This window comes from Arvicanthis niloticus, chromosome 24 (genome assembly GCF_011762505.2).
Source record: "Arvicanthis niloticus isolate mArvNil1 chromosome 24, mArvNil1.pat.X, whole genome shotgun sequence".
In the NCBI taxonomy this organism is placed as follows: domain Eukaryota; kingdom Metazoa; phylum Chordata; class Mammalia; order Rodentia; family Muridae; genus Arvicanthis; species Arvicanthis niloticus.
In genome coordinates this window covers 37,229,491-37,370,317 of record NC_133432.1, presented here as the reverse complement: position 1 = coordinate 37,370,317, position 140,827 = coordinate 37,229,491, and the positions used below count along the sequence as shown (strand labels likewise).

Here is a 140,827-nt window from a genome sequence, read left to right as displayed (position 1 = left end):
CATACAGACCATTTCTGACCCCTCCTTCCTCTCCTCCATCCCTACAGCCGTGCTCAAAGTCTATAACAATATTAGAGTGTTTCCATACCCACACAGTTTTTCTTCTTTGTGGCTTCCAGTGTTAAACAAGGTTCTATTGCAGAGCCAAACTGCTAGCCCCATACTGGGGGATTCTAGGCAGGGGCTCTACCACTGAGCCACACCCCAGCCCCTCACTGGGGGATTCTAGGCAGGGGCTCTACCACTGAGCCACACCCCAGCCCCTCACTGGGGGATTCTAGGCAGGGGCTCTACCACTGAGCCACACCCCAGCCCCTCACTGGGGGATTCTAGGCAGGGGCTCTACCACTGAGCCACACCCCAGCCCCTCACTGGGGGATTCTAGGCAGGGGCTCTACCACTGAGTCACACCCCAGCCCCTCACTGGGGGATTCTAGGCAGGGGCTCTACCACTGAGCCACACCCCAGCTCCTCACTGGGGGATTCTAGGCAGGGGCTCTGCCACTGAGCTGAATCCTGTCCATAGCCTTCCTTTGACTAGTGTCTACTGAAGTTGTCTAGGCTGAATTTATACCTATTTTGTAGACCAGGCAGAGGCTGATTCTCCTGCCTCAGTCTCCTAAGTAACTAGGACTATAGGCTATAGCATCACTGGGCAAAAGTTTTTTCTTATAGATGGAATTTTGTTATAGATAGAACTTAAATTTTTTTTTTTTTTTTTTTGGTTTTTCGAGACAGGGTTTCTCTGTGTAGTCCTGGCTATCCTGGAACTCACTCTGTAGATCAGGCTGGCCTCGAACTCAGAAATCCGCCTGCCTCTGCCTCCCAAGTGCTGGGATTAAAGGTGTGCGCCACCACCACCTGGTGAACTTAAATTTTTTTTAAATGTATTTATTTGGTTTTTTTGAAACAGGATTTCTCTGTGTAGGCCTGGCTGTGCTGGAAGTAACTTTGTAGACCAGGCTGGCCTCAAATTTAAGAGATTTACCTTCCTGAGTGCTGGGATTAAAGGACTATGCCACCATGTCTGACTTCAGATCTTTTTCCTAAATGGAAAGATGAACTTTTATAAATTATTGAAAAACAAAAAGATGAATTCCAGATTCTCTTGCATCCATTTCCCAGTATGGCATTACATATGTGCACCAAACACCTAGTTTCTGCAGCGTTAGGGATAGGACTCTGGGGTTCATGCATGCTAGACAAGCACTCTGCCACCTGAAATACATGTCCACCCTACATGTTCACTTTCTGGAAGGATACAGTTCTATAGGACTCATCACTCTACTTCCAAATGAGGTTATAGAACTAGGGGTTGAGACTTAGTTTTCTTTTTGTGAGACTACAATTCAAAACACACACACACACACACACACACAGACACTTTTTTTTTGAGACAGAGTCTCTTATATATCAGGCTGGCCTTGAACTCACTATGAGTCAATGAATGTCCTTAATCTCGCCATTCCCTTGTTTCCATCTTCGATGTGCCACGAAGCCCAAGTCATGCATTGGTAAAAATCAGAACTGGTGCGTGCTAGGCGGGCACTCTACCAGCTTGGCTACATTCATATCAGTATGAATGTACCAGTATGAATGAAATACCCCAGTATGTTTTCTTTTTTTTTTGTCCTAGCTGTCCTGGAAGTAAGTTTGTCTTTTGACGCAGGGTTTCTTTGTGTGGCCCTGGCTGTCCTGGAACTCACTCTGTAGACCAGGCTGGCCTCGAACACAGAGATCCGCCTGCCTCTGCCTCCCAAGTGCTGGGATTACAGGCGCGAGCCACATCCCACATCGGTTCAGCTCCCATCGTATTTCTTTTCAGATTAAGGATGATGCTGTAGTTTAACAGCTATTCCACGTTCAAACAGCTTACAGCCGTCTAGGATCAGGGTCCCTCCCCCCCTCCCCCCTCATCCTGCTTCTCTTCCATACAATTCCCTAGATCCCTCACTGTCTTTCACTCTCTTCCTATCCCCAGGTGACCCAGGACAAGATCATCTGCCTGCCCAGCCATGAATCCCGTGAGAATGTGTCAGAGGCTCCTTGCCAGCAGCTGTTGCCTCACGGGGTCTCTGAGCAGATGGGGGGCGTCCGAGAGCTCAGCGGCCTCAGAAACAACCTAGACCTTCAACAGTACAGTTTTATTAACCAGCTGTGCTACGAAACCGCCCTCCACTGGTACGCCAAGTACTTCCCCTACTTGGTGGTTATTCATACGCTCATCTTCATGGTCTGTACCAGCTTTTGGTTCAAATTCCCTGGTACCAGCTCCAAAATAGAACACTTCATCTCCATCCTGGGCAAGTGTTTTGATTCTCCATGGACCACTCGGGCCTTGTCTGAGGTATCTGGAGAAAATCACAAGGGCCCAGCTTCTGGACGGGCCACGGTGGCCACAGTAACCACAACAGGGGTGGGGTCGGGGAAGGTGGGCGAAGGTGAGAAGGAGAAAGTGCTAATAGAGCCTGAAAAGCTGGTGACCGAACCTCCAGCTGTAACTCTGCTGGATAAGAAGGAGGGTGAGCAAGCTAAGGCCCTCTTTGAGAAGGTCAAAAAGTTCCGAGTGCATGTGGAAGAGGGTGACATCCTCTACTCCATGTACATCCGGCAAACAGTCCTCAAGGTTTGTAAGTTTTTTGCCATCCTGGTTTACAACCTGGTCTATGTCGAGAAGATCAGCTTTCTGGTGTCCTGTAGGGTGGAGACATCAGAGATCACAGGGTACGCCAGTTTCTGCTGCAACCACACCAAGGCCCACCTCTTTTCTAAGCTGGCCTTCTGCTATATCTCCTTTGTATGTGTCTATGGCATCACCTGCCTGTATACGCTCTACTGGCTCTTCCATAGGCCCCTCAAAGAGTACTCCTTCCGTTCTGTGCGTGAGGAGACAGGTATGAATGATATCCCAGATGTTAAGAATGACTTCGCCTTCATGCTCCACCTCATTGACCAGTATGACTCCCTCTATTCCAAACGGTTTGCAGTCTTCCTCTCTGAAGTCAGTGAAAGCCGTCTTAAGCAGCTCAACCTCAACCATGAGTGGACACCTGAAAAGCTGAGACAGAAGCTGCAGCGGAATGCACGTGGCCGGCTGGAGTTGAGCCTTTGCATGCTCCCCGGACTACCTGACACGGTCTTTGAGCTCAGTGAGGTGGAAGCGCTCAGGCTGGAGGCCATCTGTGACATCTCCTTCCCCCCAGGGCTCTCCCAGCTTGTGAACCTTCAGGAGCTCAGCTTGCTTCACTCACCAGCCAGGCTGCCCTTCTCTTCACAGATCTTTCTGCGAGATCGCCTGAAGGTGATCAGTGTCAAATTTGAGGAGCTCCGAGAGGTACCCCTCTGGGTGTTTGGGCTTCGAGGCTTAGAAGAACTACACCTGGAAGGACTCTTTCCCCCAGAAATGGCTCGGGGTGCCACCCTTGAGAGCCTCCGGGAGCTTAAACAGCTCAAGGTACTGTCTCTACGTAGCAATGCAGGGAAGGTGCCAGCCAGTGTGACTGATGTAGCTGGACACCTTCAGCGACTCAGCCTGCACAATGATGGGGCTCGTTTGCTTGCCCTCAACAGCCTCAAGAAGCTGGCAGTGTTACGGGAGCTGGAGCTGGTGGCCTGTGGGCTGGAACGTATCCCCCATGCAATCTTCAGCCTAGGGGCTCTGCAGGAACTTGACCTTAAGGACAACCACCTTCGGTCTATTGAGGAGATCCTCAGCTTCCAGCACTGTCGGAAGCTGGTCACTCTCAGGCTGTGGCACAACCAGATCGCCTATGTGCCTGAGCATGTGAGAAAGCTCCGAAGCCTGGAGCAGCTTTACCTCAGTCACAACAAGCTTGAGACTCTGCCCACCCAGCTTGGCCAGTGTTTTGGCCTCCGCCTGCTGGATGTGTCCCACAATGGGCTTCGTTCCCTGCCACCCGAGTTGGGCCTTCTCCAGAGCCTCCAGCATCTAGCCCTCTCCTACAATGCACTTGAGAGCCTGCCTGATGAACTGTTCTCCTGCCACAAGCTGCGGACATTACTCCTGGGCTACAATCACCTAACTCAGTTTTCACCCAAAGTGGCTGCCCTCCAGGCCCTCAGCCGGCTGGAGCTCAAAGGTAACAGGTTGGAGACACTGCCAGAAGAACTTGGTGACTGCAAGGGGCTGAAGAAGTCGGGGCTGCTGGTGGAGGACACCCTTTACGAGGGACTGCCTGCAGAGGTTCGGGAGAAGATGGAAGAGGAGTGAAGCCTGGTGGGGGAGGGACAGGTTGACAGAGGCCTTGACGTGTTTCTGCCCTAACATTGTATTCCAAGGGAGATAGGTCCAGCAGGAAAGGAAGGCCAGACATGTCAGTTTTGTGCAGCTCAGACAAGATCCTCGGACTGGTTTGTCTTGGGAAGAAACAGGAGGTGGTGGATTTGGGGTGTAACCCCTTAGGGAAGGATTAACTCAGTCTTAGGTTCTTCAACCAAAACCACACCTGTGTCTTTGGCTGGCTGGCTGGCTTGTTCTTCCTCTGAACATTCCGGCTTAATTAGTTTCCTTTATGGGAGTGGGGGAAGAATACCAATGGGATTTCCAACCCTTCCCAACAATGATCAGCATATATTTAGGGCTCTCTCCTAAGGAGAGGACACAAGGACCAGTTCCAAAGTTCTGTATCCCAACTTTAATGCCAAGTCCTTCTTTTATAAGCCCTTTGTGACAGGGATGGGTACTTAGAACAATGGCTCTCACATTTAGCTATGTAATAAAATCAGCTGAGGGGCCTGGAAGAAAATAAAACCTTTACATGCTTCCCACCCCACCCCTGAAATACTGACTCAGAATTTGGGTAGGGCCAGGAATCTGCTACTAAGTAAGTATGTCAGGTAATTCTGATTCAGGTGGTCCTGAGACTATAGAATGGAAATGTTGGCATAAAGACTGGGCTGGCACTGAAATTCAGTTGGGAGAGTGCTTCCTTGGCATGCAGAAGCCCTGGGTCCTGTCCTCAGCATTTCATAAACCAGGAATGGTGAAACATATGTACTATAGTGATGCCTGTATAATACTCTGGAGGTGGAGGGAGGAGGATTGAAAGGTTGAAGCTGGCCTGGGAGACAGCATAGCTTGGCTCAAAACAACTAAGAATGGAATACTGAAATGTCTAGATATGGAGCCCCTTTTCTAGAGCCTTAGAGAGTCCCATTAAGTTAAGCACCACATAAATGAACAAACTGCAAACCAAGTCCGTCACAGATCCCCACAAGAGCATTCATCATGCATTTACTAAGATTAGCTGAGTCCAAGTTAAGACCGCTGGTGGAGGCTGCCTTTTTTCCCCTTAGTCCATGAAGGGATTTTCCTTTGAATGTTTCCTGTGCAGGGGGGCATATACCAGTGGGTGCTTAATAAACAAGAACTGTAATTCTGACCTCTTTGTACAGTATGGTTGTCTAAGCTTCCTACATCTGGGACCAAATGATGACAGCTGTCTATCAAATCAGGCTCTCTGTCCTGGGAGGAAAGATTTCCAAGTTACTTCAAAAGAGGGTGAAGTATCCCAGCACTTGGGAGGCAGAGGCAGGCGGATTTCTGAGTTCGAGGCCAGCCTGGTCTACAGAGTGAGTTCCAGGACAGCCAGGACTACACAGAGAAACCCTGTCTCAAAAAAAAAAAAAAAAAAAAAAAAAAAAAAAAAAAAAAAAAAAAAAGCAAAAAAGGGTGAAGTAGAATCAAGAGACATTGGGTAGAGTTTTCTGCCTAGTTTTTTTGTTTTGTTTTGTTTTGTTTTTCCTAAAGAATCCACCTCACCTCACCCTTGAGTTGCAGGCCAGCCTGGTTTACCGAGTAACAGGGCAGCTAGGACTACACAGAGAAACTTTGTCTCGAAAACAAAACAAAAACAATCCAATTTCCTCTCCTCCTCTTTTATCCTTTTAACTCTAAACTTCTGTCTGCTCCACCCATAGGTCATTACCAGGGGAGTTCTCAGAAGCCGTTAGAGGCCAAGGCCCATCCCAAAGTGTTCACTGCTGCTTCCAGAGTTGTGCCCAGCCTGACCTCCTAGGTTTGGTCACAAACTTTATTATCCTAGTATTCTTGGAAAGACTTAAACTATGTTGTGTGGGTATGGGGCAAGCAAGGCAGAGGCATCTAACCCCAGGGACTGTCTTCAGACTGGTTTCAGGAGCTGAGTCCAGATTCTCGGGCGAAGAGACGGGGGATGAGGGTGGAGCGCCTTAAGGTCTCAGGCAGTCACTGCCAGATTAACCTTGATTCTGACACCGAGCTCAAGACTCTGGTTTCCCTCTCCTCTTGTCAGGCCTTGATCTACTCTCAGTTTGCTGGACTGGCTGAAATGGAAAGGGATTACCACAGGACCTAATTACGGTGAGGAGGCGGCTTCACGCTAACAGCGAAGAGTTCAGGCCGTAATTAAGCATAACAGGTCCTAATGAAGAACCGTCCAAGATGTGGAATGTTGTTCTGTGAGGGCGCGGGTACCAGAGAGGCCCCAGAGATGGACAAGGAATGAAGAATAAATCCGGCAACAGCCGTGAGCGTGCGCAGTAAAGGCGCGAGCTTGGCCGGTCTCCCGCTTCTGCACGCAGGCGTTAGGTTGACCGGCCTTCGCGTTCTTTTTCTTTTCTTTTTTTTTTTTTTTTAAGTGATTTCCAACAGCGCCTCTTGCCAGAAAGCTCACGCATGCGCACCGCGGAAGGTAGCGGTGGGTAATGACAATGCACGAGGCCAGCCTCGAGCTCTAGGTGGCATCAGCTTCCTGTTGGAATACAGTGCGCACGCGCGGCGTTATGCATGCGAGGCAGGGCGGGCACGCGCTGGGGTGGTCTAGGCAGGACGGCGGCTCGGCGGGGTCATCCGGGCGCAGGCGCAGTGCGGTGTTTGTCTACCCTGGACTGACGGGTGGCCTGGCGGTGAGCGGCGGCGGCAGCGGCGGCGGCGGCGGCGGCGGGGAAGATGGCGGCGTCCTCCCTGGAGCAAAAGCTGTCCCGCCTGGAAGCCAAGCTGAAGCAGGAGAACCGTGAGGCCCGCAGGAGGATCGACCTCAACCTGGATATCAGCCCACAGCGGCCCAGGCCCAGTAAGCACGGCCGCGTGGGGGAGGGGCGGGCGGGGCGGGGCGCGCAGTGGGAGGCCCCGCCCATCGGGCAGATCCTGCCCCCGCTTCCGGGGCGCTAGTTCTCCTCCCCTCCACTCTCTACGCTGTCAGCTTGCAGGGAGAGAGGGTCACGGTGACCTGGGAGACGGGTGGGCAGTCTCCAGGGCGACTCTCTCCCCACACGTACCGCGGTCCTGAAGTTCACACCATTGGGAGCTTAGTGGCTGGGTCCCCCTCGCCCTGTGGTCCGCTCCCAGAGCCTTGTCACCTGCAGGCTTTCATACCCGAATCTACGCTACTGTGACTACAGCCAAGTCTTTCAACTCTGCAAACAGTCATATCTCTTTTGACTCAGTGGTTCCACCCCTGCCGTTTCAGTGACTGTAAAGAGGTCTTAGCAAACAGTCCACACACGTGCATGCCCATCTGCCCACGTAGATCACTTAGTCCTTTTTGATTAGAGGCTTCCTCCGTTTGACTTCTTTGGTCATATCAGTTGGCTCCTTATAAGCCTGGAAGGACCTTGTCACTGGACCCAGCTGACTGCCTCCTACATACAGGGGCACCTCATATCTCTGTGACCAGCTAGTTTCACTGTTGCTGTCTAGTGTGTCTAACCCTCTGGAAACACATAGCCAACTCTCAGCCTGGCACCTTTGTCTGCTGGGCTCAAGTGACTGCTGGTACTACAGACACCTGTAACCAGTCTAGTCTCACCGAATAGACACACGCCTCCTTTCTGACTCTACCATCGTTGGGCCTGCCTCCCTGACATATGGTCCTGTACCAAAAGGGCTTCCCCCTTTCTTTCTATACACACATCCAGCTTGTCCACCATGACCACAGTTAGCATCCTTGTTGTATCCCAGATACCCCTGTCCTCAGTCATCTTTGCTGGAAAGAATCTGATATTTCTCCCTTCTCACCAACCCCTTCTCTGTCCCTCTTGATTCAGCAGAATGTCTTCTTTATATTCTCTGTGATGTAATCTTTGGAGTGTATGCATTATAGTTGTCTGTGGGTTCACTATGGTAAGAGGGGAAAGGCAGCCTCCCGTAGATGAGAATTCTGTTCACTACCTGGCTACCCGGCCTGACTGACCTTCACAGCTTGATCGTCTTCCTGAAGAGGCATTCAGGATTCCCTTCATCCCTCCCCCTTCTGGCCCAAGTCTTCCAGGTTTCCCTCCAGGGCGATAGTGAGATATCGCCCTGAGAGGTGGGGATGTGTTTCATTGGATTCTGCCTGGGACCAGAGGCTGGGCCAAGACTTGGAGGGCCCCTGCTGGATTCCAGGGCCGCCCTTCCACACCCCTGTGGATGGAATAGGGTTGGGTATAGGGTTCTAGGTGTCCCAAGATCTGCCTGACCCTAGAGCAGAGTAAGACCTGGTAAGGCTAGTGGCTGGCAGGCCCCAAGGAGCCCCCTGCAGGTGTCTATCTCTGTCAGCTCCACACCTTCCTCCCACCATCCCATCTCTGTTGGTTTCTACCCATCTCTGCAGTTTGGTGCCGCGTGCCTCCCCCTCCTCTTCATTATGATTTGATTTCTTTTCTGTTGGACAAATCGGTTGTTTCTGTTGTGATTTATTGTGGTGTTTTTTTTTTTTTTCTTTTCTTCCTTTCCCCATCCAGTTATTGTGATCACTCTAAGCCCTGCTCCTGCCCCGTCCCAGCGAGCAGGTACCAGCCTTTTTATCATTGCTGCTTGCATATCTGCACATTGATCTAACCGCTGCCCCAGCTGCAGAATGCCATCCCCACCCCATGCTCTGTGTGCGTGTGTATGTGTGTATGTGAGAGAGAGAGAGAGAGAGAGAGAGAGAGAGAGAGAGAGAGAAAGTTCTGTGTCTTCATTCTCACTCTTTCTCCCTTAACTATAGCAGTGTGAGCCTGGTTGTACTTTCTCTGTGTCCGTTAGCTTTCTCATTTCTTCTCTGGCTCAGTTTGGAACCCTAGAAGATGAAATGAGCTCCCCTAATGAGTGGGAATCTGCTAGGTGGGCACACAATGGTGTGTGTGTGTGTAGAAATAAAGTAGGTAGAGATAGGTGCGCTGCTCTTACTTAATCTGTCTCAACTATGGATGACTGTCATTATTTGTGTACTGTGTCTCCTCTCAGGACCAGGAACATAGTAAGTACAACAGACCAAGTTCGTGTCCTGTGGGGCTGAGGCTGAAGTACGGGCTCCATCAGTGGACACAAAGCGTATTCCTGATCCAGTAGAATAGTCTAGTAGGGGCTTTGTAGAGGGGTCGGGAAAGCCTATGGAGGATACAGGATTTGAACAAAAGTGTCCCAAGAGGTTAGGGGAGGCAAGACCTCCCCCCACACACACTCTTACACATAAGGACTCCATGCTAGGGGTAGCTCAGCTGTGCTGGTTCCTAGGTGTGTAGTGTCCCATATGTGTAGGAGAAAGAGTAACTGTGTTGATAGAAGTGAGAAGAGCTGACTATTGGTGGTGGTGTGTTCCCAGCTTGTGTGTATACATGGATGCATGTATGTGTGCTCTATGTGTACACATTTGTCTTTTTGCACATGAGTGTATGTGTGTTGGGCTAGTAGCCTACACACCTAAGGGTCCCATAAGTGGGCACATGTCTCCATGATCTGTCTTGCTTTCTCTCATTCGTTCACTCATTCATTCATTCTCAGTTTTTTCTCCCTCACTGACTTATACTTAATCTATTCTCTAGGCCTGCCGTGTGACTCTAAACCCGTCTAACTTCTGTTCTCAGGGCTTTTGTATATCTCTCTCCCTTTGTTCATCAAATCCATGCTTCAGAGAGTGGGGCCAGCAGCCTTTTCCCTGAGCCTGGGGCAGCCCAAGAGAGCTTGGTGGTCTGTGTGGGTCAGGGGACTGGCAGGTGGTGGAGAGGTCAAAGGTGTGGTCCTCACTCCAGAGAGCTGAGTTGCCAAATAAAGAAGAATCACATGTACTCGTGGAAGTGAGCTGTGGACAGTTCCTAGTGCGTCTGCATACAGCTGGGTGCCTCCCAAGTACCAGGGCTAGAAAAGGACCTGGATATCAGCAGTAAAAGGCCGTTTGTGTCTGACCGTCAGTCTCTGGGCCTAAGTTACTAAAAGCCGTTAGGTTGTCTGTGGGAAGAGGCGGTAGTAAGGATAAGGCTGGAGAGGTGTGTTGGAAAGTGGCGGGCTCAAGGCCTTCTGGGAAGAAAGTGGTGCTTGAAGGGTGCTTGCTGCTGATGTCCCGAGCTGAGCTAGCTATAATCCTCCTGGGGCACTAGGGCCCCTGAAGTATGAGAGGTCCATGGAGAGCAGATGCTTCCAGGAGCTACAGGAGTCTCACGGTCCCTGCCTCTAGGCCAGAGAGACCCCCTAGCTCTTCAAGGAACGTCCTCTTAATGTCTCATATCCTCTTTGGCTGTCTGCAGCAACTCCTCTGGGCAGCTGGGTCCCAAGTCTTGGCTCTTTTTCTGTCTTTCTCCTGTCATCCCACACCCTAACACTGCCCGCCCATCCTTGGGGTGCCTGCTGCCTGCCTGCTGTCTGCCTGTAGCATGTCCAAGCTGTCCGCATGCAGGCCACTGGGAAGTACCAAGCTCCCCTCCCTGGCCCAGCATTTTCTTCCTGCCCAGCCCAGCTAGCCCCTGGAAAAGCTTTGCCACCTAGATCACCATCAGTCTCTCTTCACAAGAACTCAGGCTTAGCCTGGGGGGTTCCGTTCCCAATCCCTTGACCCTAGTTCTGCAGGCCTTGCTGGGAGATGCACAGATGAGACAGCTGGACAGAAGGTGGCCCTCCCTATTCTAGGAGTGTAATCTAGGGCAAGATAGCCTGAAAACAGAGTTCCATAGCTACTGACTCTTGTCATCCAGTGCTGGTAGCCAGGCAAGGTTCTTGATAATCACTCTGTCCTCACACATCCTCATGTGAGCACTGTGACCCTGAGCCTGCTCCCTGGCACTGGTGAGGGAACAAAGAGCTGTACCAGGGAAGCTCCCTGGCAGAGTCCCCTTACTTCTCTGCAGTTTGTGCTTGAGGATAAACCCTCAGCCTCTGGAACTACCCCTCTCCCACCAGACCACCTCATCTCCTTTCAGGTCAGAGGGGCAGGAGGACTACCCTGAAGATGCCCCAGGGGGTGGGGAAGGAGGCCCTAGCCAGCAGAGCAGGGGACTGTTCCAGCTTGGCCGAAGGGATACCAGAAAGGAGAAGATGAGAACACCAAATCCTTGGTAGCCAGCTAGATGCTAACTCCTTTCATGCCCCTGGTTTTTAATTCCCCAGCCCTGCAACTCCCACTGGCCAACGATGGGGGCAGCCGCTCACCATCCTCAGAGAGCTCCCCACAGCACCCTACACCCCCCTCTCGGCCCCGACATATGCTGGGGCTCCCATCAACCTTGTTCACACCCCGCAGTATGGAGAGGTAAGCTGATGGAGCAGGGCCAGCCTAGGGTCCTCCTTGTGCTGGTCCCAGGGAGGCGGGTGATGTTTGTGGGATCCTCCTTACCATCTTGTTTTTTTGTCCCATCAGCATCGAGATTGACCAGAAGCTGCAGGAGATCATGAAGCAGACAGGGTACCTGACTATCGGGGGCCAGGTACTACCTCCCCATAGCTAGGCACCCTGGGGGCTGTGTCAGTACCCAGGCAGCCTAGAGGTGGTGGGTGACAGAAACAGAGGCTCTGAGGACCCTCCAGCTGTCTTGCTCTTCTCCCAGCGTTATCAGGCAGAAATCAATGACTTGGAGAACCTGGGAGAGATGGGCAGTGGTACCTGTGGTCAGGTGTGGAGGATGCGGTTCCGGAAGACAGGCCACATCATTGCTGTTAAGGTAAGCCGTGCACACCCCAGTCCAGGCTGTATCCTGTGCCCTTGCAGCCTGCCCAGTACCTGCAACTTCCCTCTTGGCCGTCCCTCCTCGCAGCAAATGCGGCGGTCGGGGAACAAGGAAGAGAACAAGCGCATCCTCATGGACCTGGACGTGGTGCTCAAGAGCCACGACTGCCCCTACATTGTTCAGTGCTTCGGCACCTTCATCACCAACGTGAGCACCCTGCCTGAGGGACCAAGCCCCTTCTGGGAAAGTCTCAGGTCATCCTCTGCCCCTACAGGGTCCTACATGTCCCCAGGTATCATTGTGTGGCTAGGGTGGGGAGGAAAGCATGGCTGCCCCAAGCCCTGGGTACCACCCTCCTACAGACAGACGTCTTTATTGCCATGGAGCTCATGGGCACATGTGCAGAGAAGCTGAAGAAACGAATGCAGGGCCCCATTCCAGAGCGAATCCTGGGCAAGATGACTGTGGCGGTGAGCAGCTCAATCTGGGCTTGGATGGCTAGATGGGTGCCCTAGGTTCTTTCCCCCCATGACAGGTGCCCAAACTTGTCTGTCCTACAGATTGTGAAAGCATTGTACTATCTGAAGGAGAAGCATGGCGTCATCCATCGTGATGTCAAGCCCTCCAACATCCTGCTAGATGAGCGGGGTCAGATCAAGCTCTGTGACTTTGGCATCAGCGGCCGCCTTGTTGACTCCAAAGCCAAAACACGGAGTGCTGGCTGTGCTGCCTATATGGCTGTGAGTGGGCCCCTGCTAGGTCTGATCAGGGGACTGGGTGGGCTGGCCCTACCTTCAGGGTATATCCTCCTTCTCTCCCCCCCTGCAGCCTGAGCGCATTGACCCTCCAGACCCCACCAAACCTGACTATGACATCCGAGCTGATGTGTGGAGCCTGGGCATCTCACTGGTTAGTTGGGGCTGTTGTCCTAGGGCTTGGTGGGAAGGTAGGGATCTCTTACCTGCTGTTCCAGCAATGCCTGTCACCCTCCCAGGTGGAGCTGGCAACAGGACAGTTCCCCTATAAGAACTGCAAGACAGACTTTGAGGTCCTCACCAAAGTCCTACAGGAAGAGCCCCCACTCCTGCCTGGTCACATGGGCTTCTCAGGGGACTTCCAGTCATTTGTCAAAGACTGGTGAGCACTCCCATGCTGCCTGTCCTTGCTCCTACCTCTCTACTCTGAGATGTTCTGGGATATCAGGTGTCCTCATGCTACTGGGGAGGGCACAGGCTAGGAAAGGGGAAAGGATGAGATGGGTACAGCTGCAGGCTGGCCCATGGCTTGTGGCTGTAGACAGGAGTTAAAGCTGGAGCCCTGGGAGTCACTTTCTGGGTTTGTTTGGACCTGGCCTACAGGGACAGCTGGCCCTGGTATGGTGACCCTGCAGTTTTGCTATAGAGGTTGTATAGAAAGGTCACACTTGAGTCTTAACTTTCTCTTCTGCGACCCTCATAATATCATGGTTCCAACTCCCCAGCTGGCTCTTTACCTAATACTGTATTGGGCCAGGAGAGTTTGTGGAGCCCCAGCCTGGTGGAGCCCAGATGTGAGCAGCTGCTTCTGGCTGATCTAGAAGACCCCTTTCTCACTGGAGAGGGAGGGCCTGAGCACAGATGCACATCCAGGCGCAGTCGGGCTTCACCTCCCTGACTCTCACTTCTCTTTTCTCCCTGCTCTCTGTCCAGCCTTACTAAAGATCACAGGAAGAGACCAAAGTATAATAAGCTACTTGTGAGTACCTAGCCCCCAATTCCCACCACATGTGAAGTCCTCCTGGCCTCAGTTGCAAGACCAGGAGGACTGACTCCTCATCCTAAGCCAACTCTTGGGCCTACAGGAACACAGCTTCATCAAGCACTATGAGACACTCGAGGTGGATGTCGCGTCCTGGTTTAAGGACGTCATGGCAAAGACCGAGTCCCCAAGGACTAGTGGAGTCCTGAGCCAACACCATCTGCCCTTCTTCAGGTAGCCTCATGGCAGCGGCCAGCCCCACAGGGGCCCAGGGGCATGGTCACAGGCCCCCCCCTTTCCCACCTGGCCAACCCAGCTGCCCATCAGGGGACCTGGGACCTGGACGACTGCCAAGGACTGAGGACAGAAAGTAGGGGGTACCCATCCACCTCTGACTCCCTGCCCACCAGCTGTGGACAAAGGGCATGCTGGTTCCCAATCCTTCCCACTCTGGGGTCAGCCAGCTGTGTGAACCCCACCCCACCCCGACAGACACTGTGAACGGAAGACAGCAGGCCATGAGCAGACTCGCTATTTATTCAATCATAACCTCTGGGCTGGGGTGACCCCCAGGGGCAGAGAGAAAGCCCCTTGTCCCCATCCCCCAAACTCCCAGTGTCTGTCCCCTCCACCTTCTCTCGAACACATGCTTGCTCTCCATCTTCCCTTCTGTCCCTTCCCACTCTACCTCTGTCCCTTTCTGGTTTCCCTGTCTCCCTCCCAGCCTCTGCCTCTCTCCTAGCCTAAGCCTGGGCCCAGCCACTCTACACTCAGTGGAAGCCCCAGGTTCACCTAGGCTTCCTTAAGTCTTTGCCCCAGGATGGCTTTGTGGGCATTGTGACTGCAGCCAAACCGGTTGCTGTCTCTGTGTCTGTCTGTCTCTCTTTGATCTCAGGGGGTCCTTTTGGAGTTTATTGTATTTTATTGTACTTGGTGGGTGTGTGTGTTTGGGGGGGTTGTCCTCATGGGGTGTGTCGGTACCTTCAGAAACTTTTACCAAAGTAATGTTTAGCTGCTTGTGGTGGGCGCCCCTCTCCTCCACTGCCTCAGGCATTGGGGGTTGGACTGCTTGCTGCTGCTTGTCATTTCCGGCCTAGGAGAGGCCAGGCTCCACTGGGGGACCCTCACATGGGACTGGGAAGTGCTTACAGTTTGGGGTTGAGTAGAAGAGCTCAGGTGGCACAGAGGGAGACCGGGGGCCTTCAGGGAAAGTGTATGAGGGGTGCAGTAGAGAGGAGCAGGGAGCAGGGAGCAGGGAGGGAAGTGGCGGGAATCAGTGACAGGAGTGATGCCAAGGGACAGGAGGGGTTCCGAGAAGTCAGGGATTGAGAGTGAAGGGAGTCGATGTGGAGGTCCGAGCATGTGAATCAGGGACAAGATGGACAGGCTTGGGTGCAGGGGAGGCCAGGGTATTGGTATGTGAAGTGACTTAGTCCCATTACGCCCCTGAGCGCCCCTTAGCTCACCTAGAGCTGGCCAGCTCCAACCCATCTTGTGGCCCGGACTGGGTCAGATGTCTGTCCCTTTATCCTGCAATGACTAGGACAGAGTGGGGTATGTTTCCTTTTTGTTGGTGATGCATGCAATTCAAGTGGACAAGAGAACAATTTAACAAAACAAAACAATTTACCACAAAACCCAGCACCAAAGTTGAGAAGTCTTGCTGGATGAAGCTGATGCAACCGTAGGCTTAGGTGACACTGTGGCTCTTAACTGTCCTATTGACTCGTCTTCATCCCATTCACACAATGCCGCATGTTTAAACTGTACTAGAAGTCATCTTTTCTGCCCGGGGCAGGGCGCCCTCTCTCTTTATCTCCTGTGTTTGGGAGGTGGGATGAAGTAGGGATAGAGTAGCAAGCCTGGCCCCACCCTTACCGTTCTGGGGCTAGCCACAGCATGGTAGCCTTTGTGTGTACTTAGGTCACATGGCTGGCCCCAGGGCCAGCACAGGCCCAAGACTGGGCCTCATGGTTTTATTTTTATTTAACTTTATTTTCTGTGTGTGTGTCTTGTGTTTGTCTGTCTGTCTTGTCTTTGTCTACTGCCCTCTAGTGTTAAGTGGGAGCCTGGAGGAGTCTCCCACTTCCCCACCTTTTCCCAAGTCCTTTCCTCTGTCACCAGCCATCCCTCTGGCCCAGGCAGAGTGGGTCTCAGGCAGGTAGGGACCTGGAGTGGCCTGGTCCCACCCTCTGACCTCCTCCTCAGGCCACCAGTGTTGCCCTCTTCCCTTTTTAAAACAAAATACCCTTGTTTGTAAAAATCCTTAGACGCTTGAGAATAAAACCCTTCCCTTTTCTTCTGAGTCTGGTGTCCTGAGCCTGGTAGAGATGTGGGAAGGGCCTGGGAGGAGGGCTTTCAGTGTGTGGTTAAGGACTGCATTCATGGGGAACAGCAGGGCCGGGAGCTGGGTGGGAGGTGTTGGGAGCAACTGAAGGTGTCAGGCAGCTTTACAAGGGGCCCCGTTTTCCTAGAAATTTCAGTACATCAAGAAAGCCCTTATCCATGCAGACCTTGAGCATGGGCTCAGATGTCAGCCCCTCCACCCCCGCTCCCTGCTTCCCAGGGTGACAGCCTCACCAAGGCCAGGGCTACCTACCCACACCTAGAGGGCTGGGTACAGCCCAGCCAGGTGCCTGCTGCTGGCCTGGATCACTCCAACCTGGACAGGCCACCATGGTGGGCACTACACTCCTGCTCCTGGCCCTGCTCCCTGGGACCTCCACTAAGCACAATGCACCACTTGGTATGTAGAGGCTGGCACGGGGGCTGGGGGCATTGTGTCCCACTTCCCTATTGTCCCTTCTCAACTTGCTTTTGCTTGCGTGTGTGTGTGTGTGTGTGTGTGTGTGTGTGTGTGTGTGTGTGTGGTGGAGTCGGGTGTCGCCATCCCTTTTTCTTTTCCCAGACTAGCCCCTCTGCCAGTTTTCTCAAAGTTCTCAACCAAGTGGTGATAAGGGCTGTGGGAGTAGGGCCAAGTGTGCAAATCATTTGTGATAAACTCCCAGCTAACTGCTGCTTGAAAGCAATCATTTGCCTGTATAGGTAGTGTGTGTGTGTGTGTGTGTGTGTGTGTGTGTGTGTGTGTGTGTAAGTGCAAGCCTGGGTAAACACAAATAACCATCCACCCTTACCTCTTGGTGCTCTCCTTTGGGTACTTGAATATCTGTTAAACAGAAATTCCCAGTCCAGTTGCCTGTCTGTACTGAGCCTCTGGCCTCTGGAGGCATGGGGGTGGGTACCCTCCTGCCTGCAACAGATGCCAGCACCACCTCTTCTTAGTGGACAGTAGCTCATACTGGATCTCTTAGACTCTAAGACTTAGCAAACTGGATAAGGCAGAGAACCCTGACTTCATCTCCTCTGCTGACCACCATCACAGGAGTACATCAACCCCGTGTATCCCCTTGTCTACTCTGCAAATGGCACGAAAGGTCAGAGAATGAAAGAGCACAGCTTTGTGCTGGCGTCAGCTACTAGGCTCTGATGCCACTAAAGGGTACCTGGTAGTAACTTGGAGAGAATTTGGCATGCAGCTGAGCATGGGTAAAGAGACCACCTGTAATGCATCCCTTTTCCAAGGGCTTAGGAGACAAGGGCTCCCTAGAGGGAATTGTGCCCTTGCTCTGTGCTCTGTTTCAGCACCTCCGTTCCCTGGGGCGCCTGGCCCCTGGCTTCGCAGACCCCTTTTCAGTCTGGAGTTATCAGATGCAGAGGACGCATTCCCTCGCCGCGCAGGGCCACTGGAGGTTCCGGCGGACAGCCATGTGTTTGTGCAGGTGCGGGCTCCTTAATACAACAGGGGTGGGTGGGGAGAGGGATAGATGGGGACTGGTCGACCTTGATGGCGCCTTGATCCCTCAGGCGGCCCTGGCCCGTCCTTCACCAAGATGGGGCCTAGCCCTGCACCGATGCTCAGTAACGCCTTCTTCACGCCCGGCCCTGGGGCCTGCTCTGGTGCTTCTACGTGGGGGCTGCCCGGCCGACGACTCTGTCAGCTTCTCACCACCTCCACGCCCGGATGCTGCTAGCGTCGCACGCTTCAGCTTCCGCCTGCGCCCGGTATTCAATGCCTCAGTACAGTTCTTGCACTGCCAGATAAGCCGTTGCCGCCGTCGCAGTCACCACCGCCGAGCTGTCCGCCAGACACCAGTGCCTTTGACCCCACCAGCACCGTTGCGGGTGCGCTAGTAGAAACAGTGATCTCAGCACCTTCGGAATATTCTCTAGCTAGGCAAAAGCGTTTCTGGCAGCTGAGGGACCTTAGGAGGCAAAGTGCTTTATGGTCTGGGCCCCTCTCAAGATGGGTACTGGGCCTAGAGATATCCCTCATGGGGCTCTGCAGAAGGACTCCCAGTAGACTAGAAACGTACAGCCTTCTGCTCTAGACTCCTTGGGTGGGATCCGGAGTCCTTTTAGGGCTGGAGGGCTGGATTCAAGAAAACACCGATATGTCTAAACTTCTGCACATTTGATTTGCAGGCCTCACTTGAGACCTAGAGGCTGACATATGGGGTGTTCTAGGGCTGAAGCCATTTTTATGTTTAGGGGTTCCGCCCAGGAGTTCTGTGGTAACCTCCTAGCTGTAGTGGAAAGCTGGAAGCGTAAACCTATTTATGAGCCCTGGGAGACCAGACATAGAATCACCGAGACACTGAAGTCTGGTTTCTTCCCTCACAACCCAGTGTCTGCCTCAGGATGAGGCATGTACTGGCAGCAGCTTGAGCCTTGGTACTGACAGCCCCCACCTGCACATGCTGACACAGCCCATCGTGGTCACAATACCTCGTCCGCCCCCTAGTAAGCTCGCAAGCAGCCCTGGACCCGGGATGGGAGGGATAGATTGGTCCAAGACCTAGTCTCAGCCTTGTACCTATCCCCATAGGGCCATCCAAGAGTCTCCCAGGCAGGGCGGTACGCCCAGAGCCACCCGCTCCAGCCGCTGCAGCACTGGAGCCTGCACCAGTGGTGGCATTGGTGTTGGCGGCCTTCGTGCTGGGTGCTGCACTGGCCGCTGGGCTTGGGCTTGTCTGCGCGCACTCAGGTACCAACTTCTGCTCCGCCAGAACCCCACACCTATTTCCACACGTCCAGACAGTCTAGTCTACCTGCCCCACCCCCACCCCATGCACCCTTACCCCTGAACCTGCCTTCCCAATCTGGCTCTTTAGGGCTGGTATATCTGCAGAAACTCCCGCCAGGGGGCGCGCCTAACCTGGCGCAGGTCACAGGCAACTCCTAGCTAGCTTCTTCTTTCAGCACCCCCACCCCCAGTCCAGCCTCCTAGAGCTTCGCTCAGCGGCCCCCAGCTCCAGAGGCCCTAGTAGGCGGGTAAGTACTGGGTGTGAAGGTCTGAAGCAAGAGCTAGAATAGGGACGTGGTGCAAGGATCGTTCACGGGTTTACTCGTGGGACTCCAAGTACTTTGTGCATTCATTTTTTAATCTTCTTTTGAACAACATTCAGATGGATACTTTTATAATGTCAAAGGTGAAAGTGGAAATTGGATTTGGGAGATGGGGTCACCGACAGTGAAGAAAGGGGTCCTTAAACTTGAATAGATAAGTAAGGGGAATTTACACAGTTCCTAGTCTCACACACACCAGTACATAGATTGGTGGAGGAAGCCAAGGTTTGGGGGGTGGGGGTGGGGGAATGTGACCTGAACAGTGCTTTCCCTTTCTGAGCCTCTGTCACCTCCTCTCTAGAGATGGCACAACGCAGTGAGCTTCTGAGATTCATCCAGCCATGATTTCAGTACCCTTTGGAAGGACTTCTGCATGTCTCCCCTCCCACCCTTTTTCCTCCCTCCCTCCTTCCCTCCCTGCCATCACTTACCTGTTCAAAATAAATTGGTGACCTGCTAACTTCTGACCTGCTAACTTCTGACCTGCTAACTTCTGGTGGAGTCAGTGTGCTCTCAAACATGGGTGGGGGTGCAGGGAGGAGAGGCTCCAGGCTGTGCCTTGGGACCAGATGTGGAGAGATTTGTGGCTGAGAAAGACTCAGAATGGGCAGGGGTGGTGGTGGTGAGACTCCAACCCCCATGAACATATAGGCAGGGACAGACATGGGCCGTTTTCCTGAAACAGAAAATGACACACAACCTGGCCGGCTTAAGTTTAAATTGAGTCTTGCTTCCTTCCTCCCCTCCAATACCGGCTCGCCTGCTCCTTCGCTCTCCCCCAGGTTGGACCGTCTTTGCTCTTTACTCCCGTCCGTCTTCATTCAGGTCTCTCTGTCCCTCTTGAATCCCACCTACACAATCCTCATCTTTGCATAAGCAACTGTAAAGGCTGTTCCTGGTTGTCAACTTGACTATATCTGGAATGAACTACAGTCCAGAATTGGAGGGCACACCTGTGATCCAGATCTTGAGGTTGGAAGACACAGGTTTCTGGATCTTAGCATGGAGATCTTGAGCCATAGTGGCCATGAAAAGCTTAGGCCCAGGCAAGGTAGTACATGACTTTAATCCCCGGAGACTGAAGCAAGGAGATCTCTGAGTTCAAGGTCAGCCTGGGACAAAGCAAGTCCCAGATCTAGGCGTGGTGGTACACACCTTTCTGCTGGAGGCCTACATAAGGACATTGGAAGAAGGAAGACTCACTCTTCTTTGCCTGCTTGCACTTACTTGTCAGCACATCTGTTGGAAACTACTTCTACAGAAGACCAGCTGAAACAACTAACCTTGTGGGGACTGAGTAACTACTAGATCCTTGGACGTCCCATTCACACCTGACCACTGTTGGACTATAGACTGTAAGTCATCACAATAAATTCCCTCAATATAGAGACATTCCCTAAGTTCTGTGACTCTAGAGAACCCTGACTAATACAGCAATAAAGGAACTTCCAGCCTTAATCTACCAATAAGGAAACTGAGGCTTGGCAATACTAAATCTAAATCACCTTCTCCAAAGTCTCTAGGGCTGTCCACCCCCATAACACAGACTTATTTTTCTTTCAAGCCAACCTTTCACTGTAGTCCAGGCTAGCTTGTAAACTCAGTGATCTTCCTGTCTCAGCCTCCCAAATGCTGGAAATAGTGGTTACTACTCCTGGCAAGCCGGGCTGACTTGTTTTGATTTATGTATGTGTTTTGCCTCTGTTGATGTATATATGTACATCATAGGGGTGCCTGGTGACTAAGGAGGTTAAAAGAGGGCCCTTGGAACTGCAGGTGGTTGTGAGCCACCATGTCTGTGTTAGGCACCAAACGTGTTGTCTACAAGAACAGTAAATGAGCGAAGTGTGGAAGATCATGACTTTAAACCGAGCATTCAGAAGGACCTCTGTGAGTTCGAGGCCAGCTTGGTGTACATATCGAGATCCAGGCCAGCCAAGGTTACATAGAGAGACACTGCCTCACAAATGACAAGCCCAGGTTTTTGAGGGCGACTGCCCACTTCTCTATGAAAAGCAAAGCACACAGTATGGGTTTCATGACATAGTTCGGAAATACGAGGTTTAAAGTGTTTTTTTTTTGTTTTTTTTGTTTTTTTTGCTGCAGCTCATGAGTGACGTAAAACGCAGAATAGTTCGGAAATACGAGGTTTAAAGTTTTTTTTTTTTTTTTTTTTTTTTTTTTTTTGCTGCAGCTCATGAGTGACGTAAAACGCAGATAAAAGTTGGTTCCGCCGCCCGCCTCAGTCTCCGTAGCAACATCCCTCAGCTGACAAACGCGAGCCACGCCCCCATCAGTTAAATCTTCCGGGTGGCGCTCTTTCAGACCGCCTCAGCCTCCGTAGGAAAGAGCCCCGCCTGCCAGGAAAGAGCTCGGTAGTGTTCCGGCATGAAGCCACCGCAGAGGCGGCGGAAGGTCCCAGCACGCTACATAGGTGAAGCTACCGGCCCCACAGCTTGGAGCCCCCGCGAGATGCGGCATCTCCTGAAACTACTTCAGGCTCGGCGGGGCCAGCCGGAGCCAGACGCCGCGGAGCTGGCCAAGGAGCTGCGAAGCCGGAGCGAGGCCGAGGTGGTGTCCGGGTGCTGGGGGCGGGGCCAGGGAGCGTGAGGGCGGGGCCAAGGTGCAGCAGGCCGAGTGGGTGGAGCTCCGGGGCGGTGGACGGTCGCCGATCTCAGTGGCGCGCGGGATGTGCGTGCAAGATGGAGTCTAGGGCGGGGATGTGGGTGGAATTTGAGGCGGGGTTATGGAGATGACCAAGGAATATTTGACTAATTAGGGGCGGAGGGACAAGTTTCGAGTGAGGCTCTGGTGAGGTTGCGGCGCAGGGGTTGGGGTGTGTGGGGGAGAACTTGGGGGCCGGGCTGCGGGTCTGTATGTGAGGGAAGCATATATAGGAAGTGGAGCATGAAGAAGTGGTATGCCAGTGGGAAAGCCTGGGGGTAGGGGCTTGACAGCTGGGTGGAGTGAGTCTGTAAGTTGTGAGGCAGTAGAGTGTGGGCGGGAAAAATTAGAGGGCTGAGCATAGGAATGGAGGGGAGTGGAAGTGAGGATGGGGGATGGATTAAGGCAGAGTTGGTACCCAGGTGTGGTGGCAAACACCTTTAGCCCCAGCACCTGGGATCTTTTCATTGGTGGACCTCTTTGAGTTCAAGGCTAGCTCGGTCTATGTAGTTCCAGGTCAGCGAGTGCTATATCAAGAGACCCTGTCTCTCAAAAATTAATCAACAACAGCAAAAGTGAATTTGGGAGCCGTGCAGTGGTGGTGCACGCCTTTAATCCCAGCACTTGGGAGGTAGAGGCAGGCAGATTTCTGAGTTTGAGGCCAGCTTGGTCTACAGAGTGAGTTCCGGGACAGCCAGGGCTATACAGAGAAACCCTGTCTTGAAAAACAAACGAACGAACAAACAAAAACAAACAAAAGGTGAATTTGGGTGGAACCAAAGTGAGTATGAAGTGAAAGTCTAGGAAATGGGGTGGAGTGGAAGTGACAGGGTTAGTTCTCATTATAAGAGCAAACTATGGCCCCAGGAAGGAGCAAGAATAGACTTTGATTTTACATCTTCATTAGGTAGCTGGTCACACGCCGGGGCCTTGGCTCAAGTCCTAGCAGTTCCGGGAATGCACAACACTGGGCTAGTCCAGGATAGGGAGCAGAAGCACTGCCTGGAAACAGCAAGGCAGCAGACTTTGCTCTTGCCTCCATTTCTGAGCCCATAGAAAGCCTGTCTTCCTTCCCAGATCTGCCGCTTTATCCAGCAGCTCAAAGGCCGGGTGGTTCGAGAGGCCATTCGGAAGGCGCAACCAAGTGGCAGAGAGGGTCCAAGGCATCAAGAAACACAGCTCCCAGCCCCCATAGAGGTGAGGCAGGAGGGCAAGGTGAGGGGTACCCAAGGCTGCCCCTTAAGGAGGGAGGATAACCTGGTCAGAGGAATGCAAGAAAGGGCAAAACTCGGGAGAACCCTGGGGGCTTGTCCCTAGACTGACCATGTACCAACTGACTTCGCCCAGGTATGGATGGATCTTGCTGAGAAACTAACAGGCCCACTGGAGGAAGCCCTGACTGCAGCTTTCTCCCAGGTAAACCCATTCCCTTGGCAGGTCCCCCAGGGGTAGAGAGCCTCCGCGTTTAGTCAGGCAGTGGTGTTGTGTATAGTCTCCACATTTGAAGGAGTAGAGAATTGCCAGGCCCCTCTAGCGCTCCCCAGAAAGAAAAGAAGGAAATGTAGATCTGGATCCTGGGCCCTGGTGCAAAGTCAGTAACTCCAGCCAGGAACTGACACTTGAGCAATAGTGTCTACGGCTATCTCTTGTGTGGGTCACCTTCAGAATGCCAGGGAAGAGGTGGAGGGCTCATTCTAGGCCTAACAATGGACGATGAAAGACTTCCTCCTTCCCTGATGGCTCTCCCCTGTCAGGTGCTCACCATTGCCGCTGCAGAACCCGTCAGCCTCCTGCACTCTAAGCCAGGAAAGCCCACAAAGGCCTGTGGAAAGGCACTGGTGTTCTTGAGCACCCAAGATGGACAGAAGGCTCCTGCCCCTGAAGGTTCTGGGCCTGTCCCTACGACTGCTGCTGACCCCACTCAGGAAGCCTCTGTCCCTGACCCTAAAGCCTCTGGTATCAACCCTGAGACCTCTGGCCTTACCTCAGAGGTCACTGTCCCTGACCCTGATGCCCCAACCAAGTCCCTGGCTGGATCCTCCACAGAGAGAGACTTTGCCGTGGACTTTGAGAAGATCTACAAATACCTATCCTTTTCTTCCCGGGGTGGCCATGGCCCTGAGCTCTCAGCAGCTGGTAAGAGCTACTAGGGAGAAGAGGGGCTATACTGGGGGGGGGGGGGGTTGTTAAAACGTTGTCCTCATTCTTCCCTATTCCTTCTATCAGAGTCAGCTGTGGTCCTTAACCTGCTCATGTCACTTCCAGAGGAATTGTCCCACCTGCCTTGCACAGCCCTGGTGGAACATATGACCAAAACACATGCTCAACTGATGGCTCCCCAGACCTCTCTCCCTGTAGAGAAGAGGCCCAGGCCTGGGACTGAAGATGGAGGGACTGGCTCCACGGGGCCAGAGGAGCCTGACCAAGCCGGTCCTCAAGTTTCTGAGCCCATAGAACCGAGGCTAGCCTGGAAAGCAGTTGGGATCTGTCCACTGAACCCATTCCTGGTACCTCTAGACCTCTTGAGCCAGGTCCCCACCCCTGCGAGGTGAAGAATACAGAGGATGAGATATTCTGATTTTTGCCCAGAACATCCGTCCATCATCATAATCACAGGAACATGATTGTGGACTTCCTGACACAGTATCCAGCCATAGGCTAATCCTTCTGATGTGACATACACCAGCAGCCTCAGAAAGTGAAGCACAGTTGTAATGAATGGGGATTTAAGACTCACAAAGCAGAACTCCTGGACTGTAGATTGGGGCAAGTGTCCCTAGCCCCGCTGTGCCTTGTTCTCAGCTATAATAGTGCCACATCATCATTCCTTTGTGTGTGGCGCTTGCATGTAGTTTTACCCCAGCACCCCTCCCACACCTCAACCGACCACTGTACTGTTCTCTTCACCTTTTCCTGGGGTGTCCTGTAACCCTCAATAAAGCTATCATCTAACTAGCTGTGATTTCCACTATGACATAAAGATGAGAGTGGGGGCTCCCAAATGACAGTTCAGTTTGGGAGCTGGAGCGAATACCAGGGAAGCTGGTGCTGTCCCTGGCTGGTGCCTGGGCTGGTGAGATAGCTGCACGGGTAAAGTACTTGGTACAAAGCCTGGCATCTGAGATTAATTCCTTGAAATCATGCAAAGGTGAAGGGAAAACAATTCCTGAAAATTGTTTGACCAAACACATGCTATATTATAACATGCATGTACACCCACATCATGTACTCACAAGCTTGCAATAATTTAAAAAGCCGTTATCTGGAGTGAGCTTAACTTGGCAGAAGGAGCTCCTTGGTGACCATGTGGATGGCTCTTTGACAAATATAGGTGGAAGAGAAAAGCTGGGGTGGTTTTGTGGGGGGACAGGTGTTAGGGGCAAGTTTTCAGATGAGGTTGGCAGTGTGGCCACTTGATGGAAGGAGCAAAGCCCTGGTTCCAAGGAGAGTATTCCCCAGGGGGACTAGCAGAGGACTGGAGGAAGAAGAGAATATTTCTGGAAATGGTCTTGGAGCATTAACTACCCCTAGAAATAAAGGGAAGAGGAAGGCAGAACTGGGGGAGCTTTAGGATGGTCTGGGTTACAGAGCTACAGGGCATGGAACCCCAAGACCACTCACCCCTTTATGCTGTAGGTCTTCCCACCAGAAGCTCCACCTGCTCTGTGGGTATGGACTACTGCACAGGCCTGGAGCTGGGTCTCTTTGGGGAAACAGGTGCCCTCCCACCAGAGCACCCTCCCCCAGCCTAACCAGTTGAGAGTAAAATTTCTGTTCCCTGAGCTGTGCCTTCGCATGGCTTTCCTTTTATAGAAAAGCTCAATTCTCCCCCCACACACTGCACACGGCTCCCTGAGGATCTTAACACATCTCCCAGGCAGATTGTGGAGCCAAGCCAGCCCACTCCCTAGTCACAGTCCCACAAAGCCAAACCCACAGCTTCTGAGACACACTTGATGGGGACAAGAGGGAGTTTGGGGGTTGTAGGTATGGTTTTTTTGGAAAATAACCTCTAGGCTAACTCCTCATAGTCCCCTGTGACTCCCTGGGTCGAGAGAAAAAGAAGAGAGTGTGTGTGTGGAGTTGTCTCAACTATTCCACGAGCTGCCGGGATGGAGGTGGCTGCTAGCCCCCCACCTTCAAAGCTACTAAAGGATCCTGTATGAAATTGTACGTTTGCAGGGTTAGGCAGCAGTCAAAAGACAACAGCAGATTTGGGTTCTAATTCCAGATCAATGGCTTGGGGCAAGTCATTTTAGCAGCTTGGACTAATAGTCCCCTGACTTGTAGAATAGGGGATCCTAACAGGAGCTTGGCTCCTTGGCTGTTTGTCACAAACTCTCAGAAACAAACAGGCTAAGAACAGGACTGGCTAACTCAGCAATCTGCTTCGCATGCAGTAAGCACTCAATAATAGCTTTTATTATCTCCACCGTTCAGAGGCAGGGAGGTGTGAAAGGCAAGGGAAGGGCATGGAAACAAGGGGGAGATGGGAGAGGTGGGGCAAAGGAAAGGCACTCTAACCTGTGCTGGGGCCGGGGCCGGGAAGGGGATGAGCCTGCTTGTACTCCTGCACATAAAGTGCCAGACATTATCAACACAAACAGCAGCCATGGTGGGGTTTCGGGGTCTGTCTCTTGGGCAGGATGTACCGTGCATTCTAGGTAAGCAGCGTCCAATGTAAGTTGAAGACAGCCTGCCTGCCAGGGCCAGAACTCAAGGAATGCACTGAAATTCATGATAACCACAAAGGGGAAAGAAGTAAGAGATAAGAGGAGATTGCATTCCCAGGAAAGGGTATAACATGCCTGGTAGTTGGGGAAGGCTGAGGTTGGTACGGGGGTCCTTCGCTCACTAGGTACTCAGTGTTGAGAGATCAGCAGCGAGGGTGAGTGTGTAGAGAGAAGGGATCAGGACACATAAAGGCACCAGGTGGGGTTCTGGCCTGGCCAGGAAGGAAGCTGGGTGGCTAAGGTGGGTAAGGACTGGACTTCTCCAAACGCCCTCAACTCTGAGCTAGGGCATCTAGGCATAACCCAGAGCGCAGTCCAGGCTGGTGGCACCCCTCCACGGGGCTGACCCTTGCAGGAATCTTTCTAAGGACCTGCCCAGGACTGGTTCCCCATCACACCAACGCATAGTCGAACTGCCCACGTTCGAGCGCCTCCTTGTGGTCGGTCCAGGACGAGGCGGGCATGCGGCTGTAGGGGTCTAGCAGTATGCGTACACAGCGCACCATCAACAGAACCAACACCACGAGCAGGCAGAGCACGAAGGCGAACACTGTGCGTTGCTCGACGTCCAAGCCCGCGCCCACCGGGGGCCCCGTCGATGGCGGCAGCGGCTCCGGTGATAGTGTCCACGCCGCACTCATAGTTCACATCGTCGCGCTCTGCGGAGAGAGGGGTACCCACCCCGGGGTCCGCGGGTATGAGGCTATATGCCCTTCCTGCACCTCCATCCACCCCTTCTGGAGTCGCCCCTTTGCTGTATCCCACAGCATCATCCCTGTCCGTGCTGTCGTCTCCGGGCTACGCCCATGCCCCGCCTGTGCGCTCCGCCGCCACAGCCACGCGGGGACTCAACTCCAGCGGTGCGCGCAGGTGGGGTCGCTGAAAGCCGGGACAGGTCAGCTTAGATCTGCCCAGCCTGCGCACAACAGGTGCGAACGCGCTGGGACAGAGACCAGAGCTGCACTGTTTGAACTGGTCCCCGCCCCGCTCCCTTTGTTCTCCAAGGCCCAAGACCCCCTCCCCCACCGTAGCCACCTCCCGGGCTACAACGCGCCCCCCTCACCCTTGGTCCTAGACGGGGACCGGCCGCCCTGCAGCCCCTCTCTCTCTTTCTCTCAGGACTCGTACGCTGCTTTGCTCTGGTCTTCCCCGGGTGGCGGCTGTAGTGGCGGAGGCTGTGGCAGCCCCGGCTCAGCCCACCCCACCCGCCCCTGGAGCTGTGGAGACCGAGGAAGGAGAGCCGCGCGCCAGCCGGGCCGCCGCGGCTGTTCCCATGACGACGGGGGCGGGGCTGCGAGGGGGTGGCGGCAGTGTTAGGAGCTGTGCCTGGGCTTGTGACCCCGCCCCGGACTGCCTATCAGGAGACTGGAGCTTCCCATCAGTGTGCCAGCCCAGACAGCCCCAGCTTCCAGCTCCTAGAGCACCCAGGACCTTGCCAGGCACCATGGGCAGTTACTAGCCTCTACCCCGGAAGCTTCACCCTGACTTCAGTGTCTGTATTCAGTGTCCCTATTCTTCCAGGCCAACCCCTTACCCCAGTCTCTGTTTTAAGAGGACCCTGATGGCCCCAAACATCGCCTATTAATGTTAAGCTGCTCAGTCTCAGGGAACCCCCAATTCAACAGAGACCCCAGACAGGTGGGATGTTTATTCTTCCCACAAAAGGGCAGGGTCTTGGCCTGAGAAAGTAGCACTCTCTCTGGCTACAATCTTTCACTGACCTAGATCTATGACAGGCCCTCAGTCCCAGCCTTCCCAGCAGAGATGTACAATTCAGACCGTTCAAACTGCTCGTCTGCGCTTTGGTGTTTTATTATGTCCAGATCTTAGGCTTATGTACAGGAAGTAAGAGCACTGATTTAAAAACAACAACAAAAAAGGACGTAAAGTGGCTCGGCAGGCAAAGCCAGTGGACTACTTAGAACAGGAGGCCAGACCTCACCCTACAGGAGTCCCTGGGCTGGGGCCTTCTGGCACTGCCAGTAACCCACTGTGACACTCTGGGGAACAAACCCCCTCCTGCTAGACACCCCAAGCTCTTTCCTTGTTCAGCTGTTTTTTCACAGCTGTCCTGAAGAACTTGGGGGCAGAAGCCAGTTCACAGCTGTATCAGATGTACCAAAGTGTCTGTGTGTGTCTGTCCCATGATGGTCTAGCCTGGAGCTGCCTAGACTTCATTGCTGGCCTCAGAGGATCTGCTCTGTGCTGGAGGCTGAGACGTCCAGAAGGCGCCAGGCAGCGTAAGGGTTGAGCTCCTCCTGGTCTCTGCAGAGTGCCCACACATACATCATTCGCAGCACCTTGTCCTGTGGAGACCCAGAGGGTGAGGGGCCAGGCTTGGTGGGTATACAGAAGGGCTACTGAGGGAGTCAGGGAAGGCTCTAGGAGGGGCCACAGGAATGGGTGCCCGGGGCTGCCGGCTCTGGTTGCTGGTCAGATGAAACGCTGCTCTGACTTCTGGACTCCTAGTTGTGGTGCTTCTCTTCAACTCCAGAACCTGCCTGGCTCTGTGCTGGAAAGGCATGCACAGGGCCCTGTATGTGAGAAGCTGTCCCCAACCTCCATTCCTCTGACTGCCACTCACCGGGTCACCGTGGTACACCTCGCCTTTGGTGTTCTTGATCACCATAACCAACTGGGCCTGGAAGGTAATGATCAGCACTGGGCCCTGCTCCATCATCTTGCCCAAGGCCAGCTGCAGGAAACACAGAAGTACGGGCCTCAGAATTGTATATCTCTACCCTGCACTCACAACCCTGTAGATGAAAAGCCCCAAAGCTGCACTCTGTAGGAAAAACGTCTGTCACTCTGCCCTGCTAAAGGTATGGTACTTCCTTCCCCACTTTGGAGGAGTGAGTTTTCCCCATGATCTCCTCCTCATGAGCAACTCCAGGCCTTCAACTGTGGGATTTCTCTGTTCCCAGACTGGGTCCATGCAGGTTCATAAAGGCCAAGGGGTGACAGAAGGCAGGAAGCTGGCTCCACTTTGCCTGCAGCTCCCACAAGGTAAGAAGTCCTGGTGACTGAAGCTGAGCTGCCTGTTAGGGGCCCATGCTGCAGAGGCAAGAGCACCACTGCCAACAGATCTCAAGGGCACTGGAGGGCTCCACAATGCTCACCACCTGCCCAGTAACACGGGTGCTCCTGGATGCAGGATGAGCGGCACCCTAATAAACACATTTGAAAGTACCATCAAAACTCACTAAAATACCAAATATGTCAGCCTACACGGAAGCAAAATTATCTAATACAAAGCCTATTTTTATTTTGATCCACTGTCTGAAGTAACATAGGGTGGGCTTGAACTAACTATATAGTTACCTTCAATGCTGGGATTATAAGCATGAGCCACCACACCCATTAACAAAGCCTATTTTACAATAAAGTTATTTAGCCCAGATTGCCCTTGAACTTTTGGGATCCTCCTGCCTCAACTTCCAGAGTGCTTGAATTCTAGGTGTGTGTCTCCATGCCTGGCTCACCGCATAGAATTTTGTTCTTTTTATTTTTCATTTGTTTGTATGAATATCAAGTGTAGACAAATACAGACCAGCCCTCCCCTCAAAACCAACCAAACAACAACCAATGACTTAAGCCATATCATTTGGCAGGAAATCACAGTCAACCACAGGACTATGGAAAGCTTTGGGAGGCAGGTTACTACAGTTCTCTTTGTTACTGGACTCGGAATGGTGCCTTACAAATACTAAGCTAGACCCTTACCACTGACATAAATCCCCAGGCCACTTCTTACTTTTTCTTTTGAAACTGTGCCACAAAGTTGCCTAGACTAGCCTGGAACTCACTTTGAAGCCCAAGCAGACCTTAAACTCACAATCTTCCTGCCTTGAGTGGTGGAATCAGCAGGCCTGGCTTCATTTCATAGCCTAGGTCAGCTGGTATTTCACTCTGACTAGCCATTTCCTTGGGGGTGACTTACGTCCACATTGCTGATGTCCAGGACTCGGGAGTGGAACTGGAGGCCCAAAGCCTTGGCCTGCTGGATAGAGTGGGCCAGCTGGCTGTAGGTCTGCAATGAGAGGCCATATGCTCATGTAGTCAGCCACTGACAAGGGCTGGGTCACACCCAGAAGTATAGCTACATTTATATGCCCTAGCACCCAGACCAGCAGAAGCCAAGAGCACAAGTCTAAGCCCAGAAGGATGCCACTCTTCGCTGGCCAGACCTGCACACTTTTCATTATGGAAAGAGCCATACTTCCAAGTAGGAGCAGCATTAATCAGTGTAGTAGGTAATTCACAGCATCATCCAAAGTACACTCCAGGGTAAGCCGGGGGACTCTTGGCTCAGCTCTACGGTTCCCAGATTCACTTCCCCTGGAATCTTGGCCTGGAACCAGATGTCTTTTCTAGGATTTGTCCCAAACCTATGGGCTGCCCTAGAACTCACTGCTTGAGTGGCCTCTCTCACAGAACACCTGAGGTGCCACCCTTCACTGCCCCAAGAGCCTGGGAGACATGTAGCCACACGGAGGGCAGTTTGAGCTTGGAGGCAACTAAGACAGAAAATGGTTTAAAGGCATTTCTGAACTTTTTATGGGTATTACGGATATGCTGCAGAGAAGTGGGAGTAGCACGGATTAGCAGTAGGGCTAGGTTGGGGAGATGGCTCACCGGATTAAGCACTTTCTACACAAATATGATGACCTGAATTCAAGTCTCCATAACCCAGCACATGTCTGTAATCTCAGCATTCCTGCAGTAAGATGGGAAGTGGGGACAGGAGAATCTCTGGAAGCTCTTGGCCATCGAGCCTGGTGAACATACACACAGTGGTGCACAAGACACCCTGTCTCACACAAGATAAGGGAAGAGGATCAACACTTGAGATTGTCCTATGGCCTCCACACCGGCATCATGGCACATACACACACAAAGCAGTGTCAACCCTCCCTGGTGGGTCTCTGTTGTTTATTGCTACAGAGATAAAGGTTTCATGTAGCTTAAGCTAGCAGTGAACTCCATGTAGCAAAAGATGACTTGGGCTGGAGATCTAGAGTTTAATTCCCAGCAACCACATAGCGGCTGATAACCATCTATAATAAGATCTGGTGCCCTCTTCTGGCCTGCAGGCAGAATGCTATATACATAATAAATAAATCTTTTTTTTTAAAAAAAAAAAAAAAAGAAAAAGAAAAAAAATGACTCTGCTGCTTCTACTTCCCCAGTGCTCGGATGGCAAACGATTGTCTCCACACCTGGTGTATGCAGTACTGGGTATCAAACTCATAGCTTCTGGCATGTGAGGTAAGTACTCTAAAAATAGTGTCATGCCCCACACCCATTCGTTTCTTCAAGATAACATTCTAAAAACACCTCACTGGAAGACAGCTAGAATTTCAGCTGTGTTCTAGGGGTAGCAGGCCATTCTTGGATAGAGACGATCAGCCACGACTTTGTGGTTCCAAAGGAAGAGAAAGAGAAGGAAGGGAGACAGGAGGAAGAGGAAGGGAGACAGGAGGAAGAGGAAGGGAGACAGGAGGAAAAGGAAGGGAGATAGGAGGAAGAGGAAAGGAGACAGGAGGAGGAAGAAGAGAACTCTCCTAAATGCCCACTGGCTTAGTCACCAGTGCAGGGGAGTATTTAAAAAGAGAACCTGACAGATCTCCTCTGCTTTTCCCCAAGTTGTTTGTGCACTCAGTACAGAATAGGATGAGCCAAAAAAAGGCTCCAGATTGCTTCACACAAAGAAGCTGGAAGAAAAACAAAACAAAACAAAAACACCACAACCCTGCTTGGAGAGGCAGAGCCAGAAGCCAGTAGGGTGAGGTAAGGTGGCCTGAGCAGACCAGAGGAGAGCAGGAGTTCCATGGGGGCAGGGAGGTTGCCAGGAAAGAGCAGACAGCATGTGCTCCCAGTGAAGGTACTGGCTCCCCGACAGCCTGCTCTGACCGTGACCCGGAGATCTTTGAGCCCTGACTCTGGGAAGCAGCTAGGGCCTCCTTAGGACACAATGTCCTTCCTCAGATGGGAAGTCTACCCACATTTCTGTTTTAATCGTTGTTACATTATCTTATTAGAGGGAGGACCTGCTGGGACACTGTGACTACTTCAGTATTTACGATTAACTCATAATCACCACGCGGCACCTGTCACTACCATGCATGGGGCTCAGAAGAGCTAAGGAACTTCATACATTCAAGTATGAAGCTCTTCTATCACCTTCCTGAATATGAAGCTCTCAACCTGCACATCCCAGGCCATCTTTCATGGGGTCCTGATCATAGCCACTTAAACTGGGCAGAAAAAGACAACAGACCACCCTGGAAATCTATCTATCTATCTGGAAATTTTATATCTGTGTCAAGAATCATTTCCGTGATTCACTTTAACCAAAATTAGTTTCTGGGTGCTGGGGAGATAGCTCTGCTGCTGGTAAAGCACTTTCTGTGCAAGCATGAGAACTGAGTAGAGTCTGGATCTCACGAACCCACACAAAAGATGGATAGGTGCGGAAGCTTTGTCTGTAAATCTAGGGCCCAGTAGGTGGAACAGGGAGCTCACAGGCAAGCTGGCTAGCTAGGACAGCTGAGACAACAAGCTCTGGGTTCAGCAAAAATCCCTGCCTCCATTTAAGGTGGAGAGTAACTGTCATCAACCTTTATCAATCGTCAAGCCTCCAGAACACCCGTGCCTGCATACACATGTAAATATGCATACACTCATATACCATACACAGATACAATACCACATGCCAGCCCCCCAATTAGTTTGCAGGACTGAAGATATAGTTTAATAGTAGAACCTTGCCTTCACGCATCTTTTAAGCCTGATCTGTGGGCACCTGTGCATCACATGCAGAGGAAAGCACAGATGGGTGGACTGCTGCTGGGCTCTGTGGGAACCAAGTATATCAGATGTGAAGACCCCTCTCCCACTGGACACGAGAGCCAGAGCCACCCAAGCAGACTTTCTCTTGTCTGTCTGTCTGTCTGTCTATCTATCTATCTATCTATCTATCTATCTATCTGCCATCTATTTATTTATCTTTGCATTGCTGGGAATGGAACCCAAGATACCATACATGCTAGAAAAATGCCTGTCCCTGAGATACACTCTAGCCCTTTGACAGCGCTTTGTTTCGCTCTGCTTTGCTCTTTGGCTGGAGAAAAAAGCGGTACTCACAGCTTCATAGCACCAGTCTTTGAGAATGTCAAGCTCCCCGGAAATCATGGCCTAAAGAGGGAGAAGGACAACATAAGCACGAGAAGCTGAGTGAGCTTTTGCAGCAGAATGCAACAGCCTTCCCTGGACACCCTGGAGTCCTGCTCACCAGCCTGGCTCTGGGGAAGAGACGGAGACTAGGTTAGGTGACAGGCAGCTGTGGGTGTCCTGAGTGGGAGTAGACCAGTCCCTTCACTTACGTTCATGCAGCTCTGGTCTTCTGAGTGCAAGACAAGGAAAGGCATGGGGAGCACGGGAGTCCTCCCAGTAGAGGAGATGCCTTCCAGGCATACCTCCCTGAGGACCAGGCTTTGAACAGTGAGAAATCAGGCAGGTTACAGAATGAGGTAGAGGATATAGCCATGCAAACCTAGGTAGTTGTGCTGAGGAGGGTGAGGGAGGTGCCCAGAGGGGAAGCAAGAAGCAGTTGTGGTGCAGCCCTACAGAGGCTGCCTGGGTGACACCTGCTGTTCTTGGTGACAGCTCCCTTCCCACCTCCTCTCAGTCCTAACCAAAGAGTGAGAAGGAGCTGGGAAATTGGAAGGAGAGGAGAGGATAAACCATAGGGAGGTAAGTGGAGGAGGAAGGCCAGGGGTTGGAGGGTTTTCTCATGGTACTGTGAAGGGTGTAATAAAGGCCTGGCCTGATCTGACCTGAGTAGGACTGCCCCAGATCCTGGCATGTTCTGCCAACCAGCCAATACAGGTGTGCTGCTCTGTGACTTGAAAAGGTTCATTCTATTGTCTTACAAACCAAAGAGGCAAGAACAATTGTATGCAAATGTGAGGACTGCCAGAGACAGCGCTCCAGACCTTCTTGGCTCTTATATGGCCAGGGTGCCCTGGGTCTGAATGAGAATGTACTAGCTGTCTGCTTCTCCCCAATGCCCAAAAAGCTGGGGCTCCTGGGCTGTTCCCAGCAGTCTCTGGAGATGGCTTCAGGAACACCTTACCAAGAGGCACAATACAGAACTTCAGGGACAAGAGCCATGACCATCTGACCATAAAAGCAGAGAGAAACCCAACCTGGAGTTATCATGCCCCATGGAGAAGGCAAGAAACCTCCACAGCCAGCACAGAGCACAGGAGAGGGCTAGTGCTCCCTTCTGAGAACCCTAACTGTCATGGCAGGACACAGGCCTCTGTAGCTGGGGAAGGTTCAGAGACATTGCTCCCAAGCTGAGATCTGACTGCAGCTATACCAGAGGCTAAGTATCTGCTCAGCAAACAGTCCCAGTAACTTTGCTCTGAGGTAATCTAGACTCATCCCTAGGGTACTACCCAGAATGGGGAGGAGGCCCAGCAGGTCAGGGCCCCACCATGGCTTGTGGCATAGCTCGCACCTCTAGGATGTTGGGGATAATGTCACTCTCACACTGACGAAGAAAGCGGTCCTTGTCAAAGGTTGGGTCCACTTTCAGGATCTCCGTTAGCACCTCGGACATTTCTGTCTTTGAGAAAAGACCTCCTGCAGGGAGAGGAACCTTCAGGTTAGGGCTTAGCTTCCAGACCTGGCTGCAGCCAGAGAAGAAAGAATGGCTCCGAAGCCACACTCACCCAGCACGTCAGTGACCTTGTCGGTTAAGGCCCGGGATGCCCGGATGAAGACATTGTCACTCTCGTCATACTTCATCTTCATCTGAAAGAAACCTATGGATACACACAGGAGCTAGAGAAAGGGACCTCTGATGAGCTACCCTGACTCCAGTTCCTGAGAACTCCCTGCAAGACTCCTCTTTTTGACATGGGTAAGTTCTAGGCAAGCCATCTGTGGGCCTGAGTCTGCCTCCTCATTTCAGAATGTGGGTTATTTATCCACCTACTTGTAAACATGCAGAACTCAGCTATGGCCTCTGAAAGGCTGTACAAGATTTGGGAAACCACCCCTGGTAGTTGGTGCCTCCACTACAAAGGAAGCACAGGCCTCAAGCAGTCTTCACAGGAGAAAGGACAAGGGTATGTAGCCAGTGGCTCTCCTGCTCAGCCCTGGAGAAATCCTGTGGCTGGCTTAAAGTAAAGAGCAGTCCCAGAATCTGCTCCAAGGCCTGGGCACCAACTCTGTTAATCCCAGGGCTCCTGACATCTTAATTATTCTCTGAGGGGTGATCATCTAGTGTCTCAGTGACCAGATGTACAGTTAGCTGGGCAGGTAGATTTAAGGAGGTGTGTGACCCTGTCTGATCCCATTTCTCCTTCTATAAAGTGGGGTTTTGTCTAGTACACGTCTAGGATCTGTTGACACTGTCTGGCCCAAGATCCAGCAGGCTGGCCATACTCACGATTGAATACAATGTTGTTATCTTTGAAGTCCTTCCACTGCTGGTACCACTTGGAATCCTTGTGTAGCACAACCCCTAATTCTTCCCTGTGGGAAAAGGCAGGCAGCTGGAGTGAACTTCAGCCCCACAGAGGTCACCCCAGGGCCCTGTACCCTCCTGAGCACTGGGAAGATAGCAGAGGATGGCTCCATATCCAGGAGCCTTGCCTCCAGTTTTCTTTCTTCTCTTTCCCTCACCCATCTCTCAACCCCCAGTTCTCAGGAGGGAGGCAGGAACCCTGAGAGAGAAGCAGACTTGCGCAGGAACCTCCGGGGACCACTCAGGAGCCTGACTGGGACCTACTCATTAGGCTTGAGCTCTTTGCTTTCTTTGAACTTTGCTCCAAACTCTGTTCTTTTCCGGAGCCGCTCAGGCCTGCGGTAGGGCCCCGTCTGTCCGAGTACGCTCTCATCAATCTCCTTCTTCACTGACTCTACACCCTGCAGGGGAGAACGGGCCTGTGGCTGCTGAGAGCCACCACTCAGGAGGTCCCTGCTCCTGCCGGGCCTGAGCCAGGCTCACTCACCTGGGAGATGGCTTTGAAGGCTGCTGTCTTGCCCAGCTTCTCCCCGCCCCTGGACACTGACTCTGCTGACTGCTTCGCTGTCCTGGCGGCCTCTTCTACCCCTTCCTTGATCTTCCGGCCAAGGTCACTCTTACTGACTTCATCAAGACTCTACTGAGACAGAGACAGGGGACGATGTCGCACAGGCCCATAGCACAGTGTTGAGAATAAGAACAGTGCATTCTACCCGTAAAGGTCAGGACTCTCCCTGGAAAGGGCATGAATGGAATGGGAATTTCCAGCCACGGGAAACACTTGGCAAAAGTGAGAAGCTATCCAACCCCTCTAGGAGGAGCCTACACCTACCTGCACCGTGGGTTAGATTGGAGAGTCCCTCCCACTCTATTCAGCCCCTGTCAGGTCAGCCTCGGGCCTTACCTCCTTCACTGTCCCTGTCAATTCTCCAAGCTTCTTTTTTATTGCTTCACTGGTACGCACAGTTTCTGATTCGATGGTTTTCTAGGATCAGAGAATTTCCTCTTTTTATTTGGATATAGCAGTGAACTTGATCAATCATCTACTCAAAGGTTCCCAGGAGCACTGGCTGCTTAAATTCTGTGAAGAGCTTCAACTCCATTGTTTTAGATAGGGCTTTTTGGTATGAAGAGACACCATGACCATGACTTCTCTCTACATCTGAATCCATAGGTAGCAGGAAAATGACATCATAACAGGCGTGGTGTGAGCACCTGAGACCTCAGAGCCCACCCACCATAGTGACACGCTTCCTCTAACAACACCTCCTACTGTCATTCCCTATGGGCTAATCATTCAAACACGTTGAGTCTATGGGGGCAGTACCTATTCAAACCACCACAGCCATGCATGTCTACTTGGTAGCTACCTCCAGAACATGGAATCCCCAAACCCCAGGTCTTTCTCTGAGTGGAAAGAGATGGTTCTGCCAACCACTACTCATCAATGCCATTTTATTTCTATAGTTCAAGCTTGGGTCCCTGGCTTGCTGTTCCCAGATAATTCATTGTTTACTGATGGGACGGGGGCATCTTTCATCAGGCCACACACGAGTATCTTCCAAATACATAGCTTGGAAATGCACAGAAAGAAAAGGCCTTCCTGGGAAGTGGGGGGACCAACAGAACCAAATGCAGAGGACCCAGGCTACAAGCACTGCACTGCGGCTCAGCTGCTCACTGGTAGAAAGGACCACTGTGCTTCCCTACAGGGCCCTTGAGTGGTATAAGGATGCCAAGACCAATCCCAGTGGCTAGAACTTGGTGGCTGTTCAAGAGACACCAGGGAGTAATTAGGCAGAGAGGTGGCTCAGTGCATAAAGTGCCTACTATGCAAGCATGAGAACCTTCTATTTCCAGAACCCATGAGAAATAAAAAAGCCGAGGCAGGTATTATTAGTCCAGTGTTGGAGAAGAGTGAGGAGATGCCAGGCAGTGGGACAGGTGGATCGTTAATGATCACTGTTGGCCAGTTCAACAGAGTTCACTGACCTTCAGGTTCAGGGAAAGACCCTCCCCCCCCCCCCCCCCCAAATAAGGTAGCAACCAATCAGGAAAGACAGACACACTGTCCACTGGCCTTCAGATGCATAAAGTGCACATGTACACATAAAACACACACAAAAGAAGAGACAGTAGCAAGCACTAAATGACAGCAGCCTTATGGCCCATTTCTTATTAGCATGGCTCTAAGCTGTCATGGATCACAGGATGCAGATGTCATTCTGGCATGTCTTGGACTTCTCCCCAAAATAATTACTTTGGTGACTATGCTGTGCTATCTACAGTGCTGAGGATGGAGCTGCAGAGGCTGCCAAACTCAATGACCACTCTTGGATGAGTTACCTACAGTGCCACAGGGAACCCTGCACGGCCCGGAGGCATAGGAAACCTGCTCCTTGTTCTGATACCTTTGAATCAGTGCTGACCTAGCTGCCTTTCCCCGGTGACTGGTCCAGGGAATAAAGACGAGACTGAGGTACTCACGTATTTCCTTCTGGCTTCCTGGAGGGCATCCGACTCTTCGAGCTTCTTGGCCTCATCTCGGAACTTTTTTATACTTTCTTTCATCTCTTTGTTTTTGGCTAATTCTTGTTTGATGTTATCTAGCAAGCCTGACAAAAAACCTTTTCTGCTCTCAGAAGAGTAAGATTTGGTCTAGAAAGAATGTAAAATTGGAAAAAAAAGAAAGAACATTTAGAGGCTGGAAAGAAAAGCACACATGGCCTGGTTAGCACTGAGTGCCTAATTTCCTTCCCTCTGTTGACACTGGTGTTTAACAGTGAATAGACCTCTCTTTTATTACAACAGAATTTGAATTACAGGAACACCCATGATAAATTACACTATAAGCCCTATGTGTTCACAGGTTCATATCTATTGATGTTATCAACCACAAATCAAAAATAAAGTCTTACGTACCAATGTTCATTGCCACACTGGTCACAACATGCAAGACATGGAACCAAATTAGGTGTCCAACAACAGAGAAATGGACAGAGACCATGGAGTTTTTTTCAGGCATAAAGAATAAAGTTATGGCTGGATATGGTGGAACACACCTTTAATTACAGCACTTGGGAGGCAGAGCCAGGTGGATCTGAGTTCAAGGCTAGCCTGGTCTACAAAGTGAGTTCTAAGACAGTCAGAGCTATGTAAAGAAAAAAAATTGTCTAGGGAAAAAAAAATCAAGTCATGTGCTGTTCTGGAAAATATCACATACAATTGGAAATAACCATATTAAGTCATATTAAGTAAATTAAAGTTAGACTCAGTCAAATACTTTGTGCATTTGCTCAGTTGTGGGTGTGAGATTTTATAGCTACATCAAATAATGTGAATAATGTGTGTGTATGTATGTGTGTGTGTGTGTGAGAGAGAGAGAGAGAGAGAGAGAGAGAGAGAGAGAGAGTGAGTTAGTTGGGGGAAAGTACAGTCAAACTGGGGAAACAAAAGGGACTAGTGGGAGGGTCAAGAAAAGGAAGAGTATTGGGGAGTAATATGCTAGAAGTCAGTCATATACTTGCATGAAAACGGCCTTATATAACTGTATAGTAAAAGGAAATAAACAAAGCTTCTGAGCCAGGTGTAGTGGCACATACTGTAATCCCAGCACTCAAAAGACTGAGTTCCATCCCTGGGACTTACATGGTGGAAGGAACAGATGCCTGCAGGCTGTCCTCTGACTTCTGTACATATACTGTGGCACAGACATGCTCTTCTCTAAATAACAATGTTTAATAAATAAGCTTAAGCAACAACAACAATGACAAAAAAGAGGCTGATGCACAGGGATTTTGAGATTAAACCTGGTTTGGATCTCAGTGAGTTTGAGGCCAGCTTGGTCTACATCACAGGTTCCAGCATACACAGCAAGACCTTGTCTCAAAAACGAAAAACCCAAAACTAACCACATGGAAGTGTTTTTCTTTTTTCTTCAAGATTTATTTTTATTATTTTAATCATGTGTATAGAGGGGTGGGTATGTGCACATACATACATGTGGCTACAGAGCTCAAAAGTGTCAGACTACCCTGGAACTGGGGTTGTTGTAAAACTACCTGATGTGGTTGCTGGAGATTGAACTCAGGTCCTCAAAAAAGCAATCTGTGCCCTTAACCACTGAGGCATCTCTCCAGCTCTGTTTTACTTTTATGATTCCCTAGCATTACAGTGTAGCAACTATTGACACAGTATTTACACTGTGTCAGGTGCTTCTAGCTGGAGTTACTTGTAACTATTAACTTGAATCACCAGAAAAAGGAGTCTCAATTGACAGACTGTCCAGAACAGACTGGCCTGTTGAGGGAATATCTTGATTAATAATTAATGTAGGATGGTCTCTAGCCCACAATGGATAGAGTCACTGCCTGGGCAAGGAGGGGAGCCCTGGGTGTATAATAAGGCTGGCTAGCATGAGCCTGGGGGAGGTAGTGTCCCTCTAGTTTCTTCTGTATTTCCTTGGCTGTGAGTGTATTCCTTGGTTGAAGGTAATACTGTGCACATACAACTAACCAACTGATATACGGCTATGTGAAAAGGCCACAAACTGTGTGAGATTCTGAAAATGGCAAAACTCAAAGACAGTAAAAATACTTATGGTTGTCAAAGGGTCTAAAAGAAGGAGGGATGCACAGAGCCCAGAGGATCACTCAGGACAGTGACTGTTTGATAATGATGACTATATATAGTGCTCATATGTAAAGATCAGACATTAGCTTGAACGGGGGCTACAGCGACTGAAGTCCTGAGGCTTGTATAGCAAGCACTTTTACCCACACATTCATTTCACCAGCCCCTGTTCTTACTATTTATGTGGAGGAGTTTGTTTTGAAATAGGGTCTGGGAGCTGGTCTTGAACTTGCTGTGTAGCTGAATTTCTGATGTTCCTGCCCCACTTTCCAAGTAAGAGAGATTCCAGATGTTCACCACACCTAGCTAGTGAGACTGTTCTGTATTCGCTCTACAATAGGGACAAATCCTTATCTACTTGTTAGAACATCATGGAATGTATGACACAGAAATGAACCTGCATGTAACCAGATTTCAGATCTCAATAGTGCATCCACTCTGGTTCCATTGTTAACAATGTCATCCACAATGACTAACAGGGACCTGTGAGCAGGAAAGGGGAGAAGGGGGCCAGGGAGACTCCGTACTTTTTGTTAAATTTTTTATTAATTTTGTTTGTTCTTTGGGGGCAAGAGAGAAGGCATGTTGAGATAAGGTCTCATTATGAAGCACTGGCTATGCTGGAACTCTCTATATAGACCAGACCAGGGTAGCTTAGAGCTCCACCCCTCTCTACTGTCCTGAGTGTTAGGATTGAAAACATGCACCATGATGCCTAATCTAATCTATTTATCATTTACAGGAATTCATGTAGCCTAGATTGGCCTCTAACTTGCTAAGTAGCTAAGGCTGACCATGAATTCTTGATCCTCTTGCTTCTACTTTCAGAATGCCGGAATGGAAATTGTGTACCAGTGTGTCTAATATATGCTGTGTTGGTTATAGAACCTAAGACTTTATATATGCTAGGAAAGCACTCTAGCCATTGAGCCACATCCCCACCCTTTTTAATTTCCCTGTGAAGCTAAAACTGCTCTAAAAGATAGAGTCTGTCAAAAGGAAGATACCAAAACAAGGCACCAACTCACACTCACAAACATTCAAACACAGACCCACACACATTCACAGACTCAGAAAACTGTAGGTAGTACACACCTGAAACTGCAGCACTTAGGAGATGGGAGAAAGAGGACCAGGGGATCCTCAGCTATACAGAGGCTGGCTCTGTATAAAAACTCTTATCTTTAAAATGAAGAAAAAGTCAATGGGAGTGGCCATGTGTAGCTGATGCATGTTAGGCTTGTTACCTCGGTTGAAGGCAGACTTGCCTCCCTAGGTCTTATCAGTCCACAAGGGAAAGCATCAGGGAGGAAGGAATCAAGGGGAACTATCCCACTCCTAGATTGGCTGCAGGAAAAGATCAAGAAGAAGCTGAGAAGAGGCTCTGGCCAGCATGCATACTTGAGGACTCAGTCACTGACACACTTACAGAGCATGGTTGAAGAGTAGTGACCAAAACACAATGAGACCCAAGGCATGATGAAGTGACTTCTATTCTCATACTTAAACACCCAGGCTTAGAGAAACAGACAGAAGCCAGAGAGGGAGAATGTAATTTGATAAAGGACGCCTTTTCTAGCCATCCCAGCTAAGTGGATGTGTTACTCTATGAAGTAAAAGTACCTTGTTGCTGGCAAAAGAAAACAAGAGGCTGACCAAGCATGTCCCAGGACATCCAGAAACAAGGTCTGCTGCTCTCTGTAATTCTGAAGGCCCTAAACACACAACCCTCCCTGAAGTGACTGTGATGGCATGAGGTTTTTTTTTTTTTTTTCCAGGCCTCTGTTGGGTCTACTTTTTGGAATCCTGGGTCACTCACCAGTGTCAGCTCTCTTCCCGGCTGGCTTATCTGGTAGCTTGAACCATGGGGTAGGTTGTGGCTGAAGAGAAACTGGATTCCGTTGCCTAGGCACCTCTAATTGGTTAAGAAAAAGAGAAAGATCCATTCAGAAAAGAGGTTAACTCTGAGGGTCACCATGAGTCATTTGCTGACCTTAACTTCAATCCTGTTGAAAGCTAATATGCAATCTTTGTAAAATCTGAGAAGCCACTGTAATTAGGTAGAAAGAGAATAGGTTGTATCTGCAGCTCTAGGACCTAGTCCCACACCTGGAGCTGGGGAGAACGTGGGTGGGTACCAGGAAACCATGAAAGCAGTATAAACTAACAGTATAACCCAACCTTTACTGAAGCCCACTCCACTTTTGCCTATCTCCAACAAGTACAGATGAGAACTTTCAGAGACAAACAAGTAACTTTTTGGTGTGGGGAAAACTATGGAATAGCCCTGTAATGTCCTGGTCAAAGGTTCTAAATGCAGAGACCCTCTGGGCCAAAATACAGGTAACCACATGAGAAAGACCTTTTTTGAGCCGACCAAATGATAAATTTGTAGTTGTCTGCAGCTGAGTCCAGCATGGCTACAGTGAAATGGAATGACCTACCAGAAGAACTTGTCATTTTACAAAATTTTCTTCTCCACTTTTTCCTAGTTGTGTAATTACTGGTAACATCCCCAAATCACACAGGTTCAGAAGTGAAGAGGATCAGGTTTTAACATTTGTCACCCCACTGTCAGGGTTGATTCGGATGATCTAGCTGGTGAGTCTCATTTTTCCCCCTTCCTCCCTTACATGTGTGTTCTTCCCAAAGTTGCACACTTGGTCAAAGAGGATGACCTTTTTTTGGTCAAGCATATACCTGCTCTTCCCAGGTAGGTCCTCCAAACAAGCCCTCAAGGTCCAAATGCATACCAGTATGGCTACAGTTAATGAAATGTTGCTCTTGAGAGTATAAATAACTTGTTTTACATTTTCCTTCCTCCTAATTGGGCCGTAGAATCATACTGATCTGGGCTTTAGACCAGATCAGCAACCTAACTAGCTCCGGGGCTATGAGCAGATTGCTTAATCTTTGAGTTTCAGATTCCTTAACCTAATGAGACTGGGTTAAACAATAGCAATATAAAGAACTATATTCTGAGTGTGTCTAACAGGCCATTGACCTAAGGCAAGAATTCTAGGTCTTATCCAGAGGATGAATTATTTCCTGCACTTCCACGCTAATCATTCGGAGTGGCGATTTAAGAAACACTCTCCGCAGAGAACTTGACATTTAAACGCGAACTGTGAATGTCACTTTAAAGGGGGGGGGGGGGGGGGGAGCAAGCAGTTTTCTCAATGGGGCATCGTCTCCCCAGAAACCATGGACTCCCTCGTGCACGTGGGAACAGATCCATAGGTGAGAGGTGACCAGTTCCCGGGCAGCTTCGCGCATTGCCGCTGGATGCGGGGAAGATGCGGTGGGGGAATCAGTTCCCGCCCTAAGGCCTTCTTGTTACTTTCCCAAGCCTCGGCTGACCCAATGATCGAACCCTAACCCAACCGTGGAACCCATAGAAAAAAAACCAAGAGAGATCAGGGACTGAAGAGAAGGAGGTCTTAAAAGCCGAGCGTCCAGACCCCTTATTTCTGCCCTACCAGTCCCACGAGTCTGCTCACCCGCGGACAGCGGCACCAGCCGCCCCGCAGAGCTGCCGCCGCCATGTTGGAAGAGCCCGTGTGACCTTCCTGCGTCGCTCATCGATCGCGTCATCAGCGGCGACGGCCTAGAGAAGCACCAGCCTAGGAAAACCCAGGGGGAGGGGAGGCGGTAGAAGAGAAAGAAACGCGATTGGTCTTTTGTGATGAGGTAGGGCCTGAAAATGGACAAGCTTGGTTCAGGACACCAAGAATTCTGCGATCCAGTCTGGTAGGGGGCAGAGTTTAGGATAGTTAAGCCTCTGGTTGATGCGCAGGGAAGAAGGCATTTTTGTGTGAGACCATCCGTGGTAGGGTAGGAACTACGAAAGGGACTGGAGAGATGGCTCCGCAGTTAAGAGCAGTGGCTGCTCTGGTAGAGGATTCGGGTTCGTTCTCAGCACCCACATGGTGGCTCACAACTGCCTATAACTCCAGATTCAGGGGATCCGATGCCCTCTTTTGACTTCCAAGGACACCAGGCATGCATGTGGTGGATAGACATACCTGCTACAAAACTACCTATACACATAAGATTAAGAAGACTACAAAAAGGCCTATTGGGGAGGATTCAGTACAGAATTGGGATAGGTCACATCTCAATGGTGGGTTTCTTTTCTTTTTCTTTCTTTCTTTTTTTTTTTTTTTTTTTTTTTTTTGGAGACAGGGTTTCTCTGTGTAGCCCTGGCTGTCCTGGAGCTCTGTAGACCAGGCTGGCCTCGAACTCAGAAATCCGCCTGCCTCTGCCTCCCAAGTGCTGGGATTAAAGGCGTGCGCCACCACCGCCCGGCGGGTTTCTTTTTTTGTTGTTATTTTGTTTGATTTTTTTTTTCTTTTTGAAGATCGCATGTAGTCCAACAAGTCATACACATAAAATAAAAATTTATAAAAATGTGCATAGACTCTCCAGGCTGGCCTCCAATTTATTATGTAGTTGAAGACCTCGAACTTCTGATCCTCCTGCCTCCACCTACCAAGTGTTACTGATCACAGTTGTGCACCACGATGCAAAGTTTATGCACACTGCAGGGGATGGAACATTGTGCATGCTAAACAAGCAGCCTACCAAATGAGTCACATCTCCACTCTGAGACAGAACAATGTTAGAGACAGGCATGTAGGTGGGTGAACTACCAAAATATATTTAGTTGGAAACTAACCACGACTGGTTAACTCTAGATGTAGTTGACAATGAAAGACTGACAATGTCTTGTCCAACCAGCAAGCAGGTTGCTCTAAGAGAAAGAAATTTCTAACCTCTTCTTATAAGTGATGTAAGAAGAGACCTGTTAGTTCTGGCCCAGAAAAGAAAAGGAAAATTAACACTGGCTGACTGAGGGTTAGTCCCCCATTAGTTCAATGCAAATGGGCACATCTTGCTTTGAAGAAGCACAGCTCTTTGTTATTTTGGCACTTCCATGCTATTTTGGGTTTAGAAAATATGGGCAACAAGCAAAAGTACTGTAAAGTGACCATGCTATTTGTGGCTGTGAACATGAGGGAGACTATCCCATGAGGAATGCCCCTGTCCTATGGAAGCTATAAAAAAGCATGCACTTAGGAAAGTTCATCCCTTAACAGAGGCAGCTTTCACTGCAGAAAATTAAAGATAGGACCAGCGACTATCTCACTATGAGATTATATCACTAGAAGATGGTCAATTCCTAAGATACTAAGCCTTAAACATTTGAGACAGCAACAGTCTTGTGTATTAGATTATTCTTAAAAACACTAAGAAAACACATATTTGAAAACATAAAACAGACAAAAAGAAAAAAAAACATGTTGGGGACACAGCACAGTGACAGAGTGCACTCCTGGATGGCACAAGGAATTGGCTGGAATGTATAGGCCTAGAATCCACCAGAGAACCAAGAGGGCCTGGGTTCCATTCTCTTTTTTTTTTTTGTTTTTTTGTTTTTTCAAGACAGGGTTTGTCTGTGTAGTCCTGGCTATCCTGGAACTCACTCTGTAGACCAGGCTGGCCTCGAACTCAGAAATCTGCCTGCCTCTGCCTCCCAAGTGCTGGGATTAAAGGCGTGTGCCACCACTGCCCAGCCTGGGTTCCATTCTTAATGACATCATACGTACATACATACACATACATACACATACACACACACACACACACACACACACACACACACACAATTTAGTATCTTGTAGGACACAATCATTTGGTTTCATTTGTTAACCTGTCTTACAGAAGCTCCTGCACATTTCCCTCCCCAAAGGCAGGGTCTTATGTAGCCTATGTATATAGATCTCAAACTTCTAATTCTTATGTCAGTCTGGCCAGTGCTGGGATTCTTCACCACATTCAGTTTGTGTAGTATTTATAAATGTGAATTATCAAAGATCAAACTCTTTTTTAAAAAACATTTTTATTTGATGTGTATGGGTGTTTTGCCTGCTTGTTTCTATGTGTACCACATACATGAAGTGCCTGTGGAGGCTAGAAAAGGGTATTGATCCTCTGAGATTGGAGTTTCTGACCCCTGTAAACCTCACTGGGGGTGCTGGAAATCTACTGAGGGTTCTCCGGAAGAACAGCTGAGCTCTCCAGCCTGATGGTACTCATCACATTTTTTCTTTATCTCCTCTCTCTCTCTCTCTCTCTCTCTCTCTCTCTCTCTCTCTCTCCTCTCTCTCTTTCTCTTGTGCATGCATGCATATGCGTGTGTGTGTGTGTGTGTATGTATGCATGCATGTATGTCAGAGAACAGCTTCTGAGAATCAGGTCTCTTTTCCCACCATGTATGTTCCAGGGATTCAATTCATATTGTCAGGCTTGATGGGAAGCACCTTTACCCATTGAGCCATCTTGCCAGCTCTATTAACTACTAATGAATTTACAAAACAAAATAATGAAGAAGGGGCAAATTGACACTAGGGAACATATACTCCCAGCCTTTGTGGCTAGACACATTTGTCTCTCAGGAATCCCACTTTCAGGAGAAAGTGGGAAAGGCTTCTACTCAGGTTTTTTGTGAGATAGTTTGTCCTAGTTTGCTTGGTATTGTTGTGATAAAACACTGGTCAAAAGTGACTTGGGGGAGGAAAGGTTTTATTTCATCTTACAGTTCTCAGGCCACACTGCATCATGAGGCATCAGAACAGCAACTGGAGGCAGGAACTGAGAGACCAAAGAGGAACACTGCTTACTGGCTCACTCCCAAGGCTTGTTCAACTACCTTCCTTTTACAATCTGGAACTGTGCCACCCACAATGCATTGGACCCTCCCGACATCCATCACCAAGAAATGATCTACAGACTTCCCTATAGGCAAGTCTGATGGAGGCATTTTCTCAGTTGAGATTTGTAGTAAGTCGGCCTAGTGCTGCTTTATTCTAATGCTAAGTGCTGGCCTCCAAGATTTGAAGTCAGCAGTATCTTCTAGGAACCTGTCCCCAGTTGATTCTGATTGGTCAATAGAGATGTCAGCAGCCAATAGCTGAGGAGGAGAGAGAAGCAGGATTTAGGGTCCCTCAGCTTGGGAGCCTAAGGAAGCAGGAGGTAGGAGAGGTGCAGAAGTGGGAGAAGAGGGAGCCACTATGCTTAGGAGAGTGTACAGGAGAGGAGAGAGGAGAGAGGCCATGGGAGAAGAACGGAGAATCAGAGCAGCCATGTAAAAGGGCCAAGAGAACTGGGCCCAGAGGGCTGCTCAATCGGGTCCAGTGCAGCCAAGATTGAACACTGAAATTAGTTTTAGAAGTAACTCGAAGTTATTGTGGAAGGTAGATACCAACAGCATGAAGGTTAGGCGGTTGCCCATCTATTGTGCTGTTTATTAAGTGTATTAAATATAAAGGCTGTGTGTGTTTCTTTCATTCGGGAACATAAATGGTCTACGGTGGGAAGGAACCCTGCACAGGGATTTATTAAGTTATTATTAATACTACAGAAGTTTCCTCTCCCCATTAGCTTGTGTCAAGTTGGCAAAACGCTAACTAGCACATAGTCTTGTTCCAGTGTCAGACTAGAAGAGCACAGGGGTAGTGAGTAAAAGTTTGTTAAAAGTCTGGGCTTCTAATACAGCTTCTTTTGGAAGTTTGGGAAGAGGCTGAGAAAGCTGAAACTATGTAGCCCAGGCTCACCTCAAACTCACTATTCGAATGCCTCAGCCTCCCAAGTGCTGAGACTACCGACTCGCACTTACATCCCCTGCTGAAAATACAGCATCTCAGTTGTATTCAGAACTGTAGACTTGGACTAGGGATGTGTCAATGGGGAACTCAAATTGGAAGAAAGATGGGCAGAGTGGTATATACCTGTAAGAGTGGTATATACCCAGAACTTGAAAGGTAGGAAGATTTAGACTTTTTTTTTTTTTTTTTTTTGGTTTTTCGAGACAGGGTTTCTCTGTGTAGCCCTGGCTGTCCTGGAACTCACTCTGTAGACCAGGCTGGCCTCGAACTCAGAAATCGGCCTGCCTCTGCCTCCCAAGTGCTGGGATTAAAGGCGTGCGCCACCACCGCCCGGCGAAGATTTAGACTTAATGTTATTTCTTTTCAAAGCTAGTTCAAGGCTAGTGTAGTGACCTGAATGAGAATGGCTCTCATAGGTTCATGTTTATTTTATTCTGTGTATGAATATTTTAATGGCATGTATATCTGTGTACCATGTGCATGCCTGGTGCTCACAGAGGTCAGAAGAGGGCACTAGCCCCTCTGGAACTGGAGTTACAGGTAGTTGTTATCTGCCATACAGATGCTGGGAATTGAACTCAGGCCTTCTACAAGAGCCGACAGTGTTATAATATTAACTGCTGAGCTATCTCTCTAGCCATGACGCACACATTTGAATACCTAGTCCCTAGTTAATAGAATTGTTTGGGAAGAATCTGAAGTCTTGTTGGAGGTGTCACTGGGGGCAGTCTTGAAACTTTAAAAGCCTTGTACTATCTATGGTACCATCTACCATCCACATGGTGGGAAAAGATGGCATCTTATACCTTCTTCAGTATTCTCTGCCTTCTGCTTGTAGTTCAAAATGTAAGATCACAGATGTTCCTGTCATTATGCCATCATGGACTCTAACCCTCTGGAACCATAAGCTCAACTAAACTCTTATAAGTTGCCTTGGTCATAGCAATATAAAAGCAAGCAATAAAGCTAGCCTGAGATACATGTGACAGTATCTCAAAAAAAAAAAAAAAAAAAAAAAAAAAAAAAAAGAACAAACAAAACAGAAAACAAAACAAAAACGAACAAACATCATAAAGTAGTAGAACCCTGGGAGACTGGACAGGATTGTCCAATATATTGAAAGGGTACCTAAAAGACCTTAAAGAAGGCAGATATCTAACACGGCCAGAACTCCATTGCCCTTTGTATTTGCATTATAGAGCCCCTGAGAAGATGGCTAAGTTTATAAAGTAGTTGCCCTAAAAGTATGAGGATCTGACTTTAGATCCCCAGCACCAACATAAAAACTGGATAGATCTGTAATCTAAGCTCTGGGGAGTTGGAGACACAAAGATCCCTGGGACTTGCCGGCCGGCCGGCCAGCACAACTGAATTGTGGAGCTTTAGGCTGTTTCAAAATACAAAGTGAAGGCCTGGAGAGATGGTTCAGTGGTTAAGAGAATAAACACTTGTTCTTCCAGAGGACCTCAGTTGGATTCCCAGCACCCATATTAGGCAGTCCAACTAGCTGTAACTTTCTGGCCACTGCATGGCACATACATGGCTTTCATTCACAGAGATATACACACACACTTACATACAAAAATGACAAGTCTTAGGAGTGGGTGGAGAGCCATTGAGGGAAACATAATCATTGATCTCCAACCTCAGCATTCATCCACAGAATCTTGCATGCACACTAGTAAGCACGCACACACACACACACACACACACACACACACACACACACACACACACACACACGAAGTCCTTGGGGCGATGAGCCAGCAGGGTTTGGATTGAGTAGTGAGATAGATACCAGATTTCAATGTGTTGAGATTTCACCTCACATTAAGTGTTCTGGATCCAACTTGTGTTGACTATTGAGTCAAAGGGCAAATGTTCTGGAATTCTGAAGGCAGTTTTTAAACACAGACAATATTTAATATGGAGTTGTAGGATCAAATAGATTACATTAACATAAAACTAACAAAAACTCTCAAAGCATCACTTCATACTCTTACAACATATTATTTAGCCCTTGAAGTTGTTTACAGTCAAGGGTAACAAAATACCACGAGATCTCATTCCTCACTCCTACCAAAGCTCATTAAACCTAATCTATCATGTTTTCTTCCTTTCTTGATTGTATTGTCTTTCTGTTTATGACACAGGACCTTACTATAAAGCCCAGGCTGTCCTCAAGCTTAAGTCAATTTCCCTAAGTCAATCTTCCTACCTCATCATCCAATTATTATTACCTCGGTGCAACCCACCACACAAGCTTCTTGGCTTTGCACTGAGAGGCCAAGCAGGATGGCATTGGTTTACAGCACCTTTTGTTTTTTCTAAATCTTAAAAGATTTATGTATTTATTTATTTTATGTAAATGAGTACTCTATCTGTATGTACACCTACATGCCAGAAGAGGGCATCAGATCCCAGAATAGATGGTTGTAAGTCATCACAAGTTTGCTGGGAATTGAACACAAGACCTCGGGAAGAACAAACAATGGTCTTAACCACCGGGCAATTCCTTTTTTTGTTTGTTTTTCGTTTTGTTTTTTTCAAGACAGGGTTTCTCTACATAGCTTTGGCTGTCCTGGAACTCACTTTGTAGACTAGGCTGGCTTCTAATTCAGAGATCGGCCTGCCTCTGCCTCTCAAGTGCTGGGACAAAAGGCATGTGCCAGTACGCCTACCTTTTTAAAAGTTATGTGTGTGTTCGCAACATTCATGTAGGTACCCAGAGGTTGGAAGGGGGCAACAGATGCATGGCAACTGGAATTGCAGGTAGTTATGAGCCATCTGATGTGGGAACTGGACTCAGATCCTCTAGTATAGCAACAAAAGTTTCATCTCCCCTCAGACACATTCCACTGATGTCCAGTGATGCAAGATGCACCTGCATCAGGGATGCATGACTGTCTATTGTATTGTTTCTTGCCCTCCCTCTCTCCGTCCCTCTGTCCCTTCCTCCTCCTTCTCTGTCCCCCTCTCCCTGTCCTTTCTCCTACCCCCACCTCTAATTTTGAAGCAAGGTCTCATGCAGCTCAGACTAGCCTTGTACTTTCTATGCAGCCAAAGTACCACATACTGGATCTACATTCTGGAAGCACCATGTTGTGTACTGTCCATCTGTTACCAATGTCAGCTTTGATGATGTCCTGTTAACAGTGGGTGTACTTATACCACAGGAAATAGCAAACACTACAAGTCAGATGTTTTGGGGTTTACTTGGAGAGCCATTGATTAAACTTTAACCAGAACAGCAACACTTGGGGAGAGAGATGAATATAGATCCTTTTAGAGGATGACTATACTGGGGTAAACTTTACAAAGAGTAGGTGGGTGATGATAAGTTTTTCCTCAACTTAAAACAACAACAACAAAAACCAAAAGTCAACCCAAGTTCTTACAATGTAGCTCTTGCTGGCTTGGAACTCACTTTGTAGACCAGGCTGTCTATAAACTTCCTAGTGCAAGAATTAAAGGCATGCGCCACCATGCTCACCATTTTCCTACTTTTAAGTTTGTGCTTCTGTTTCTGTGGCCTCAAGATATAACTGAGGATGACCTTGAACTTTTGACCCTCCTCCCTCTACATTCTAAGTGCTGTTATTATAGGTATCTATCACTAAGACCAATGGGTTTCAGGGCTTCATGCATGTCAGATCAACATAAGACTGAGCTCCACCCCTAAAACCTATTTACATTTATTACATTTATTTACCTCCTTCCTCCTGTGTGTTTATTTACCTCCCATTCCTTCTGTTTGTCTCTGTATGTAGAAGGTACACATGTCCCTCAGTGTATCTGCAAAGGTCAGAAGACAACCCAAGCAATCAAAGCTTAGCTTGCCTTTTGTACTGAACTATTTCACCGGCCCCATTTAAAAAATGTTTTTTCCTTAAAGCTAGAGACTTACAGAATTTGTTACTAGCCCAGGCTAGGGGTTGAACTTGAAGCTATCCTTCTGCTTCAGCCTCCCAAGTACTACAATTACAGTAGTGAATCCCACATTGGCTTTGCAGAATTTCAAAGTTGCAAGAGCAATTTAATGACCATTCATAAAACCGTCTTAGCTTCTTAAGTGCTGCATTCTAAGTGCTTGGATGTCAGTGGACAACTTTGTAGAGTTGGCTCTCTTTTACCATGCAGGTTTTGGGACTCAAACTCAGGTCGTCATCTGTAGTGCCATTTCCCTCTGAACATCTTGCTAGCCCACGATTTGTGTTATGTGAAGGTATTAAAAACAAGTTAACCTCTTGTTATACCAACAGGGAAACCAATGCTTTATGAGTGGACTCCAAGACTCTTGCATTCATTTGCATTCTACTTTATTTCAATAAGCCAAATGTGTAGGACCCATGGCCTTCTATGGTATGTAATATCATAAATGGCTCTCTGGTCATTCCCATAATTTCATAAGGTGGTTATATTCCCATTAAACTTTTAAAACTGGGGCTGCAGAGATGGTTTAGTGGTTAAGAGTACTTGTTCCTCATCCAGAGGACCAAAGTTTCATTCCCAGAACCCACAAAGTAGCTCACAATTTGCAATTTGAGTCCCAGGGGATTCTGATGCTTTCTTCTGGCCTCTGTAAGCATCAGGCAGATAAATGGTGTGCATAAACACATGTGGGCAAAACATCTACGTAGATCTAAAAAAACATTTAGAATAACATTGTATTTTGTCTTCGAGTGGAAATGAGATGACAATTTGCAGGGGATGGTTCACACTTTGCACATGTCTCCTCGAGATGGAACTCAGGTCGAGGCCAGGCGTCAAGTACCTTTAGGCACTGAGCTGTCTTGTCAACCCTATTCTCCTTAAACTACACTGTGACACATTCTGAACCAAGCGTTAAGCTTACTGGGTGGGAGAGACGGCTCGTGGGCTAAGAGTACTTGTTGGTCTTGCAGTGGGCTCAGATTCAGCTCTCAGCACCCACACAGTACTTTACAACAATCTTCAATTCCCTGACTCCAAGAGGTCTGACATCTTCTTCTGGCATCTATGGTCACTGGGCATACATGTGGTACAAAGACATGCATGCATGCAGAATGCTCATAACATAAAAAGCCTAATAAAAATAGAAAATTATGTTTATAATATATCTAATGCTACATTCACTTTGCATTATAGAAGTCCTCATGAATTTCTATTTCATTCTTGAGCAGGGACCTTGCTAACCTCTCATCCTTGTTCTAATTTTGGTGTACAGGTTGCAGAATCCAGTTCCCAGACAGACATCTCATGGAACCAGGCAATGATAAATGGGTGTTTTGAGCCACTAAGGACATAAAGCCATCCATTGTTGGTTACATGAAAACAAATAAGGGTGTGGTGACTCACTGGGAGAGAGCAGAAGGCCTTAGGCTTATCTAACCATGGAAGGGAAGAAAAATGTATGGGAGTGCAGAAATGCCACTTGAGTTCAATTCCAGGGACCAGCCTCTGGGACCCACATGGTGGAAGAGAACCTAATCCTACGCATTGTCCTATGACCTTCACCTGTCCCATGACACTCACTTGCATGCACTACTCCTACCCTGAATTTTTAAAGATGACTTCACAACACAAACCTAATTTGGAACTAGTTTCAAGGCCATGAAATGACCATGTCAACCAGGACCATGTATCCCACAGCCAGGCACTCTGAAGAATTTAATTTCTCGAACCTTTCCATTTCTGCACATCTGTTCTCTGCACCTGATGGCTTATGGTTCCTTCCTGCCTGAAGGGCAGCACATGGACACCCTCGAGTTTACTTCTTCACTTGACTGACCAGAACCCAAAGTTGTTGAGAAGCTACCATCTGTACCTCAGCATAGGGCTTCTTATTATGAAGCCAAAGTTTTGCTATATAGCCCTGCCTGACCTGAACCAGTTATGCAGGACTAGCTTTAACTCACAAATTTCCTATTCCCTTTTTGTGAGATGGTCTATGTAGCCCTGGGTGCCTGGAACCATGCCTGGCTTATGGGAGATTGCTTGTTTCTGCCTCCTAAATGCTAGGATTAATGGCACATGTCACTATGCCTGGCTGAAAGTCACTTGAAGTTTAATTTTTAAATCCAATTTGGGTATGATCATGCACACTTGTCTCTCAGAGGACAACTTGTGGGAGTAGATTCTTCTATGGTTTTGGGTCATTGAGGTACTTTCTCAGGTGCCCTGGTATTTTCTTTGATCCCACGCATCCTGTTTAATCAGACAGTCCCCTGTATATGTGATAATAAACCTGTAGCCTTTCTAAAGCCTAGTCCCTTGGTGGCATTTCCCAGCCTCTCTACACTTGTTTATAGCCAACCATTTGGCCAGGACTAAGGGTGTGTAGTTCACTGTTGAATCATAAGGCCTCTCTCCAAAAGGCCTGCCTTAATAAGGTGGCTTCCATGTATATTCTACCAAACTAACTTTCCACACAAACTCACCCAATCTTTTCCCAAGTTTGTTCAAATAGGAGGGCCTTTAACAAGCTTTTCTGAGTTTTCCTTCCAGGTCTCCAAGCTACAGTTTGCTTTCCAGACCCAGATCATTATTTCCTGGGAGCACTCCTAACCCCCTTTTTGGAAGGATTGGAGGTAATAAGGCCTTTTGTATCCCAAGCCGGTCTCGAATGTGCTCCATAGTCAAGGCTGCTGACTTTGACTATACTACAGGTCTCTCTGTCCCTTCTCTCAAGCATCTGGACTACAAGCACACACTACCAGGCTTGCTCTCTGTGGCACCAGGGAATGGAGGTCAGGGCTTACTTAGTGCATGCTAGACAGACATTCTATCCAAAGTATCACATTCCCAGTCCACATGAGTTCCCGTGCTCCTAATTACACAGTAAGATGGACAGTTATACTTGAAACAGTCCCATTTCATCCCTGTGGCTCAAATGTGGCTGTGTTACAATCCAACCCAAGGAAGGGGAAGGTGTCCACCATCCAAGCCTCTGGGGCTCCTCCATGAGGAAGAAACATCTGGACAGAAATCGGAGGGTCTTGAGGGAGACAGATACACAGCATACCTGGGCTGTCCACGGGCTAGGTCAAGGCTGCGGCCAGGTCCTGGCACACTGAGGGAAGAAGTCACCTGGTACTTTATCCGACTTTGGAAAGTTGACACAGACGATCACCCCTACACCGTCACATCTCAATGATCCCACTTCATTTATTACCAAAATATCACAGAATTCCAGTCAGCAGTAACAGAATGTTTAACACAAACCTGACACCTGCGGAAGGAACTGAGTATTCAGACAACTGACTGGTTTGGAATCGTCAGTTAACACCCCGTATCTTCAAAATACGACTTTGAAGAGTTTTGGAAGCTGAATTAAAATGTCTACACAGCTATGAACAATTGTTTAATAAAACTTTTTTTATGTTTCCATTACATGTAAATATATCAATTTGGCATCTCTATAAAAACTCTGAAAATGGTGCAAAAGTTTCATTCTCTTTGAGAAAGCCATTGACAAAAAATATTCACACGTCACTGAAATTTCGAAAAATGGTTCTTTCAAAGCTTCATTAATCTGAAATCTTCTGGATTATCAAAATCTAGGTTTGCTTTTTTTTCTTCCTAAAACACTGAAGAACATTTATTCACAAGGATTTAAAGTAGTGGGGAAAAAGGCAATCGGAGAAGGAAAACAGGTAAGGGTTTTTGTTCCCCACCTTTCTTTTTCTGAAAATTACTTTAAAAGGCTAGTTACATAAACATCCTCAAAAGAACACAATGGGATTCACTTTATTGTTGACTTTGGACAGCAATGTCAGACTTTATTGAAAACAAACCCATGTAAAAACAAAGTTAAAATGAAAAAAAAAAATGGTACCTGAAAAATAAATTATTTCATATAAAACAAATCAATAACTTAAAACACACTAATATACAAAAATGTCTAGCCATCTAGTGTACAACATGGGAATCAGATGGTAGAAGCCCTCCCCTCCCCCAAAGTAAGCCATTGTGAGGGAAACAGCATGTGGGAAGAGAGGTGGTCCAAACCAACCAACCAGCCTTCTTTCTGGGGGAGGGGAACAAAAAAGCACAGTCCTCTCAAAGTCTCCACCAGCCTAATGCAAATAGTTGGCAGCTGGTGACTCACAAGCAATAAATAAATAAATAAATAAATAAATAAATAAATAAATAAATAAATATTTTCATGACTGAGAAAAAGAAATTGAACCACATCAGCAAAAGGTTATGGGAAAATGTAATACAATCATTATTAAAGGTCGGGGTGGGGTGGAGGGTCCTTATTCAGGATGGAAACGCATGCTCTGTTGCTCCCCTAAGAATGTGTCAAGTCATCAATGCCACACTCAACAGTAAGCATTCATGACTTTGGGGTACTCGAGGAAAGTTTGGAAACAAGATTCCTGACCCCTTCAGTATGATGAACCCCAGGGGTCCCTCCCCAGGAACTACCTCAAGTCCCAGTAGGTGAGGCAGTTCCTGGGAAGACAGGAAGGGATAAGGTGCTGGGGATGGAGGAGGCAGAGGCCCTTTCAGCATACTCATATTCTTTCACCCAAGATAGAAAAGCTGGCATCAAGAGATAAAAGCATAAAGAGATAAAAATCTTGCTGAAACATGCTAACTGGAAGAGCTGAGTTATTTCAACTTTGATTTCCAAATCTAAAACCTAACTGGAGTAGGTCACATCCTTTCAACACATTACTTTATAGACAAATGGCTATTATTTGGAGGCAACCCCAGATAGGTAACTGCCATTGTCTTGAAGGCTCATTTATTTCTCTGCCCCAGCAGGGTTCTCCTTAAATGCCAGCTCAGAGACTCCAGTTTTAACTCCTTATACCAGGAGGTCCAGTCTGAAGTTGTGTAGGAGGAGTTCCTTAACTAATTACTGCCACTAAAAGGTTAAGGCAACTTCAAGGGAGACAGAACCCATTCAGTATAGTGGCATCACATCCCACACTCCAAGGGAAGTCTGGTTCTCAGGTAGTCAAGGAAGATGGTAGCTGATCAGAGTATGGGGAAAAGGGGGGAATACAGTCACAGTACTGTGACCAGAGGCACAGCCAGGATGGCTTGGCACATTACCTAGAGAAGTTTCAATGGGGGGGGGGGGGGGGGGGGGGGGGGGGGGGGGAAAAAACACTCCAGAAGAAACAGATAACCCAACCAGAAGTAGTCGGAAGAAGCTGGAGGTGACTCCACAGACAACCCACTACCAGAGGAGGTCAAGAGAGCTCAGTCAAACCCTCTTTGGTACTGGTCAAACCATATTTCTGATGAATAAACATTACCTACTCGGTATATTTTTTTCCATCAGATTTCCCAACATAAGAAATGCCCTTAACTTGCTCAATAAAAACAGGATGAATTTCTGCTTAAAAAAAAAAAAAAAAACCAAACAAAACAAACCTTTCTCTTGGGTTGTGACTTTTTCCTCCAATGCTGGGGCTGGAACTCAGGGCTTCCCTTATGCTTGACAAGTGCTTTAATCTCTGAGCTACATTCATGTCTGGATTCTGGAATGTACCCTCTCTACAAGCCTGACCAGCTGTCATGAACCAAGGAGCCCAGGTCCAGCACCTAGTCCTTTCAAAGAAACAAAATTGCTTTCAGGAATACCTTTTCAAAGCTAATTTCTTCTAGACGAAGAAAGCTCATCAAGAAATGGACTAGGATTTTTATCTAGAATGCTGCCCAGACAGTGGAGACCACACAGAAAGAATTTCAATGAACTTGAAGTGACCTCTAGTAGCTGGTGAGATTTCCCTGTTTCCTCTCAGTTACTATGGACTAAACAGGTGTTTGGGTGGTGGGGATGTTATAGTGACTGAGGTGCTGGCTCTGAGCACCAGGTGCTTTAAAGACACAGTCCCTTTCAGGCGTTTCCGGAATACTAAGGCTGCAGGAATGAGGAGAAACCAGGAAAGGGTTGGATGGGAAATCCCACCTTCACTTAGAAGAATGTTGGCCTAAGAAACTGGAAATGCTTATTTTAACAAGAGAACATTCTGGTCCCACAGGGAAGAGCACTCTGCATCCTCAGAGCAGGGAACCCCCATCTCCCTTTTGGTCAGATTTGGGCATATGAGCCTTTACTTCTGGGTTTCAGGTCCTATAGGCTGGGAATTATGGAATGGAGTGAGGTTCTGAGCAGCACTTGGCTCACTTAGGGTGGGACAAAGCCTAAGTACACGAGGCAACCTCATCAATGGTAGAGAACACTGCAAAGAGCCCCTCCAGTGAAATCAGGAAAAGGAGGCAGGGGGAGAGAACAGGCAGCCTCAAATTATACAAGGGCTTCTTGACACACTGACCTGCTTTAGAGATGGCTGTGCTTTTTGCTCAGTTTTCCACTTAAGTGAATGAAACAAAATAGCTATATGTATATATATATAAGTAAACAAATATATAAATAATGCTATCATACCATGATATCAAGAACTAAATACTAGCCTGCTGTTATACACTCCAGGCTCACAGCAAAGTGAAGAGCTGCCAGTAACTGCACTAGCCTGTTCTCATTCTCTCCACATACTAATAAAAATCAGAGCAGTCCTGAGGGCTGTAGGGGTCAGGCCTCATCTGCTCTGAAGACCTTCCCTCTGACCTTTCCTACCAGCTCCCGAGTTAAGAACCATTGATCCATAGCTGTATTTCTTACACCATAGCTCCAGAAATGCTTTTTAAACTTGAGGCAAGTGTTTAAAGTCTGACAGACTCCTCCCTGAATGCTGGGCTGTCTGTGCCCTTCCCTAGCCAAAAAAGAAAGAAAAGGTAAAACAAAAAACAAAACAAAACTCGAGCAAAACAAAATCAAATTTAATGGTCTTAAATGCAAAAGTAAAAACAAACAAAAAACACAAAAAAGCAAAAGAAAATTAACAGAACAGAACCCCAAACGTCAAGGCAGTTATGAAGAGAACTTTGAGGGTTAATCCTTAAAACTACAAATCAAAGGTTTTTGTTAATAGATAACTGGCAAGAAGTACTTTTCTGCTGAGTGTCCATACAAAAGCAAAATTTCAAAGCAAAAATCTGACTAAGATTGGAAAAAGTCTAGTGCTCACAAGAAGGGATGCGAGAATTACAATGCTCAAATGTTTCTGTGTCATTAAAAACAGAGCAATCGTTGTGCATTCAAGCTAGGTTAAATGGTCTTGGAAACTCGGGAAGTTGCATGAACAGTATCTGATGTGTGGGCACCATGCATGCAATGTGTGGACAGACACTCAGGATGTCAGAGGAGTGGGGGGCATCTTCAGGCATGCCTGGAGCTCAGGTTTGACTCTGGAATATACTGGAGCTGCCCTGAAACTCTTTGGTCCGTTCTCATTGGTGCCTGGGCTTACAAAACACCTTTGTGTCTCTGGACGGCCTGGCTCAGCCCAACACGTGGAACCTCCTTCCACCTCCCCTTGTGGGAGGCCCAGAATATGGGCCCTGTTGCTGCTCCCAACATCATCGAACTGGGACTGAGTGGGCAGGGGCAGCAGTGGGATGCTGGGGAGGGCAAATTTCCTGTCAACTAAAGCAGAAATTGCTTAAAATGGTGAAGCAGTTGAGAAAAAACACACTCCCCATCTGTCTAACATCTTTAGGTTAAAAACTAAAACTAAGAAATAAAATTAAAAAAAAAAAAAAAAAAGGGGGTTTTGTTTGTTTTGTTTTAAATCCAGTCTGTGGAGACATCAAATGAAACAGGTGTTAGACAGTCTTAGAAGTAAAAGCATGCTTCAGTTCCACCACCATCCAGAGTGACTGGTTAGTCAATGCAGTCTACTTAGGTTTCAGTTTAATATATACTTTAAAGGAAATAACTTAAGAAACTTAAAATTGGTCTAACATTTGTGGGATTTCAAGCATTTGAACATGTTGGTTGCATCCCAGAGTATAAAAACCTTTGCACTTCTCATTTAGACTAAGACAAACACTTGTGAAAATTGGCGCAAAATGAGTTGTACACTAACAAAAAAGTTTCAACTTCTTCACTCTTAATTATCTATTCCGTACAAAAAAAGAAAAAAGAAAAGGAAAAAAAGAAAGAAAGAAAAAAAGCATGAGCGAGTTATTTGTGGGACTTGTTGGTTTTGAAGGAAACCTGTAAAATTTTGTCCCCCAGGCGGTAGCCGTTCAGACTTGCTATGGCCATTGCAGCTTCTTCATAGTTTGTCATGGTCACAAAACCAAACCCTTTGCACTTGTTGGTGTTGAAATCACGAATCACTTTCACATTGGTAACTGCACCAAAGGGGCCAAACATCTGCCAGAGGATCCCCTCATCGGCGTCTTGCCCAAGGTTGTAGATGAAGATGCACCAGCCCGAGGAAGCATTGCCGGGGACATTGACACCAGAAATCCCACTCATGTGATCTACACCCATAGGGGAGAACCTAGCAAACAGAGAGCACATGTTCAGGTCAAGGTTAAGGCCAGCAGTGTACCTGCACAACGGGGGTAAGAAGTAGGATGGACAGGGCCAAGATGATGGGTCTGGTATACAGTGATGTCAGGACACTTGGGCCTCTTACACAGCCAGCACCTCTGAGCTAGAGATGCTCAAGGCTGAGGTACCATGTGGGTCAACTAACTTAAAGAATAATGTTTATTGTGGCAGCTTCATAATGTATATAATGTACTTTGGTAATTTCACCTTTATTATCTTCTTGTCCCAACTTCCCTCAGACCCTGTCTACTTCCCAAATTGTGAGGCCGGGGAAGAAACTGAGGCCTGGTACTGGGCCACAAGCTCAACCCCACAGCTCACATCTTAAATTCTGGGAGTTTCTTCCATATGTTCCAGTGTAGGTGAAAGTACTCTGAGGGAGTAACTCATTGTCACTTTCCTTGAGGGAAGCTCATCGCATTTTGTGCGTGAGCATGTGTATACATGAATCCATGTAGGGGAAAGAGGGAGCTTCCCCCCAAATTGAGTCCTTCCTCTTTATTTCTTTTTCTTCTCCCTGCCCCCCCCCCCCCCCCCCCAGTTTAGCTCTAGCTGTGATATAACTCATCTATAGACCAGGCTGGCTTTGAACTCAGAGATCTGCCTCTGCCTCCTAAGTGTTGGAGTTAAAGCTCTTCATTGTGATACTTCTCCCAGAGGGGTCAAAGTCCTGCAGCGCTGTGTGCAATGCTGTATGAACACAGTTACTATAGAGCACAAGAATTCCGTCTCCCTAGCTCTGGGCTGGCTAAAACCACCTCACAAGGGCCAGGTTAAGCTACTGAAGCCTATAAACTCAGGAGACAGGAACAAGGCCAAAGGACCATTAGCAACTTAACCAACACAAGAGTTTTTCCCCACAGTGCCCCCCCCACCCCCTCACCAAACACTTCTTCCTGGCTCTTCCCCATACTCTATTTTTCTTTCTTTTGGACCACAGGCACCTTAGTCTACAGTTCATGCTGGCTTAGTCATGATCCTCCTGCCTCAGCTTCTGGAGTGTTAAGACAACAGGTGTGTACACCATGCCTGGCCAGAGTGAACTGTTAATTAAACAAAATGTGGTTGAAAACACGTGGTGGTAGTAGTAAGATTAAGGAGAAGAGTAAAAGTGTTAGTGGAGCTCTGGTGGTGTTTTATGAGAAAAAAAATGGTCAGAAGGCATATTTAAGAATGTTTGAGAAAAAAAAAAAAAGCATCTGTGCAACTGCACAGTATAACCAGAGTCTGTTATTTGCTCCAAATGATAGCAGACTCTGGGCTGTGGGACCTCATGATACTTCACTTTCAATATGATAAAGAAGGCTTCAGGGCTAGTTTCAATGTGGTAAAAAAGAACCAAGATATAGTATTTGCCTTGTTTTAAAAAAAACTGTAAAAACTGGTTTCAATAACCAGCAGCAGGACGTCAGAGTGGCAAGATGGCCTGTGGTCCAGAGGCAGTCCGAAGAACAAAGACTAAAGTACTGTTGATGTGGGTGGTAGGTTGGCACCCAGCTGTCTGTGAGATATTAAGCTGAGCTCGTTTTCAATAACTAGAAAGGTGCTTGCTGCCTGCAGTTCCAAGTCACCTATATTTTTACACAGCAACTACAGCAGACCTAGATACAGACAGATCTGTAGGCTCTCCATTTGCATTTCATTTTATTGTTGATTTTTTCTTTTCTTTCTTCTGTTTTAAAAGATTTATTCATATATGTATTATATATATGGGTATGTTGTCTGCATATACTCTGCACATCAGAATACAGCATCAGACAGTTGTGAGCTGCCATGTAGGGGGTGGGAATTGAACTTGGGACTTTTGGAAGAGCTTCTTAACCATGGAACCATCTCTCCAGCTCCCATGCTGTTGATTTTAGAGACAGGGTATCACTATATGTAGCTTTAGCTGGCCTAGAACCCAATATTCAAACTCAGAGATTCACCTGCCTTTGTCTTTGAGTATTGGGACTAAGTGCACATATGCTAGCACACTCAGTTTTGTTTTGTTTTTAAGGTAAGGTATAACTGGACTCTGACTCCATATGTAACTGAGAATAACCTCCAACTTCTGGTCCTCTTACCTCTACCTTCCAAGTAATAGAATGGCAAGTGTGTACTAACATGCCTAGTTTCTGTGGTGCTAGGAATGGGACCAGAGTTTCACATGCTAGGTAAGCACTCTTTCAACCAAAGGATGTCTTCAGCAAACACATCTGCAACTGACACAACTGTTTATCAAGTAAATTATAAATAAATAAACATTCCTTGCAAAAAAAATCCCACAATTTTCTACCTGTATTAATCATATACAGACTTTTGGGGTCACTATTCCTTGAGCAGTATAGTATATTATCTGTTTCCATGGTAACCATAGCATATTAGGTATAAATCATGTGGCGATCTAGAAATGAGCTGAAGAGAAGATGTGTATGAGATCAATGCAAACATTTTATAATTTGGACTTGGGCATTGGATGATTCTGGAATGTGAGACAGGGGTTTGAAGGGGTGTTCTAGAACCAATCCCCTAATGAACAGCATAGATGACTGTACATTAAAAACATCTAGAATATTATTTTACTATCTTAAAGGTTCTCCTGCTTCAGTCTTTCCAGTGCTGCAATTACAGACACACATCTCTAGCCTAGCAGCAGACTCTTCATTCACAGGAACTGTTCTTGTTGGCAGGACTTCTTAAAACTTGAGAACTGAGTTCGTTGACTCAGATAACCACAAATATTCCCCTTCCCTGTTCTCATTTAAGATCCTCTTCATCATCTCTGATGGAGAAAGGATCTTGTCCTGACTCAGGTGTCCTTCTGGGGCAGTGCTTTCTGCCCATCTGAGCCTGTCTTTTCTTATTTCTGCCATCTCCTCATAACTCCTTCCTTGACCTTCCTTCCCTCCCTCACTGCTATTTCCCTGTGGCTTCTGTTCTTCTGTTTCCTTTCTTCCTGTTCCTCTTGACTGTGACACAAACCCTGTTCTTTCCCTCTAGCACCCCTGGTCTTGTTCCTGAGCATCTCCTTCATAAAACTGTCTGCCTACTTAGTTGGGAATGCTCCAGCATCTTCAGACTTGTGGAATGGCCTGATTCTTTCCACATGGCTCCCTAGTCTGTCTTCAGAACAGGAGGTTGAGGCAGGTCAGCTTTGGAAGCAGAGCCATGCTGAGAACTCTACAAGGCTACATGGTGAAAATAACCTTCTCCAAGACAGCTTATGTGGAAATGGCAGGATCTGCTGCTTCAAACAAAGATGGGAATTCTCAAGAAATTGTTACCCACCTAAGGCAAGCCCTGACAAAAATAACAAAGAAAATGGCACCTAAATTTGGATTTCCATTGCACCCAAGGCAGTAATACCCTGATCCTGGCATCTATGTTAGTGATCTGTTTTTGTTCTAGCTGAGTCTGGCAACTGACATCATTTTCAATATGAAGACAATGGAATTGAGGAAAACGGTTAGTTCTTCTTTGGGTCAGGGTCTTTAAGCAGCAGACATCTAACACTCAGCTATAAATATGACCATGTAACTAGCCTGTGATATAGTCTGGCAGAGTGCATACCTAGCAGTTATGAAGCCCCAAGCTCCATCCCAAGCACAGCATAAACTGGGTGCAGTAGTGGCAGACCTGTTTGCATTTGGAGGGCAAAAGCAGAAGGTTCAGAAGTTGAAGGACATTCTTTCTGTAGTCATTTTTTTGTTTGTTTTTCGGGGTTTTTGACGAATCCTGAGGAGTTCTGGAACTCAGAAGACCAGGCTGGCCTTTAACTCAGAGATTTGACTGGTATTAAAGGCGTGCACCACGAGGCCCAGCTCGAGGCCATTCTTACCCATTAGCTACATAGTGAGCTCTAGACCATTTTGGGGTATATTAGACACTGTGTAAAAGGGAAAGAAAAAATTAACAAGAAAGTTTTATGATAAAAGCTTGCTTCAGAGTCACTGATCAAATGTAGAAAACAGATTATTACCTAAGCACATGTTGTCTGCCATCTTTTCTCAGATACAAAAGATTTTATTTAACATAACTTTAAAAAATATATAGATTTATCTATTTTTATGTGCATGGGTGTTTTCTCTGCATGTATGTCTACACAACATATGTGTGTCTGGTGCCCTCACAAACCAAAATTGCGTTTCTGGTACTCAAGTTTCAGATAATTGTGATGCAACATGTGGGTGCTGAGAATTAAACCCACATCCTTTAGAAGAGTAGCTGTGCTCTTACTGTTGTCCAGGGCCAAGACTATTATATTTCCATATTACTGGAACCACACACTAGAGCACTATTAACAGCCAGTGAAGTTGGTGCCACCTTTTCAACCCAAGAGAAAGACAATGATGCCTCAGGATATGAGATTGCTCCCCTTCAGCCATGGGCTGTCTGTAGGTATGACCCATCACAATCTGAATTTACCTGGGAAAAAAACAGCCCATGATGTCTGTGCTTAACACATCACAGCACTTAAGACTGCATTAGGTATCAGGAACCATCCAGTCTACAGGAGGATATCTGTAGGTGATGTGCAAGGATCTTACAGGAAAGCTGAGCAACTCTGCATTTGGTGCCTGCGGAGGTCCTGGAACCCATTCTCCCAACCCCTGATATCAAGGGGTTACCACAAGACATTTTGCTTTCCCTTGAGAAAAGGTTTTGCTTGCTTTCTAGTCAAAGGTAGTCTTCAGTTCTTGATCCTTTTGCCTATGTCTCTCCAGAGATGGAACTGCAGGTGTGAATCACCATGCTCAGTGCATAGACAGATTTCTAATAGAGGTGATGACAAAATTAGAAAGATAAGACTTTGCTTGGATCAGCCTAGTTTCCCCAGTATTTTCTCCTCTGAGCACACACCCCTTAAAACAGAAGGCTACATGTAGCTTGAAAGAGCATGGCACACTTAAGAATAGCCCACTAGGATATCAACCTCTGGACCCACCTGAATCTCTGTGCCTGGTGGTGCACAGGGCCTCCAAACCGCCTAGCAGGCGAGTGATACAGCTGCGAGAGAAGAGCCATGTTTTTGTTCTGGTTGGGATTGGCTGCAAACTTCACTGTGATGGGCTCAGAGGAACCTGGGGGTTTATGACCATTGAAACTGGTAATTGCCTCTTCTGCTTCCGACCGTTTGTCAAACCGGATAAAGGCAACCCCTCTGGACAAACCTTTTTAACAAACCAACAAAAATGGAGTTAGGGGAAAAAACTGTGAGGAAAGAAAAACAAAACTGAAATGCAGTAGGCAGTGTTTCAAAGTAGGTACCTAGGTAGTAAAATAAATCAAAACCAAACCCGAATATGCAAACTAATGAATAAAGAAAACTGACTAATGAAACATTAAGATTTCAGACTACCTTTGGAGTTGAAGCAATGATTCCATAGCCATATTCCAAATAGCATTTCACACAATTTTTTTTTCTTAAACTTTTGTGTATGGGTATTTTGCCCGAATGTATGTCTGTACACTACTTGCCTGCAAACAGGGGCCAGTAGCAGGACATAGGATCTCTAGAATTGGGAGTTACAGACAGTTGTAAGCTATCTTGTGGGTGCTGGGAATTGAACCCGAGTCCTCTGAAAAGCAACCAGTGCCCTTAAGGACTTAAGCTACTTCTCCAGCCCCTGAATCTATTTTTAAAAAGAATCAAGCAGCAGGAGCAATCTTGTTCTCTGTCACTACTTAGCTGTTAAGTGCCCTTTACCTCACGGATAATGGAATATACACTAAATCTTGGACCCTGAGCAGGGCTGTCTGAACTCTCACTTGGGCTCTGGGAGGAACACTGGCCTGGCAGAGTGAAAGGAGTGGTGGGAGTAACTGTAAACCAGGTCCTTGTGACTTGCCTGAAGGGGACTTGTGCATACTTAGGGCCTTAGCCTATATACCTTCTCCTTCACTACACAACATGGTAGTGGTATCCCAGAGCCAGCTCTTCATTCTCTTTGCTGTTCCAGACTTCATTTATCTCTTAGGCACTTCCACCAGAGGCCCTGGGACCTTCCGTGATTTACAGCTGTGCTCAGAAACAATTGAAGCTACTTATGTCCAGAGAAAATCACCAAGGTATGGGTATGGAGAGGAGCTGCTAAAAACGTATTACAAGTGTCATGAGTCCATCCTGGGTTCCTCTGCACCTTGTCAGGCTCCTCCCTAAACTGAGCTGCCTGAGACCTGAGTCTGGCTGCTAAAGGGAGCCTCTGGTCAGTCCAGATCAAGTGTGGGACCTGTAAGAAGGAAGTATCCATCTTTTATGCCCTATCTGTCATATTCCTGGGAGGAGGAAAGGGGTAAACTCTCCCTTGCAAGACATGCAGACACAGGTAAGGGCTGCAAACACTGAAGAATTGGTTAGAAAGGTGTTAAGGGATCTGTCTGAACGACATCTCTGAACTGGAGTTCTGGATGTAGTCTGGAAGAGATGCTACCTCAACTTGATTAAACACTCTTTTTAAGACAAGGCTAGCCTCAAACTCACTGTGCAACCCATGACCATGAACTAATGTTGTTTCTACCACCTATACTAAATCTAGTTTACTTGTGCTAGAAACTTAAGAAAGGCCTTCTGCATGCCAGGCAAGGACTCTTCTAATGACACTTATAGGCAAAGGGCCTTTAACACAGTTACAGAATAACAATGGTCTAGAACTTTGGGTGACCTGTTAAGTGAGCATGCTATCAAGTTTTCTCAAGTCCTTTCCCTAATCACTTCTTAGACAATCCTCAAGTGTCATATAACACTGTGGGCTTCATGTGTGCACACAGCAGCCAGGTCTTCTGTATTCAATGCCAGCATTATAAAACCCAACAAAACTTACCCCTACTTAAATGTACAGAATCCACTGAATTCTAGACCTAGCATTATGCCACGTGCTAGGAAGATCCTGGCACTTAATTAATTCATACATCTTAAGCCTGAAGGAACACCTGAAGACCCCCCATTGGCAGATGCTGTCTGTATTTACTCTTACAAAACAAGACAGCTTGGTTGATCCTGGAAAGTTGAACACTGACCTAACTTTAGGCTAGTATGATTCCAAATTGTGGTTGGTTAGTTCTTATACAAGGCTACTTTAAAGTGAATGCTAGTCTACTTTTTAGACCTGTGACTAAGTTGAGGAAAAGCCTGTGTCCAAATGTGTGTGTGTGTGTTTTGGTTTCATGCAACTGCTTTCAAATAAAAATTACCTGAAAACAAAAAGGGGATGGTATCTCATGTAGGAGGGAAAACAAATCCATCTAAACGTCTGATGGATTCATACTTCGGAAGATGGCCCTGTGATTTGGACTTATTTAATTTTTAATTGAAAACAGATTTTCCCCCATACAATATGTTTTCCTCTCCATGTTCTCCTCCCAGTCCATAACTCCATGCCTTTTTTCTCTCTCATTTTAGAAAACAAAGAGGGAAATAAAGAAACCAAACAAACCAGAACAGAACAACAGCATTGAGTTGGCTAGCTACTATGAGGTATGAGGCTTACCTGTGGTTTGCACACCCAATGAGACTCCACTAGCAAAAACTAGTTTTTTTCTTTGTGAGCAATTGGAGATGGCTTCTTGGTTAGGGATGGGAGATAAGGTTGACTTCCCTCTCTCAATGCCAAGACATTATCTGGCTTGATCCTATGCTGGCCCTGTGCATGCTGCTCCTACTGAGTTCATACGTGCCTAAGTCCTGCTGTATCTTGCTTCCTTGGTGTCTTCCATCCCCAGTGGCCATTACTGTGACTCCACTTCCACAAAGTTCTTTGAATTGGGCTTTATTTTTGCTAGTGTTTTCACGATTAACAGAGACCAAGAATTGGCACAAATTCCAGATGTGTGAACTAATCGAATTTATAATTAAGAATAAAGCAAAGAAACAAAAATAAAGAATATAAAAAAATAAGTTCTACTGATATAAAGATCATTAAAAACATTTTAAAAGATGTATTTATTTTTCTTTTATATGTGTGAGTACTTTTGTCTGTCTATATGTATATATACCAGGGTGTGCCTATAGTCTGTGGAGGTCAGAAGGCATCTGATCCCTTGGAACAGGAGTTGCAGACAGCTAAGAGCTGCCATGTGGATCTGGGAACTGAACTGGGTCCTTTGGGTGAGTAGCAAGCACTCTTTAACAACTGAGCCATCTCTCGAGCCCCATATGTGAAGATACTCAAAAGAACATCCAGTTTCCCTTTTTTAAAAGGCAGGGTTCCACCATGTAGCCCTCAACGGCTTCAAGCTCACTGAGATCCACTTGCCTCTGCCTCCAGTGTTGGGATTCAAGGCTTGTTAGCACTTAAAAAAAATTTACTTAGGCCTTATATGCACATGGTATGCACACCTATACATGCAGGTAAAACACTCATACATATAAAATAAAAATATATTTTAAAATAACTGTAGTGGTTTGAATGAGAATGGGCTCCATAGGTGTGTGTGTGTGTATATGTATATGTATATATGTAAACACTTAGTCCCTGGATGGTTTGACTATTTGGGAAGGATTAGGGGTATGGCCTTATTAGGAAGAAGGGTCTCACTGGGGGCAGGGTCTCTCTGCCTATTGCTTGTGGATCACAATGTGAGCTCCCAGACAGCCATTCCCTCTGCCATCATAAACTCTAGTCCTTTGACACCATAAGGCAAATTGAGCACTTTCTTTTACAGTTTTTCCGAGACAGGGTTTCTCTGTATAGCCTTGGCTGTCCTGGAACTCACTCTGTAGACCAGGCTGGCCTCCAACTCAGAAATCCTGCCTCTGCCTCCCAAGTGCTGGGATTAAAGGCATGTGCCACCACTGCCTGGCTTCAATGTTTTTATCACAGCAACAGAAAACTGAGACAATGATGAATAAAAATAAATGTATTTACTGTGTGTTTGTGTGTGTGCCTGCCACAATGAAGGTGTAGAGATCAGAAGATAATGTGAGGGAGTTGGTTCTTTTCTTCTATCATATGAGGCCCATGAATTTTTAATTTGTTTATTAGACTTGGGGGCAAGTACTTTTACCTACTGAATTAGCATACCATGCTGGCCCCAGAAGATACTCTGTTAAGTACTTTGTGTTTTCCCTCTAGTACTGGGGTTGGGACCCGGGACCTTACTCATGGTATGCATAGACTCTACCACAGGGCCAGGTCCCACCCTTAGTTTTTTGAACTTCAAGTGCCTGTCATCTAAAGAATTCAATTCAGGTCCACTTCTCATACCCTTTCCTCCCTAGGAACATCAGGCCTCATAATGCCCATCAAGAGTGGGCCCAGTCTCTAGCAGAAGTCCTGTGGAAGCAAGTAACTATCTCCCTAAGATGGCTTCATCGGTGGAAAGGGGGGCTAGGAAAGACAGCCAGTCCTGCTATATCCTTCTTGCTTAGAGTGTGGTGTTTTTTTTTTACTAAAGAGGCTGAGAACAGCAGGGAAGGCCAAGGGAAAAGAGTGAAATCATCCTGAGTTCACGGCCAGTTAGGGAAAGGGGCTGATATTACAAAGTCCCTAGCAAACAGATGAGGGAGCCGCCTGTAGAAGTGACACTTTATGCATGGTGGGCCCAACTATGCCAAAGAAGCAGAGGGAGACTCTGGGAAAAGTGGTATGTTGTTGGGAATGGGGTTCTGCTTCAGTTCCCCATGGCCAGCAATGCTAGCACATGACAGACATAGGATCCATGTAGGACTGAGGGAGCAGGCTCGGGGAGAGGAATCAAGCAAGGAGCACAATGGTGTGGGGGAACCTCAGCCTTTCTGGCACAGGCTGCTTGAAGTAGGTGTTTACATCAGGCTTCAGGCCACACCCAGAGCCCCTGTGACATGCCAGGAGCAGGTACCTGGGAAGCCTGCAGTGAGCCTGAACTTGAGAGTGTGGTGGCACCTTCCTTTCTTCAGGCTCCCACTGTGATCCTGCAGTCTGTTGAGATAAGCTGCCTCAGCCAGGCAGGTAAAGGCACAATAGCTGGGATGCATGCCTGCTCCACAGCACATAGCTCAGGGGACAAGGTTCAGTACAGTCCCATTCCAGCCCCACTTGTCACAAGCTGAAGCATCCTTCCTATGTAGCCATTAGCATTCCACAAGTTTCTCCAAAGGGAAGGTGCCCTACAGTGAGGTAATTCTATGTATGGCTAAGCCACCCATAGCCAAAGGGTGGGACAAAAGGTCTATAGAGGAAAAAGAGGGAGAAAAAAAAAGAAAACTACCAACTAACCAACCCACCCATATACTCAGGCTTTGCTCAGTTTCTGAACAAACTCTTCCTTTCTGGTGCCAACGATTTCTCACTCCTGTTGTGGAGGTAGTGGGTAATCATGTCCCCAAGAGGAGCTGTACATTTGACTGGGAATGTTTTGGTTTCAAGTAGCAGATAGCTGTGTTAGGACATAGCTGTGGGCATGTGTCTTGAGTCCAGTAGTTCCACACTCAACTTGCAGTTCAAGTCTATACTGAGATGTTCTAGAGGGTCCTGTCAAGTAGCCAGGATATCAGAGATAGGAACTGGCTGCTTTCTCTGGAAAGGAGTATCTCAATCATGAAGGCTAAAGAAGGCCCATCTGAAATAGCTAGTGGTGTTGCTTCAGAGTACCACAAAGTAAGTTCTTGAGACTCTTTAAGAGGAGATACACGCCGGGCAGTGGTGGCACACGCCTTTAATCCCAGCACTTGGGAGGCAGAGGCAGGCGGGTTTCTGAGTTCGAGGCCAGCCTGGTCTACAGAGTAAGTTCCAGGACAGCCAGGGCAACACAGAGAAACCCTGTCTCGAAAAACAAAACAAAACAAAACAAAAAAGAGGAGATACACTGACACTCCATGTACTTATAGTAAGAACTTCACAGGACAGGTTAACAGAAACCTTTCCAACTATTCCCAAGCCAGCCAAAGCTATCTGGGTGTCTAGAGATGGTGTCAGAGCGCTGATGTTTTTCCTAGCCTACTCCTGGGTGGCTGCTGCTTGTTTGAGAGAGGGTCTCACTATGTCTGTCTTGGCACTTCATATATAAACCAGGCAGAGAATGAACTCAGATTCACCTGCTTTTACGTCAAGTGCTGGGATTAAAGGGGTGTGCCACTGTCTCCTAGGATTCTTTTAATGACATTTCACTTTCCTAGTCCAATTAAATAAAAATCAAGGTCTCTCGTGTCCAATCTGCCCCGTTGGAGGCTAGTTACTGCTATCTCCCTGTCTTCCCTAGAACACTGAGTCTTGGGCTCAGAGAGCCTATCTTAGCTCCTGTGTGTACCTGTGGTCTGATCCACAAGGACCCTGGAGTTGATGATTCGCCCAAACCGAGAAAACATGTCTTCCACATCCTTCTGTGTCATGGTCCTTGGGAGCCCACTGATGTACAAGTTGGCATCTTTGATGACCTCTGAGCTTGGGCGAGCATATGACACCTTAAAAACAAAAACAAAAACAAACAAACAAACAAACAAAAAATGACTCAGAATTAGGGCCTATATGTGGCCAAAGCACCATAGGAAGGGACCAAAATGTGGTGTTACGAAAAGCCAATGTGTGCAAGTAATTGCAGACAGGACAATCTCTTGCAATGACATTTTCTGGCAGCTCAGTACAGGCCAGCAGAGAGCTCAGACACCTTGCAGCATTTTCTCAGTTGGTCCTCAGCATTTCTAACAAGCTGGAAATTACTCCTATTACACAAAGATAAAGAAACTAAAGGACCACAGTGGTTGAGATTCAAGTTCATGTTGCCTGATGAACATAAGACCTAGGGTCATCACCTGCAAGGAGTTTATGGTGTGGTACACAAGAGCTGAGCCCTCTTGGAAAGGCTGTAATAATAATAACCCTTGCCAACAAATAAGCACACTAAAAAATGCCTACATAGGAATGCTGCATTGAGGGGGCCCTATAAGCAGCATTCAAATGCTCAGTGTTAGTGCCTGTGTTAAGAGAAAGGAAGGGAGGTCCCAAAGGTAACAGCAAGGAAAGATTCCAAATGCTTTCCTGGTAGAGGCAATACAGGTAATAGAGACCTCAAAGATCACAAAGGAAGAGAAATGTCCTGGTAGGATGGGACACAAAGCTGAGTCAGGATGCTAGGTATAGAGAGGTGTGTGTGCGTGAACCAAGGACTGTAGAAACAGGGAGGGAAGAAGTCAGATCTATATCTTAAGGATGCAAAACTGCCTAAACATGTCAAGGAGCTAGCAACCTCTTGGGTGACACCAGATTGGAAGTATGCTAAAGCACACCACGACTACTGAGGAGCTGCAGGACAGGATCTTTGAGGAAATGGAGCTGTGTACAGTGGATGCTTCCCCATTTGTTTCCAGGCCTTTGGTACCAAGGTTTAGCCTGTAGAGCAAGAGCTCTATGGATATATGGCAATTCTATGATCTAAGTCAGGGGTCAACACATGCATATGACTGTTCTGCCTTGGTTCAGTCTCTCCAGCTTCCCTCTTCATAGACATTTAATGTCCATGTCCATCTTATTAACACCCTGCCCAAGGGTAAGTACCTGCAACTGTTTTCAACCTTACAAAAACCTTTGGTGGAAAACATCAAGGAGGAGACAGTCTTCCTCACCACCAGGGCTGCCAGCTCTTCTTGACTTTCTCAGGGTAAGAATACGTTAGCAAAGGGGGAAATTGCAGTCACAAGTGAAAGAGCTGACGACCAGCAAGCTGTACTCTTTAGAGCCAAATGCTAAGGAAAACTTCAATGCTAAGGTCCTGTAGGACCTTAAGAATCTTGTTTGCCTTTTCTCTTTAAGCACTGCCAAATTCAAAGTCAAACCTGAGTCCAGTAGAGGCATACAAAGGCATCTGGTACTGCTATGTGTGTATAGACCCTGTGGGTATCCTTTTGTGCTGTGCAACAGCACTGCAAGGACCTTCTATGTTCTCAGCAACTTTTTTTCTGTAATGTCATTCCAGAGCTTTCCTGTCCTGATCTTGAGAAATCTGTGAGTGGCTGAAGTATGTATTTGTCCAATTCAGACTCACATGGTTAAGTTCTTCCTGCAGAATCACAGAATGTGATTTTGTTTACACAGAGACTTAGTGAAGACAAAGTCACACATGGAAGGCTGGGCTCCTAGTTCTCTAGAATTGCAACCTTATAAAAAGGGAAAATCTGGACCCAGGCACATACACACAGGCAGAATGTCACATAGAAATGGAGGTGGTGAGGAAGGGGATGCTTCTATAACCCAAGGAATGCCATGCATTGCCAGCAACTTTAGAAGTTAAGAGAGATGCTTTTTGGGGATCCTTTCCAGGGTCCATGGAAGGAACCAACTTGGCTGACCCCTTGACCTAAGACTTCAGAGCAGTGAATAGTCTCTGCTATTTAGGACACCTGGTCTGTGGTACTATATTAGGGCAGCTCCAGCAAATTTGTAACTTCCCTGAGCAGGTGGTTGGCACAGACCTGTTACTTACTTAATGCATAGCCCCCTCTATCCCTGGACTACATTTACTGCAGTCTCACATACCATATTTTACTCAATTCTATAAGGGAAAAACTTTGATGATCACTGTTTCATTCAGCACTTAGAACAGAGTTGGGGGAATACTGGCACCAAGTAAACACCTGCGGAATGACTCAACCACAGTCACTTGTGATGTGAACACATATATTGAATTCCAGTGCTCCAGAGACGGGGGCAGGAGACAACAAGTTCAAGGTTAGTATGGGCTATATAGTGAAATCCTGTCTCAAAATAAAACAAACAAACCAAACAAAAAAATATCAACAAAAACCCAAAACAACAACAAAAAACAACACAAGAACAAAAACAAACAAACAAAACACACACAATAGGCAACTAAAATAAATGTACCATTTCCCAAGGGCTCTGTGCTATAATTTACGTTCCAGGCACTTATCTTGTGCTGAGAAACTGCTAACTGGTGTTAAATACCAGGTGCCATAGCATCCACTTTTCAGCTCTAGCTTTTGCCCCTCCTTCCACCCCACCCTGGAAAAGCCATTTCATTTACTGGAGAAGAAAAATAAAAGTCAGCTTCCCATCCTCCTCAAGTGGGCCTCACACTCTATGAGGCTGTGATAAGGAACCTGAGATGCTACGTGGAAGGATCTAACCTATGATTTTCTTTAAGTGTGAGTTGTGTGAATCACGTGGCTCTGGCAGGCCAGTGGATCTGCACCTGAGCCTGATTCATCCATTTCCTCACTGTAGCCAGTCTGTCACAGAGAAAAGACAGATGGTTAGGTATAGAGATGCAGAACCCTTCACTGACTTATTTCTGCAACCAGAGTCAACACCGGAACCAACGAGAAAATAGCAGATAAGTTAGCTATTAAGAGCCGTGATCTGAGGCTGGTTGGGATATGCATGCAAGTAAAGCCTTCAAAAATTTACCCGAGTGTAGAGAGAGCAAGGTAGGGATTGAATATGGCTGGTTCTGGGTCTCTTCCAGTACAGCTGCTCTTGCTTGGCCCCCCATTCATAACATACCTAGCACCTGGAGGTACTGAGTCTAGAATACTATTACACCCCATTCTGGTCTAGTTGAGGCTTCTCCTCCAGATCAACAGCTCCTTACCTTAATGGTCTTGGACTGGAGTCTCAAGCCATTCAGTGTGCTGATTGCTCTCTCTGCATCTTTTGCAGTCACATAGTTCACAAAGCCGTAGCCCAAGCTGTGTCCTATAAGAGAGAACATGACATTGGTAAACTAGCTTCCAATGAGCAGGGGGAGGGGAGGTACATGGGCAAGGTCAAAAGAGAAAAGAGAGGCTAACACAGCAAAATGGCAAGGGAGGTACACTAGGGAACCACTCGAGATGGTGGCAAACTTTTTCTGTGCAAACTTGTACATCTTTGCAACTAACAAAGGTAACCTGTAATTAAAAGTTCCTTAAACACTGGGCCAGTGAAAAGGCTCAGACAGTTAAGTGCCTGCTGCCAAGCTTGATGACCTGGGTTCAATCCCTGAGGCCATGTGGTAAAAGAACTGAGTTAAGTTAGTCTCTGACATATGAGATATTATGCATGTGCATACACACAAAATAGAGACCTTGTTTTTCGAAGAGAAAAAAAAAAGTAATGACATGTTACTGATGGCATCCTGTAAAATGTTGCCTAGCAGTCCCCAAGGTTTTGGCTGTACTATGAGGCCTGACAGAAGAGGAGGCAGTGGCCAGTGGCCATAATCTGTTACAATTTCTGAAACCTGAATTCCCACAGAGCTCAGGCACTGGATTCAGTGAAATGGTGGGGAAAAGCTGAACTGAGAGTATCCTAAGCCTGCTAAGTGGCCCTGGCCACAAGTTCGCATGCAGCCTTGGCCTAGCTCCCCCAGCTCCTCCTGGCAGCAGGGTCCATAATGTCCACCAGCATAAACTTGGAATGAGAGGTGAGAGGCATGAAAATTAAGGTAGCAACAATAGATTCCAGCATCCTCTTTGTGAACTACTCTGGACAGGCTGGAACACCCACTACCTGGGTATGGACAGAGCATGTAGGGAGAGGCCCGGGAAGAGCTACTGTAGTGTTGTCACAAAGGAGCCTTAGAGGATGTCTAGCCATGACAAACTTGCCTCACATCTTTCCAGCTCATGCAGACACTTCATTTTTGTTCTGGGTACCTGAGAGAGCCTAAGACAAACCCACTGGAGGCAGAGACTTGTGTTGAGAGTCTGCTGCAATAAGAACCCAGGAAGCCACTTCCTCTGCTAATAACAAGATCTGAACAAACCAGAGAACCTATTTTGTTTAAGTTGTATTGGCACTTTTCCAATACTTTACTTTAAAAATTGTTTTACTGTATTTGTGTATATGTGTGTTTGTGTGCACCCATGCCACAGCAAGTATTTGGAAAATAGACACATTTCAAAACTGAGTTTTCTCCTTCCACCATGCTGGTCCCAGCACAGAACTCAGGCTGTCATGCTTGGTGCTAAGCGCTTTTATCTGCAAACCATCTTGTTAATTCACCCTCCTCAAATGCTGCTTTTGTTTTTTGAGACAGGGTTTCTCTGTATAGTTTTGGCTATTCTGGAACTCTACTGTAGACTAAGCTGGTCTCGAGTTCATAGAGATCCACCTGTCTCTGCCTCTGAAATGCTGGGAATAAAAGCATGGGCCACCATGCCCAGCAGATACTGCATTTTTCTTTTTCTTTTTTCTTTTTTGGTTTTTTCGAGACAGGGTTTCTCTGTATAGCCTTGGCTGTCCTGGAGCTCACTCGGTAGACCAGGCTGGCCTCGAACTCAGAAATCCGCCTGCCTCTGCCTCCCAAGTGCTGGGATTAAAGGCGTGCGCCACCACCGCCCGGCGTATATACTGCATTTTTCAAAGGCTCTCATCACAGCCTTTCAAGGGCCAAGTGCATATGCTACCAACAGGCTTTATTACCACACACATTGGCTTAGATTACCTGGCTAGGATGGTCTGTGAGGTGACTCTCCTCCACTATCACAGTGTTCTTTCCTTTTGCACATCACACCAGATGATACTGCAAAACCCATCCTAAATTATGTTCTTTCTCTTTGGAGCACAGAAACTACAGGCATTATTTGCGAATTTTCACAGGCTATCCTCCCTCTCAAAGTCTTTCTAGATATCCACATTTCTTTTAAAAAAAAAAAAAATTTGTATATGTGTACACATGTACTTACATATGTGGGAGCCCAGAGATTGATGCAGGGCAAATTCCTTAATCACTCATTCTCCTTTTTTAAATTAAAATGTTTATATTTGGGGCTGGAGCCCCATACATTGGACCATCTGTATTTTAACTTTTTAGAGAGTGATACTGGTGCTGGGCCAACCAGAAAACAGGTGGCAGAATTGTGTTCCTACAGTTCCTCCTAAAAGAGGGAGGGGGTACAACCAGCCTCCGGGACAGTCTCAGACCTTGGAGATATGGTTTGTTCAATCTTTATTCTTCATATCTATTATTCCTTCTGACTTCTTTTTTCCCTCTTGTCAAATTATTATCCCATCTGCAGAGCCCTGGCCACCTGACCCTGACTCTAGGCAGGTCTCGATACCCAAATTCCCAACAGCCTATATAGAAGCTTCGTTTGTCCCCAACTACTGTTGCTCTCCAGCCCTCAGGCCCCTTTCAGGCTGATCTCTCCTTTCTCTAAAAGAAGACAGAACCCTATAGTACTAGTCAACAGAAACAACAGGAATGAGACTTCCAGTATCTTCAGCCTCAGGCTGAAGAAAGATTTCAGAGTCTAGATGTTCCACTGTTATAAACACAGTCATTTGGGGACCACTACTTCTCCCCATTTTGAAGCCTCCTATCAAGTGCTGACTGTCCTACTAAGTGCTGACTGTCCACCCGAAAGCTCCTCTGAAGTTTTACTACACCTATGCTACAGTGTCAGAAGAGTCGACGGTAAAAAAAGACAAGCCTCATGAGTAGGGAAGACAAGAAAGCATAAAAGCAGTGGCTCCTGCAAGAGAAAAACGGGTGTTCTATTCCTGAGGTCAGGATAAACAGGATGGGCTATTGCTTGAGCATAATAAGGTAGAGAAGCACTTAACAGGAGCTTAGAGGTACAATAGTCTGGCCACTCCAGAGAGTTGGGTAGGGATGTGAAGCCCAGATATACTGCAGATAGATATACTGCAGATAGATATACTGCAGATAGATATACTGCAGTTGAGACCTTTTATGGAGATCCTCATGCTCCCAACTTAATACTGTTAGTAGTATTCTACAGTGTGACTACTGGACAGTTCCTCATCCCACAGCCTTGCTGCTGTGGCTCCTCACTTTGTCTAGAGTTATAATACTGAGTCTCTAGGAGGTCTTTACTAGAAACAGGAAATAAGAGGCTAAGATGGCTGCTTAAAAGGTTCCTACTAGGCAGGCATGACTACCTGAGTTGGGAACTCCACATAAAATAATCCCTGTAATCTCAGCGTCCGGGCATGGAATGAGGAGGGGAGACAGGTGGATCCCTGAAGCTCATTGGCTAGACAATCTGCCTATCCAAGTCAGTAAACTCCAGGTACAGTGACAGATCCTGTCTCAAAAAATAAGGTGCTGACCACTAGTTTCTCAATGGGCAGTGACAGCACACACCTTTAATCCCAGCACTTGGGAGGCAGAGGCTGGTGGATCTTTAGTTCGAGGCCAGCCTGGTCTATAGAGCAAGTTCCAGGACAGCCAAGACTACACAGAAAGACCCTGTCTCAAACAACCTCCTCCCCACTCCCCAACCCCCCATAAAAGAAAGGAAAAAAAGAAAAATTTCTGCTGAGAGTAAAGAGACACATTGATCTTTGGGTATTATAGGTATAAAGAACACAGGGAACAAAGTTTGGGTTTTTTTGTTTTGTTCTTTAAATTCTGTTCACACTTTTCTCCTCCACCAACTCCTTTCAGATTCTCCCCACCCACCCAACTCCACTCTTTTTTTAAAGGTGCATAGGGGCTCCAGAGAAGATTTCGCTGAGAATCATAGGGTATAGGTGACAGAGGGACCACAGGAAATGTAAGAGCCAAAGGACAAGAAGGGTGTTTTAGAGAAAATAGAAAGGTGGCCAGCAAGCAGATGGAGATGATAGGCTTCCTTAGAAATGTACATGCTCTAACACCACGTGCTTTCTCAGCTGGCAGAGGACTTCTGCAGGGCGCAGGGCGTCACCAACTGGAACCATGGGGTTCTCAGAAGGAACATATTAGTTGCTAATTTACTACTTCCAGGGAAGTTCTATGGAAAGAGCCAGTAAGCAGAGTGATGCAAGGTAGTTGTCTCTGTGGAGCTTATTTCTTTTTTTTTTTTTTTTTTTTTTTTTTTTCGAGACAGGGTTTTGCTGTATACCCCTGGCTGTCCTGGAACTCACTCTGTAGACCATGCTGGCCTCAAACTCAGAAATCCACCTGCCTCTGCCTCCCAAGTGCTGGGATTAAAGGCGTGTGCCACCACCGCCCGGCCTCTGTGGAGCTTATAATATGGAATACAGAGTACTATACAACCCCAGTAATGATGGGGAGAAAACTCATTCAGATAGGAAGAAGGGTTCGCTATATAGTTTATAGTAGCATTATTACTTATAGAGGATATTCAACAAATGAAGTATGAAAGGAAATGTATCCAATGGTAAATTATAGGTCATTTAAGCTTTATTTCTGGCTACAGTTTACTGTTGCTGCTGTTTTTTGAGACCGGGTCTTGCTATGTCACTTTTGGCTAGCCTCAAACTCAGAGCTATGCCTGCTTCTGTATCCTAAGTGCTGACATCAAAGTTATTTGCCACCACACCTGGTCAGGGTTTTTTTGGTTTTGCTTTTAAAATGAGGAGCAAAGATGAATCATGCTGAGGAGAAAGTAGTAGAGCTGGTAGAATATGAAAAAGTATTCTTGTAAAAGGAAAATTGTTCGGTAGTTCTGAGAGCTGGACTAGGCATATCTGGAAAATCAGCAACTCAGTCCAGGCTGAGGGTGGATGTTGTGCAAAGCAGGTGTGGATTCAACCCTGACTAGAGGTCCATGGCTATAAAATGAGAAGGGAAAATATGGAACCATGAGGGTTGAAGGCTGACTCCAATTCCTCAGGACATATAAGACAGCTACAGCTCGCATAGGAAGCTCATATCAGGTAGATGCTGAAATGATACCCCATACCTTATGTTTATAGACGGGAAGTGCCAACAGCAAATACGATGGCTCCAACAAGGAGCTTGACCTGGCTGCCCAGAAACACTGGAAGCTTCCCAATCAACACAATGAACATTCTCTTTACCCTAGTCACCCTGTCCCCTTCCCAGTGACCCACAGTATCAATTTGCAAAATGAATATGTTGGATTTGATAGTGTCAACCTCAGTGTAGGACGGCTTGTTATGAAAACTCACAAGCCAGCATCTGAGGTGACTAGATAGAGCCACAGAAGGCATTCTCAAGTCAGTAGAGTCCAGAACCTGAAGGGAAGTCTGGAAGGAGGACAGGATAGCCAGTTAAGAGGACACAGCAACAGATTAGGAAAAGGTAATGATGTCCTGGGCTAGGATGGCTCTTGTGGGAGAGGCAGGACAGGGTAAAGATACAGAAGCACTGAAGGGAATAAATTCTGAGACCTAGTACTTCTGAATAGAGCTACTGTATAGACAGTGGTAGTATCAGCTAAGAGAAAGACACAGAGTAACATCAGTATGGTGCAGATCTCAGGAGAGCTGTATGGTGAGGAAAATGAGCCAACTAACCTCAGCCTGACTAATTGCTCTGGAAAAGGGCCATGGAATAATCTGAAGCTCAAGGCTGGGGAAAGGAGCAGCTGTGAAAGACAGAGTGTGGCCTTGAGGACAGCCAGCCAGTCATAGGAAGAAGATGCTTCTAGAAGGAAGTGTACAGAGAGGAAATTTGACACTGACAGCTGTAGATGGGAGGACAACATACAGTGGTGGTTCTCACCCCAGAGCTTTTCTGCTTCCTAGAAGACTCAAGATAATGTCTGGAGACATACTTTAATGTTCACAACTTAGAAGGTGCTACCAGCTTCAAGTGAGTGGGTAGAGGAGAGCAATGCTGCTCACTATTCCAGTGTATAGCCATGCTCCAGATAGCAGTATCCACTCAATACCCCCGGTGTGTAGCCATGCTCCAGATAGCAGTATCCACTCAATATCCCCCGGTGTGTAGCCATACTTCAGATAGCAGTATCCACTCAATACCCCTGGTGTATAGCCATGCTCCAGATAGCAGTATCCACTCAATATCCCCCGGTGTGTAGCCATACTTCAGATAGCAGTATCCACTCAATACCCCCAGTGTATAGCCATGCTCCAGATAGCAGTATCCACTCAATACCCCCAGTGTGTAGCCATACTCCAGATAGCAGTATCCAGTCCCAAATTTCAAAGTGCTAGAGGACGTCAGGAAACCTACGGTAACTGAAGCCCTGGTTTGATGATCCTCAAGAGACTCAAGGAAAAGTGTATACTTGGATAGTTCATGGGTCATGAGTAGCCAGGGAGGAAAGGGATTAGAGCAGAGAGGAGACAGTTGTTAGTGCTACTGTGAAATAGTAGGCAGTCATCAGATCTGAATGAAAACTAGCCAAGGACTGGAGGAAAGAAAACACAGAAAGGTTATGAAGGACGGGGCTACCCACTGTGCCACTAAGCAGGCCTGGGGCTGCAGCATACCTAACCAGATAGATACAAAGACTGCCTTGCTAGGGTGGGCAGGCTGAGATCCAGCTAGAGAAAAGGAGACACAGGATTAGGCAGAGTGGTGTCACTGAATGACAGACTAACAGTGAAATTTGACAGCAGGAAAGTAAAGTAAGAGTGGGATGACTATCTCAGATATACCACTCACTGAACTGGAATGAAAGGCTGGTAACAAAACATTATTGAGCTTAGTAGGTACCTTCTCCACAACTCCCAACACTGCCTGTAGATCAGAGAAGCCCTGTATCTGAGAATTCAAATCACATTCTAATCCCACTTCTGTTCCCGTGGCAGTCTGAATGAAATTGGCCCTCATAAGCCCTTAGGAAGAAAGTGGCACTATTAGGAGGTGTGGCCTTGTTGGAGGAAGTGTGTCACTGGGGAGGCGGGCTTTTAGGTTATATAAGCTCAAGCTACAGCCAGTAATGCAGTCTTTCCCTGCTGCCTTTGAATAAAGATGCAACTCTCGCTCCTCCAGCACCATGTCTGCCTGGACACTGCCATGCTTCCCACTATGATGATAATGGACTAAACCTCTGAATCTGTAAGCCAGCCCCAATTATATGTTTTCCTTTATTAAGAGTCAATGAAACCCTAACTAACACAGCTTTTTCCAATGCCTTCATTTCTCCAAAACCTTTGCCTAATCAAGGAGTTCCTACTAACAAAAACTTATATTCCTATAAAACCCACAGAAAGAAGTCAGGGCATGAGAACCAAGAGCTAGACTCCAAAGCCCAGGACTATTAAAGATGCTGCTGAGAAACCCTTCCACCAAAACATTGGTAGAGAAAAGCATCCGAAAGCCATTTGAGCAGGATTCCTATGTAGGACAATACCCTGAATAATCTAATATTATTCAATCTGTGTATTATCTAAAGTTCCTTTTTTAAAGGCATTAATCCACAGACTTGGGATTAAAAGGGGAAAAGGCCTTTTAGTTTAAGGGTCTCACCTGATGAGTGATTTCTCTGGCCAGCCATCAGACAGACTGTATAGGGTTATACAGGGATCAGTGTATTTAGGTTACTGCAAAATGTTGAAGGTTGAAGAAGCAAGGCAATGAATATACCAGATTGAGACTGAATACACGCTTCCTGTTCATACATACCTGAAGTTTTCCATCAAAACAAAACAAAACAAAACACCTAAAAAATCTTTTAGAATTAAGTTTCCAAGATGAATCCAGATACCTACAAACTAGATAATAGCTGGAATGCTTCAAAGTACTGCTAGTTTCTCCAATCAACCAGAGTAGAGAAGGGGAGTTAGGAAGGGCAGGAAGAAGAAGGGGGTAGTGACTCTTGAGGACAATACCCAACAAAGAAACAAAGCAGAGCTTTCAGCACTGAGCTCCTGAAGCTGCACTCTCAGAACCTGGCCTTCTGTAAACAAATACCTAGGAGGTAGGTATAGGCATGACTTAAAAGTGGCACTGGCTACTGAATGGACAGCAGCCTAGAAGCCTAAGAGTCACACCATGGGAAAGCTGAAGCACAAAGCTTTCAGGCTTCTTGCTCCTGACTCGAGTTCCAGCTGGTGAAGGGTTCAATTGTGCAGGAAGGTCTGCACCCTCAGGAACAGACTTGTCAGTGCTTGGCCTAGCAGGGTCCCTTCTACATGTGGGAACTCGATCAATTTGTACAATTATTTGGCTCCATACACTTTTCAGAGCATTCCATTTCTGCTATCCACCCAGTTTTCTCCTCACCTCTCATTTTCTACATGTGCTTTTTGTTGTTGTTGAGAGACAGTCTCTCTATCTAGCCCTGGTTGTCCTGGAACTCACAGAGATCCACCTGCCTTTGTCTCCTGAGAGCTGGGATTAAAGGCTCGCACTACCACATCTGGTATGTATTTTAACTTACAAAAAACCCAAGCTCTTGGGGAAAACCTTACCTTCAAATTTTTTCAAGATGTATTTTATTTTTAATTATGGATTTCTGTGTGTGTAGGAGTGGTGGTGTTATGTGCACATGTGTGTGCCTATGAGGTCAGCAGAGGGCATCAGCCTCCCAAGCTGGAGTTACGTATTTGGTAAGCTGTCTGATGAGGGTGTGAGGACCCAACTCTGCTCCTCTGCAAGAGTAGCAGTGCTCTTAACTAATTAGACAACCTTCTCGTATCTGTCCAATCTTATACTGGGGCTGCAGACAAGCAGTCTGAGGCTAAAAACCAAAACTTCATTTATAGCTATTGTTTCTAGCCCACAGCTACTCTGTACTAAAGAGTCACCAACAGTGAAGCCAGTGATTACCAGCACAGCTAACTATGACCCCTTCAAGAAACCTTTCCGGCTCTTTACCTGCTACTTTATCCCGAATAAGCTTTGCAGATTCAACCTCGCCAATGCTGCTGAACAGACTTCGTAGTTCCTCCTGGGTCATGTTCTGAGGGAGGTAGTTGACAATTAAATTCGTTCTCCCAATGTCATCCCTGCAGTCTTCCGCCATGTGGTCTTCATAACCATTAGACATTGTATTATTTAAAAATCTGCAAAGAAAAGATAAGGTAAATTCTAGATGTTCACCTGGATATGTGAAGGCAGAGATAAATGACTACATTTTGCACTTAAGGGATTTTCTTTTCTGCACTAGAAGATCAACTACCAGGGAGATGATTCAGTTCACAAAGAGCTTGCTGGCACAAACATGGTGATTTGAGTTCATATCCACAGCACCCACATAAAAGTTAGATGAGTTGGCACATACCTATAATCTTAACACAGAGAGTTGGGAACGTGATATGGGGACCCATGGAACTCTTTGGCCAGCCAGCCTAGTTGAATCAATAAGCTTCAGGTTCAGTGGGAGACCTTGTCTCAAGAAATAAGGTGGAGTACATATGGTACACACCACCATACGCCTCACCACAGTTAAGTGTATCCCACACTGATCTTGTCCTGTGTCTTACTGATAGCACTGCTCTCTACAGAGCAGCTCTACTCAGTAGCATTCAGGTGTCAGAGAATGACAACAAGTAATATTTTTCACAGGCTCAAGCACTTGAATACTTGGTTCCTAGATGATGGCACTCTTTGGGTAGGTTGTGAAACTTTTAAGAAAAGAAGCCACTAGGGGTGGGCTTTGAGAGTTTATAGTCTTGTGCTACATCCAGTTTGCTCTCTGAGCTTCCTGAATGTGAACAGAGATATGATTTTGCACTTTCCTACTCTGGCTGCCTGCTGCTACATATTCCTCACCATTATGGACTTTAAGCTCAAGTAAACTTTCTTCTCTAACTTGTTTCTGGTCATGGCATTTTAATACAATGCTGATAGAAGGATCTCTGGCTTCCACATAAACTTGTACCTCCACATACATATGCACACATCCATACGAATATACACATACCATATTGGCCTACTTAGATTCATACTAAGAGATCAACTATGTTTACAAACAGCTGCTTTATCGATAATAACCTAAAAAGAAATGAGTTATTAAGCCACAAAAAAGGCAAGGAGAAACTAGCTAGATAATTGTTCTAACACTGAGCTATGTCCCCAGCCTTAATTTTACCTGGTGTTGCTCTATCACTGAACTAGACCCCCAAAGTTTCCAGTCCGTTTGTGTGTGTATGTGTGTGTGAGTGAAGGGGGGTGTGAAGGGGAGTAGTCTCTGGGATCAAACCTAGGGCCTGAGCACGCTAGGTAAGCAAGCACTCTGCCACTAAGCTACATTCCTCCCAGCCCAGTAAGCAAGATCTTTAAATGCATATTATTAAGTCAAAGAAAACAGTTTGCAATGTCATACTGTATGACTCTAATTGTATGACTTATCAATAAAAGGCAAAACTACAGGGATAGTACTAGTTGTGGTAGTCCATGCCTATAATCCCAACACTCACGAAGGCAGAAATATCAAGGTGAAAGCCATCATGACATATATGATACCCCAACTAAACAAGCAAATAAAACATACTCAAACAAACAAAAACAGAGTCTGTAGAAATAGCTCGTAACTTCCTGTTCTTAAACATGACCCAAATTTGGTCCCCAGCCTCCACAAGGTAGTTTATAGTAATCTGTAACTTAATCTGACTTTTTAAAATCTCTGTGGGTAGCAGACATGTATATAGTGCAAACACACACACAGGCAAAACACCATACATATTAATGTGAATTGCAGGCCTCAGTTATTTTACATAATATGCCAATGTTGTTTCCTTAATTGTAACAAATCTAACTGCAAGATGTTTGTAATAGGGAAAGGGCTGTCGGGGAAGAATGTAAAAGGAATACAATCGTTATTTTTTTTAATTTATTTTTATGTGTTATGTTTTGCCTGCTTATATATAAGGGCACTTCATGTATACCTGGTGTCTATGGAAGCTAGAGAGGAGGTCAGATTACCTGAAACTGTAATTATGGATGACTGTAAACTACCACATGGATGATAGGAACCAAACCTGTATCCTCTAGAAGAGCCGTAGGTGCACTTAATTCCTAGCCATCTCTCTAGCCACCCACTTCTTTTCATTTTAAGATTACATTTATTTGTGTGTGCACACATGAATATGTGTGCAGGAGCATGGAGGCCAGAGGAAGACCTGCAGGAGTCAGTTCTCCCCTTCCTTTGAACTCATATTAGACTTAGCAGCAAGCACCTTTACCCATTGAACCATTTCACCAGTTCCTCACTAGCTTTTTTATAATCTTTTTTGGAAAACTAAAACTGCTCTACAAAATAATTCTATTAACACAAAACAAATCTAAGTTCAACCACGTTCACCAACAGTTTTTTGGTTTTTAAAGGCAGTTTCACTTTTAAGTCAGGCTGGCCTGGAATGAACTGTGTAGTTCAGGGTGGCCTCAAACATGATGATCCCCCTGCCTCAGCTTCCGAAGATTACAGGTATGAGGTTTCACACTTGGGTAAGAGGACTTTGTGTAATAGTTGTCTAATGTAGCCTAAGATAGCTTACAACTCACCATGCAACTGAGACTGGATTTAAACTTCTGATCCTCCTGCCCCACCTCTCAAGTGCTATGATTACAGGCGTATGCCACCTGGTCAGGCTCAGTAAGAGGATCTTTGAAGACAGGTCTGGAGATGGAGCTCATTAACAGAATATGCACAAGACCCTGGGTTCTTTCCCTAGTGGATGAGCATACCTACACATAAATATAGCTTTAAAGAACCCAGAAAACAAACAAACAAAAACCAAATGTAACCACAGTACAATAGCTTAAGATCCCAAGAGAAAAAAAAGTTTGTGTCTCAAAAGCTTTCCACTTCTAAGTGCCTTTTTCTGTCACCACTGTGACAGCTGGATACAGAGAAGCCTTGATGTATTTACCCCTGCAACCCATCTTTGGACATGTGCTGGTCAATTAGCTCCAAATGTTCTTTTTATCTCCAAAGAGAGAGCTACTGGAACCAGAAAGAGATCAGGACGTGTGTGTGTGTGTGTGTGTGTGTGTGTGTGTGTGTCTCTACACACGCATATGAAGATATGGGATGTCAGGTCCACAGCTGCAGGTTCTGAAAAATCTACTTTCAGGGTAAATAGCCCACACAGCTTGGGAGCAACCTCTGTACTGATGAATCTGAGGGCACCAAGATCAAACCTTTGAAAACACAGCCAATACCTGGTTTGCTCAACAGACATTGGGGTGCAGTGGCCTAACCTGGGAGGCCCTTTAACCCTGCTTTTTTGTTTTTTTTTGTTTTTTTTTTTTGTTTTTTTTGTTTTGGTAGTCCTGGCTATCCTGGAACTCACTCTGTAGACCAGGCTGGCCTCGAACTCAGAAATCCGCCTGCCTCTGCCTCCCAAGTGCTAGGATTAAAGGCGTGCGCCACCACCGCCCGGCCTTAACCCTGCTTTTAAATTCTCAATCACTTCACATGTGCTCACCTGCCTGGAGAGCTCAGTGAGCAATCCACTCCTCATTCCTCAAGATATGCAGCTTGAATTTGTGAAATTTCAAAGCCCACAAGGCATAAGCCTTTGACTGACTATCTTTAAAAACAACTCTGCAAAGGTTGGGTGTGGGTATACTTCTGTAATTCCAGTACTCAAGCAGTGGGGACAGGAAGATCAGGAATTTAAAGGCCACTCTTGGATGTATAGAAAGTTCAAGCCCAGCTTGGGCTATATATTTAACTGTATCTCAAAAGAAAACAAAAAACAAAGACAAACTTTTGGGAGCTAAGAAGCAGAGTGCTTGCCTAGTACACAGGAGGCACTAGGTTCCATGTCTAGCACATTAAAAAAGGCTTTGCCAGAGATTACATAAAACTGAACACAACTCTTGCACAGATATTTCTCTCCTACTCCTTGAGTCACTGGGAGAAGGGTAAGAATCAGACCGGTTTCCTACTCTCTCAGGCAAACAGTAAAAATTTCCCTATTACTTATTTAAAGCTGTGCGGATTCCTTCTTCTCTATAAAATATGTTAACAGAAAACCAGGTATCATAAAATTAAAAAGTTGTATGGCAAAAGGCACCAGAAACAAAGACAAGCTGCAAGAGACTGAAAAAACATCTGTTATGTATCATCTTGATCAGTATTTGTTATGCTGGGAAATTCACCCACCAAGGGACAGGATGTGATGATGTGTGCAGGCATTCTTGGTTAGCATCAGTGTGTATGTGCCCACACACTATCAGTGTCTAGTGAGCACATTACAGGATGCTGTTAATTAAATATTCTGCAAGGCACAGGATGATGCCAATGACTAAGAAGTACCTTGCCTAAAATGTCAACACTGCTAAGGCTGAATAAAGTTGAGTCAACGCATCTACAAATTAATAATTAAAATCCAACACATAACAGAAAAGCAGACAATGATATAAACTACAACTTCATGATGATAGCCATTCAGAGATGACAAACCCATGAGGAAAAAAAAGCTCAACCTTGACTTGATAGGGAATGCCTTTAATCCCAGTACTCAGAAGGCAGTCAGGAGGATTCCTGTGAGTTCAAGGCCAGCCTGGTCTATAGAGCAAGTTTCAGGACAGCCAGGGATACACACACAAAAAAGCCTATTTTAGCAAACAAAAAAGAACAACCAAATCAAACCAAACAAACCAACCAACCAAACTCAAAACCCTCTACATCATGAAAAGGGAGAGCTGAGGATGAAATAGCTAATAAATAGGGCACTTGCCTAGGATGCACAAAGCCAACCCTGACAACATGTAAGCTAGCATAGTGGCACACGGCTATCATTTGGGAGGTGCTTCGACCCTTAATACAGTTAGTTCCTCATGTTGTGGTGACCTCCAACCATAAAATTATTTCATTGTTACTTCAATTTTGCTACTGTTTTAAATACACAGGGTATCTGATATGCAACCCTGTGAAAGGGTCATTCAATACCCCCCAAATAAGTCTGGACCCACAGGCTGAAAAATCACTAGATTATGAGACTCAACTTCGTACAAATAAAAAAGCAAAATGAAATGATAGGCTGTTTTTACTGGTCATATATGATGGATAAAATCCCATAAGCAATGCGCCCTGCACCTTGCCAGGGCAGTACAGTGGAGGTGGCCCTAACTGTTGAAGGCACACATGGGTGATCCAGCAGCTCCCAAGGGTGTGAGATTGGGACAACTGGCCCAGTCCCTCATTGGCTGCAGCATTTGGGAGAGTGGGCCCTGTACCTCCACTGGGCAGCTCAGTGGAGCTGTAGGCATGGGTGCAGGTGAGTCAGCCTTGAAAGGCAGAGTGACCCTGCCAAAGGGTGGCCTAACTGGAGCAGTGCTGGAAACTTCATTCTGGTGGCGTGGATGTGAGGAGAGCTGATCAGCTCAGCTACCATCCAGGCCCAGATTCAGGGCTTTGGGATGGACAACAACCCCCAAATCTACACCAATTGTAACTATTAGTGGGCTTGAAAAGGTCAGTCCTGCTGTTCCAAAGCTGCAGGATCTCCATGATACAGGGCAACAACAGGATAACCAGAAGCCCTGATGTAGCTCCAATACTGATGATGTCACAGAAACTAGAGACCTCAAACCAGACCACTGACTCATTACAATGAACATTTGCAAGTGAAGATGTTTGGACAAAGGGGTATTGTGGGGCATATTGTGACACACTATAGCTTACACAAGATGTTTTCTATTTTCTATGCTTTTTAGTTTTTTTTTTTTTTTTTTTGGTTTGTGTATGTGTGCATTTTGGGGGGGGGGATTGTAAGGGCAGATGGTGGATATGAAAAGACGGAGATGAGTGGGACTGGAGTGCATGATGGGAAATTCACAAAGAATCAATAAAAGTTTTGTTTTTTGTTTTTTCGATACAGGGTTTCTCTGTGTAGCCCTGGCTGTCCTGGAACTCAGAAATCCGCCTGCCTCTGCCTCCCAAGTGCTGGGATTAAGTGCGCCACCACCACCCAGCGAACCAATAAAAGTTAAAAAAAATATATATATATCTTGTAACTAGGAAGACTAGGGAACAGCCTCATAGACGGACATACATAAGACAGCACCAGCTTTCTGAAGGAGGGTTTGGCAACTGACCCCATAATAAGAATTTGTCCCACAGCAATGACCACATAACTGTAATTTAGTAATCTAAAGAAACACATTACTTCTCAGCTTGTAAAAAAGTACAAAATGTAGCTGACACATGTGTATTAATAGAAGATGGCTCAGAGTCAATTTTAAGTAGAAACCACTAAAATTAATCACAACAAAACTGTGGTCATGAGATTTTTAAATATATTACCTCAAAAACAAACAAATGAACAAAGGCATCTGCTGAAGAGAGCACAAAGATTAATGTCAAAACAGAGATTGATCCCAAAAATTAATATGTGTCAGGGTGGTACACACCTTTAGCCATTGCACTTCAGAGACAGGAGAATCAATTGGTCTACAGAGCGAGTTCCAAGACAGCCAGGAATACAGAGAATCCCTGTGTCAAAACAACACAACAACAACCACAAAAAGAAACAAACAACAAAAAACTTGAATATGAAGTTTGTTAAAAATGAGATTCAAGGAGAGACAGCTTAGCGGTTAAGAGCATTGACTGCTCTTCCAGAGGTCCTGAGTTCAATTCCCAGCAACTACATGGTGACTCAGACCATCTGTAATGGAATCTGATGCCCTCTTTTAGTGTGTCTGAAGACAATGTCAGTGTACTCACATATAAAATAAATAAATTAATCTTTAAAAAAATGATATTCCAAACATCTCTTCCTTCTTCTTTTCCTTTTTTCTCTCTCTTCCCTCCCCTACTCCTCCTTCCTTCTCATGGTGCTGGGGATTGAATCCCATGAGCCTTTCTTCTCTTCACTCCTTTAAGAGTTGTGCTCCCCCATTCATTCTGTTTTCAACAGCTGATCAACTGACACAAATTCAACTCATTACCTTTTATAAAATTTTACTAAAATACAATCATTTTCTTTGAGCTGTCTACTGTCTAAGGTAGAATATTTTTTCCCCTAAACTACAATGACATAGTTAGTAGTGACAAACTAGTAACAGCCAAATGGCCCACAGAGCCCAAAAGATTCACCATCTGGCTTTTTGCAGAAAAAAAAAAAAAAATGCCTACCATTATTTCTTTCCTTTGTCCTCTCTCTCCCTTCTCTACCCATTCTGAAGTCTCCAAAAGGGTTCCACAAGGTATTCCTATATAGCCAGTGCTACAAAAGAATCAAACTAGAAATACAGTTCAGGACACAGTGCTTACCTCATATGCATGGACAAAGCCCTGAGTTTGATTCCTAGCACTGCCATCAGTCAAACTCTGTGTAACCTAGGCTGGAGTTATGGCATGTGCCACTATGCCAATCCTTTTTTTTTTTCCTTTTGGTTTTTCCGAGACAGGGTTTTTCTGTGTATACCCAGCTGTCCTAGAACTCACTCTGTAGAGCAGGCTGGCTTTGAACTCAGATACCTACCTGCCTGTGCTTCCTGAGTATTGGGATTAACACTGGACTGGACAAAGAATTCTTATATATACCACCAAAAGCTGTTTTCATTAAAATAAACAGGTGTCATCAAAATGTAAACTGTGCTTTGCAAGACAATGCTGGAAGAAATACCCAAAGCTGAGAAAAGTATTTGCAAAGAAATGAGAACATCTAAAAATATTTTTTCATTTTGTTTTTTGAGTCAGTCTCCCTCCCTCCCTCCCTCCCTCCCTCCCTCCCTCCCTCCCTCCCTCCCTCCCTCCCTCCCTGTGTGTGTGTGTGTGTGTCTCTGTCTGTCCTGAAACTTGCTCTATAGACCAGGTTGGACTATTATTTTTTTAAAAAAATGCATATAGGTATTTTTGCCTAAATATATGTCTGTGAGGTATGTGTGTGCCTGGTGCCTGTGGTAAGCCAGAGAGGTGTCAAATCCCTTGGAATCTGAGTTACAGACAATTCTAATGTGGGCACTGGGAATTGAACCCAGATCCAGTGCTCTTAACCACCAAGCCTTGATGACACATTTTTAAAAATGTCTCTTAAGACTAGACAACTCAGAAAGGCAGATCTTTTGTTACTATGTTACTAATGTTCTCAATTAACTACTGGAAATGTACTGGTGGTATACATAAATTGTGTTTATTAGAAATTCATTTCTGGCCGGGCCGTGGTGGCGCATGCCTTTAATCCCAGCACTTGGGAGGCAGAGGCAGGTGGATTTCTGAGTTCGAGGCCAGCCTGGTCTACAGAGTGAGTTCCAGGACAGCCAGGACTACACAGAGAAACCCTGTCTCGAAAAACAAAAACAAAAACAAAAACAAAAAAGAAATTTATTTCTGATAAGTATACATTCACAGTAATGATGTGTACAACTATAAATACATGTTCACTTAAGGAAAAAAGGGGAGGTATGGCAGCTGGTGCAAAGGCTTAACAAGAACCTAAGTTCAAATCCTTAGCATGTGAATTAATAGACAGACATGGCGAGGACTGCCTGTATAAACCCAGCACAGTAAAGGAAAAAGCAAAATTGATGGGCTTGCTGTTTTCCAAACTAGCTTCAGGTTTGGTGAGACCCTTTCTCAAAGCATAATGCAGAAAGCAACAGAGCAGACCCTTGACTTAAAACAAGAGAAGGTGCACTTTTGCACACACACACACACACACACACACACACACACACACACACCTGGATATGGTGGCATGCTTCTGACACCAAGTATTTGAGAGGTAGAGAGTATAGATAGATCAGAAGTTCAAAGTTATCCTCATCTGAATGGCAGTTGCCCCAAACAAACAGAACTGGGAAGATAACTCAGATAAAAGTATTTGTGTATTCAAGCTTGACAATTTAAGTTTGATCCCCAGAACCCAAGTATAAAGATAGATATTGTAGCCAGCTGTGTAGCAAAACCAAAGAGACCTTAGGAGCAGAAAGACCCCTTGATATGAAGTCCAAAGAACAATTCATTTTCATATTCATGGTTAGTTCTTTGACATCCACACATGTACATTGACATGCTTGACCACTCAAAAACATACACCCCTGAAATTTTAAAGTAAACCAACACCCAAAACTTAAAAAAAAAAAAAAAAAAAAATGGCAGAAGATTTTAAAAGTGCACCAAAGCAGATGTGTAGATGACAAATGGACATATGGAAAAGGGCATCATTAACCATGCAGAGAGGCCATGACCACCTAGTAAACAACCTAGTTAAAGCAAAATATAACAATAAGACAATGCCAAGTGTTGGAGAGGATGGGGGGAGAAGTTAGACTTTCTATACACAGCAATGGTAGGAATGCAAAATGTTATAGTCATTTTGATGAACTGGCAATTGGCAGTCTCTGAGTTGAACATGAACACTTAGTATATGACCTGGCAATCACACCCCTAGTTCTATTTTGTTGTTTTATTCATACTCTAACTCTGAAATACATCATGTAGCCCAAACCTAAGACAATACTACTGCCTCAGTCTCTGAAATGCTAAGAGTATAGGTGTAAGCCACCACATGTCTTCTGCTCTTGCATCAATGCAAGAGAAATGAAAATCTGTGTTCATATAAAAACATATACTATACACAAATCCATACAGCATTATTTACAGCCACTGTAAGTCTGAAAAAATAAAATAAGTCATTGATGGAGAAATTACAGTATGTCATATAATGGAACATTACTTAGCAATGAAAAGGCACTAATAATCCATACTACATACATGACTTCCAAATACATTTTACTGGAGGTAGAGAGCAGACTAAAAAAAGCCATCTCTTCCAAGTGTTTTAGGACATTCTAACCCAACTTAGGATGATCCATCTTAAAATTTTTTCTCTATGAAAACAGGATCAGTTTGTAGTCCAGGCTGATCCTCTAACTTGTGACTTTAGATAGATAGGTAGGTAGGTAGACAGACTGTTTTTAAATAAAAGTTTAACTTTATGTGTCCTAATGTTTTGTCTGTGTGTGTATATATATATACACACATATATATTATATTAATATATATTTTATTATATATTTAAAAATATATTATTTATAATACATTTAATAATATATTATATATTAATAAAAATATATATTATTTATATATAAATATATGTGTGTATATACAAGGTATAAGCCTGGTGCACTCAGAGGTCAGGAGGCAATGGATCCCATGGAACTGGAGTTAAGATGATTACGAGCCAGTCGGGCGGTGGTGGCGCACGCCTTTAATCCTAGCACTTGGGAGGCAGAGGCAGGCGGATTTCTGAGTTCGAGGCCAGCCTGGTCTATAGAGTGAGTTCCAGGATAGCCAGGACTACACAGAGAAACCCTGTCTTGAAAAAAAAAAAAAAGATTACGAGCCACCATGTGGATTCTAGGAATCAAATGTGTAAGTAGCACATGCCTTTAATCCTAGCACTTAAGAGGCACAGACAGGTAGACAGACCACTATGACCTTGAGGTCAGCCTAGCCCACAGATTTCTAGGCCAGCCAGGATTACATAGTGAGACCCTTCAAAACAAAACAAAACCAAGCCTCAAATACTGGGGTTTGTTGGTAGCTCAGTACTTAAAGAGTTCTTGTCTACCATGCATGAGGCCCTGGGTTCCACCCCAGTACCACATGGGAGTAGTAGTATACAACTGTAATTCCATGCTGTAATTCCAGTATTTGGGAGGTAGAATTCAGAAGTTCAAAGTCATTCTCATATACATATATATACATATGCATATACATATACACGCACATATAATAGTGTGTTTGAAGGCCAACTTGGGCTCCTTAGACCGTTTCTCAAAACAAAACAAAACATCCTTCAAACAGTCCAACATAAAGATGAGTAAAATTTTCTATAATGCAAATTAATTAAGATTTAAACAAAAAAACTTCTTTGTCACACTGCTCCACACCATGGTCATGGGCTAAACACTGATTGCAGGGCAAGTCTATAGCCAACTGGCAACAATGGAGCCAGACTCAAGGTACTTCAGAGGCTACTCTACTTAACCTTCAGGAATGCTGCCCTTAACCATTTCCAAATCTGTGGAGCCCACCCTGGGTCCAATTGGTCCTGTGCCCATAAGCTCTAACCATAACAGGTCTTGTGACTATCCAATTATCTATGACTACTATCAAGCCACTGCCACCTCCTGATCTTATGTCACCTCCCTTCATTCCCAGGCTTTCCCTGTCAGCACCCAGTAAAGCTCAGAGGTCACACTATTTTGCTCATGGTCAATCAGGCTGTTAATAAGTGACAGAACTTGGCCTTAAGTTTAAGTTGTCACTACATGGTGGTGTTCGAGAATGAATCATACCATTTTGATGGTGTCCCTATTGAATTTTCCAGCCTGTGTCCCTAGCCTGGCTTTGTCCCATGTAGGAAAAAGCTGCTCTACTTCTCTACTGTAAAACAAACAAACAAACAAAAAACTAAAAAAAAAAACAAAAAAAAAACCCACAGAAATATGAGACTGTGCTTTTGTTTTAATCCTAGGTTTATTGATGCAGGCCTACTTTAGACTGTCTGAAGCAGTCAACCATAATTTGCATCATGCTCTAGCAGTAGCATGGCTTTACCAGCTGCAGACAGTTTCTGTGATTGTGTGAGGGTACAAAATTAAGAGAGCCCCCCAAGACGTGGGTGTTGGTCGTTTAGGGAGGTTGGTCGTGGTTTGATAGTTAAGCTGTGGTCAAGGAAGAAACAACAGGAAAGAACTTACATTCAGAGCTCTCTCTCCTCCACCCTTGTTTCTCTCCTGTCTAGTGCTGGGATTGATGAAGGAGGGAAAAGAAGCCATAAAGTAGCAAAGACCAGCCACACTCAATTCCTCTCAACCACTGGCATAAGTTTTTATTACTTCCTCAATCACCGATTTAAAATTATTTAATTTTCACCAATATCAAGAGTGAGGTGTTGGCAGGGAAGATAGTTCAATAGGTGAAGATTTTATTGAGCAAGTCTGATAATCTTGAGTTTGATCCCCAAGAACATATATAAAAGTATAAAGAACCAACTCCACAAAGTTGTGCTCTGAACTCCACATATGCTCCATACCAAAATAAATAACAACATAAACATAGCAAGGACTTTAAGGGCCAAGTTATACATACATATATACATACATACACACACACATACATTCATACATACACACATACATTCATACATAGCCAAAGTCCCAATTACCACAAATTATGCATCATGTTTCTAGCAATTGGGGTTCACATCCTAAGTTCAGTGCATACGCCTTATGCTGGGAAAATGACCTGTAAATCCCCTGCCAGATAAGGATAGACCACTATTATTAAGGTCCCCCAAAATCAGGGTTCCAGGCAACCCTGGTGTGTTATACAGTAGGAAAGGAAGTTATAGGCTCTGAGATTCCACCAAGGATACTGTATGCCTAGAGTCTTCAAGATAGGTGTTGGGGGTGGGAGAAGCAAATCACCCAGGAAATGCTCTGGTGGCAGAAAAAAACTGAAGGTGCCACTTGACCCAACTATGACTGCCACCCATCAAGGTAGATGAGGCACATACAGATCCTTACTGGGCCCTGTCCACAGCCAAGAAAGGAAGGCCACTTGGCTGGCGTAGCTCCAGCCAAGTAAGTTCACAGTAGGTCAGGTGCAGAGGGTAGCCTGCCTAGTCCAAGTGCTCTACAGCCCTAGGAACTTGGCCAGCTCTAGAGTCCTGCTGAAAGCACCAGCAACTTAAGAGCTGGTGAAGCTCTTGCAGAGAGAGTTCAGCAACACAGTAAATAAGGCATGAAAACCCATGGGCTCCCGCCGGGTGGTGGTGGCGGCGCATGCCTTTAATCCCAGCACTTGGGAGGCAGAGGCCAGCCTGGTCTACAAAGTGAGTTCCAGGACAGCCAGAGCTACACAGAGAAACCCTGTCTCGAAAAAACCAAACCAAACCAACCAACCAACCAAACAAAAAAACCCATGGGCTCTACACCACTTCCGAAGTGAATCCTACTGTCAGAACAATGTCTGAAAGACAGTGAGGAAAATCAGTTTATGTTCTCACTGTGGATGTTAATCACTGCTACACAACACATGATAAATGTGGGTACTCTTACTCCTAAAACCAAGGTGTATGATTCCTCAATTTGTCTCCTGAGCTTATTCTTCTCCAAACCTTTCCATCACCTGGAATTACTTTCTGCAGTGGCACTACATACCTGTCCTCAAGTAATCTCTATTTCCTCTATCTAATCCAGCTGCAAGTTCTGAACCCCACTCCTTTTGATCTTCGTTCTTAATCAAGTCCCTGTCCCCTCTTACCTAGCCCAACTCCTAAACATGTCTGTAAACCCAACTTAACCTTTTCCTCTAAATGACTCCTCCTTCGGTGTCTCCAGGCTTCTCTGTACACGGTGACATCAGCCTTGACACTGGTTGCTGCGCACTATTCTCTCCTGTCAATCCTTCCTCTGGCATAAAGGTTTCTTTGATGGGTAGTTGCATCCAGTCACTTTTGAACTCCATACTAACTTTTTCTCTAGGCATGGGTGGAATGCCAACCATGTGCCAGGCACTGGGAACACAAAACAGGCGCAATTCCAACCTCAGCAGATCAGTTTAACCATTTTCTAGTTTCATCTCCACATTTACCATCCTAGCCCTCTTGGTCTGGCTTAACTGGTCCACTCAGGCCTAGCAGCTTCTTGGTGCCTTCCTGTTCTCTTATTCTGCCTATTTGTTGATAGCCTCTTTGATTGAAATCTGCTTGAATAACAAATTCTCAGTAAGCAATAATCATTCCATTCAATATACTTTATATAAAAACAAACCTTCCTTTTTTATATTTTGTCTCATACATTGAGGTCTTTTCTCAAACCAGGTGACTTTCTTTTTGAGACATGGTTTCACTGCAGCCTAGACTACCCTTAAATCCCACAGATGGCAGTATTTGCCCCTAACTCCCCGAGCACTGGGATTACTGGCACAAGAAACTATTCCTGGTTTATAGGATGCTGGGTATTAAAACTAACATTTCGCCGGGCGGTGGTGGCGCACGCCTTTAATCCCAGCACTTGGGAGGCAGAGGCAGGCGGATTTCTGAGTTCGAGGTCAGCCTGGTCTACAGAGTGAGTTCCAGGACAGCCAGGGCTACACAGAGAAACCCTGTCTCGAAAAACCAAAAAAAAAACAAAAAAAAAAACAAAAAAAAACCTAACATTTCGTGTATGAGAGGCATGCACTCTACCAACTGAGCTACATCCTCAATCCTGAAAGGTCATTTCTTCCCAGTGATAGAGAATTGAGAACTTGGGCAATCTTTCTTGAGAATAAGAAGGTGGGTATACATTACTGAGCACTGCAGTGAGTATCCACTGTGGTACTGGACATGTGTGGACATGGATAATCTATTATCATCCTATTTCCTCCATTCTGTTGAAGCCATGTGCTCTCTTGTCTCTGGGCATACACTAAACTGCTTCGTCTTCTCAAGTTTTCTGTGGCTGCTCATCTCTGTAGCACTCAGACATTAGGCAGGGTTGGCCATCGCTGCTCTTCCTCATGTCCAAATTCCTTGTTTCAGTGTTCCCTTGTTTCTATAGCTGATGTTCTACGTCATATTAGCAGTTTTTCTAACTTGAAGGAAAGCAATCACCTCCTAACTGGCTTTCTGCCCGCTGGTTAGTGCATCCTTTGCAAATGTGACTCCTTCTGTATATTATTGTAAGTCTGGAGTGGGCCCTCATAATATCAGAGGTCTCTTCCCACCAGACCTGCTATTTACTTCCTTCTACTTCCCCCGAAAGTTCCATACCCCATACATTTTCCTAAACTAATGGAAGGCCCACCTACTCCACTCACCAAGTTCTTGAAGAGCCTTTCCCACTCGTCTTTTACCTAGCTACTTCCTCTAGGTCCTCCTGCCTCAACAACTCCAAGGAACATTTTGGGGTCTCCTGGGTTTGAATAACAGTTCCTTTTCCTGTGCTTCCACATCACCTGGTGCATTACTACTGCTCAGCAGCCAGGCTGAAATCACCTAACATAGGTCACGTACACCATGACCTCTCCAGAGCCTATCATCTAGGCCAGAGCACAACTTGGGGAGGGGGACAAAAGGCTCACTTCCCTCTTGTTGGCCAATTTTCTTAGGTCTTTCTCTATAGAACTACTGCCACCTAGGGGCAAAAGGCCGACACTGCATCTCACCATTCAGCATTTAACTAGATTGAACACTGAATATGATGGGAACACAAAACCAGGGAACAGTTCATTCTGGAGGAAGTGGAAAAGCCTTGGCATTTGGAGGCAGCTTCAAGTGGTGTTTGTGCTCTGAGCTAGCCACACCGCTTTCCAGGGAAAACGCAGAAAGGGTCAGAGAAGGCCATAGGGGGCCATCCAAAACTAAGGGCTTCTAACTTTAATCCCTAGAACCATTTGAACAGCCCAGCAAATTGTTTTTCATGCCCCAAGACAATTTAATCAAGAGAAACAGATCTGCATCTTCAAAAGTCAACTCCTTTTGGAGTTGCTGGTGTGCAAGGACAGAGAGAAGCAGTAAGTGTGAGAAGCAACTGAGTAAGCACAGGAACAAGTATGTTCTTCAGTCTCTTCCTTTCTACTGTTGCTCAGGGACCTATTCCTGAACACAGTCAAATTATAGTTGTTTACCTCAAACCAGTGCTTCAACAGGAACATTTCCTATTTCTCTCAGCTTCTTCACAGACTTTGAAATCACAACATTAAAAAAAATAATTTTAGATTTATGTGTTTTGTTTGCACATATGTATGGGAACCACATGTAGGCTTAGTGTTCTGCAAAGTCAGAAGGCATGGGATCTTTGGGAGCTGGAGTTACGGATAACTGTGAGCCATCATGTGAGTGTTAGGAACCGAACACAGGTCCTCTGCATGAGCAACAAGTGCTCCTGTCTATGGAGCCTCCTTTCCAGCCTCACAGCATTTTCAGAACCAGACCTCAACAGTTTTGCATACACCAGTTAAAAGGCAATATGTTGGAGGTATCTAGGACTTGCCTTCAAACCCTGCATTGGCCACTACAGTGCATGATATTATCCTAAGTTTCACTTTCTTCTCTAACATGGATATTATAACACCTACGTTAGGGGCTGGAGACATGCCTGTGAAATATTAACACATGGTACATTGTTGAAAGACTCTGGTGATTATTTGTAACTGCAAATATTCCATACGTGGCACGCACAATACTGGGGGGGGGGGGGGGGTTTCCTCACATCTTTACAGCTGCACAATACTTTCACCCTGCTATTCCACAGACAATTCAATACAGCTTACTCAAGATCTTAAGAGCTTCACCCAGCTCATCAGAGATAGGGCTGGGGAACTTTTCCAGGAAGATAACTTAAAGATTTCTCACCTCTATGTGTATGTGTTTTGGTGGTGGGGAGAATCAAAGAACCCTAGCAACGCCTCAATGTGTTTTTGATACTCACAACTGGAAGAAGTAGGCAGAGATGCTAATGCTCAGGAGGCAAAAGCCAGGCATGCTCTCCAACTTTCTACGATGCATAGGGTGGCCAGGCCCCCACAACCAACCATTATCTGCCGCTAACCGCCTGTAACAAGGAGGTTAATAAAGCTTTCTCTAACATCCGATCTTGACCCTTCTAGAGCTCTGGCCAGCGGTGTCCCACATGAACACTTCCGATAATGGAAGCTCTGTCTAGCACAAAAAAGTTCTCTACCTGCTCTACACATAGTAGGTGTCAAAACCCATTTTGACATGCTTTAGCAGCAGAATACAGGAGAAAAGGAAGACCCACCATCACTAACCCATTGTTCAACAGCGTGCAATTAGCTTTTCAATATTTACACATTATTTTACAAATGAAAACGTCCTGAAAACAGCTTTGTTTGAGATGGCGATCAAAGAAAAATCCCCCCTTTCTCTTCGAGGACTTCCACACATACAGAAGAAAGGTTTGCACACTTCTAAAAGGACCTCACGACCCGTCGCGGTGTGTCCTGAAAATCGTCACAAAAGAAATCTATGGGATTTCCCGAGGGAGTAAGTCTATGTGTGGGCCGTGACCTCTGGCGCCCAAGGCTCTCGCTCCACTCTTCCACCCCCGGATCACCGGGCCTCCGAGATCAACTATCCAGGGCCCCCCCAAGCCTCGGAGCCCGGCCCCCCAAAGCGCGTGCCCACGCCGTGTCCTTCTCCCGCCTCTCTCGCGGGAGCCCAGAGAGGAATCTGGCCCGGGGGAGGCTTGTCGCCAACCTGAATCAAACAGAGTCAGTTCCCATTCGCTTAGCCGCGGCCCACACGCGCGTCTCCATACTCAGGCCTACCGCGGCCTGGGGCCTTCGGCCGGTGCAGGCCCGGCGGACGCCCGCGGGGCTAGGCGAGCTCAGGCCCTAGCGCGGCCTACTCTTTCGGAAGTCGCCGAAGCCTCCGGCCTCACCTGAACACGGGCTGGAACGCCCGGGGCTCTGCTCCGGGGCGGGCGGCGCGGCGATAACGGCTCCGCACGGCCTCGGTAGCGGTGGTGGCGGCGGCAGAGCGGTAGCGGTAGCGGCGGCGGCGGCGGCGGCGGCGGCGACGGCGACGGCGACGGCTGCGGCTCCTCCTCAGCGCGCACGACCCGCTCCCCGGCCCCGCGGCCCAGACACGCCCCCTTCTCAGCACGCTTTACTATTGGTCAGTGTCTTCGAAGACGCGACGCTCATTGGTTAGCATGGCTGTCCCGGTACTCGGGGGCGCGCGCGGAGGTGGGACTTCCTGTCGGCGTCGTCTGCGGTGGACCAGGGCGCCCAGTGGAGTCGCGGAGTGGCTAGCGATGGCCGCGGAGGGGGCGAGTTGGAGCCTGGCCCACAGTGGACGCCGACTGGACGTCGAGGCCAAAGAGTGGCGCTTTTTATAGAACGCATGCCATGTGGTCCTCACAATGTGGGCTGTGCAGCCGCTTACGTCCAAAGTAAGCAAGGTGGTCATCGAGAGCCCAGGCTAGGAGGATAGGATCCCCAATTCGAATCCCGGCCTGGACATTTCCGGTCGGTCTGCGGTTGAGCACCGGCTGACGTCACTGAGTCTGGCCTCAGTTTCCTTATCTGGTGAAGCTGGGTAAAGGAGGTGGTCGGTATGGGCAGCCTCTGGGACTCTAACGTTAAAATTACTTGGTTTTAAGATTTTCTTAATGTGTCTGCATGGGTGTTCAGCCTGCATGTATGTCTGTGCACCACGTGCGTGTAGTACATACGGAAGTCAAAGAGAATGTCGGATCCTCCGGAACTGGTGTTATAGACTGTTGTTAACTGCGTTTGGTTGCCGAGAACTGGACCCATGTCCTCTGGAAAAGCATCCAGTGCTCTTAATTGCTGAACCATCTTTCCAGCTCCACTTCTTTCGAAATTTTAAATGCCTATTAATGTGTCAACCAGTCGGGCAGTGAGCAGAAAAACAGCTGCCTGTCCCTTTTGGGGGGCTGCTGTTCTGGGCTAGTGCTATCAGAAACGTTCATGCCAGCCTGTTTGATTTAAAAATCTCTTTTGTCTCTGTCTCTGTCCGTCGTTTTTTTCGCGTGTTTGTTTTCTTTTAGTCAGGATCTTCTTAAGTAGTCCTAGCTTGGAACTTATAAATCATGCTGACCATGATCGTCACAGAGATCTGCCTGCCTCTGCTTCCTGAGTGCTGGATTTAAAGGTGATGTGTATGTTTTTGAAACATTGTCTCATATGGTCCAAGTTGGCCTTAGACTTTCTATGTAACTAAAGATGTCAGTGGAATGATCCTTACGCTTTCATCTCCCAAGTTCTAGGATTACAGGCCTGCAGTACAGCAGCTGGCTATAGGTAGCCTTTTAAAAATAGTTCTACGGGATTTGAAAAACTGTTATATTTTAATATTTTATAGTATGTGTGTATGTATTTGTGTTTGTATGTATGTGTATAATGTATATATTACAAGATGTATGTGTTTGTGTGAACATATATGTGGAAGTCAAAAGATTACTTGCAGGAGTCAATTCTTCCATCATAAGGGACCTGGAGGTTTAACTCAGGCTGTCACACTCAGCAGCCAGTGTCTATTCAACTGAGCCATCTTTATAGCCCTGTGATCTTTTTTTTTTTTTAATTAATTTATTTATTCACTTAACATCCCGATTGCCATTCCCACTCTTGGTCTCCTTCTCACAGAGTTCCCCCATTTCCCCTCTCTCCTCTGAGAAGGTGGAGGCTCCCACCCATAACCCCCTCACCCTGGCATATCAAGACTCTGCAGGTATAGGCACATCCTCTCTCACTAGGGCTAGACAAGGCAGCTCAGTTAGGGGAGCATATTCTGCTTGTGACATTCTGTTTTTGTTTTTCGAGACAGGGTTTCTCTGAGTAGCCCTGGCTGTCCTGGAACTCACTCTGTAGACCAGGCTGGCCTCCAACTCAGAAATCCGCCTGCCTCTGCCTCCCAAGTGCTGGGATTAAAGGCGTGCGCCACCACTGCCGGCTTGCCTGTGACATTTTTAATTAACTCTGTACAGTAAAACTTTAAGGAAGCCACAGAGTTGTCAGCTATATGGCAACTTAAATTTTTAAAATTATTAATTTATGGGCTAAGGGTGTAGCTTAGTGGTAAAATACTTTCCTAGCACATCCAAGGAGGTTCACAAAAGAAGAGGAAAGGGGAAAAAAGACACGGATATAGTTTATTGACTTTTTGTAACATACACAAAGTTCGTACTCCAAGAACTCAGGAGATACAGTAGAAGGGTCAGAAGTTCATGGGCAGTTTGGAAGGGTGGCACAGCAGTTATAAACAGTTACTCTAGCACCAAGGATAGAACACCCTCTTCTGTCCTCCAGGAGCACTGCATTCACAGTTACAAATCCACACTCAGACATACATATACATACGTAATTCAAAAATAAAAATACAGTCTTCCCTTAAAAAAAAAAAAAAAAAAGTTCATTCTTGACTGTGTAGCAAATTCAAGACCAGCCTCAGCTACATGTGATCTTTTTTTTTTTTTTAAGTAAGTTATTAGTTGAAAAGGTAAAAATAACAGGTCTGCAAGATGGCTCAGCAGGATGAGGCACGCCTGACTTCACTTCCCAGGACCCACATGGTAGGAAGAGAGAACTGATTCCTGTAAGTTGTCCTGCCTTGTTTACACGAAGATGTGCCTCTTACTTTTGTATCCACACATTGGCACACACGCTATATTTTTAGTGCAAAACCCAGATATTTATAATAGCTTGATTTAACCATATTTCAACATATAATCAATGTTAAAAGTTATGAGATCTTTTGCCAGGAGGTGGGGGTGCACACCTTTAATCTCAGCACTCAGGAGGTAGAGGCAGGTTTGAGGCCAGCCTGCTTTACAGAGCAAGTTCTAGGACAGCCAAAGCTGTACAGAAAAACCCTATCTCAAAAAACAAAACAAAAAGTTATGAGCTCTTGTATATTCTGTGTTTTTCCTCCATTTGTTTTTGAAATCTCGTGTCTGTTTTACATATCTAATTGGACCAGTTGCATTTCAGGGATTCAGCAGTTCCACATTGCCATTGACCATGAGGAGGCAGAAGAAAAATCAAGTGGCTTCCATGTGAAGTGGTTTTTAAAAGGGTGAGAAGAAAAGTAAGCTGGGAAAAGGGTAATGGAAGGAAGGGATTGTGGTTCAGAGGGTAGCCAGGAAAGTGGAGAGGATGGAGTGTGAAAAGGGGTTCAGAGGAGTTGGGAATAGGTACATTCTTTGTTGTTTAATATTGCCCTGAAGATTATTCAGAAATTATGGGTATGGGGTCTGAGAGATAGCTTAGTGGGTAAGAGGTTTGCTATGCAAGCATGAGGACCTGAGTCCAGAGCCTGGCGCACACATAAAAAGCCAAGTATGGCCTGTGTGTCTGTAACCACAATGCTGTGGGAAACAGAGATAGAAAGATTGATAGGACTTGCTGGCTGCCAATCTAGCTCAAGATTCAAGGGAGACTCTGTCTCAAAGGAATAAGGCAGGCAGTGATAGAGATCAGTTTAGCCAGTGTGGGGCAGTGGATTGTGCCAAGAAACTTGGTAAGGTGGAGTGGTTTCAAGAGACCCTGGCACCATCTGAGGACAGTAACTGTTTCCCTGCTCCCTACCAGATTCCTGCCCTGGAACATGTGGTCACACTCCACTCATTGGGATGTGATGGACATATAGCACAAAACAGAGTTCTCCATGCTAATGAGGTGTCAAAGTCTAAGTCTCCTGCAAAAGGCCCCTCCTGGATAGCCAGAGTAGTTGCCCACATTGTCGCCTCTGCCCACTTCGTCCCAGTGGGCCCCAGCCTCCTCCTTGAGATTTCCAGTAGCATCGGGATGTCTGAGAGTCAGGGAACCAACCCCAACTTCAGCCTGAGCCTGTGTTGTTTCTCACTCAGGCTAAGGCCTCCAGCCTGGGCTGCATTCTCCCACCCTCCCTGAGTGGTATTTCCTGAAAGCCCAATGGTGGTATAGGGTGAAATGTAGTCTAGCATCTCCTGTTTTGCCTGCCCAAGTGGCATTCACTGGAGAGACAGAATGTGGGACCATATCTGGTGCCTACAACATGGGGCTTATGCAGCTGACACATACCCCAGCTGTCGACCCATACAGACCCACATTGGAACTCCAGATTAAACAGACTGAGTAATCCCAGGTACTGGACCAAAAGACTCAGACCTTCTCACTCTAATGACAGATAGGTCTTCTTCCCACTTTTGTTTTCCGGTGGAGCTACTGCATGAACTGCTGTCTAAATCAAGACAGTCCAAGGAACCATTGACAAAAACTGCAAGGCAAAGCCAGCTCCAGAGCCACAGCGGCTACTCCAAGAACTGGAGCCAAGAACAAACAATTCTTTGCCTTCCTCTTTGCTCTGCATGTGTGCATACGTGCAGGCATACAATATACTTGCATGAAAGGATGAATGTGTCCCTTATCAACACTTCCCAATTGAAACTTGATGTTGGGCACTTAGCAGTGGCTAGTTCACTGAAGGCCTGGATTTTTAGTAATGTGTACATGTAGGTGTGCTTGTGTGGATGGGTGTGTCATGCATGCACACATGTGGTCACATGCATGTAGAGGCCAGATATCCCTCTACTCTCATTCTTTATGTTCTGTCTGTCTTGTTTTTCTGAGACAGAGTATCCTCATCGACCTCAAACTTACCAATTAGACTAGGTCCGGCCATGGAGCCTCAGGGATCTCCCTTTGTCTTAGGGTTTCTGTTGCTGTGAAGAGATACCATGACATAACAATTCTTAAAAAGGAAAACATTTAACTGGAGCTGGCTTAAAATTCAGAGGTTTAATTCATTATCATTTTTGTGGGAAGCATAGTGGCATGTAGGCGGACATGGTGCTGGAGAGGTAGCTGAGAGTTAGTTCTACATCTAGATCTGCAGGGAGCAGAAAGAGAGTGAGACACTGGGCCTGGCTCCAGCATTTGAGACCTCAAAGCCCTCTCCAGTGACACTTCCTCCAACAAAGCCACACCTACTTCCAACAAGGCCACACCTCCTAATAGTGTCACTTCCTATGGGACCATCTTGTCCAAACCCCCACATTTGACTCCTCGACCATGCAGTGTGATTTATCTTGTGGGCCTGGCTCTTTAAAGGATCCCCAGTTGCTAGTCAGCTGGTCCTTTAAGAATTCTTAGCTGTTAGAACTGCTTGACCCCATAACCTTTAGTGTTGGTTACCTCTTGAATTTCTGGTAACAGGATAGAATATAAAAAAGTCAGCTGATCTTAAGAGGGATTGGGGGCTAGCCGACTGAGAGGAGAAGGTAGTTGATACAGAAAATATTGTTAGGAGACAGTTAAGCCAGTACACCCTGAGATGAGCAGGCTGATAGCAAATAGGCTAGAGAACTGTTATAATTTGGAGCTGTTAATATTGGAAAAACTGAGAGAAGGGACTATTTAAGCAGACTGTTGGGGGAACTGAGGGAGGAACGGTTTGAAAAGAAATTAGATTCAGACACACACACACACACAATCACACAATCCTTTCTCTTCTATCTAGTGTCAGGGGTTGAAATAAGGGTTGTAGGTAAAAACTGGCTGGGGAACCGCAGGGTTACTCACGCCAGGCTGTGTGTAGTTGGCTGGGAACGCTCTGGGTTCCTCCAGCTGGAGGTTAGGCCCAGCTGCTCACTAAAGGCCTCTCCACGGCAGCCCCAACACACGAGAAAGTCCTTGGTTTCCAAAACCGGTTTATTGGCATGGCAGATGGTGGATGGATCTGGATGTGCTCCCCCATAAAACCCAGGGCGGACCTGAGTTAAATAGGGAGGGGAAGAGGGGGGAGGGGCTGGGGAGAAATGCTTAATTGACTCTACCCTCTGGCCTTCAGGTATCTCATTAATACATAAATCTTTCTAGGGCCTGGGGCCTGTCTATCACACCCTCCACCTGTGTACTTGACTAAAGGGTGCAGGTTGGAGGTCAGACCTCCTGTGAGGCCGGACAAAGGGTGGGGATAAAGAGTGGAAAAAAGAAAAAGTAAAGACCACAAAGTAGCAAAAACCAGATGTAGGCCACCATAGACTTGTTGCCATACCATAATGCAAAATGTATTTAGTTCAGCTTCAAAAGTACCCATTTTCTCTAACAGTCTCAACACTTTAAAAAGTCAAAGTTCAGAGTCTCTTCTGAGACTCATGGTAATCTCTTAAAAAATCAAAATGGAAAACAAAAAACAACACAAAACAAAACCAGATCACATACAGTACAGTAGTTCTGAAAGGGAGGGAAGGGAGTATAATGAGGAAATACTGGACCACAGTGAGACCAAAAACCGGTTACTGCAAACTCTAAATTCTGCATCTCATTTCTGATGTCAAAATGGTCTTCAGATCTACTCCTTCACATTTGTTGACTGCAGCACACTTTTCTTGGATTGATTCTACTCCTTGTTAACAGCTTTTCTTGGCAGTTATCTTTTTTTTTTTTTTTTTTTTTTCCGAGACAGGGTTTCTCTGTGTAGCCCTGGCTGTCCTGGAACTCACTCTGTAGACCAGGCAGGCCTCAAACTCAGAAATCTGCCGGCCTCTGCCTCCCAAGTGCTGGGATTAAAGGTGTGAGCCACCACCACCCGGAGTTGGCAGGTATCCTACAAGTCTGCCTTACCCAACATCTTGGGGTCTCTAAGGCAGCACAGCCTTAACCTTACAGTTTTGCACAATGGCCTCTCTGGGCCTCTATTCAGAGAAACCCCTGACACAAGCCTGGCCTCAGCAGCTTTCCTTAGTTTCGGAGGGAGATTCTGTAACACTTTCCATAACTTTCTTGTGTCCTTGACTCTGAAGCCAGAACGGTGTGGCTGAAGTCTCCAAGGTCTGTTGCTTGCTGGGCTGGCAAGAGGCCCTTGTTCAGTTACAGCATAGTCTTTCTGTTGTTGATAGTTTCCTTCATGGCTTAAGCTCTTCTTTAATTCCTTTTCACACGTTGGAAGCTTAGCTGGATGGATCTTTCCTTAGGTTACTTACTACTCTTTTTATTCCGTTTAATCTGTTCATTTCTGTTGGGAGCCGCAGTGATTCGCCATTCCAAGATGGCACTGGCATCCTGTCCTCCCACTAGTAAACAATTGACTGCGCAGTTGCAAAAGGCAGAAATCTCGCCAAAGTCACTGCCCATCCCGGGGTGTAATATGGGGTGATGGGTGAACAGCCAATCAGAAGTGAACACGCCACTCTAGGGTATATATATAGCAGTGCCTTTCCCGGGCTTGGGGTCTTTTCCGCTTTTGCTGTTACAAGAAGTAAGGCCTCGTCTGTAGTGATACCCGATTACTGCCTCCGTGTCCTTTTTCTCGTTCGAAGGGGACACAAAAGAGGTGCGCGCAACATCTGGTGCTGAGAACCCGGGAATTTCAAGGCACTGCGGAACCCCCCCCCCCCCCCCCCCCCCCGACTCGGGGTGGGTTAAAAGACTACAGGATTTGAGATACGTCTCTGGAAGGTATGCTTGGGGTGGAAGCCTTCGTTGTGAGCGAATATTCACCCACTGCTGCCACTGCAGTAGTTGGCCTCTTGCTCGTGTTCTTTTCAATTTTAGCTTATTTGTGTTGTGAGGATCCAGCCCGAAGCACAGCTAATAGGGCAAGTCAAGAGGTTTCAAAAGAGGTCCGCTCCAGGCTATCAGAACCAGAGCATGTTAGCCGGCATCAGGCCAAAGAGCTTGGAAAGGAGAAGCAGGTAAGAAATCCTGGACAACAGAGACAGGCCAAGGAGCCTGGTCATAGGAAAGAGTACTCAAGAGGAACAGGGGCCACTGCAGGGCCTATTAAGGTTAAGGAACCTTCACCGGCTGGTGAAGAGATACTGGAGTTCGGGGGGGAGCCCCCTGTACCCCATTAAGGAGCCTGCTTCCATAAACCTTAGCAGCTCCGAGGAAGACCTAACGCAAGGAGAGGAAGAGAGCCTGGGGCAGGAAGCAGCCGCCTATACAAAGGGTAGCCATTCTGGGATAAGAATAAGAAAGACCTTGAATCCCTTGGCACAGTCCTTGCCTCCGGCTTATACCCCGGGTAGTGCCTTTAATTCATTTCTCAGCCCAGGAGATCGGAGGCAGCTACAGCTTGCATTTCTGGTCTTTGAAGCGGCAGAAGGCATCTGTGTTCATGCCCCAGTAGAGTATAGGCAGATCAAAGAATTAGCTGAGGCAGTACGTGCATATGGAATTGGGGCTAATTTTACTATATCCCAAGTGGAGAGATTAAGTACAGCTGCTATGACGCCAGGAGACTGGCAGGACACAGTGAAGGCGGTACTTAACAATATGGGCCAATACCTAGAGTGGAAGGCCTTGTGGCATGAGACACTGCAAGCACAAGCCAGGATTAATGCAAATACTGAGGGACAACAATTACGGACTTTTGACATGCTGGCGGGAGTTGGTGTACACGCGAACGACCAGACCACTCATCCCGGGCAGGTCTACGCACAGATAGCATCAGCTGCAATAAAGGCATGGAAGTCTCTCCCTAGGAAGGAAGGCAGTAACCTTTATTTGTCCAAGATAATTCAGACATCTAATAAGTCTTTTTCTGACTTTGTGGCTCGCATGACTGAGGCAGCTGACACAATCTTTGGGGAACCAGAGCAAGCAATGCCATTAATTGAACAGATGAGCTTTGAAAATGCCACAGCTGAATGCCGTGCAGGCATTGCTCCTCGGAGAGCCAAAGGGCTACAAGACTGGTTAAGAGTCTGCCGTGGCTTGGGAGGTCCCCTTACTAATGCCAGACTCGCAGCGGCTAATCTAGAAATGGCTGCTGTGCTCCTTAAGGGTCAGAATCGTGGGAAAATTCCCTTCAAAACATATGGCCCGATGCTTTGCCTGTGGAAAGGTGGGACATATGAAGAAAGAGTGCCCAAATAATCATATACCATCAAAGCTGTGCACTAGGTGTGGAAAGGGCTATCATCTGGCTCAGGATTGCCGCTCTGTTAGAGATATAAGAGGTCAGATCCTCCCTCCAAATCCCTCAGCCATTAAGGAAGAAAAATTTTCAAAAAATGGATATACGGGCCCAAGATCCCAGGGCCCCAAAAGATATAGGACACTCCTGAACACTCAGGGGACTCTTTTTGCTGCAGAGCCACAAGGGGTTCCGCAGGAGGTGGAGCTGAGGTCCACTCCCACTCCTGCTCCACCTCCCGAGTCCTACTAATGCCACACATGGGGGTGCAGCCGATCCCGGTTGATTATAGAGGCCCCCTGCCAGAGAGAAGTGTCGGCCTTATTTTAGGCCGCTCCTCTCTTACTTTAAAAGGACTCGTGGTACACCCCGGTGTAATAGATCAGGATTATACCGGAGAACTTCAAGTTCTCTGTTCTAGCCCACAAGGTGTATTCTCCATCTCCCCTGGGGACAGGATTGCTCAATTGGTTGTCCTTCCAAGCTTGCATGATTGTTTTCCATCCACTGAGAAGCTTAGAGGTGCTCACGGGCTTAGTTCCTTAACTGACTTCGCTCATCTGGGGGTTGACCTTAAAACTAGACCCACCTTACAGTTAGCAATAGAGGGGAAGAACTTTACTGGAATTCTGGACTCAGGAGCGGATAAAAGTATTATTTCTTCTAATTGGTGGCCTAAGGCATGGCCTGTAAAAAGATCGTCCCACTCCCTATAAGGATTGGGATACGAGGCCAGTCCCGCAGTCAGTTCTCACTCGTTGACTTGGCAGGCACCAGGGGGTCAAACAGGAAGTTTTATACCTTATGTGCTTCCTCTCTGTCAATCTCTGGGGAAGAGATATTTTACAAGGCCTAGGGCTAGTTCTGACTAGTGAATACTCCCCACAAGCTATAAACATTATGAAGAGCATGGGATTTAAAGAAGGGAAAGGTCTTGGCAGGAACGAACAAGGAAGGTTAGATCCTGTCTCACAAGAATCAAACACAGGAAGACAAGGCCTGGGTTTTTCCTAGCTGCCACTGAGGGTTCTATGCCCATACCCTGGCTCACAGAGGAGGCCGTGTGGGTTCCTCAGTGGCCCCTATCCTCTGAAAAATTGGAAGCTGCTACAAAACTAATTAAAGAACAAGTGCAGCTCGGTCATTTAGAAACTTCTACCTCTCCCTGGAATACACCCATATTTGTCATTAAAAAGAAATCCGGAAAGTGGAGGCTTTTACATGATTTAAGAGCCGTCAATGCACAGATGCGACTATTTGGCTCTGTGCAACGAGGCTTGCCTTTACTCTCTGCCTTGCCTAAGCAGTGGAAAATTATAATTATAGATATTAAAGATTGTTTTTTCTCTATTCCTTTGTGTCCACAAGATAGACCAAGATTTGCATTTACACTACCTACTATTAATCATTTTGAACCTGATAAAAGATATCAGTGGAAAGTTCTGCCTCAGGGCATGGCCAACAGCCCCACTATATGTCAGCTGTATGTACAAATGGCCCTCGAGCCAATTAAGAAACAATTTCCCTCTCTGCTGCTGGCCCATTACACAGATGACATTATTATGTGTCATAAGGATTTAATTACTTTACAGACCTCATACCCCTTATTATTAAACACCTTGGAACAGTGGGGTCTACATGTCGCTACTGAGAAAGTTCAATTTTCAGAAATTGGCTCCTTGTTAGGGACAGTTATCTCTCCAGAAAAGATAATTCCTCAGAAATTGGAGATTCGTAGAGACCATTTACATACTTTGAATGATTTTCAGAAATTATTAGGTGATATAAATTGGTTAAGACCATTTTTAAAAATTCCCTCGGCCGAGCTGAAACCTTTATTTGATATTTTGGAAGGGGATGCTCATATTTCCTCACTGAGGGCCTTAACACCAGCTGCGAGCCGTGCTCTGCAAGTAGTAGAAAACGCTTTACAAGATGCCCAGTTGAAACGCATAGATGAAACCAAAACCTTTGACTTATGTGTTTTTAAAACTAGACACTTACCAACTGCTGTATTATGGCAGGAAGGCCCTTGTTATGGGTTCATCCCAATGCTTCTCTCGCAAAGATCATTGAAAGGTATCCAGATGCAGTTGCTCAACTTGCCCTTCGTGGACTAAAAGCAGCCATTACTCATTTTGGAAGGGAGCCTAAGGTTTTGATAGTGCCTTATACTGACCATCAAGTCCAAATATTAACGGCGACCTCTGATGTTTGGGCAGTGCTGGTTACTTCCTTCAATGGTCAAATAGATAATCATTATCCTAAGCATCCCATCTTACAATTTGCCTTAACTCAAGCTATCATATTTCTACATATTGTGTCTCAGGAGCCACTCCCAGATGGAATGGTAGTTTATATGGACGGGTCAAAAACAGGAGTGGGTGCCTATGTGGTTAATGATAAGGTTACATCCAAACAATATCATGAAACCTCACCTCAAATTGTGGAATGCTTAGTGGTGTCAGAGGTTCTGGAGATCTTTCCAGGTCCCTTAAATATTGTTTCAGATTCCTTCTATGTGGTTAATGCAGTAAAAGCATTAGAAGTTGCTGGGTTAATTAAGACATCTAGCAGACTTGTAGAAGTTTTTCAAAAGATTCAGCTTACCCTGGCTAAGCGAAGATTCCGCCGTGTCTTTATAACTCATATTAGGGCTCACTCAGGCTTACCGGGACCTATGTCCCGTGGAAATGACCTGGCAGATCGAGCCACAAAGTTGATTGCAATTGCCCTTTTGCCAAAATTGGATTTGGCTAAAGCCTTTCACAAAAGGTTTCATGTGACAGCTGAGACATTACGATGTCGATTTAACATCTCTAGAAGGGAGGCCAGAGATATCGTGACTCAATGCCAAAACTGCTGTCAATTCCTACCTGTTCCCCATACAGGAATTAACCCTCGGGGAATTAGGCCATTACAGATCTGGCAAATGGATGTTACTTACATCCCATCCTTTGGCAAATTACAATATTTGCATGTCTCTATTGATACCTGTTCTGGAGTTATATTCACCTCTCCATTGACCGGAGAAAAGGCGGCCCATGTTATTCAACATTGCCTCGAGGCTTGGAGTGCTTGGGGAAAGCCTAAAATCCTTAAAACTGACAATGGACCAGCCTACACTTCTCAAAAATTTCAACAATTTTGTCGCCATATGGAGGTGACACACCTGACGGGTCTTCCTTACAACCCTCATGGACAAGGCATCATTGAACGTGCTCATCGTACCCTTAAAACTTATTTGATAAAACAAAAAGGAGAAGTTGAGGAAGCTCTGCCCACGGTGCCACGAGCTACTATTTCTCTGGCACTTTTTACCCTCAACTTTTTGAATTTGGACAGTCAGGGCAACACGGCGGCTGATCGCCATTGCCTGGAACCAACTAGGCGAAAAGAAATGATAAAATGGAAAGATGTTTTGACTGGTCAATGGAAAGGCCCGGATCCTATTTTAATAAGATCCAGGGGAGCGGTTTGTGTTTTTCCACAGGAAGAAGACAATCCATTTTGGCTGCCAGAATGACTGACGCGGCGACTCGCGGTTCCTGAAAATGACCTCTCGAAGGATTCATCTGCAGACGCTCTCAGTTCCCATTTGGACTCTCCTAAATCGGGTTATTAGGAAGTGGGCTAGGGAGCTGGACCAGATGCAGTAGCAATTGCAGATCCGGATTTCGAGCCTTGATGGAACTCGAGTGGACCCTGTTACCCCTGGCGATTTTACTTCTTGGCCTACCTTCGCCTTTTCCTTCTTTCTTTCTCTCTTTCTTAAAGGGTGGGAATAGGCCTGCTTGGTGCAGCCCTATGTTGTGGATTAGTGTTCATGATGGTTGGTCTGTAAGCTCAGAGCCCAACAAAAACGTGACAAGGTTGCTATTGCCCAAGCACTAGTAGTCTTGGAGCAAGCATCTCCCCCTGAAATTTGGCTATCTAGGCCAAGAAAGTAGCTGATGACTGAGACCCAAGGGTTCAGCCCATTGCACTGGGTCGATGACAGGTCTAAGTCCAGCCAGCCCTTGCCTGAATAACTGGTACCTGAATATTTAGAGGTGTTTGTGAGTGGGTACTCGACAGGGAATGTTCCACGAGTGTGGATAGATTTCCCGAAAGTATGCCTGATTGCACAAAGGTTTGATGCCAAGAAACCTCCTCCCCTGGTGGCGCCCCAGGGTGGAGGCTCCCTTTCCTTGACAAAAGGCATCAAGATGGGTATGGGAAGTAAACCCATTACAATATCTCATTTTGCACAGGGGATCAGGCCTCTGCTTTCCCTCAGTGAGTTGGTGCCGTGCTTGATAGGCAATAGGCTGTTCCATCTTAAATATATAGATAGGGGGAGATGTTGGGAGCTGCAGTGATTCGCCATTCCAAGATGGCGTGGGCATCCTGTCCTCCCACTAGTAAACAATTGACTGGGCAGTTTCAAGAAAGCTGTGAATATTTGTATTACATTTCTGTCACTGACAAAATGCCTGAGATAAACACTTTAGATAGAGCAAAGGTTTATTTTGGCTGTTGGGTTTCAGTCCATGATCACTTGGCTCCCTTGCTTCCGGCCTGGGGTGGGGCAGAAGATCATGGTGGAAAACATGCAGTGGAGCACAGCTGCCCATCTCATGGCAGCCAGGAGGGGGAGAGACAGAACAAGAGAGCAGGCACAACATATCTACCCCTAGTGACCTACTTCCTCCAACTAGGTCCTACCTCCTATCAGACCTTTCAGTTTCTAATGGTGCATTCAAATGTGAACTATCAATGGATAGGAACATTGGCTTCCACTGATGAAGTCAGAGTCTCCACGTCAACTGAGTTATTTCTTCCCTTTTAAAATTGTAGTATTTATAATTGTGTGTATTATGGGAATGACTTATATGCCCATGAATGCAAGCAACCAAAGAGGCAAAGTGTTGGTCTTTTTCCCTGCCTCTCAGGTGCTAAAATTATAGCCATGACCAAGTATGCTTGGCTGGCATCTGGTTTTAAATATAGACTTTCTGCTTGTTTCCATTATGAGACCAACAGATTTTGCTATTGACAGTGAAAAGGTAATTTACTATGCTATGTTCCTAAGAGGAGAGGACAAGTCACACCATCCAGGACCCCTCAAATGATAGAGGGAGGAAGGGAGAGGGAAACACGGGCAAGAGCATTGTGGTAGATTACATACAAAGGAGCAGGTTAAGAAGGATAAGTGGGCTTGGGCTTGCCTAGTTCAAATAGATTTAGAGGATTCAGGGGCATAGGACATGCCCCAATTGTCTGATAAATGGCTCTGGAATAACTATGAGAACATAGAAATGTTGCACAGTGGTGAGTACTTACCCAGCACATTGAGGCTCTGAGCACCATCCCCAACACTGAAAACAAAAATGAAAATTAAAAAAGATCATGCAAAGCTGGTCTGTGTACAGCTACTAAATACCAGCTACTCAAAGGCTGAAGCACAAGGATAGTTAAAGGCTAGTGTGGTGGTTTGAATATGCTTGGCCCAGGGAGTGGTACTATTAGGAGGTGTGTCACTATGAGGGTGGTCTTTGAGACCACCATCCTAGTTCCTCCTAGCCGCCTGAGGACAGTCTGCTCCTGGCTTCCTTTGGATGAAGATGAAGTAAAACTCTCAGTTCCTCCAGCACCATGCCTGCCTGTGCTTCCTGCCATAATGATAATGGACTGAACCTCTGAACCTGTAAGCCAGCCCCAATTAAATGCTGTCCTTTATGAGACTTGTCTCATGATGTCTGTTCATAGTAGTAAAACCCAAACCAAGACAACTAGCCTGTCTGTCCAACAGTGAGATTTTTTTCTATGTGTCTCCTTATTTACTGCTTTGATTATTTAGAGATAGGGTCTCATGCGATGCAGAATGGCCTCAAACACTATGTAGGTATGGATGATCTTGACTCTCTGATCCTCCTGTTTCTACTTCTTAAGTGCTAGTAGTAATGAGATTCTCCCCATGTGTGTGTGTGTGTGGGGGGGTGTTGGACACACTTGCACCAAAGCACATATGTGGAGAGCAGAGGACAAACTTAGACATCAGAACTTCTTGTGAATTGCTTTGGTACTGTTTGTATTTTGATGCTAATTCTGCTACCTGAAGAGGGGCTGCCCCTGACAAGAAGTGGATCACTTACTCAGGTGATTCCATGTGATCCTTCTCCCCATTTTAACTGGTCAAACAAAGGCTAGAGCCTGTGAGGGCAGTGGAAGGGAAAAGTGGGGCTGGAAATTTTAGGGAAGGAGAGGAAGGAAGGAAGAAGTAGATGGAGGGACTAAGAGAGAAAGATAGAGGAAGAGGAGGTGGAAGATGGAGCAGAACCACATGGCCTGGAGGAGCCACAAGTAACAAGGCCTCTCATAGCCGGGGAATATAGTGCTGTATTTGCCCAATCTAGGCATGTGGCTTCTTTTAAAAAAAAAAAAAAAAAAAAAAAAAAAAAAAAAAAGTGCGATAGCTGTTTTTGGCATTGGCCAGGGAGGAACAAGCAGGATGGAAGTGGAGCCAGTGGCAGCGTGTTCTCGGAGCACAGCCGGGAGGGCATTTGTGAGAGAAAGAGGTGTTCACTAGCAGGCAGGTGGCTGCTGGTCCCAGAGCCTAGCTGGACCAATCATGGGCTTTTTAAAATTAAACACAACAAGTACTTACCTTTTACCTTGTTTGAGATTTTTTTGTTGTTTTCCGACAGTGTACACCAGGCTAGCTGGTCCAGGAGCTTCAGTGGATTCTGCAGTCCTCACCTCTATCACCATAGGACTGAGATTTCAGACATTTGAGATCTGTGTTTTTATATATATATATATTTTTTTTTTTTTTTTTGGGATTTGAACTCAAGTATTCACACTTCACATTTCAACCAAGCAGTGCTTGGTTGGCCATAGCTTCCATCCAAGAGCATAACAGAAAAGGAATGGTCAGTCTGGGGCAGGATATTCTTGAAAGTCAGCGTCAAAGAGATGGTGGGGACAACCATATTGGGATCCCAGCAAAAGGAGTCACACAGAGACTGTCCATAAACTAGGCCCTTGGGCCTCAAACCAAGGGCTTTTAAGGCATCTGGAGAAAACCTTTCCCTCTCCTCCCCCAGTTGCCAGGCAACCACTGTGCTTCTGGACCACAGCAAAATGCAGATGCTTTAAGAACATACATAGATAGAAAGTGAATATATAGAAAAACGTATTTCTTCTAAATGGAACATAAGAGACAAAAGGGCAGCTATCCTACAGCATGTAAACAGACCTGAAGGCAGCCATAAAGTAAGCCCAAGAAGACTGTTCATGTTCCTTACAGTTTTGTCTATCTAATCTGTTCACTGTGGAAGTGGACATTGGTGTGCTCTCAAAGTATTGTTTTATTTATTTTTAAATTTTAAAAATTCTATTTGTGTTTGTTTGTTTGTGTGTGTGTGTGCGTGTGGGGGTGTTGTGCATGTGTACATGCACAAATAAGCTCACAAAGGGGTCATCCCCTCAAGAGGCTGTGGGGAATGCATACACTGATATATATTTAGCAATATTAATAGAACTGAAGGGAGACATAGGCTCTAAATCAATGTGAGGGCTGGGGAGATGGCTAAGTGGCAAAAGTATTTGCCACGCAAGTGTGAGAACTAGAATTTTGATCCCCAGAATCCCCATAAAATGCCAGGTCTGCATGGTAGCCCAATGTTAGTTTCAGCCTTAGAGGGTAGAGACAGGATCTTCAGAGCAAGCCATTTAGCAAGAATAGTAGTGTTGGTGAGCTCTGGGTTTGGTTGAGAGACAGTACCTTAATGCATAACATGGAAGAGTTATTTCCTACATCATCTTCAGCCCTGCACATGCACTGCATACATATGTGCACATAAAGATAAGTGTCCATACACATGCAAGCATGCATGTACACATGCACAACACACAGACACAGATACACACAAGTAGAACTTTTAAAATTTAAAGATAAATAAAACAATACTATGAGAGTATGCTGATTTCAGCAATGAATAGATTAGTAGACAAAATATATGAACATTGTACTTGAACAGTACAGTAGCCCAAATGGCTACTGTACTGTTACAAACATATGTCACAAACATATAGAACATCCCATCCCAAAGTTACAGCGTCCTCATCCTCCTCTAGTATACTTGAACCATTCTCCAGGAAGGATCATATGTTTGGAGCAAAACAAGTCTCAACAAATTTGAGACAGACAGTAATTAGGAATCTTCCCCACTTCCCATGGTATGAAACTAGAAATTAATACTGAGAGGAATTTCATAAAATTCACAAATACTTGGAAAGTAACACATTTGTTAAAGGGTTAATGAAAACATTCCAGTTGGGTTACATCTAGAGTCATTCTATGGGGATTTATAACGCTTAACACCTACATTAAAAACAACAACAACAACAGGTGTAGGGGTGCAAACTGTAGTCTCAGTACTTAGGAGGTGGATGCAAGAGGTTCAAGAGTTCAGGGTCAGCCTAGGCTACATTACAGCCTGTGTTAAAGGAAACAAAACAAAACAGGACTGAGAGATGGTTCAGTGGGTAAGAGTGGTTAAGGTCTTTCAGAAGACCTGATTTTCTAGACCCACACCAGGCATCATATAACCATCTGTAACTCCAGCTTCAGGGGGACCTGATGCCTCTAGCCTCCATGGGACCTGCACTAATGTGCATACATGTTCATGCAGATACACACACATTTATTTAAAATCTGTTTATTCTATGTATTTCTTTAAAAAGAAACAAAAAGCCCAAACATACCAAAAGGGGAGCTTGCTATGCACAAAATCCTGGGCTCTATTCCCAGTACCATATAAACTACGCATGGTGGTGCGTGCCTGTAATCCCAGTACTTTGGATGTAGAGGCAGAAGAATCAGGTGTTCAAGGTCACCCTGCATTCGAGAGACACTGTTTCAAAAAATAAAATGAAACGTTGTGGGAGCAGTTTCCAGTGAGATGAGCCATATGGGGGGTGGGGTGTGAGTTTGATAGCCAGAACCTGCCTCGGTGAATAAACAATGGCAAAAGAACAATGGACAGTAATTCCTGATACTAACCTCAGGCTTAGAAACACACACACACACACACACACACATATATACATACAAACATGTGCACTCACACATACACATATGTAAAAACTTGCACACACACACACACACACACACACACACACACACACACACACACGGGAAAAAATAAATGGAAAAGAAGCACCTTGACCCAAGGTTAGTCGGTATCTGGAGTGCAGAGGATCCCTGTGAAATGAGCAAGTGTGGAGGAGGGTTTCCAGCTGCTTCTCCAGGACAGCCAGGGCTGCCAAAGTCTTAGCAAATGCCTCTTATCACTAGAACTTCAGGAAACTTGTGGGTCTGACATGTAAAAACGATGTCAGGAGGATGCTTACTTCAGCCCAGGATGTTCAGGCAGTGCCCATCCCTGCACCTCTGCTGATGAGCGCCAGGTCTCTGCTCTGCAGCCCTCCACCGTGGGACGATTACTTATTTCGTGAACAATATTTTTGTTGTTCTTGCTGTTGAGAGAAGATCTCACTATGCAGCTAAGGCTGGGCTCAAAATTACTGTCTATCTTGGCCTTTCCAGTGCTGGGACTTGTAGTATTTCTGACCACTCTCCACTTGGTACGGGGGTATATATTAGACAAACACTATCACAGACCTCTTTTTACTTGTTATTTTAAGGCAGATCCTTAGTAAGTTAACTCTTAAATTCTCTGAATTCACTGCAGTCCATGCAGACCTTGAATCCGGATGTTTCAGCTATCCAATCAGTGTGTGTGTGTGTGGGGGGTGGTAATGTGGAGGTGGGGGGGGTGAGGGAGAGGGAGAGGGAGAGAGGGAGGGAGTTGTTTAGGCTGGCCTTGAACTTCTGATTTTTTTCATCTAACTCTCCAAATGCTAAGATTACAGATCTGTGCACTTTGTCTTTAATTCAGGTCCTTGAGACCTTTGAATATCCTGTCTCCCTGTACCTACATCTTCAACCGACACATGTCCCTGTACAAAGCTACTCGCTTATACTTCCTCTCCTCTTCCCCATGAAGGTTGCTGGTGGGACAAGCCCTGACCCCCAAGTTGGGAAAATGGGCACACATTCCTTGTAACTCCCCCTGACACTTGGCTTCAGCAGGTACTGGTTTGCCACGCTGCGTCTCCAAGCCTGCAGCCACGCTGAGCAGCGTCCTAACCCAGCGTCACCCACCCAGATCCAGAGGCCGAGGAACCTGAGAAGCTCATGGATCTGAAGGGTAGGGGTGGGGGCCTGCATCCCTTCTATAAGACGACTCCATCTGCTGCTGTGGTTGGATTTGCATGCCACGCCCCCGGAGTAAGCCCCACCCAGAAAGCACCTCCCGGGACCACAAGCTCTTCTATTTAGTTCTTCCTCAGTTGAAAACTGGCTGTTAAGTTCTACCTACCAAAACTACTCAAATCTCCAGGATCAAGACCCACCCTCAGGTGCCATTCCTCAAAACCCGCCCCCTGGTTCTATTCTCCAAACCCAGACCGCAGCTTTACCACTTGCCCTGGTTGTCTGGAGCTCTAAGCTTTAATCATCCAGCATGGCCTTAAGCTTCACTTACCTGCAGCTGGCCAGCGTCCTCCACAACCCCGCGGAGTGGGGTTGGAGGTGGGAGAGGGCAAAGGGCCCCGACTAAGTAGGACTAAATACAGCAGGAGAAATCAAGAGGTTTGGAGTGTGAGGAATACTCAGAGAGAGGACTGGTGTAGCCAGCTGCGGACGCGGGTGATAGCAAGTTAAAAGTGATTAGTTGTGAGTTCTTGTGGCAGGCCTCCCTGCTCCTCCTCCCCGCCTCATCTAGCCCCATCTTCCTCAACAGTTTGCTCCCATCCCCCAGTGGGTCAAGTTAACCAAAGGAAAGAAGAAATGCTTTCAAAATGAATCTTGTTTCCTTCTTGCAGACAGCAGACGCCGTTACCTGGTTCCTGGCTTCACATTTCAAACCAGAACATTGCTTTCTTTCCAGTGTTGTGGTTGAAAACAGTTTTGTTAGAATGACTCTCATCATAATATTGGAAAAAATTTCTGTGTCGCTTACTGCCCCACTGAAAGTGTACCTTTCCAGACGTGGAGATTGCTGGAGGTGTCTGATGCTAAACTTGATGACCTCAATTTGATTCCCGAGCTCCCCTGACTCTCCAAAGTTGCCCCCAGATCACTGTGGTTCTCATGCCCCCAACCCTCAGACAAATAAAAATTTAAATGTGTGCCAGCAACTGCAATTTTATTCAGCCATTAAAAATGACATTATGTTCCAGCACTTGGGAGACAGAGGCAATAGGATCTCTGTGAGTTCAAGAGAAGCCTGGTCTAAAGTGAGTCCAGGACAGTCAGGGCTCTGTTACACAGAGGAAGTCTGTCTCAAAAAAACCAAAACAGAAAAAGAAGAAGAAGAAGAAGAAGAAGGAGAAGGAGAAGGAGAAGGAGAAGGAGAAGGAGAAGGAGAAGGAGAAGGAGAAGGAGAAGGAGAAGGAGAAGGAGAAGGAGAAGAAGAAAGAAAGAAATTAGGAAATTCACAAAAATGTGTTAAGGCCAGGGCAGAGCAAGAGGGCAAGAAAAGGCAGGCTGGCTCCTTGGCTCAGTGGGTAAAGGTACCTGCCACCAAGCCAGATAACCTTTGTTCCATTCCCAAGACCCACAAAGTGGAAGGAAAGAAGAGATTGCTGTCCTCTGACCTCACAGATAGGCCATGGTTTCTGTGAGTGCCCCATTCCCGTGTACAAAATTATAAAAAATTAGAAATAATAAAAAATTTAAAGCTTGTTAACTATAAAAGGATCCACGAGAGGATGGAAAAAGCTTTTAAGGGAGAGGGCTGGGGATAGTATTGGGCCTCATATAATAAGGTACTGGGAGGGGATGCTGATTGAGAGGCCTGGTTACATAGAGTGCCTCAAGGTTCATGAGGCATGTAACCTGGAGAGACAGATGTAAACTAGGACTTGGTCTATCTGCTGGAGAGGGAAGTCCCATGTCTCACAGAGCTGGTAGAGAGGAGGAGAAGGGGGGAGGGAAAGAAGAGAGAGGGCAGGTCACTGCAGGGTGGGGCACTGACTATAAAGAGTGAAGCCAGTTCATTGATCCCATAGGCAGTACACCCTACAAGCAGAAACCTGCTCTCAGGACCAGAAAGACACTGGTGAGTCCTCCTCTGACTAGAGCAGAGGCTAGAGCAAGTCCTTTGCCATCTGCCTCTCTTTCAGAGAGTTCTGGGGTCTGGCTTGAGATACTGATGTCCTCCATTCCACTCCCTTCCACTTTTATAGGTGGCCCCATTAAACCTTCAGGTACCCGGAGACGAGATCTATCCTTCACCATGAAACTGTGGCTTTTTGCATGCCTGGTTGCCTGCTTTGTTGGGGCCTGGGTGCCGGTCATTCATACCCAAGGTATTGTCCTTAGCTATACCTACCTTGCCCTGGTTTTGGGATATTGCTTTCTCTTCTCACTTATCCTTCTCCACTTGTTAAATCTCTTTGTATCCTTCATCCTTTGAATTCTTCAGTGGCTCTTGGGAGGTTGGTCATAGAAAGAATTCCTGTCATGACTGGAACTGGATGGGTAGAGATGAAGTGTTCCCAGATGCTTACTCCAAGATCCCTCATTTTCATTCTGAAGTGCTTCCTTTACAAGACTCAAGAGGCTTAGGGGCTGCAGGAACCAGAGGGTGGATTCCAATTGAGGAGAAATGCACTTACAGCTGGAGTGCACTTTGATGCCCTTCTCCTGCCTAGTTAGGGATGTGAGGTTAAGCTCAGAACCCTGAAGACTCTCCAGATTGGATTCCTTGCCTTTCCTCCCTCTGTCATCTAGGCAAGGGGCTGAGATTATTCTGTGTGGAACTCAGTTTCCAAATCTGCTAAACAGGAATGAAAATTTAAGGATCCAATGAACTGCAAAATACTCCCAGCTGCAAAACTATTCCCAGTCAGGGAACCATTTTGTCCTCTTGGAGAACAGGTACTGGAGGATTCAGTTAACCAAGGCCAGTTCTCAGCATGTAGCATCCCCCAGAGTCTTGCCACTGGGTGCTTCATCTCTGAAATACACATGGAGTTGCAGCAGGTGTCAAGGCAAGCTCCCAGGCCAGGTTGAGGACCAGGATCCCAGCCCTTGCCTTGCCTGCTCTTCTGCCAGGTCTTACACCTTCAAGCTTCCAGTATAACTGTAGAAAGACCAGGCTTGGCTTTTTCTTTCTTTCTTTTTTTTTTTTTCCCATTCTGCTATCAGAGCCACGCCCAGCCTCTGCCCTTTGATCCTGGGAGAAAAGTGGCCCCCAGTGTTGGAAAACACCTGCCAAGGATCCCTGGTGCCCCATTTCTTCTTATATGACACCACTGCCCCTTGTCCTCAAGAGCTAAGGTGGAGCCATGGCAAGGAGAATGAACTCTGTCCCTGAACCACTGGACTCTACTTGACCTCAGATTGATGAACCCACTGTCTTATCAACATTTTTTTTTCCATTTGCTTCTCTCCTCAGAACTTTCTGGAATCATCTCCTCCTTGGGCACCCCCACCAGCTCCAGTACATCTTCTTTTTGTGTAGATAACATTCTTTTTTTTTTTTTTTTTTTTTTTTTTTTTTTTTTGCATTCCCCATGAGGTTGAAAAACTCCTGAGGCATCATTAGGTCTAATTCATGTCTGTGTTGTATGGCTCTTTGATACCAAGAAAAACTCTTTAAGCTTTTGTTAGGCCACCAAGCTTCAGTATAGCTGTTAAATCTCCCTGTGAGTCCAGGACAGCCAGGGCTCTGTTACACAGAGAAAGTCTGTCAAAGAAGAAAAGAAAAAGAAAGAAAGAAATTTTGGGATGTTGCTTTCTCTTCTCACTTGTCCTTCTTCACTTGTTAAATCTCTCTGTATCCTGTTTCCTTTGAATTCTTCAGTGGCTCTTGGGAGGTTGGTCATAGAAAGAATTCCTGGCATGACTGGAGCTGGATGGGTAGAGATGAAGTGTCCCCAGATACTAACTCCAAGATCCCTCATTTTCATTCTGACCATATTCTTTGTATGTACCTAGAATAATAGAAAAGCAGACTGGAAAAAAAAAATAAACTAGTTTTAGCTTTAGAACTGGCTGGGGTCATGTTATAGTATTGTCTAATTGTCATTTTCTTTTTCAATCCTCCCTCCCTCCCTGAAGACCCTGTTGACTGGCTGGGCTGGCTTGGTCTTCTACCCATCCACCCATGTTTGGATTCTAGCTGTCTTGATCTTGGGTGGGTCTGTGCACTCATTACAGCTGCAATGGCCTCCTCTTGCCCAGCAACTATTCTTTCCCTGAAGACATCCACTTCTGCTGAATCTTACGATTTTTCTACCCCGACTCTTCTGAGAAAATCCTTGAGCCTTGTGGCTAGAAAGTATAATATAGATGTCTCATTTATAGCTGGGAATTCCACAGTCTCTGTTCCTGAAAGTTGATCATTTGTGGGATATCATATCTTGGATAACTGCCATCTACTACAAAAAAAAAAAGCATCTCTGATAAGGGTATAACCTATGAGCTATGCATAAAAATGTAGGGGACACTTTATTGCTATGTTTATTTATTAGAATAATAGTACTAGGTTCTCACTTAGAGCTTATGGCACTGTGTGTGTTATAGTTCTCACGTGCATGTATGCACCTGCATGCATGTGCCACATGTGAATGGAGATAAAAATGTAGGGGACAGTTTATTACATTTATTAGAATAATAGTACTAGGGTCTCACTTAGAGCTTACGACTCTGTGTGTGTGTGTGTTGTAGTTCTCATGTGCATGTGTTCACCTGCATGCATGTGCCACACGTGTACGGAGGTCAGAGGATAGTTTGTGATTCGCTCCTACTATGTGGGTCCTGGGGACTGATCTTAGGTGGCAAGCACCTTCACCCACTGAGCCATCTCACTTGCTCTGTAGGTGCCTTTGAAGACTGCTGCCTGGGTTACCAACCCAGGATCAGATGGAATATTCTCCGGCATGCTAGGAATTATCACCAGCAGGAAGTGAGTGGAAGCTGCAACTTACGTGCTGTGATGTGAGCAGGACCTCCCTTTGCTGGGAGGGTGTCAGGCTGGCCTCAGATCCTCATGTCCTAACTCGGCACCCATCTTTCCACCCCTCTGTAGATTCTACTTCCGCCAGAAAGTAGTGTGTGGGAATCCAGAGGACGTAGATGTGAAGAGGGCTGTGAGGACTTTGTCAGCTAGGAAAAAGCCAGTCCACAGTCCTGGGAAGAGCACCTCAGGTAGGTACGACCACAGCCCAACATCTCAGGAAGTTAAAAAAAAGATTATATATATATATATTATTTCCTGTGCACCAGCAGTTAACCTCCGGTGTCCTCAACAGCTTTCAACTTTTTCTTTCTTTTAGCATTGTGCACTGAATCCAGGCCCTTGGATATTCTGGGCAAGTGTTCTACCACTAAGACACATCTCTAGTCCTTCCATTTTGTCTTTGGTGTGTGTCCTGTATGCAAATGAGCATTCATTTACATGGTGTTTATGATGGTCAAAGGTTTTACTGCTTTCCAGACTTTCCTGCCTTCAGAAAGAGTTTCTCACTGCTGGCCCGTGAGCTCTAGGCTCTGCCTGTCTCCATCTCCAAAAACTAAAATTATAGGCATGTGCAGCCATGCCTTATTAAAAAATTTTCTTGGCCAGGTGGGAGTGACACATGCTTTAATCCCAGCACTCAAGAGGTAGAATCAGGCAGAACTCTGTGAGTTTGAGGCCACCTGGTTTACAGAGTGAGTTCTGGGACAGTTATGGCTATGCAGAGAAACACCGTCTCAAAAAAACCAAAATTTTTCTTCTTTTTTTGAGATTAAAATTATTACATCATTTTCCTTTCCTCCCTCTTAACTCACTTACATGCCCCTCGTTGCCCTCTTTCAAATTCATAACCTCTTTTTTTATTGTTGTGAAATACATAAATTCTTAAATATATAAATAAAACCTTATTAGTCTGCACTTACCTGTGGGTATAAGAACAAATATTTAGAATGTAGTTAGGGATTATGCTGGCTTAGGAGAGTGGTGGTTGTACGTTCTTTTCCAAAAGCCATGACTTCGCTGGTTAGTTGGCTGGGTTTCCAGTACCAGGCATGATTTTGTTTGTTTGTTTTTTTTTTTTCAGAAGTTCTAAATTAAAGAGCTGTTGGTTACCACCGAGATGTGTGTGCCACTACTACACCCTTTGGGTTATCATGCCATGCTAGTCCTTGTTGTGGTTCATAGGTATCAGCCTGACTGGGGCTGCTGGTTGCTTCCCTCCTTTGGAAGCTCACACGGTGCCATGAAACACGCATAGTTTGTACAGGGCCTGAGGGTCACGTTCAGGCCATCAAGCTTGCAGAGCAAGCACTCTTACCTACTGACCTTACCTACTGACCGATTCTCTTCAGGCCTCGCTATCTTGTTTGTTTGTTTGTTTGCTTGCTTTTTTTTTGTTTTTTTTGTTTTTTTGTTTTTTTTTTTTGTTTTTTGTTTTTTCAAGACAGGGTTTCTCTGTATAGTCCTGGCTGTCCTGGAACTCACTCTGTAGACCAGGCTAGCCTCAAACTCAGAAATCCTCCTGCCTCTGCGTCCCAAGTGCCAGGATTAAAGGCGTGTGCCACCACTGCCCCTAGTTTTTAAAAATGTTTTGAGATAATGTAGTCCTGGCTGTCCTGGCACTCATTTTGTAGAGCAGGTTGGCCTTGAACTCAGAGAGATCTGCCCACTCTGCTTCCCAAGTGCTGGAATTCAAGGTGTGTAGCACCACACCTGATTCCGCCTTGTTTCTTGAGACCAGGTCTCTTACTGGGATGTGGGGCTTGCCAATTAGACTCGCTGGTTAGTGAACTCAAGAGACTTGGTTTTCTGCTCCATCAGTGCTGGGATTACAAATTCATACTAACACACCTGGATTTCTACATGGGGGCTAGGGCTGGAACTCAGGGCCTCAGGCTTTTACAACAAGCACTTTACCAACGCTGCTTTCTCTCCCCATTACATCCTTGTTTTAATTAGCGAGCTAAGTTTTTCCCCCCCTGGGGCTAAGAAGATAGCTCACCTGTTAAAGTGGTTAACATTCAAGTTTGGAGCTTGTATCCTAAGACGTCCATGTCAATGTTGGGTGGGCGTGGTGGTTTTCCTATATTTCTAGCCTCAGAGCTTGGAGACATGTGTTTCACATAAGGAGCCAGCAGCTCTGGGTTTGACTCAGAGACTCTGCCTCAGTGAATAAGGTCAAAGAGCAGTAGGGGATAATTTATGACTTCACATGCACTCATGCACATATTCAAATAAACCCACACCTGTGAGAAAAAAAATGCATGCGCACATGTGCACACTGTGTTACAGCTCAGAGGGGAAAGGTATCCTGGCAATTAGGAGCCAAGGATTATCACAGTCACACGACACAACAAACCTCAAACACAAAATTTATTGAAAAAAGACACATGAAGGAGGATGGCTTCCTTTGCTTGGGTGAGAAGCAGCATCAACTGGGCAGGAGACAGGCTTATATAGGGTTTCTAGAAGGGGGAGGCAGAGCTTTCCAGAATGACCTGTGATTGGTAGAAATTTTGTGGTCTGGTCTTGGGGCAAACTCAGGGGTTGGTGAAATTCTGTGGCCTGATCTTGGGGCCAGCTCAAGGATTGATGAGATTCTTTGTTTTATTTTTTTAACCTTTTTAAAAATTTTTAAAAGTATTATTTATTTATTTTATGTGTATGAGTACACTGTAGCTATCTTCAAACACACCAGAAGAGGGCATCGGATCCCGTTAGTGGATGTTTGTGAGCCACATACACCAAAATACAACTTGAGGAACCAATGAGTTCTACTGGGGTTACTTAGAGAAAAAGGGGTGAGGAGGTACCTACAAAGGCAGACATGGCTCATACACACCTTCATCAAAACCCACCGCACCTGGTCCAAGAAAGCTGAAAACCTGGCGTACACTAGACACCTTGCAGGCAGCTAAACACGTTGGAGAATGTCTCTTTCAGGAGGCTTGGCTGCTCTGTGCCTCACTTGCTTAGCTAAATGTGAATGTTCTGAAGCAGTCTTTCCTGGTTATATACCTTTGGGAATAAAGTAGCACAGTGAATCTGATCAGTTTTAGGGTCTTTCTGAAGCTAGTTAATTGTTTACTTCCTGAGCCTAATGAATTTCCTAATGTGTTTCACCTCCCCTCAGCACATCCTGTTGTTTCACCTCCCTGTAAGTTGTATCTTAATAGCTTTGTCTAAGATGGAAGGCTTTAAACTCAGAAGAAACTGCCAGCCACAAAAGGGTCACTATGTAACCCCGGCTGGCTATGAGCTAGCTATGTAGCACAAGCTGGCTCAAACTTTATCACACTGTTTCAGCTCAGCGCTGGGATTACAGATTTATAGCACCATGCCTAGCTGTTAGAATTTTTTTATTAAAACAAATAATCATTTAAAATTTATTTATTTTAATTTTGTGTGTACCACAAGTGACCCTGGTGCTAGTGGAGGCCAGAAGAGGGCATCAGATCTTCAGGAACTCAAGTAACAGATGGCTGTGAGCCACCGTGTGGGTACTAGGTATTCAACCCCAGTCCTCTCTGTAAGAGCAGCAAGTAATCTTACACTGAGCCATCTCTACAATCCCCCTTGGAACACTTACCTCTTTTTCTCTCCACTTCCCAACAGACTCTCAGACTGAAAGGAAGAGGTCAAACCATGTGAAGTTTAAGGTGGTGAACCCCAATAGTACCAGCATAAGGAATGCCACCCTACGTCATTCTAGGTAAGGACTCCTGATCATGGGACCTTTCTCCACTGATTACTTTGCTGACAGGGATTTACCCCTAGGAAAAGGGTCCTTACTCTAGGCTGTGATCATACCCTGAACTTTCTAGGTGACTGTTCATCATTTTTGGGAGCATCAGTAAATCCTAATGTGAAACACCATGGAGATGGACCAAGAGCTGATCAACTATAAGCAAACAGAAAGTGTCTTCTCATACCATATTTGCTCTCTCTCCTTTTCCTTCTCTTCTTCCCCCCCCCCTTTTTTTATCTTCCATTCTTTTCTTTAAAAAAATGTTTACATTGATTGACTCATTGTATGTGTGTGTTTGTAGCTGGTCTTTGCTACTTTTGGGTTCTTCTCCCACCCTTTGTCTCCAGCTTCCAATTTCACCTCCCATCACTAGATAGAGAGAAAGACGACGGATAGAGAGGGGGAGAGAGAAAGAGAGAGAGAGAGAGAGAGAGAGAGAGAGAGAGAGAGAGAGAGAGAGAGAGAGAGAGAGAGATATCTGAATCTAATTTCTTTCCTTTTGTTTCTTATTTGAGCACAACTATTACTAACAAACTGGAACACATTTCCCTAAATGACCAACAAACCTCTAAAATACCTAGGGTTACAGGCACATGCCACTATGCTTGGCTTCAATGTATCACACACACACACACACACACACACACACACACACACACACATTTACTGTGTGTGCATTTGTGTGTGAGTGCATGAGTGCATGCCACTGTGAGCAAGTGGAGGTTAGAGGCCACTTTTGGGTGTTGCTTCTCTCTTCTCACTATATGGGTCCCAATGATCAACCATCTGCCACCATCCATGTGCAGATTACATGATTCCACAGGTTAAGGATACAGCCATATGAAACTGATCCATTGAACACTCAAACTCTCAGACCCCCCAGTTTTCCCATTTGTAGAAGGGGAACAATACTAGCATTGTTTATTTCACAGGATGGTGACGATGTCCAGAAAGACCAACAATTAAATTAATTACTCAGAGTAAGCACCAGCCGAAGGATGGGAGGAGTCCCCTGAAGTGCTGTCTTCTAGGCACGACAACGAACTCATTGAAGCTACAGTTTCCTGTACAAGACGGGACCCACCAACGTCTCAGGATGTATGACTAAAGACCTACTACGCTAAAGACCTACTACGCTAAAGGCCGAACCACTAACTATTGGCTGTTGATAATTGCTGGGAATCATGAACATTGAAGGGAGTCTTTTTTTCCCCAAAGTGTGGCTTGAGTAAATTGCCCATAGTCCAGTATATAATCCCCCTCTTGTGCTCAGGCAAGCAACCCTAATTAAATGCAATGGCCATACATAAAAGAACAAAGGTATGAATGGTTAAGTGGGGGACTTGTTAGGAAGAAGACATTAACAGGAGAGAGAGGAACAAGAGGACAGTGAGTGTGTGAAAATGGTCAAAATGCATACATATGTGAAATGTTCAAAGAATTAAAAAATAAATAATTTAAAAAGCTATTAAAAAGTAATTATTCCCAGTGATGTCTGATGTGATGTAGTATGCCCTCAGGGGCTTAGTACCTATACTTACCTGCAATAAATCATGGTTCCTGGGACTCCCATCACCCTCTTTATTTAGCCATCTTTTGATAAGTCATCATCTGTCAACACTCTGGGAAGCACTGTCCTTATATTTCTTGATTATTCTAGAGGCTGTTATGAAAGCTATGGATGATCTAAGATTGGCGTTGCTCAAGGAGTCTAAAGGTAGGATAATTACATGCTTGAGGCCAGCCTAGGCTACAGTGCAAGTTTGAGGCTAGCCTGGGATACAAAGCAAGACCCTATCTCAACAAACAAACAAACAAACAAACAAGCAAAAACTAAACCCAAACGGGACTGAGGCAATAATGATTTGTGGATAAAGAGTTTGCTATGCACGTGTTAGGATATGAGTGTGCTTGTAATCCCAGAACTCCCGTAGTAAGATGGTGGAAACAGGAGAACCCCTGAAAGCAGCAGTGAACAAGAGACCCTGTTTCAAGCAAAGTGTAAGGTAAAGGTTGACATCTGAGTTTGTCCTGTGATCTCTCTGTGCATCCTGGAGGGAGGCTCCTTAAGGCTTAGAAAGCTAGCATCTCACAAGTATCAGGAAATCCCTAAAATTTAGCAGATGAACAATATCCCTCCCTGCAAAGGTTTTACAAGCAGTAGTTGCAGTGGTTACTGCTGGGAGAAGAGACAGCCAGAATGGCAACTTTTGTGAATAGGCACCCAGACCAGCATGGGCTTTCAGTCATGCAGCTGCCTTTCTGTCATACATGCTCCTGTAAGTAACCCCAGTAAACTTACTGGCTTGTCAAGACCAACTTTGGTGGTGGTGTTACTTTGATCTGTGGTGAGTAAGCATTTGTTCACAACTCCCCAGGAAAAGTGTCACAGAACAGGGATGCACTATCTTCCTGGCACACACATGTGTTTGCCAATCTGGAAACACTTTGAACTTCACAGTTAAATATTTTTATGGCGGTGTTTCCACACAGCATGATTGATTATTAACTTCACTTTCAACCCTTATGCCCTGTTTGGATCTTGAGGAGTAGAACAGAAATCTAATCAATGGCTCATTTTTTCAGCCTTGACACTCTCAGAAAACTCAGTGTCGTGCAGGAAATCCAAGGTCTTTGGAGCTTTGTGTTAGGATTTGGAGCCAGAGACCGGCTGTAAGAGTGAAAGTTGCTGCTAGGGGCCAGGGACATGGTTCATCTAACAGAGTTATTGTTTAGTACTCAGTAAGCCCTGGGTTTCATCTCTAGCTCTGCATAAAGAGGGTTATTCAGCACTGAGGAGGTGAAGATAGGAAGATCAGAAGTTCAAGGTCCTCTTTAACTATACTGTGTAGGAGGAGCTAAGATGGGAGGAGTAAGGAGAGGAAGAGGAGGAGTAAAGGAGAGGAAGAGGAGGAGCTAGGAGAGAATGAAAGACGGGAGATGGAGGCTGATGTTCGATTGTCTGTAGCAGTCAAAGGTAGTTTGGTATGGTAGGTTGGGTATTGGGTTACACCTCTGATTGTAAAGGCACCTTGTTATTGATCATTACTAAATATATAAGCCTTTGGGTAATCTAAGCTTTAGAGTCTCATCTGTACCGAGCCCTTGTGGTTGGCAGGATGTTCTGGTCAATGTCCAACCTTGTAGAGACAGCATGGAAAATTAGCAGAGCCATCTCCCACACTGGCTTCTTGTGGGTGGCAAGGCTGGTGTCTCTAGCTGTCCATTTCTAGCTGCGGTGGGCACGTGGCCTCTGGCCACACAACATGGTGGCTGAGCTCAGCAGAGCTGCTGCAGCTTAGCCAGTTGGCTTAACCAGTGGCCGCTTTTTCAAAATAATTATTACAACAATACTGCTTTTTAAAAAAAGCCTTTTTATTGATTCTTTGTGAATTTCCTATCATGTACCCCAATCCCACTCATCTCTCCATCCCTTTGTATCTGCCCTTGCAACCTCCTCCTCAAAAGAAAGTAACAACAAACAACCAAACAACTTGCTGTGGAAGCTGTAGTGGGTCCCACCCTGTGTCCTACAGTATACCTTTTTATTCACACAACTTTACTTGCAAATGAGCATTGAAACGAGCCATTGGTCTGTTCTGAAGCCTCTAGCTTTTGCTACACTATCAACACTGGATCCACACAGGGACTCTTACCAGGTATCCTGTTGTTGTCATGGAGATCCTGTAGTTTTGGATCTGCAGGACCATTTCTTTTACATGCTCCAGCAGTTCATAGATGGGGTAGATATTGGAGTGGGCCTTCTCATAGCCCTGTATCTGGGCCTGGGTGGTAGCTGCATTAGTCAGCCTGCCAGCTCCCCTGCACCCGTACCACCAAGGTAAGTTCTCCAGCATTGCTCTAGTTAGTTCAGCCAATGTTGCAGCCGACATGGGCCAGAGCTCTCCTGTTCTCATGTCCATCAGGCTGGCTCACCCACACCTTTGCCACCAGGGCCAGCTCTACTGTGCTGTCCAGGTGAGGTACAGGGTCTGCTGTCCTGATTACTATAGCTGGTGAGGGGCCGGCAGGCTCTCCCACTCTCATGACCCCAGGGCCAGCTCTTCTGCCTGCCAAAGGTAGTAAGGGAGGGATTTCTCCTTCACCCATGTCACTCACTGCATGGAAGATGAGATGTGGGACCCCCACTCTCCCAAATGCTACAGCCAGTGAGGGGGTGGGGCCAGCTCTGCATAGCCCTTGATAGCAACCCAGACAGGAACATCCACATGGCCGTTGGTGTTAACATGGTGTTAATATCTACATAGACCTCTGCTGCTGCATATCCATGAACCTCAGAGGCAGCATGGGCCAGGATTTCAACATGGCCTCGTGTGGCATTGTGGCTACTCATACCAAGCTATTCCTCTCCACTCTCACATGTCCAAATCATCCTCTCTTCATAGTGCTCAAACCATTCTGTTTCTTTCTCTCTTGCCTCCTCACCCAATACTTGCACATCATAGTGGCTCATGATGTAGTAGGCCACACGGTGGGTGGGACCTCTGGGTGTCTTCAGATTTTGTCCAACCCAAAGATTCCAAAGGAAACAAATCTTTGGTCAAAGCTAAACACAGCAGAGAAAAACTACAATTCAACCTAGAGTCCTCCAGTCCCATGTTGAATCTCTACCACCGCCAACTAGAGAGATTAGCAGATAAGCCAATGATGAGAAGTGAACACAGCAGGACATGTAAGTCAGTTGTGGGTCTCCATTCTGCGAGTATTGCTTTTTCCTGGGCTAGGCTGCAGCTCTGGGAGTCATTGTGACTCACACAGTGGTCAGTTTTCTTAAAGGAAGAAGGCACTAGTGTTTGCTGTTGATGGACAGTGTAATTTACCATTTCCCAAAGAGCAAAAATAGCAACCACCTTTGGGTTCTCAGTTTTGCTTCACTTCATAGCACACAAGCCGCTCAGCTTCTCGTGTTCCATTTTTCAACCATCTATTTGCTTGCTTCTTTCTCTCCCATCTACTTACTCCACCACCTACTTCCTGCAGCCTCCCCTCTACCCCCTGAAAGCTGGGTGAGGGCTGCATGTTGCAGTTGATGTCTTGGTACTTCTTTGCATACCAGGCCCTGTGGGGTCTGGACCGACTATACATTTTGTTGTTGTTTTGGTTTGGGGGGGAAATGTGTGGGTTTAATCTTTGTTGTTTGGTTGTCTTTTTTGTTGCTGTTGTTGTTGGGATAGAATCCAAGCCTTGTGCACCTTAAAATGATTTTAAATCATCACTTTATCACTGAGCCATTTCCTCATTTCAGATCTACCTTTTTTATCTTGTTGAGAGAGAGTCTCGTATCTCAGGCCTTATGCCCACTATGTAGTTGAGGATGATGTTGAATCTCTGATCCTCTTGCCTCCACCTCCTGAGGGCTGAGATTGTACTTGTGTATTACCATGCTCGGTTTATGCAGTGCAGGGCATGGAACCATTATTCCTACCCCTGATGTGTTTTACCTGTGTGTGTGTTTGTGTATATATGTGTGTACACCATAGGTGTTGCTCTTCAGAACACTATCTGCCTTCTTTTGTTTCTTTTAAAAAATGTATTTTATTAATTCTTTGAGAATTCCATACAAGTATACAATGTATTCCATACAAGTATACAATGTATTCCATACAAGTATACAATGTATTTTGATTGTGTTCACTACGGACTCTTCCCTCCAAACCCTCTGGGCCACCCACCTGAACATACTCTTCTCCTTTCATTTTTTTAAAAATTTATTTCTTGGTTTTCTTTGTTATCAGGAATAACAAAAAAATTTTAAAAAATGTGGCAAAGAATTTTGGCACAGACCTTTAATCTTAGCATTCAGGGGGCAGAGACAGAGAGGCATATCTCTATGAGTGTCTCTATGCAGTCTGGTCTATATATCAAGTTCTAGGCCTTCCAGGGCTGCATAATGAGACTCTGTCTCAAAAACAAACAAACAAACAAACAAACAAACAAGCAAGCAAACCAAACCAAACCAACAGCAAACCACGATTGCTGGTGGCAGTTCCACATGCTTTTAATCCCAAAGAAGGCAGAAGCAGGAGGATATCTTGAGTTTGATGCCAGCCAGTCTCTATATTGAATTCCAGGATAGCAAGGGATACACAGAGAAACCTTGTCTCAAAAAAATTATTAAATTTTAAAAAGTGTGTGTGTGTGTCCTGTAGGAGGTAACATCTACTTCTTTAAGAACACATAGGCAGATTTAACCCCCTAGTACTTTATTGTTTTCTCAAGTTTCAATAGAAAAGTATCCTTAGAATTCTAGCCCAGGCTCTAGGGAATCAACCTGGTAGTCAAGCTGTGGGGGACAAGGCTTCTCATTTTGATTCTCTGAGGGATGAATCTCACACCCACCCTAGAGACTTACTCCCATGTTCTGCCAACACCCTTGGTGAATCACAGTACAGTCTAGAAGTTTAAACCCGAGGAAGACAAGGGACAGTGAATACCAGGGGCCCTTCTGCTGACCCTTGCTGTGAGGTGGAGGGATACACACTGAGATTTCTAGCTGAGTCCAGGAGAGGTTGAGTTTTATTTTTTTTGGGGGGGGGTGTCTCTCAGGCTTACACAGGCTAGGTTCATCTGAGATCATAGTGTAATGTTCCACCTTTCCTGAGTTTTGAGGTTCGACTTGGTCAGCCATTGTCCTCCCCCCCTCCACCAACCCAGCCCCCCAGGATCAGTTCTACCCAATGCCAGAATCTTCACTTTCAGATGGTATGGGAGCTTGGGTACACTGAGGTTTCTCTCCTCTACTGCAGTTTGTAATCAAACTATTAGCCACAAGACTTGGCTTGCTGACCCTGGTTGGACTTGAGCTCCTGCTATACTCACTGCTTCCAGCTGGTATTTCCCTGGTCTTGGTCTCCCACGGCATAGCTGAAGGGTGCTGAGGCCATCCAGATGATCAATCCAGAAGAAGTCTTGATTGTTGCCTCTGACAATAGCATAGCAGATATGGCCTTGCAGACTCTCAAGAACTGGCCACAATTCCAAGATATGTTTGACCTGGCCCAGGTGTGAGATGTACAAGGTCAAGGGTACTTCTGTGTCAAAGGTTGCCAGGTTTACCTAGGGGAAGGGACCAAATGAGCTGTCAGAGACTGTGTAAATAAGAACAGAAGAGGGTAAGGGACTAAGTTCTCAGGTAGGCTTGGTGCTTGGCTTCTTTGTCTATCCACAAGGTCAAGGTCAGCTAAGGATGAGGACATAGCAGCAAAGGCTAACCCTGGTTCTTCGATGAAAACAAACTAACAAACAAACACACACAGATACACACACACAGATACACAGACAGACACACAGATACACACACACACACACACATACACACAGATACACAGACAGACACACAGATACCCACACACACATATACACTCACAGACACACACACAGACACACACAGATACACAGACAGACACACAGATACACACACACAGATACACACACAGACACACACACAGATACACACACAGCTACACACGCACATGCATACACACACACACAGAAACACACACACACACACACACACACACACACACACACACACACACATACACAGACAGATACTCACACATACCAAAAAATAAAACAAATTAAAAAAAGAGCAGTTAGGGGATCAAATGTTTGCCTTGAAGACCCAGCATGCAAGTCAGACAGATAATATCAGGTTCCGGAGCTCTGAGGTGATTCAGAGGCAGTCCAACTGACTGATACTAATAAGCAAGGGCCCCTTTTTTTTTAATTCCCAAAAAAGTATGTTTCCAAAACCTGCCAGAATCTATGGAGACACAGAGAAGGTACCCAGCTAGGATAGAAAGAGAGCAAGGAGAGGCCTCAGAAGGGCCTTCCGCTGGCTTCCAGCATACTTCCTGTATCTGGCTATCTTTGAGAGGATTCTGTGTATAAATGACAAGCCCTTCTTTATTTGAACTCTTCTGAAGTGCCTTCACGGTCCTGGCAGTTGGACAGTACCCTCATTAAGCCAATGGGCCTTAACAGCAGGCCGCCCCAGGCTGGGTGGTGTATCTAATTCTACAAAGGGTTATCTGTGTTTACTTTTTCTCCTCTGTGGGCTCTACTGTGTTTGTTTCACTTCATTTACATGCTTGTGGAGTGATCTGATGTTACATTTCCGAGAAAGCTATTTCAGTCTCTGCCTCTGCTTCAGGGAAATCTCTCTTTTCTGAGGAGCATGGCTCAGACATATGCTCTTACTGACACCTCTTGGAAGCAGTGGGCATTACAGGCAAAAATACTGCAATGCCCTTTCTCCATAGCATGCTGTGTCCATCCCAGGATCCTTGGCAATCAACCATTCCACCCTCACTGAGAACCAAAGGCCAGCAGTACAGCAACAACTAGCAGTAAATGTGGGATACTTTCAACACAAAAAGTTTCTTTTTAAAACAAGGTGAAAAAGTAACAGAAGAAAACAGAAGATAAAGTAATCCATTCATATTCGTTAACTGTATGTTGAAAGTCTCTCAGACCTTACATGCCCTCCCACTCTGGCTTTATTTCCCTCTGCTACATGGGTCATATTTTTCATATGTTATAAAGCATGTCATGTTTTACTTACAGATTTCCTTTTCCCCCATCACAGTGCCTTAAGGGCAGGGGCTTTTTTTTTTTTCTTTTCTTTTCTGTTTACTTACTATACCACAGATTGCTGAGAATCTGCCTAGAAGGAGCTTTAACTGACACAGGAATGAGGTAAAGTGCCCAAAGGATATGTCCCCCAGGGGAGAGTTAGGCTAAGCAAGTGTAGGAGATCCAGGTAGGGGCCATGATATGAAGGAAAAGTTGAGACATGTAATCTAATGGTTGCTTGCTTCTCTCGTCCTTCTTTTTGAGACAGTCTCATGTAGCCTAGGCTAATCTCAAACTTCCTCTAAAAAGCTGAGGATGCCTAGTTTTATGCAGTGTTAGGGTTTAAACCCGTGACCTCGAGCATGCTAGGCAAGTAATTTACCAGCTAAGCTACATTCCTAGACCTAGGGTTTTTTTTTTTTTTTTTTTTTTTTTCCTTAAGGGATCATAGCTTCCTTCAGACACCTTAGACAGTGCCTTAGTTGGCCTACCCAGTGTGGTCCCCATGGCATCTGATGGCCTCCATCAATGCTTTGTCTTGGTCAGTCCTGGGGGGAAAGGCCATTGATCTTGCATTCATAGCGGGCTTCAAGCGAGAGTGATTCTTCCTCATCTGGGCTGGCCTGAGATCCAGTGCTGAACCCAAGGCTGGAGACACAGTGTCTGAGCTGAATGATATGGAAAGAACTTTCAGAAGCAGGTTGGTAACACCTCCCCCACCATCTTCCATTATCTCCCATTATGAGCCACAGGCATGGACACCTTCATGCAAATGCGTGTGTGTGTGTGTGTGTGTGTTTGTTGGCATGATATGGGGGATGTGTGTGTCCTTTGGTTTACCTAGACATTGGTGTGAACCCAAGAATAGGATGATGTACATGCAGTGGAATAGATGAGTGTGCCTGTGTGTATTCAGAGATATGTACATTTGGGAACCTACATGTATATGGAAGTTGGTGTGTACATACACATGTGCCCGCTGGAATGCACAAACCTATATGAGTATGGTTGCCATGTGAGTGTAGTTAGCTCTCCATGTGCACAAGCATAGTCAACCCTCTCTATCCACAGGCTTCTTCATCCTCATATTCAATTGTCTATCAAAGGGTTGAAGAAGGTTTATAGTGGTGTGATCTACTATGTGGCTAGACCTGTCTTAGTTACCTCCCTACTGACCATTTAGAGAATTTTTTTTGTTAGTATTTCCTTAAGAAAACAGTGCAATAATTACGTACAGTGGTTTGTATTCTGTCAGGTGTTATAAATTATGTAAAGATGACTTATTTTCAAGATAGGGTCTCACTTAACCCAAGCTAACCTCAAACTTGCTACATAGCAGAGGTTGACTTTAAATTCTTGATCCTCTCGATTGTATCTCCCAAGTGGCCTGTTATGGGCATGTAGCAACGTTGCTTTATGCAATGTGGAGGATCAACCCAGGACTTTGTATATATTAGGAAAGCATTCTACCCACCGAGTGACAGGCTCAGCCTGATAGGGTATATGGAGGGATGTGTGTGGGGCTTGTACGAATACCATGTCACTTTACATAAGGGACCAGAAAATCCTTGTATTTGGGTATCCATGAGACAGAGGTAAGGTTATTGTATAGTAATTGGGGGTGCTATTAGGGGAAAAGATTTCTGGGGGGTTTGGATAATGGAAAAAAACCTGAACACTTTTATAAGTTAATCTCTTGGTCACATGCATTTCCCCTCACCACCAATTGTTATGCTGAGTAAAATATGTGGCATTTTGGTATCTGGAAATTTTATAAGAACAGAATATGTCTAGGACAATAATCTCAGAGTAAGGTGACACTTTATCAGTCCTAATCACACAGTACAGTATCTGAGCCACTAAAGGCTTTAGAAACTGACACCAAGTTAGGAATTCAACCAACAGTTACCCAATCATGATTCAGAGTATTCAGAGTACGGTTTTAACATCTCCATTAGGAATTACATATTGGAGGCCATACGTTGGCATTTAAACTTAAAATGAGAATAATTTCATAAATCTCTTTCTTTACATTGTACTCACAGGTACCTTACTCATGAGCCATTATATTAAGTAAATGCTACTGTGTATAAAGGGGGCAAAGACCAATGGTCAAAGATCATAATGTAGTTCTGGAAGACTCCACACTCTCACTATACACAGTATATAAACAGGGTGCGTTTCGAACGGTTGTAACATGCAAGGATCAGGTTGTAGAAATGGCAATGTAGTTTTGGCTACATTGGAATCTGTGAGGTGTTTAGTCTGCGAGTTCTAAGGACAAATTGTCACTAATGCTTATACAGTCGACATCTGAAAGCACAGCATACAGCACACTATTGGGAATCAATGGGACTTATGGGGGAATAAAAAGACTGATCTATAAAACTTAAATGTAAGGATGGACTTTATTTAAAGAAAATCTTTTTAGGACTAGAAATTACAAAGGGAAAGCAGATCACTACACAGAATCTAATCAATACATTTTGCCTGTGCATAAAACTTTATCAAAGTCATTTATTTTACAGATTCACGCCCCCCAGTGTTTTCGCTATAATGCTGTTAAGGTTACTATACCTTTATTTTAAATTTTATTACATGTTATTCTCTCAAGATAAACTTTAAATACCAAATTCTTGGCTTCTAAGAATGGCCCCTTCAAAATGGGCAATTTCCACTCAAGACTCTGGTGGCATTATTCTTACTGTTTTCTTTTACCAATTAAAAAAAAAAACTTTCAAAATGTTTGCTTTTAGCCTTTCCCAAAAATGTGGCTATATTTCCCCCTATTAACTAACTATAAATGGATAGCAAAAAGAGAAGCAATGAAGGCAGCCATTAAAATA

The 140,827-nt window shown here is 46.1% G+C and overlaps 8 protein-coding genes across 16 annotated transcripts in view; 5 read left to right on the top strand and 3 right to left on the bottom strand.

Annotated features, from left to right (window-relative positions):
- The window catches only part of Lrrc8e (leucine rich repeat containing 8 VRAC subunit E), an 11,281-nt gene extending 5,879 nt beyond the window's left edge, over positions 1–5,402 (top strand). For all 5 annotated transcript variants that reach the window (XM_076923739.1, XM_076923740.1, XM_076923737.1 and 2 more), the window contains one exon: positions 1,982–5,402. In XM_076923739.1, the coding sequence (XP_076779854.1) occupies positions 1,982–4,231 (2,250 nt within the window). In that variant the 3' untranslated portion in view covers positions 4,232–5,402. The remainder of the gene's footprint in view (positions 1–1,981) is intronic.
- Positions 5,403–6,772: 1,370 nt separating this feature from the next.
- Map2k7 (mitogen-activated protein kinase kinase 7) lies at positions 6,773–15,943 on the top strand. Of its 4 annotated transcripts, XM_076923731.1 has the most exons (13): positions 6,773–7,073; positions 8,725–8,772; positions 11,345–11,486; positions 11,595–11,661; positions 11,782–11,895; positions 11,989–12,108; positions 12,264–12,371; positions 12,462–12,641; positions 12,730–12,810; positions 12,896–13,038; positions 13,590–13,635; positions 13,742–13,872; positions 15,701–15,943. In XM_076923731.1, exons 1-13 carry the CDS (start codon positions 6,950–6,952, stop codon positions 15,801–15,803), a joined length of 1,407 nt encoding a protein of 468 aa, XP_076779846.1. In that variant the 5' UTR covers positions 6,773–6,949; the 3' UTR covers positions 15,804–15,943. The 4 variants fall into 4 exon arrangements, with proteins under 4 accessions (XP_076779846.1, XP_076779845.1, XP_076779844.1 ...); XM_076923729.1 differs by having other exon boundaries at positions 6,776–7,073; positions 13,742–15,943; XM_076923732.1 differs by lacking the exon at positions 8,725–8,772 and having other exon boundaries at positions 6,780–7,073.
- Positions 15,944–16,095: 152 nt separating this feature from the next.
- Tgfbr3l (transforming growth factor beta receptor 3 like) lies at positions 16,096–19,504 on the top strand. Of its 2 annotated transcripts, XM_076923735.1 has the most exons (7): positions 16,096–16,384; positions 17,281–17,417; positions 17,503–17,820; positions 18,324–18,438; positions 18,524–18,682; positions 18,898–18,969; positions 19,346–19,504. In XM_076923735.1, exons 1-6 carry the CDS (start codon positions 16,315–16,317, stop codon positions 18,960–18,962), a joined length of 864 nt encoding a protein of 287 aa, XP_076779850.1. In that variant the 5' UTR covers positions 16,096–16,314; the 3' UTR covers positions 18,963–18,969; positions 19,346–19,504. The 2 variants fall into 2 exon arrangements, with proteins under 2 accessions (XP_076779850.1, XP_076779849.1); XM_076923734.1 differs by lacking the exon at positions 16,096–16,384 and having other exon boundaries at positions 16,388–17,417.
- A 154-nt stretch (positions 19,505–19,658) lies between these two features.
- On the top strand, positions 19,659–24,663 carry Snapc2 (small nuclear RNA activating complex polypeptide 2). Its single transcript, XM_076923733.1, has 6 exons — positions 19,659–20,399; positions 21,239–21,615; positions 22,786–22,905; positions 23,056–23,124; positions 23,463–23,844; positions 23,935–24,663. Exons 2-6 carry the CDS (start codon positions 21,433–21,435, stop codon positions 24,258–24,260), a joined length of 1,080 nt encoding a protein of 359 aa, XP_076779848.1. The 5' UTR covers positions 19,659–20,399; positions 21,239–21,432; the 3' UTR covers positions 24,261–24,663.
- A 1,445-nt stretch (positions 24,664–26,108) lies between these two features.
- On the bottom strand, positions 26,109–27,082 carry Ctxn1 (cortexin 1). Its single transcript, XM_076923736.1, has one exon. The coding sequence runs from the start codon at positions 27,080–27,082 to the stop codon at positions 26,834–26,836; it is 249 nt and encodes an 82-aa protein (XP_076779851.1). The 3' UTR covers positions 26,109–26,833.
- On the bottom strand, positions 26,109–44,230 carry Timm44 (translocase of inner mitochondrial membrane 44). Its single transcript, XM_076923728.1, has 14 exons — positions 44,115–44,230; positions 42,434–42,529; positions 38,470–38,640; positions 36,887–36,967; positions 36,470–36,619; positions 36,247–36,383; positions 35,905–35,990; positions 35,183–35,275; positions 34,969–35,093; positions 33,588–33,638; positions 30,382–30,471; positions 29,026–29,136; positions 27,505–28,747; positions 26,109–27,100 (listed from the first exon to the last, which is right to left on the bottom strand). Exons 1-13 carry the CDS (start codon positions 44,157–44,159, stop codon positions 28,628–28,630), a joined length of 1,356 nt encoding a protein of 451 aa, XP_076779843.1. The 5' UTR covers positions 44,160–44,230; the 3' UTR covers positions 26,109–27,100; positions 27,505–28,627.
- Positions 44,231–59,042: 14,812 nt separating this feature from the next.
- On the bottom strand, positions 59,043–101,754 carry Elavl1 (ELAV like RNA binding protein 1). Its single transcript, XM_076923727.1, has 6 exons — positions 101,572–101,754; positions 84,088–84,275; positions 75,190–75,293; positions 71,893–72,046; positions 65,615–65,840; positions 59,043–60,634 (listed from the first exon to the last, which is right to left on the bottom strand). The coding sequence occupies exons 2-6, from the start codon at positions 84,257–84,259 to the stop codon at positions 60,310–60,312; spliced, it is 981 nt and encodes a 326-aa protein (XP_076779842.1). The 5' UTR covers positions 84,260–84,275; positions 101,572–101,754; the 3' UTR covers positions 59,043–60,309.
- A 20,884-nt stretch (positions 101,755–122,638) lies between these two features.
- Ccl25 (C-C motif chemokine ligand 25) lies at positions 122,639–130,930 on the top strand. The gene is made up of 6 exons (XM_076923725.1): positions 122,639–122,731; positions 122,859–122,981; positions 125,499–125,616; positions 125,708–125,826; positions 129,251–129,347; positions 130,316–130,930. The coding sequence occupies exons 2-6, from the start codon at positions 122,909–122,911 to the stop codon at positions 130,347–130,349; spliced, it is 441 nt and encodes a 146-aa protein (XP_076779840.1). The 5' UTR covers positions 122,639–122,731; positions 122,859–122,908; the 3' UTR covers positions 130,350–130,930.
- Positions 130,931–140,827: the final 9,897 nt, after the last annotated feature.

Bases quoted from the DNA above. Each gene is read 5' to 3' on its own strand.
- Map2k7 (XM_076923731.1), top strand. From the start codon at position 6,950: ATGGCGGCGTCCTCCCTGGAGCAAAAGCTGTCCCGCCTGGAAGCCAAG. The intron at 8,773-11,344 runs GTACCAGCCTTT...TTAATTCCCCAG, and splicing joins TGCCCCGTCCCAGCGAGCAG to CCCTGCAACTCCCACTGGCC. The intron at 11,487-11,594 runs GTAAGCTGATGG...TTGTCCCATCAG, and splicing joins ACACCCCGCAGTATGGAGAG to CATCGAGATTGACCAGAAGC.
- Tgfbr3l (XM_076923734.1), top strand. From the start codon at position 17,169: ATGCAGCTGAGCATGGGTAAAGAGACCACCTGTAATGCATCCCTTTTC. The intron at 18,439-18,523 runs GTAAGCTCGCAA...CTATCCCCATAG, and splicing joins AATACCTCGTCCGCCCCCTA to GGCCATCCAAGAGTCTCCCA. The intron at 18,683-18,897 runs GTACCAACTTCT...TTCTTCTTTCAG, and splicing joins GCTTGTCTGCGCGCACTCAG to CACCCCCACCCCCAGTCCAG.
- Snapc2 (XM_076923733.1), top strand. From the start codon at position 21,433: ATGAAGCCACCGCAGAGGCGGCGGAAGGTCCCAGCACGCTACATAGGT. The intron at 21,616-22,785 runs GTGGTGTCCGGG...CTTCCTTCCCAG, and splicing joins GAAGCCGGAGCGAGGCCGAG to ATCTGCCGCTTTATCCAGCA. The intron at 22,906-23,055 runs GTGAGGCAGGAG...GACTTCGCCCAG, and splicing joins AGCTCCCAGCCCCCATAGAG to GTATGGATGGATCTTGCTGA.
- Ctxn1 (XM_076923736.1), bottom strand. From the start codon at position 27,082: ATGAGTGCGGCGTGGACACTATCACCGGAGCCGCTGCCGCCATCGACG.
- Timm44 (XM_076923728.1), bottom strand. From the start codon at position 44,159: ATGGCGGCGGCAGCTCTGCGGGGCGGCTGGTGCCGCTGTCCGCGG. The intron at 36,968-38,469 runs GTGAGTACCTCA...CTCTGATCCTAG, and splicing joins AGGAAGCCAGAAGGAAATAC to AAAACCATCGAATCAGAAAC. The intron at 35,094-35,182 runs GTGAGTGTGGCT...CTCTCCCTGCAG, and splicing joins CAAGGTCACTGACGTGCTGG to GAGGTCTTTTCTCAAAGACA.
- Elavl1 (XM_076923727.1), bottom strand. From the start codon at position 84,259: ATGTCTAATGGTTATGAAGACCACATGGCGGAAGACTGCAGGGATGAC. The intron at 72,047-75,189 runs GTAAGGAGCTGT...TTTGTTTTTAAG, and splicing joins TCCAGTCCAAGACCATTAAG to GTGTCATATGCTCGCCCAAG. The intron at 65,841-71,892 runs GTACACACAGGA...TTTGTTAAAAAG, and splicing joins CCTTGTGGATCAGACCACAG to GTTTGTCCAGAGGGGTTGCC.
- Ccl25 (XM_076923725.1), top strand. From the start codon at position 122,909: ATGAAACTGTGGCTTTTTGCATGCCTGGTTGCCTGCTTTGTTGGGGCC. The intron at 125,617-125,707 runs GTGAGCAGGACC...ACCCCTCTGTAG, and splicing joins TGCAACTTACGTGCTGTGAT to ATTCTACTTCCGCCAGAAAG. The intron at 129,348-130,315 runs GTAAGGACTCCT...TTTATTTCACAG, and splicing joins GCCACCCTACGTCATTCTAG to GATGGTGACGATGTCCAGAA.